General features: G+C 42.0%; 2 protein-coding genes and 1 long non-coding RNA gene across 5 annotated transcripts; 2 read left to right on the top strand and 1 right to left on the bottom strand.

Annotated features, from left to right (window-relative positions):
* Positions 1–5,557: 5,557 nt before the first annotated feature.
* Positions 5,558–52,290, top strand: NSRP1 (nuclear speckle splicing regulatory protein 1). 3 transcript variants are annotated; one of them, XM_055402736.2, is made up of 7 exons: positions 5,558–5,613; positions 6,785–6,881; positions 42,561–42,617; positions 46,471–46,599; positions 47,478–47,685; positions 48,518–48,626; positions 50,689–52,290. In XM_055402736.2, exons 1-7 carry the CDS (start codon positions 5,594–5,596, stop codon positions 51,749–51,751), a joined length of 1,683 nt encoding a protein of 560 aa, XP_055258711.2. In that variant the 5' UTR covers positions 5,558–5,593; the 3' UTR covers positions 51,752–52,290. The 3 variants fall into 3 exon arrangements, with proteins under 3 accessions (XP_055258711.2, XP_055258724.2, XP_055258715.2); XM_055402740.2 differs by lacking the exon at positions 5,558–5,613 and adding an exon at positions 5,923–6,093; XM_055402749.2 differs by lacking the exon at positions 6,785–6,881 and having other exon boundaries at positions 5,590–5,613.
* Positions 52,291–58,461: 6,171 nt separating this feature from the next.
* SLC6A4 (solute carrier family 6 member 4) lies at positions 58,462–96,143 on the bottom strand. The gene is made up of 15 exons (XM_088828749.1): positions 95,864–96,143; positions 95,340–95,616; positions 83,390–83,843; positions 80,562–80,696; positions 79,773–79,992; positions 78,777–78,915; positions 78,113–78,247; positions 77,670–77,773; positions 76,526–76,653; positions 75,411–75,523; positions 74,502–74,633; positions 73,399–73,498; positions 71,877–71,977; positions 67,818–67,985; positions 58,462–60,688 (listed from the first exon to the last, which is right to left on the bottom strand). The coding sequence occupies exons 2-15, from the start codon at positions 95,376–95,378 to the stop codon at positions 60,614–60,616; spliced, it is 2,043 nt and encodes a 680-aa protein (XP_088684875.1). The 5' UTR covers positions 95,379–95,616; positions 95,864–96,143; the 3' UTR covers positions 58,462–60,613.
* On the top strand, positions 65,795–72,713 carry LOC129541082 (uncharacterized). Its single transcript, XR_008682764.2, has 3 exons — positions 65,795–66,953; positions 69,311–69,481; positions 71,846–72,713. It is a non-coding gene; the product is annotated as an uncharacterized LOC129541082 (long non-coding RNA).
* Positions 96,144–107,020: the final 10,877 nt, after the last annotated feature.

The following is a 107,020-nucleotide window of genomic DNA, read 5'->3' on the forward strand; positions in this document are numbered from 1 at the left end:
TGAAATCTTATCTCTGGCAAGTCTAAGACAGAATTCTCTGTTGTGTAACTGAAGTATGGGAGTGATGCTGCTGCCTTTAACTGGCTTACTCTGCTTCTGTCATTACAACTTCTCCCATTAAAGACCCCAAATACAGGTTCAAAATATCAGAAGACTTCTTCAAGTCTCTGATCCACTGTAGCAACTACCAGCCTTGCTGCAAACCAGGTCAAGTAATTGAGAACTCAAACTCTCCGCAACACTGAGAAATCAGCCCTCTAGCTTTAGGAAAACCTCACAACTGCTTCATTACAGCAGCCTGTAGGCAATAGGAGAATACAGAATCCAATATTCTAATTTAGAAGCTCGAATTATATAGGATATTGAGCCTGTAATTTTGTGTAACTAATTCTCCACGAGTCTCTTTAAGAAGCAGATAGTCCAGGCAGGAGGGCTTTATTATTTACCCTTTACTGATTCTTTTTATTTAAAGCAAAGTAACACATGCTCTGGAGAAGGAAATGGCAACCCACTCCAGTGTTCTTGCCTGGAGAATCCCAGGGACAGGGGAGCCTGGTGGGCTTCCGTTGATGGGGTCACACAGAGTCGGACACGACTGAAGTGACTTAGCAGCAGCAGCAGCAGCAACACATGCTCATAGTTTAAAGAATCCTCTGTCATACAAGTTCTGTCAAAACCAGAGCATTTCCCAGCTCCACCTTACCCCTATTTTCCTTGCTTCTGAGTCAATTATTTTCAATTTTTTTAGCTCGAGTTAATAAACAGTACAAGCTAAAAGCCAGTTGCCTGTCATGATACAGTTTTATTGGAAAAGTCATGCCCAAATTGTCTGTGACTTCTCACACACCCCTGGGCAGAGCTGAGTAGCTGCCAGAGACCTCTGGCCCATAAAATCTAAAGATTTACTATTTGACCTTTTGCACAAAAAGTTTGCCAACCTCTTTTGGCTGTAGTTTTTACATGCACCTCCATGTTGCAAAACAACATGCCATGTGACGTTTTTTTTTTTCTTTTCCTGAATTTGGCCATATTTATTAACCTCCCAGAATGCAATATTTAGCTCCTTTCTCAGCGTGTGCATCCCCCCACACATACACTTCCTACTCCTTCGTTCTTCCCAACTACCTTGTAATTTAGATCAGAGTAGCTGCTTATTCAGTGTTTGCATTATCATGATCATGTATGCTTATTTAGGACTTAGCCATGTAGTTGCTACTGCTGCTGCTGCTGCTGCTAAGTCGCTTCAGTCGTGTCCGACTCTGTGCGACCCCAAAGACGGCAGCCCACCAGGTTCCCCTGTCCCTGGGATTCTCCAGGCAAGAACACTGGAGTGGGTTGCCATTTCCTTCTCCAATGCGTGAAAGTGAAAAGTGAAAGTGAGGTCTCTCAGTCGTGTCCGACTGAGTGACCCCATGGACTCAGCCTACCAGGCTCCTCCATCCATGGGATTTTCTAGGCAAGAGTACTGGAGTGGCTTGCCAGTGCCTTCTCCGAGCCATGTAGTAAGTTGTAACTATTTTTCATGTTGCAAATATTTACTATATAAAGGATATGATTAAGTATACATGTAAACAGCCAGATAAGAGATATATAGGTAAGGTCAGTAAGGGTATTTCTGTCCTCATCAAGTTGGGGGTCACCATCCTCATGGCAGGTGGATATTTTCACCAACCCAGAAGCTCTCAGAATTCCATATATTGAGTTTTCTTAATGGAAACTTCATTATGTAGGCAAGACCAATCATTAATTTGGTTTAAAAGCCCTCTCTCCTTCCCCGAGGATAGGGGTGGGAAAGAAAATTCCAAGCTTCTAATTATGGTGTGGTCTCTGATAGCTCCCATCCGATGCTATCCAGGGTTACCTCATTGAAACAAAAACCCTATCACCCAGCAAACCAGGGACCAGGGTCAAAGATCAAATATCAAAACAGAAGTTGCTCTTCGTGCTTTTATTACTCAGGAAATCACAAGGGTTTTAGGAGATCTGTACCAGGAATCAGAGGCAGAAAGCAATGTATGTTTCTATATATTTTTTTTTTCACTTTTATTTTGGCTGCTGCTCTGGGTCTTCACTGCTGTACATGGGCTTTCTCTAGTTGCGTGGTGAGTGGGGGCTACTCTTTAGTTACAGTGCATGCGTCTCTCATCACAGTGGCTTCTCTTGCTGTGGAGCAAGGCTCTAGGGCCCTGGGGCTTCAGCAGTTGCAGTGTGTATGCTCAGCAGTTGTGGCGTTTGCTTAGCTGCCCCGTGGCATGTGGGATCTTCCCAGACCAGGGGCTGAACCTGTGTACCCTACACTGACAGGTGGATTCTCAACCACTGGACCACCAGAGAAGTCCATTATGTGTATACATATATATCCTTTTATTACACTGTGCCCCAAGAGTTCATATCTGGCTTCTGTCTGGCCGTAATCTAATCACTTTGGGGGAAAAAAAAGACATTCAGCACATTCCTATATGCAAAGTTATGTAATTCCTATAATAGTATGTTTCAGCATTAATTCATTTAAAACCACATCTTAAAGTGTGGGTTGTGGACTCCTGCAGGTCCCTAAAACGCTTTTGGGATTTTCCAGGTCAAAACTATATTTCTAACAATGCTAGGACATTATTTGCCTTTTTTCACTCTCATCCTCACAACAGTGTGCAAGAGAACTTTCCAGAGGCTTCTTGATGTGTGATGATGTCATTGTTCTGACAGTTAATAAAACATGTGTGGATTCTTTTAACTTTTTTCTTCCAGTTTTATTGAGATACAATTAATATACAGCACTGTATATTTAGCATAATAATTTGACATATACATTATGAAAAGATTACAGTAAATTTAGTGAACATCCATCATCTCATAAATACAAAACAAAAACTATTTTTCCTTATGATGAGAACTCTTAGGATTTACTCTGTTAGCAACTTTCATATATAACATACAGCAAGTCAATTATATTGATCATGTTATACATTACATCCAAATACTTATTCATTTGGAACTTTGTACCCTTTGACCATCTTCATCCAATTTCTCCTTCCACTACCCCACCCCTTCCTGCTTAATAAAAAAAAATTATACTACACAAAGATACAAAGACACAAGAAATGGTAAACATGTGGAATAACATATTTTTCTTATTTAAAAATATTTTTAAAGGGTAATTGATTAAAGAAAAATAATTTATTGTGCATTTATAACATTATTAGAAGTAAAACGCATGACTAAATACAGAATACAGCACACAGTTTCAGAGAGGGAAATTCGAAGTATACTTTTTAAAGTTTTTGAGTGGTACATTGTTACTTGAAGATAGATTGTGATAAACCTTAAAGCAAAACCTTGCCAAAAAAAGAAAAAAGCCAAGTATGGCCAATAAACCAACAAAAAAGTTGAATCATAAAAATCTTAAGCTAAGTCATAAAAATTTATTGATTAATCCAAAGTCAAGGGGAAGGTGGCAGAGGAGGGTACAAAGAACCGACAGGAAAAAGAAAAAACAAACTGCAACTACACTAATACTTGTGTTAATGAAAATGTTCTAAATATCAACTTAAAAGGAAGAAATTGCCATATTGGATTAAAAGCAACACCCAACAATATGCTAGGAACATATTGGATTAAAAGCAACACCCAACAATATGTTAGCAACAAGAGATCCACTTTATATTAAAAGTTATGTATTATATGAAAAGACACAAATTGATTAAAATAGGTTAAATGTAAAAGGATGGGAAAACATATACTATGCTAAAAACCAATGCTGGTTATAAATACTAATATTTAGATTCAGTAGATAAAAGAAATAAAGAGGATCATTTCTTAATGGTATAGGGGTCAATATAAAAGGACAAAACAACTCTAAATGTTTAACTATGCAGTAGGGAAAGTTCGGAGAAGGCAATGGCAAGCCACTCGAGTACTCTTGCCTAGAAAATCCCATGGATGGAGGAGCCTGGTAGGCTGCAGTCCGTGGGGTCGCTAAGGGTCGGACACGACTGAGTGACTTCACTTTCACTTTTACACATTGGAGAAGGAAATGGCAACCCACTCCCGTGTTCTTGCCTGGAGAGTCCCAGGGACGGGGGAGCCTGGTGGGCTTCCGTCTATGGGCTCACGCAGAGTCGGACACGACTGAAGTGACTTAGCAGCAGCAGCAGTAGGGAAAGTTAGTCGCTCAGTCACGTTGGACTCTTTGCTACCTCGAGGATGTAGCCTGCCAGGCTCCTCTGTCCATGGAATTCTCCAGGCAAGAATACCGGAGTGGGTAGCCATTCCCTTCTCCAAGGGATATTCCCCATCCAGGGATTGACACTGGGTCTCCAGCACTGCAGGCAGATTACCATTTGAGCCACCAGAGAAGCCCAAGTATCTAATAACAAAACTTCAAAATGCAGTATGTGAAACAAAACCTGACATGAATAAAAGGAGAAATAGACAAATCCACAACTGCACTTGGAGGTTTTAAACGTCCTTCTGTCGGCAGTTCACAAGATCTCTTCGACTGCTGTACAACTAGTTTGGCATGGGCTCAGAAAGAGTGGGTTCACACGTGAAATGTGACTAAATTTTTTTTTAATATCATGTATGATTTTACTTTCTATACCCAGTGACACTAAAGTATTGTTAATCATCACTACTGTCCAATAGTAATATACTTAGCCTATAGATTTTTCATCTTCTGTCAAGTTACCCTAAGCCAGGAATGGGTGCGTGCTCAGTCATGTCCGACCCTGTGCGATCTCCTGGACTGTAGCCCGCAGGCTGCTCTGTCCATGAAATTTTCCAGGCCAAGAATACTGGAGTGAGTTGCCATTTCCTCCTCCGGGGAATCTTTCCCACCCAGGGATAGTTACACTAAACACCTCAAGGGTTAAAAAAAAAAACAAGAAACACTCGACAGTCTAGGGCAGTGGTTTTCAAACTTGAGTATCAGGATTATCTGGTGGACTTGTTAAAATTCAGATTTCTGGGCCCATCCCAGCGTTTCTGATTCCACAGTTACGGAACAGGGCCAAAATTTTCCATTTCTATCAAATTGCCGGGGGATGCCAATTCCTGGGACCACACTCTTGGAATCACTGGCCTAATTTTGTTATTCCTTTCTTACCACTGATTTCGAGGCAATCCGTCGGTTTTCAAACAATTCCCAAGGCCAAGGATTCCATTCCCAGCAATGCAGAAGTAACCCAAAGTCAAACGCAGCGGCTGGGCGAGCTCTGCTGCTGCTGCTAAGTCACTTCAGTCGTGTCCGACTCTGTGTGACCCCATAGACGGAAGCCCACCAGGCTCCCCCGTCCCCGGGACTCTCCAGGCAAGAACACGGGAGTGGGTTGCCATTTCCTTCTCCAATGTGTGAAAGTGAAAAGTGAAAGTGAAGTCGCTCAGTCGTGTCCGACCCTTAGCGACCCCACGGACTGCAGCCCACCAGGCTCCTCCATCCATGGGATTTTCTAGGCAAGAGTACTTGAGCGGCTTGCCATTGCCTTCTCCGAGGCGAGCTCTAGGCCGCCCAAAACCCCGCGAGAATACGCGTGATGACGCCAGCGTCTGCGTCAGCGTTACGTCTGCGTCGGCCACGTTCAGCGGAGACGGGAGCAAGATGGCGATTCCGGGCAGGCAGTGAGTGATCCGGGAGTTAGGGTCAGATTGGGGAGTGAGATACCACGGCGACTGTGTCTTTGGCCGAGGAGTAGAAGTGAAGGGGCTGTGGCTGGAAGGGGCTGTGGCTGGAAGGGGCTGTGTAGTCAGGGATAGAGGCGGGGAAAGCGAGAAATCCCAAGGAATATATATTCCCATCCCCCCACATTTTGCAGGATGGAAGCCCGAAGTTTGAGGGAGAAACTTGTGAGGAAATAAAGGAAGTTAGGCTGAGGGGCAGAGAGCGAGACTTTTCTATTTTCCAAAAGCTCGGTCTGAGGCCCCTCAGTCTTGCTTCCTACCCCGCGCTTGAGTTTCTCCCCGGTTGGATGCTTTCAGGGGAATTGAGAAGAGAGACAATTCCTGGCTTTCTTAGAGGGCCTTGTTCTCCTTGGCAGCTCAAGTTCTGATTCCCGCCCTCCCTTCTCGGTTTAGGAATGTGCTGAGAAGCCACAGAAAAGGGTAGGCACATAGGGAATTGGGGTATACCTTGCCGCAAAAGAGAAATGTTACATGTTTTTGGAAGCTTTACCTTAGATGTATAATCCTCAGTTGTGATGCGGCTTCCCGTTATATCTGCATCTTAAAGGCCCAAACGTGAGAAACCAATTGAGTTGGGTCTGTTGGGATGATTCTTTCAGGTGCTCCAAGACAAAGCACGTGAGCTTTATAAAGTGTAATGAGAATTTGCCCCACAGCTACTTGTGTTTCTCAGTTAATGTAATCTTTAAAAATTTTTAATGGATGACAATTTTTATTAACTTCTTTAAAATGATATATACCCAGTAAGGGCGGGGGGGGGATGTTTTCTTGACTCTTGTTAGGCCACAAGGATAATTTAGAGTCTTTTCTTTTTAGTGGACCTCAACTGAGCTTTCCACTAACATTTTTTTTTAACTTTTCTATCGTTTCACTATCTAAAACTTCCAAACTCTTCATTCACTTTTTTTCTTTAACCTAGAATAATAGTTTAAATTCTTAGTGCATTTTGCAGCTTTTAGATCGTTGAAAATCAGAAACAGGGTTGTGTGCTCATAAGCTCTGTGACATGTTTTGACTTGGTAGCTTCATCCGGAAGAGGTAGTGGATGTATTAGTGTTTTAACATTTAAAAATAATGGTGTAATTTCTATTTCAAAACAAAAAATATGCAGGTATGGGCTTATTTTGCCAAAGAAAGCACAGCAGTTGCACCCTGTTTTGCAAAAACCTTCAGTGTTTGGGAATGATTCTGATGATGATGATGATGAGGTAAGGGAAACTTTTTCTACTGCATTGTTGGAAATGTTTTTGTTTTTAAATTGAACTTGTGAATTTGATATCTTTGCTTGCTTCAAATGTTTTGTTAGTACAGCGTATCTGTAGCATAATTTACAAAAGTATCAAAGGAATGTTTAAAGAAGAAAGCTCCATTGGTGGTTTGGGTTTTGTTTTTTTTTTTTGGTAAGTGATACATAGGTAATCCAAGAGATTTTCTTTCAACAGCTATGAACTTCAGCTATTTTTAAGCAGTTAGACAAAGTAATTTCACAGAACTAATACTGGTACAACAAAATTGTTAGTGTAAAGATCCTAGGAAATAAGCTATTGAGATGTCACCAATTTCCTAGAAATTTTTATCAGGAAAATAGTTTCTTGTAAGACGAATTTTGTAGTTATTCAATATCTGCTGAATGTAATTACTCAGTGTAGTTAGGTAGGGTATAAAGTTAGCATTGATAATACTGGAATAATAACATCTAATATGAACATTCTCTGTTTTAGCAGCCAAAACAGTGTTTTTCTGTGAAGCCCACAGTTCTTAACAAGTATATCAAAATAAGTGCACCCTTCCAAAAGTGTGAAATTTGAAATTAATAGATTTTAAGTGTACAGGTTGATGACTTGACAAATACATATGCCTCAAAGTGAAAGTGTTAGTTGCTCAGTCATGTCCAACTCTTTGCAACCTCATGGACTGTAGCCTACCAGCCTCCTCTGTCCATGGAATTCTCCAGACAAGATTACTGGAGTGAGTTGCCGTTCTTTTTTCCAGGGAATCTTCTCGACTCAAGGATTGAACCCAGATTTCCTTCGTTGCAGGCGGATTCTTTACCATCTGAGCCACCAGTCAAGATGTAAAACATTTCGCTCTTCCCTGAAAGTTCTTTCATACCTATTTGCAGTTAATTTACTTTCCTGTATTCTGCCCCAGACAACTATTTCATTGTGGTTTTGATTTACGTTTTGATGATGACCTATGTTGGCCATTTATGTATCATCTTTAGAGAAACGTCTGTTGATATAATTTGCCTAGTTTTTTTGGGTTTTTTTGGCCTAGTTTTTAATTGGGTTATTTGTCGTTTTGCTACAAGTTGTAAGCTTCCTTTGTATGTTCTAGGTACAGATCACTTGGTGGTGGTGGTTTAGTTGCTAAGTCATGTCCGACTCTTGAGACCCCACGGACTGTAGCCTGCCAGGTCCCTCTGTCCATAGGAGTCTCCAGGCAAGAATAAGTTATTAGATGTAATTTGTAAATATTTTCTCCCATTCTGTGGATTGTCCTTTCACTTTCTTGACAATGTCCTTTGAAGTACAAAAGTTCAATTTTGAGGAAGTCCAGTATGTTTTTTTCCTTCAGTTGTTACTGCTTTGGTGTCATTACCTAAGAAACCATTGCTTAATCCAGGGTCAAGGTTTATGCATATGCTTTTGTCTAAGAATTGTGTAGTTTTAGTTCTTCAGATTACATCTGTGGTTCATTTTGAATTAAATTTTGTATTTGATATGAGATGGGGGATTTTGTTTCATTCTTTGAATGTGGAAGGATATCCAGTTGTCTCAACACCATTTGTTGAAGGCTCTTCCCCATTGAATTGACAGTACCCTTGTGGTTTGTTTTAATGTATGTTCAGTCAGTTCAGTCTCTCAGTGGTGTCTGACTCTTTGTGACCCCATGGACTGCAGCATGCCATGCTTCCCTGTCCATCACCAACTCACAGAGCTTGCTCAAACTCACGTCCATTGAGTTGGTGATACCATCCAACCATCTCACCCTCTGTCGTCCTCTTTTCCTCTTGCTTTCAATCTTTCCCAGCATCAGGGTCTTTTCCAGTGAGTCAGTTCTTCACATCATGTGGCCAAAGTATTGGAGCTTCAGCATCAGTCCTTCCAGTGAATATTCAGGACTGATTTCTTTTAGCACTGACTAGTTTGATCTCCTTGCAGCCCAAGGGACTCTCAAGAGTCTTTTCCAACACCACAGTTCAAAAGCATCAATTCTTTGGTGTTCAGCTTTCTTTATGGTCCAACTCTCACATCCATACATGACCACTGGGAAAACCATAGCCTTGACTAGATGGACCTTTGCTGACAAAGTAATGTGTCTGCTTTTTAATATGTTGTCTAGGCATTAAAAAAAAAAATTTTAAGTTCTCCTTTTTCACTTTCATCAAGAGGCTCTTCAGTTCTTCTTCACTTTCTGCCATAAGTTTGGTGTCATCTGCATATCTGAGGTTACTGATATTTCTCCTGGCAACCTTGATTCCAGCTTGTGCTTCATCCAGCCCAGCGTTTCACATGATGTACTCTGAATATGAATTAAATAAGCAGTGTGACAATATACAGCCTTGACGTACTTCTTTCCCAATTTGGAAGCAGTCCATTGTTCCATGTCCGGTTCTAACTGTTGCTTCTTGACCTGCATACAGATTTCTCAGGAGGCAGGTAAGGTGATCTGATAGTCACAGCTCTTTAAGAATTTTCCTCAGTTTGTTGTGATCCACACAGTCAAAGGATTTGGTATAGTCAATAATGTCAGAAAAAATTTAATGTACAAGTAATTTTTAAAATCATTATGGATACAACAGAAAAATATGACGCACTTATCTTGAGGTTTCATATAAATTATTCTGGCATACCCATGTAACACAAAGCAGCATTGCTCCAATTTGAGAAGGATGGGTTTGTACAAGTGATCTAGAAAGTTTACTTGTATGATTACTGTTTCTTTTCCATTGTGAGATGAGCCTAGTGGTAGCTGGACAGTGGGTACTGTATAGTCAGAAAAGAAAGACCTAGAGCCATTTTTCTCTTCCTTTCTGTCCCCCTTCCTTTTACATAGAGGGACTTTAATGCAGAGAATTGGTTCCATGGGTGATTGAAGACTTGAGAAGCTACAAGAGATGGTGAAGCAACACAGAGTTTGTTGTTGTTTACTCGCTAAGTTGTGGCTGACTCTTCTGCAACCCCCTGGACTGTAGCCCATCAGGCTCCTCTGGCCATGAGATTTTCCAGGCAAGAATCTTGGAGTGAGTTGCCATTTCCTTCTACAAGGGATCTTTCCCCACCCAGGGATTGAATCTGTGTCTCCTGCATTGGCAGGTGGATTCTTGAGCACTGAACCACCTGGGAAGCCCAACCCAAAGATTAGCAGTAGTAAAAAGCAAGAAGGGATAAATGGAGAGATTCAAGTAGGAGTTGAGTTCTGGAGGCTGGGGGCTAGGATTACTTGGTGGGAACTGAACTTTTCTAAAAGGAATTGAAGCTGCAGGAAAGATTCAGTCTTAGAGACAAAGGCAGGGAGAAATACTAGTCGTATCTCATTCTTCTACCCTCCAATATACTATCTTGGTATCTCTTTGATAGAGCCCAGTCAGATGCCTACTGATGAAGGAGTTGCAGTTCTTCATAAGTAGAGAATATAAAACTGTTCCTTAACATAATTTCTTTAACTATAGAAAATCAGTCTAGGGGAATTCTTTGGTGGTCCACTGGTTAGGACTTTTCTCTTTCACTGCTGAGAGCCCAGGTTTGACCCCTGATCAGGGAACTAAGATCCCACAAGCCGTGCCATGCATCCAAAAAAATGTGATGAATTTGTTTATCCTCGCATATTATTTAAATGTTAGTAACCTTTGAGCAGTGCAAAGAAATAGAGGAAAACAATAGAATGGGAAAGACTAGAGATCTCTTCAAGAAAATTAGAGATACCAAGGGAACATTTCATGCAAAGATGGGCTCAATAAAGGACAGAAATGGTTGGGACCTAAAAGAAGCAGAAGATATTAAGAAGAGGTGGCAAGAATACACAGAAGAACTGTATACAAAAAAGATCTTAACGACCCAGATAATCACAATGGTGTGATCACTCACCTCGAGCCAGATAACCTGAAATGTGAAGTCAGGTGGGCCTTAGGAAGCATCACTACGAACAAAGCTAGTGGAGGTGATGGAATTCCAGTTGAGCTGTTTCAAATCCTGAAAGATGCTGCTGTGAAAGTGCTGCACTCAGTATGCCAGCAAATTTGGAAAACTCAGCAGTGGCCACAGGACTGGAAAAGGTCAGTTTTCATTCCAATCCCAAAGAAAGACAATGCCAAAGAATGCTCAAACTGCCGCACAATTGTACTCATCTGACACGCTAATAAAGTCATGCTCAAAATTCTCCAAGCCAGGCTTCAGCAATACATGAACCGTGAACTTCCAGATGTTCAAGATGGTTTTAGAAAAGGCAGAGGCATCAGAGATCAAATTGCCAACATCTGCTGGATCATGGAAAAAGCAAGAGAGTTGCAGAAAAACATCTATTCCTGCTTTCTTGACTATGCCAAAGCCTTTGACTGTGTGGATCACAATAAACTGGAAAATTCTGAAAGAGATGGGCATACCAGACCACCTGAACTGCCTCTTGAGAAACCTGTATGCAGGTCAGGAAGCAACAGTTAGAACTGGACATGGAGCAACAGACTGGTTCCAAATAGGAAAAGGAGTACGTCAAGGATATATATTGTCACCCTACTTATTTAACTTATATGCAGAGTACATCATGAGAAACGCTGGGCTGGATGAAGCACAAGCTGGAATCAAGATTGCCGGGAGAAATATCAATAACCTCACATATGCAGATGACACCACCGTTATGGCAGAAAGTGAAGAGGAACTAAAGAGCCTCTTGATGAAAGTGAAAGAGGAAAGTGAAAAAGTTGCCTTAAAACTCAGCATTCAGAAAACTAAGATCATGGCATCTGGTCCCATCACTTCATGGCAGATAGATGGGGAAACAGTGGCTGACTTTATTTTTCTGGGCTCCAAAATCACTGGATGCTGATTGAAGCCATGAAATTAAAAGACACTTACTCCTTGGAAGGAAAGTTATGACCAACCTAGATAGCATATTAAAAAGCGGAGATGTTACTTTGCCAGCAAAGGTCCATCTAGTCAAGGCTGTGGTTTTTCCAGTGGTCATGTATGGATATGAGAGTTGGACTATAAAGAAAGCTGAGCGCCGAATAATTGATGCTTTTGAACTATGGTGTTGGAGAAGACTCTTGAGAGTCCCTTGGACTGTAAGGAGATCCAACCAGTCCATTCTAAAGGAGATCAGTCCTGGATGTTCATTGGAAGGACTGATGCTGAGGCTGAAACTCCAGTACTTTGGCCACCTCATGCGAAGAGCTGACTCACTGGAAAAGACCCTGATGCTGGGAAAGATTGAGGTCAGAAGGAGAAGGAGACGATAGAGGATGAGATGGTTGGATGGCATCATCAACTCAATGGACATGGGTTTGGGTGGACTCTGGGAGTTGGTGATGGACAGAGAAGCCTGGTGTGCTGCGATTCATGGGGTCGCAGAGTCGGACATGACTGAGTGACTGAACTGAACTGAAGCTTTGAATATAAACTCTTTTTTAAAAATTTATTGTATTGAAGTTTTGTTGATTGAGAATGTTGTGTGAATTTCTGCTGTCCAGCAGAGTGATTCAGTTTTACATATATATCTATATACACATTCTTCTTCATATTCCATTATGGTTTATCATAGGATATTGAATCTAGTTCTCTGTGCTGTACAGTAGGACCTTGTTGTTTATTTATTGTCTATATAATAATTTGCATCTGCTAATCCCAAACTCCCTGTCCATTTCTCCCCCACTTCCCCTCCCCCTTGGCAAGCACAAGTCTATTCTCTATGTCTGTGAGTCTGAAACTCTCTTTAAAAATTAATCAGTTTAAGCAACAGTAAGGTTGTTCCTATTTTGGAAAAGACAGAGAAAGATATTTTATGGTTCCCCTCCTGAAGAGAGCATTTGATACACCTGATGAGCTTCCAAAGCAAATCCAACTATTCCTGTTATCAGCAATTCCACAGAATCAATTAAGAACCCAAATTTAAGATCACACTTTCCTTTCAGTGTTCCAGCAGAGGGGGCCCTACCAAATGAAATCTGTTTTAATATGTGCTGGTATCCAGAATTAGTTTAAAAAGTGGTAGTGGAGAAAGTGGTTGTCTAGCACTTTAAATTATTACTTAAATAGTCCCTCTTTTTGAAATTAGCCAAACTAAATAGACAGTTATCATTTTTTTCAAATGCAGTGGAGTCAAAGAGTTTTTACCCCGTGTAAGTAAGGTTTATGTATGTGTGCTCAGGTGCCTAGTCACATCTGACTCTTTGCGACCCCATGAACTGTAGCCTGCCAAGGCTCCTCTTTCCATGGGATTTCACAGGCAAGAATACTGGAGTTGGTTGGCTTTTCCTTCTCCAGGGAATGTTCCCGACTCAGGGATCGAACCCGAGTCTCTTGTGTCTCCAACATTATCAGGCAGGAGCCACCTGGGAAGCCCCTATAAGTAAGGTTTATAGTGTATCCAAATGCTGGTCATAAGTGTTTGAGTAGTTTTGCTGTGGTGCTAATATGTTTATTTTCTGTTTTTCCAATTCTTCTTTATTCCAGTCCCATTGCTACCACCTTTATCACTTCTGTCATGAATTATTTTAATAGCTTTATAATTAGTTTACTTATCACCTCTCTCCCCTTAAATTCATTTCAGATACTGTTGATAGATTGATCTACCTAAAACAGTTCTAATCACTGTTACTTCCTTGCTTTTGAACCTGAATGTATTTAAAATCTAAACTTCTCATCTTGACACAGACAGCCTTCCCTGTGCTTTTGCTTCAGAATGCTCATTAGCGTTTTCTCTTACATTTCTCCATGCCGAGTACACTGCCATGTTTGTATTTTTTTACAACTCTACTTTTCTTCACACTGGAAGTGTCTCCATCCTATATGTCAAATTACAGCCATCTTTTAAAACCCAGTGCAAAAGCTGCCTTCTTCAAGATTTTCCCCACTGAAAACACTCTTCCTTTTTTCTGACACTCTTTATCATTCTTAGAGCACTTAGCTTTTTATACCTTATATTGTAAGATATTTGCATACAAGTTTTACATTGTGCAAGAGTATGAACTCCAGGAGTTAAGATCTATCTGTGCTGACTTCAAAGAATGAGTAAAATTATTTACTCAGATGTTTAGCTGTGTTGTAAAGAGCCAGATAGTGGACACTTTAGGTTTTGCAAGCTAAGTGCTCAACTTTGCTTTCATAGTGTGAAAGTAGCCATTAGATAACATGTAAATGAATGAGCATGACTAATGTGTTCTAATAAAACTTTATTTACAAAGGGGGGGATAGCTGAAATTTAGCTGTACTTGCTGTCCACTGATGTATACAATTATCCAAAGTACTTCTGACAACAAGTATTTCACAAGTGTTTTAAAGTGGTTAGTGACTAAAATAGATGTTGCATGACAAGTGAAAACATGAAACTTCCTTTTAGATATTTCTGTGATAAATGCTTGCTCATTTCGCAGAATATAATGAATTTTCCTTTTAATCTTGGCAATTGAAATACTTATTTCTAGATAATGATATTCTCATGAGATCCAGTTTTGCAATATAACTCATATGCCATGAAGAGGTATGATTCATGCCACTTGAGAATTGTTGCTGTTGGATAAAGATACAAAACTTCTGGGTATCTTTAAAAGAAAATATTAATTTAAAACAGATAACTAAAGTTTATTTAGTTTTTTTTTTTAATATTTACCAAACATGTCAGATAAATGGTGGATGATGATAATTGCACTTTGAGTACTCAGAAGCCAGGTAGTCCTTTTATAGGTTAAGCTTTCATTTTCATAAGATATAAAGCAGTTATAAAAACTATAAGAAAAACACCAAAGCCCCCAGAGAAAACTGGAAAACATGTAAGGTATAAAAGAAATAGAAATATCTAATAAGCAATAAAAATACTTAATCTTACCATATCTAAGAAGTATAAATAAGGGCAGCAGTAAGCTGCCTTTTAAAAAAACTAATATAGATAATACTTTTGAAAATGATATGGCAAAGTTTTGATGAAATGGGAAATTTGAAAATTCAGAATTTTGTTGATATAAATCAGTGCCCCTTTCAGGAAACAAGTTGGCAATTTGTATCAATCCTTTAAGGGTCAGGTATGTTTAACCCACTGTATCAGTCAGAAGGTGGAAGCTGTGCCAGTATTTTCCTTTCTAAAATTCTCTCCTGAGGACATGGTCAGAAATTTGTGTTAAAGATTTATAGATATACAGAGGTCTTTATTTCAGAGTTGTTTATGATAGTAGAAACTTAGAACCAGTCCAACTTTCAACAGTGAAAGCATGGCTAAGTAAAGTGAGGTACAATGTCTGTACAAAATTGTTATAAATAAAACGAAAGGAAAAAAGAGTAAAGAAACCATTTCAGAATATTAATAGTAGTTGTCTTTCGTGGACTTATGAGTGATTGTTTTTTATGCTTTTCTGTATTTTCCTGTTGAAAAATATCTTTTAAGAAAAATTTATGCTGGACTTTAAGAATTTCCTGTAAGATACTTAGCTTCCAAATCATATTAAAATATGAAAGGAAATAACATATTTAATCTGAGAAGGCATAATAAGAGAGTACTGGAACTGTTTAAAAGCATGAAATAAGATGAAATAAGTAGAATATAAAATTGAATATGTATACGTGGTTGTAGAAAACTGTGTGCATAGATCAGTAGAAAATAAGTGAAAATTGATCTGAGGGGATTTTTTAGTGATAAATGAGCTTTTTTCTTTTTTTCAGAATTGGTCTATTCCATTGTTACAATTTTTGAGAACAGAAGGAAATCAGTGCTTTAAAAAAAAAATGTGACTATGGTTATATGGGCTTCCTTGGTAGCTCAGATGGTAGAGAATCTGTCTGAAATACAGGAGACCCAGGTTCAATCCCTGGTCAGAAAGATCCCCAGAGAAGGGAATGGCAGCCCATTCCAGTATTCTTGCCTGGGGAAGACCATGGGGTTGCAGAGTCAGACATGACTAAATGACTAACGCTTTCACTTTCATAGTTGTATATTCCCAAAGTTAGAAACATTTGCAGTTTACTGGATTACAAAACATGTTTTCATTGCTTTCACTACTCCCTTTTTAAAAATGGTATTGAAGTATAGTTGTGTTAATTTCTTCTGTCCAACAAAGTGGCTCAATTACACACACACACACATACATACGTATATTGTTTTTAATATTCTTTTCCGTTATGCTTTGTCACAGAATAGTGTGCTATCCATTGTTGTTTATACATTCTGTGTATGTTTGTCTCTACTAATTCCAAACTCCCATTCATTTCCTCCCCTACTCCTTCCTCTAGGCAACCACTTTTTATCTGTGAGTTGTTGATTTGTATTCTATTTTAGATTCCACATGTAAGTGATGTTATATGGTATTTGTCTTTCTGACTTTGTCTAGTATGATAAGCTCTAGGTCCATTCATGTTGCTGCAAATGGCATTATTTCATTTTCTTCCATGGGTGAGTAGTAGTCCTCTCTGTGTGTGTGGGTGGTGTGGTGTGTGTGTGTGTATTCCACATCTTCCATGGGTGAGTAGTGTTCCAGTGTGTGTGTGTACCACATCTTCTTTATCCATTCATCATTTTCTTCCATGGGAGAGTAGTAGTCCTGTGTATGTGTGTGTATTCCACATCTTCTTTATCCATTCATCTGTTGGTGAACATTGTGGTTGTTTCCATGTCTTGCCTATTGTAAATAGTGCTGCTATGAACATAGAGGTGCTTTTATCTTTTTGAATTATTATTTTGTCTGAGTATGTGCAAAGGGTGGGATTGCTAGATCATATGGCAACTCTGCTTTTAGTTTTTTGAGGAATCTCCATACTGTTTTTCCCACCAACAGTGTGAGAAGGGTTTCCTTTTCCCTCTACATTTGTTACTTACAGACTTTTTAATGATGGGCATTCTGATTGATGTGAGGTGGTACCTCGTTTTAGTTCTGATTTGCATTTCTCTAAAGATGCACTGTTGAGCATCTTTCTGTGCGCCTACCAGCCATCTGAATGTCTTCTTTGGAAAAATGTCTAAATAGATGTGGAATAGATATGTACATTCTGAAGTCTGGGAGAGTTATGCCTATTTGTCTTTCACCACTTTAAAAACAATATTTCACCAATATTTTAAAAACACTTTCTTGAATAAGTAGTCTTCATAGGTCTGTTTTTCTTCATGAAAAATGAATTTATTTTAGTTGGAAGCCTGTTTGGCTTGATAATGGTAAGAAAAAGTTAAAAATTTAACCTCTGAACATCATAATTGCATTTTTCACTGTTTATCAGTCTTGAAATTTCCTATTTCTCTGGAGGTAGTCTAGTATAGTTCAAATAAAATGAGTTGTATAGACATGACAAAGTGTATTATTTGTGAAAATGGCAGGAAATTAGGGTTATTTTAATGATGGCTAAGAATTTTTTTCACTTTTATCATTTGCTACTAAACTGAATCCTGAGAAATTCATGATACTGAATATATTAATATGGAAGGGGGAGCCTGGTGGGCTTCCGTCTATGGGGTCACACAGAGTCGGACATGACTGACGTGACTTAGTAGCAGCAGCAGCAGCAGCAGCAACAGTATAAGCATTTCTTTTCCATGGGGATGGTCTTGGTCCCTGTCTCCTGTACAATGTCACGAACCTCTGTCCAGAGTTCATCAGGCACTCTATCTATCAGATCCAGTCCCTTAAATCTGTTTCTCACTTCCACTGTAAAAGCAAAGGAGAAAAGGAAAGATATAAGCATCTGAATGCAGAGTTCCAAAGAATATCAAATAGAGATAAGAAAGCCTTCCTCAGCGATCAATGCAAAGAAATAGAGGAAAACAACAGAATAGGAAAAACAAGAGATCTCTTCAAGAAAATTAGAGATTCCAAGGGAACATTTCATGCAAAGATGGGCTCACTAAAGGACAGAAATGGTATGGACCTAACAGAAGCAGAAGATATTAAGAAGAGGTGGCAAGAATACACAGAAGAACTGTACAAAAAAGATCTTCACGAGCAAGATAGTCACGATAACGTGATCACTGATCTAGAGCCAGACATCTTGGAATGTGAAGTCAAGTGGGCCTTAGAAAGCATCACTACTAACAAAGCTAGTGGAGGTGATGGAATTCCAGTTGAGCTATTTCAAATCTTGAAAGATGATGCTGTGAAAGTGCTGCACTCAATATGCCAACAAATTTGGAAAACTCAGCAGTGGCCACAGGACTGGAAAAGGTCAGTCTTCATTCCAGTCCCAAAGAAAGGCAATGCCAAAGAATGCTCAAACTACCGCACAATTGTACTCATCTCACACGCTAGTAAAATCATGCTCAAAATTCTCCAAGCCAGGCTTCAGCAATACGTGAACTGTGAACTCCCAGATGTTCAAGCAGGTTTTAGAAAAGGCAGAGGCACCAGAGATCAAATTGCCAACATCTGCTGGATTATGGAGAAAGCAAGAGAGTTCCAGAAAAACATCTGTTTCTGCTTCATTGACTATGCCAAAGCCTTTGACTGTGTGGATCACAATAAACTGTGGAAAATTCTGAAAGAGATGGGAATCCCAGACCACCTGACCTGCCTCTTGAGAAACCTGTATGCAGGTCAGGAAGCAACAGTCAGAACTGGACATGGAACAACAGACTGGTTCCAAATAGGTAAAGGAGTACGTCAAGGCTGTATATTGTCACCTTGCTTATTTAACTTATATGCAGAGTACATCATGAGGAATGCTGGGCTGGAAGAAGCACAAACTGGAATCAGGATTGCCGGGAGAAAGATCAATAACCTCAGATATGCAGATGACACCACCCTTATGGCAGAAAGTGAAGAGAAACTCAAAAGCCTCTTGATGAAAGTGAAAGAGGAGAGTGAAAAGGTTGGCTTGAAGCTCAACATTCAGAAAACAAAGATCATGGCATCTGGTCCCATCACTTCATGGGAAATAGAGGGATAAACAGTGGAAACAGTGTCAGACTTTATTTTTGGGGGGCTCCAAAATCACTGCAGATGCTGATTGCAGCCATGAAATTAAAAGACGCTTACTCCTTGGATGGAAAGTTATGACCAACCTAGATAGTATATTAAAAAGCAGAGACATTACTTTGCCAACCAAGGTCCGTCTAGTCAAGGCTATGGTTTTTCCCGTGGTCATGTATGGATGTGAGAGTTGGACTGTGAAGAAAGCTGAGCGCCGAAGAATTGATGCTTTTGAACTCTGGTGCTGGAGAAAACTCTTGAGAGTCCCTTGGACTGCAAGGAGATCCAACCAGTCCATTCTAAAGGAGATCAATCCTGGGTGTTCATTGGAAGGACTGATGCTAAAGCTGAAACTGCAATACTTTGCCCACCTCATGCGATGAGTTGACTCACTGGAAAAGACTGATGCTGGGAAAGGTTGGGGGTGGGAGGAGACGGGGACGACAGAGAATGAGAATGGCTGGATGGCATCACCGACTCTGTGGACATGAGTTTGAGTGAACTCTGGGAGTTGGTGATGGACAGGGAGGCCTGGCGTGCTGTGATTCATGGGGTCGCAAAGAGTCGGACACGACTGAGCGACTGAACTGAACTGAACTGAACAGTATAAGCAAAGATTGTAAGTAAATGTGTAATTTTGCGAAAAATTCGTTTTTTAACCTGTTATCCATGAATGACCGGAGAAGGCAATGGCAAGCCACTCCAGTACTATTGCCTAGAAAATCCCATGGATGGAGGAGCCTGGTAGGCTGCAGTCCGTGGGGTCGCTAGGGGTCGGACACGACTGAGCGACTTCACTTTCACTTTTCACTTTCCACTTTCACACATTGGAGAAGGAAATGGCAACCCACTCCAGTGTTCTTGCCTGGAGAATCCCAGGGACGGGGGAGCCTGGTGGGCTTCCATCTATGGGGTCACACAGAGTCGGACACGACTGAAGTGACTTAGCAGCAGCAGCAGCATCCATGAATGAAATAGAAACATAAGGAAATACAGGAAGAGAGCAAAGGGCAACTTTAAATGATATAATTTTGTTAGGAGTGGGAGCCACAGCAAGAGAACTCTGTTCTCCTTATTTTATCCTCCAGTAGGATTAGAGCATTACAGAAGTGGCTAAGCTAATCCAGGTTAAGAAGATGAGTGAAGCAGGAATTTTTGTTCTTTTCTAGGAAAGAAATGGTAGTATTAATCATGAATCCTTTTAGATGTAAAGTTATTTTGTGAATCTCTGGTTAAATCTATGAGTGTTTTGCCAAATTGTGTTGACACATGTCTGAGGGTTGTTTTTTTTTTCTTATCTTCTTTGGTCTGAAATATAATTCAGAAGCACTGTTGTATTTTTCAACTCCTGAGGTTGGTTTGGTTTGTTTCTTTGTTTTAATTTTTTTAATTGGTATTCTCTATTTGGTGAGACATTCTGGCCTGGAGAATTCTACAATCCATGGGATCTCAGAGTTGGATACGACTGAGCGACATTCACTTTCACTTCTTCATAGTTTAGTTCTTTAGACATAGTTTCCTTTAGGTCATTGAAGTCTTTTATTTTGTTTGTGAATAGTACTCTCTTGTTTATGTGTATGTCTCATAATTTTGGGTTGAAAATTGAAAATTTAGAATAATAGAAAATGGCAGCTCTGCAATCAAGAGCTGCCCCTGTTCCCAAGATTTGTTGTTTGTTTGTTGATTGTTTTGCTGTTTTTGTTTTTTTGTTTAGTGATTGTCTGAACTAATTCTTTGAGTCTATGTTTGTTGTGTGTGGCCACCAAAGTCTGCTTGGTTACCTTAGTGGTCAACTAATGACTTGACAGACTTCCTTAAACACCTATAACTAATAGGTCTCCAGTCTGCTGAGAGGCTTTGTGTACATGTTGGCATATGCCTTCAGTACGTAACCAGGCCTTTTACAACTTTGCCTTAACCTTCACTTTTGCTTGTACAAAGCCTCATGTCAGTCCTCAAGATCAGTCTTGAGAGTTTAGGACTTTCTCAGATCTTTCCTGATCATGCACAAAGGTCTGTGTATGCATGTGGTCTTCATGATCTCCAGAAACATTTTGGAGATTTCAAAGTCCCAGTGGACTTTCTGTTCTGCTTTAAGCTTTTTGCTTAACCCAAACCTACTGTTTTCCCCAACTATTAAAACTGTTACCCACTGCCTCAGGCTACCCTGATATTCAACAGTTGTCTTTGTTTTTGACAGATACCTCCAGGGTAAAGGCTGTTTTACAACAGCAACTCTTGTCAAGTCAAATAAAAACAGCCTTGTGAGTGGCGTCTTTCAGGGACCATCAGACAGTCCCAGTAATTCTCTTGGATAGGGTTTTGAAAGAACCTCATTTGCCCTCTGTAGTGGCTGCCAGACGGCTGATTTTTCTACTGTGATTGTGGTCTCTTGTTTTTAGGCTACCATGGTACTAGGGAGGGGGTGATGGAAATAGGGTAAGTTAAAACACCATAGAGTTCTTACCAAGATTCAGCTGTTCTTGGATAAATGCTCCCTGGACTGCTGTTAAGCTGTTGGTTAATTTCCAGAGTTTTAAAAAAGCTGATTCTAACTTTTTTTGGCCAGTGTTTTTATGGTATTTTGGAGAAGCGAATGTTTGTTAGGTCTGTACTCTGCCATTTTCAGTGACATTCTGGGTTGTCTTTTAAGCCTCTCCGATCCATTTTTTGCACACTTTAGACAAAGTCATCTTACTTGTTTTAAAATCACTGTTCACTTCCCGTTGCTCTTAGAGACCAGTGTCTTCATTTTTGACCTACAGAGTCGTGCATCGTCTTGCATTCTCTTTTCTTCAGCTGTTCTTCGTTCTGTTGCTCCTTCCTTATTTAAAATTGCCTTCAGTCATTTAAGTGGATGTTGGTGTCACCTTCCGTTTTATAGCAGGCTTCCCAGATAGCTCAGATGGTAAAGTATCTGCCTGCAATGTCAGAGACTTGGGTTCGATCCCTGGGTTGGGAAGATCCCCTGGAGAAAGGAATGGCAACTCCAATATTCTTGTGTGGAGAATCCCATGGGCAGAGGAACCTGGTGGGCTACACAGTTCATGGGATCGCAGAGTCAAACACGACTGAGCGACTAACACCACAGTTTCATAATAAAAAAAAAAACTATAGGGATTTTGATGGGAATTGCATTGAATATATAGTTTAGAAGAGAATTGGTATTTTAGTATTTTACTCTTTTCATATATGAAAATGGCTCTTTATTTATTCAGGTGTTCTATATATCCTTTAGTACAGTTTTATCATTTTTTTTCCGTAAAGGTGACATCCATCTTTGGTTAGATTTATTTGTAGGTACCTTATAGCCCTGTTATTATATAAGGAAACTTTTTCTAATTTATTAATTATAAAAGCTTCTGTTTTTTGTTATTGTTGATTTAATTTTAGTAAATATAGTTCTAATAGTTTGCCTCATGATTCTTTCGTATTTCCTTTGTAGACAATCATATTGTCTGTAAACAAGGATAATTTTCTCTTTTTAGTTCTTTTACCTCATATTTTTTGTTTTGCTATGTGATTGTGTTTTATTATATTGCCTGAAAACTGCAATATAGAGATAAATAGAAGTAACGATAGAAACTTTGTTACATTCCTGACTTCAATGGAAATTGCCTATGAAATTTCTCAAATGTGATTTTTGCTTTAAGTTTTGGATACTATTTCTAGTTTAGTAATAATTTTTATCCTAAGAATATTAAACTTTAATTTTTTAGCATCAATATGAATTTATATTAATGTTAAATCATTTCTTGTATTCCTGTATTTTGAAATTCCTTGGTTTTTTAATTTAATTTCATTCAGTGCACTCTACTAGTTCTTTTACCAGTGATTTCCATTTTTGGGGTCTTTTGCTTAATTTCCTTATTGAGTTTTTCAACATGTTCTCATGGGGAATTATTTCCTAAATTCTTAATTGTTAAGGAATGATTGATTGTCTGTTGTTTTTATCACCTAAATAATCTGAATGGGTGAACTCTCGAATAACAATTTATTTCAAAACTTTGTAGACTTTAGTCATTTTCCCTGGGACTGAATGTTTTTATTACAAAGTTCAGTTTAGTCGCTCAGTCGTGACCGACTCTTTGCAACCCCATGAATCACAGCACACCAGGCCTCCCTGTCCATCACCAACTCCTGGAGTTCACTCAAACTCATGTCCATCGAGTCGGTGACAAAGTACAGTACTGTAGTTATTTTATCCCACTTCCGAAGAATTACTTTCTTATTGGCTTGGACAGCTGGTGACTATTTTCTTTATATCCTTTAAGATCTGTGTGTTTTGGTACAAATAATTTTGAATTACTTTCCCTGGAATACACTGTTACTTTTTACCTGAAATATGTAACTATTTCTTTTCATAGAATCTTATTTTCATCATGTCAATACTTTTTCTGATTCATTTGCTTTGTAACTCTTTTAAGGATCATCTGTTTTCCATATCATCATGCACTCATTAGTTCATTCACATGTTTAGTGATTCCTGTTCTGTCCCAATGAAACACAGAAAAACCACTTCCCTTTTGGAGTTTACATTCTACTGGGAAGAGAAGAGGTGATAAATGGTTAACAGGTTAGTAAATTACTTGTTAGTTTTAGAAGATAATGAGGACCAAGAGAAAGTGGAGTCGGGTTAAGATGAGAGAGTTAAACTGATATTAAAGAGAGTTAAATATCAATCTTTGTATTTTTTTTTGCATCAAGTATTTCAGTTACCTCTTTTCTGTCTTGTTGTTTCTAATTTAATTGTTAGTTTTAGTGGTGGTTAATGGTGTGTTTTAGTTTTCATATTTTTTCTTAGTTTTTCAGTCTCTGTTTCCATCCTTTTTTTCCTGTTACGTGATCATTAACTTCTTTAATTAATGGTCTTATTTTGAAAGAGTTTGGGAAAAGCAAGAAGGAAATGGAGATGATAGAAGGAATAATGGTAGAGTTAGTGGAAATTTCCTTTTTGTTGTCTTAGATGGAGATGATTTGTGCATGTTTTAAAGGGAAGAAGCTAAAGGAAAAGGGAGATTTTATGCTAAAGAATCTTAAGGTGTCAAGAAGTTAAGTAAATTGACCTGTGTCACACACGGAGTACTTAGGTAATAGAGCTAGATTTTGACCCCAGAAGATCTGCCTGATGTGAAATGCCAGGCTGGATGAAGCACAAGCTGGAATCAAAATTGCCAGGAGAACTATCAGTGACCTCAGATATGCAGATAACACCACCCCTATGGCAGAAAGCAAAGAACAACTGAAGAGCCTCTTGATGGAAAAGTGGAAAGTGAAAAAGTTGGTTTAAAACTCAGCTTTCAAAAAACTAAGATCATGTCATCCAGTTCCAACACTTTGGAAACAATGGAAACAGTGAGAGACTGTTTTTTTGGGGGGGCTTCAAAATCTAGATGGTGAGTGCAACCGTGAAATTAAAAGACACTTGCTTCTTGGAAGAAAAGTTATGACCAACCTAGACAGCATATTAAAAAGCAGAGACATACTTGGCTGACAGAGGTCCATCTAGTCAAAGCTATGGTTTTTCTAGTAGTCATGTGTGGATATGAGAGGACTATAAAGCTGAACACCAAAGAATCAATGCTTTTGAACTGTGGTGTTGGAGCAGACTCTTGAGAGTCCCTTGGACTGCAAGGAGATCAAGTCAGTCAATCCTAAAGGAAATCAGTCCTGAATATTCGATGGAAGGACTGATGCTGAAGCTCCAATACTTTGGCCGCCTGATGGGAAGAACTGACTCATTGGAAAAGACCCTGATGCTGGGAAAGATTGAAGGCAGGAGGAGAAGGAGACAACAGAGGATGAGATGGTTGGATGGCATCACCGACTTGATGGACATGAATTTGAGCAAGTTCCCAAAGTTGGTGATGGATGGGGAAGCATGGCATGCTGCAATCTATGGGGTCGCAAAGAGTTGGACACAACTGAGTGACTGAACTGAACTGATCTACCTTATCCACAGTCTGTGCTTTTAAACATGATAATTACTCCTCATGAGAGGCAGTTTGTTTGTAATGGAATTTTAAAAGTTTGAAAGAAGCAGTGGAAAGGGGGTTAGTTGGAAAATTGGCAGAGCCCAGAGACTTCAGGAGTCAATTTGTTTACTGGTTGGAACAGGAACACAAGTAGCTTACTGTTGAGTTGCAGTTTTTATCATGTGAAATTATACAGCTTTGCTTTCTTGTGGTTTAGGACTATTTTGAGGAGATGAGTCTATTAATTTTCAACGAGATGGGTGTTCATTTGTCCAATTTTTTGAACAGTCTTATTCCAAGGGTTTTCAACACTTCAAGAGGTGCATTAAGAAACTTATAAAGTGACTTTTATAACTTTTACTTGTCACAGTTATTGAGTGTATTATTGGCACCAAGTTTTGATGTGGCCCAGGGATTGTAAATAGTCTGTATTTTGTTACCCTCTGTGAAGAAAACTGAGCACCGAAGAATTGATGCTTTTGAACTGTGGCGTTGGAGAAGACTCTTGAGAGTCCCTTGGACTGCAAGGAGATCCAACCAGTCCATCCTAAAGGAGATCAGTCCTGGGTGTTCATTGGAAGGACTGATGCTGAAGCTGAAACTCCAATACTTTGGCCACCTCATGTGAAGAGTTGACTCATTGGAAAAGACCTTGATGCTGGGAGGGATTGGGGGCAGGAGGAGAAGGGGACGACAGAGGATGAGATGGCTGGATGGCATTACTGACTTGATGGACATGAGTTTGGGTAAACTCTAGGAGTTGGTTATGGACAGGGAGGCCTGGCATGCAGCGATTCATGGGGTCGCAAAGAGTCGGACACGACTGAGCGACTGAACTGAACTGATCCATATAGATGAAATCCCTCTGAAGATGTATACAGATGAAAAACTATAATTTTGGGAGCCTTGGACTCACATAAACACAAAATATGTTTTGTGCATTCTGTTTTTATTAATAAAAGTTTTTAATAGAATGAAAATTTCAATTGTTTTTTAAAGTATTATTTATATGTGGCAAAATGTAGGCTAAAATTCTCCTCTCTTTTTTTTGTAATTTTATTTATTTATTTATTTTTAGCTGTGCTGGGTCGTCTTTGGTTTGTGTGGGGTTTCTTCTAGTTGCAAGGAAGCAGGGTCTACTCTGGGAGTAGGGTCTGTTCTGTGTTGCTGTGCAAAGGCTTCTCTTTGCACTGACTTGCTTCTCTCGTTGCATAGCACAGGCTCTGGGCACATGGCCTTCATTAGTTGCAGCACATGGGCTCCGTCGTTGCAGCTCACAGGCTCTCTAGAGTGTGGGCTCAGTAGTCTTGGCACACGGGCTTAGTTTGCCACAGCATGTGAGGTCTTCCTGGACCAGGGCTCAAACCCATGTTGTCTGTATTGGCACATGGATTCCTATCTGCTGCGCCACCAGGGAAGTCCTTCCTCTACTTGTAACTGTTTTGTAGAGTGAAGATTGTATCATTGTCTGTTTAGAACTTTATCGAGAGTCTACCATTTAAGAAAACCATGTCCCTGTCCAGGTATTTGAGTTACCAATGTGGTTACACATTTATATATTATTATTTTATAAATTAATTTCTAATTGTTCTTTATAGTTCTGTAAGGATGTACGTGTGTGTGTATCCAAAACTGAGTCAGAAGTGTGTGTGTATAGCTTTCAAAAATTGTGTGTACAGTTTACATTATCCATTTTCAGTATGGTTAAGGGCATTTGCTTCGTTGGCGGCTCAGACTGTAAAGAATCCACCTGCAATTCAGGAGACGTGGGTTCAATCCCTGGGTCAGGAAGCTCCCCTGGAGAAGGGCATGGCTACCCACTCCAATATTCTTGCCTGGAGAATTCCATGGACAGAGGAGCCTGGCAGACTATAGTCCATGGGGTTGCAGAGAGTTGGACAGGACTGAGCGAGTAAAACACACAAGGGATATTTACAAATAAAAGGAGGGTATTGAGTATGAAACGATGAGAACTACCATTATGTGCTATCCTCTCATACGTAATGATTTGTTTATTGTGTATTAAATTCCTATAAATTTGTGGGTCTGTATCCCTAACTATTCGTAATGTTCCATTTTCTTTCTCTAATCCTGCTTCAGTGCCTTTTTATTTCAGTTGCTCTAGCATTATAATCTGTTTTGATTATATGTAATCAAAATATATACTGGAGTGGGTTGATGGATATATATATATATATATTTGATTAAATATAGTAGGACAAAGAATAAGAAAACTAATATTTATTGAGAGCTTGCTGTATATTAAGTAGTGCTCTTTTATATGAATTAGCTCATGTGATCACAATAACACTAAATGTTACCATATTTTATCAAGTGTAAGATAATTTGATGTTTTCTTGATGTTATCAGGAAGTGTCAATGAAAAATTTTCATATACTACATTATTGCTTCCTGGGAAACAACTGTTCTTTCAAGAAGTCATCAATTTCTGAGAGGTTAAAGTGTGAAAAAATTTATTTTTAGAACCAGTGAAATAGGTTTTCATTATCTTCACAGTGGAAGAAACAACCAGAGTTTGTCTGAAGATAACATAGTTAATTGGCTTCATAGCTCATGTCTGATTGAGATCTTTTAAATTTATTGTTGCATTTATTAATTTTCTAAGCATTTACTGTTGATATATAGCAATAGTTATTTTTGCTCTAGGTTCATGGTAAGTACCGTTTTTTCAGGGAGTTGCCCTTTGCAATATAGATTGATCATCCCCAAGTTATGTTCACAATTATTGGGTAGACCTCTCTAACTGGGTCCATCTCTATAGAGTCCTCCCATCGATGCCCCTCCCTGCGGGAGAGTGTACTTCCTGACCCTTGGCTTATTTATGAGACTTGTTTTGACCAGTGTGGAAAGTGAATGGAAGTGATAAGCTATATCTGAGCAGAAGCTTTTGAGAGTCATCTGGTTCAGTCATTCCTTTTTTTCCTGTCTGCCATATGAACAGCATGTTGCAGATAAGGACTGCACTTTCAGTCTCAGTATCTGTTATGATTATAGTGACAGATTTTTCTAGAGTGAATCCACTCTTTAAATACTGGTAGAAATCCTGCTTGGTCTTAGTATACTGTTACTTTATATGTGCAGCTAGACTTCGTTTCCCTTTTTTTTTTATTTAATTGTGGTAAAGTATACATAGGGCTTCTCTGGTGGCTCAGTGATAAAGAATCTGCCTGCAAAATAGGAGCCACAGGAGACGTGGGTTTGATCCCTAAGTTGGGAAGATACGTGGAGGAAAAATAGCAACCCATTCCAGTATTCTTGTCAGGACAATCCCATGAACAAAGGAGACTGAAAGGACTGTAATCCTTGAGGTCACAAAGAGTCAGACATTACTGAGCATGCCTCAAAGTATACATAACATAAAATTTACCATTTAGCTATTTTTTTAAGTGGGGCATTAAGTGCATTCACATTCCTGTGCAACTATCACCACATGAAGATCTCATGTTCATCTTCAGAACTTTTTCATTTTTCCAAGCTGAAACTCTGTACCCATTAAGTAATAACTGCCCTTTTCCTCCTCTCCCTAGCTCCTGGGAACCACCATTCCACCATTTATGAACTTGACTGCTTTTCTTACCTCATATAAGTGGAATCATACAGTATTTGTCTTTTTGTGACTGACTTCACTTAGCATGGGCCTGCAATGCAGGAGACCCCAGTTCGATTCCTGGGTCAGGAAGATCCCCTGGAGAAGGGATAGGCTACCCACTCCAGTATTCTTGGGCTTCCTTTAGCTCAGTTGGTAAAGAATCTGCCTGCAGTGTGGGAGACCTGGGTCCATTCCCTAGGTTGGGAAGGTCCCCTGGAGAAGGGAATGGCTACCAACTCCAGTATTCTGGCCTGGAGAATTCCATGGACTTTATGACCTGTGGGATCTCAAAGAGTCACCCTTGGGACGTGACTGAGCAACTTTGACTTCACTTTTCACTTTGCATAATGTCCTCAAGTTTCATCCATGTTGTAGCATGTGTCAGAATTTCCTTTCTTTTTAAGGCTGCATAACATTCCATTTTGTGTATGTAACACATTTTGTTTATCCATTCATCTGTCATGGACACTTGGGTTTTTTCCAGCTTTTGAGTGTTGTGAGTAATGCCATTATGACATTTGTGTACAAGTGTCTTTTGAGTCCTTGCTTTCAGTTCTTTTGTGTATATACCCAAGTGGAATTGTTGGATCATATGGTATTTATATTTTTGAAGAACCACCACATTGTTTTCCACAGTGGCTGCACCAATTTACATTTCTGCCAGCAATGAACAGTGGTTCCAGTTTCTCCACATCCTTTCCAAAACTTTTAATAGTTATTATTGACTTTTTTTTTTTTTTGATAATAGCTATTCTCATGGATTGGGCTTCCCTGGTGGCTCAGATGGTAAAGAATCTACTTGCAGTGCAGGAGACCCAGGTGGGATCCCTGGGTCGGGAAGGTCCCCTGGAGAGGGAATGGCAACCCATTCCAATATTCTTGCCTGGAAAATTGCATGGACTGAGGAGCCTGCTGGGCTACAGTCCATGGGGTTGGAAAGAGTCGGACAGACTGAGTGACTTAACACTTCATTTCATTCTCATGGTAGTGAGGTAGTATCTAATTGTGCTTTTGATTTGCATTTCCCTAATAAATGATGTTGTGGAGCATCTTTCATGTGTTTATCGCTCGCGTGTGTAGATCTGGTTTGGAGAAGTCTGTTGAGGTCCTTCTGCCCATTATTGTTAAATTGTAGGAATGTAGTCTGGTTATTAGATACTTGACTTGTGAATGTTTTCTTCTGTTCATTGGGTTACCGTCTCACTCTGTTGATTTTGTCTGATGCACAGAATTTTGAACTTTGATGAAGCTCAGTTTATCACAGTTTCTTTCATTGTCTGTGCTTTTGGTGTCACATCCAGTAAATCAGTGCCAAATCCAATGTTATGAAGCTTTTCCCCTGTTTTTTCCCCAAGAGTGTTAACTCTTCGGTTTAGGTCTTTGATCAGTTTTTAGCTAATTTTTGTGTATGTTTTAAGGTAAGTATTTGCTGTTAAGTCACACTGGCTTATAGTTTTCTTATTCTGTTCTTATCTGATATTGGTGTAGGTTTCCATCTTTTGTTTTTCTTTTCTATAACAGTGCTCTCCAGTTGTAATATGGAGACCCCTGGGTGTTCTCAAGATCCTTTCATGAGGTCTGCAAAGTCAAAACTATTTTCATAACAATAATAAGACATTAATTTGCCTTTTTTTACTCTCATTTTCTTCTTAATGTGCCGTGGAGTTTCCCAGATATTGCAGTACATGTGGATTGCAACAAATTGAAGACAGAGCAGTGGGAGAAAACCCAGCAGTCTTCAGTTGAATAGACTTGCAAAGATAATAAAGCACTGCCACTCTTCTTACTAAATTTTCTTGTAGCTATTTTTCATAAGACTATTTTGAGTATGAAATGGATTTATTTTTATTTTTCAATGAATTAATAAATATGTAAATTTTTCTGCTTTACTTTCTAATATGGTAAATATTAATAGGTATAACTCACATAAACAGAATTTCTTTGGGTCCTCAATAATTTTTAGTGTAACATTGTCCTGAGACCAAAACATCTGATAGCCTCTGCTTTAGAACAGTTAACAGAAAATACGTGCCTTTAAAATATTTTAAAATACACTGTAATATTTTGCATTTGGTCCTTAACTATTTATTTCAGTTTCTTCCTTTTTGATCTATTTCAGTTTCTACAGTTTCAGTCAATTTTGGTTATTTGTGTTTTCCTAAATTAAACATTCATTTTTCTAGGAATTCAAATTATATTTGTAGAAGATTTTAATAATAAAATACTTACTAAAAATCTCTTCTGAACTTGTAATTATGTCTCCTTCCCCTGCCCCGCCCCCCAATGTTGTTTATTTGCTATTTTTCTCTTTTTTTCCTTGATCAGACCTGGCAAAAGTTTGCCTATTACATTACCTTTTACAAGAATTAACTTTCTGATTACTGGTCATTCAGTTATCTTTTAGTTTTCTATTTTGTTTATTTTGTTCTCTGTTGTTTCCATACAATCTTTGTTCTTGTCTCTTCTTCTTACACTCTTTAGTTGAACATCCTTTTTGTTTCCTAAAACATTTATTAATGGCTATAAATTTTTCCATAGTCCTGCTTTGCTTGCCATAGGCTTTGTTATTTGCTGACTCTCGTATATTTTTTAACGAGCTTATAATTTTTATTTTGATTCCTTTTTTTTTTTTAACGCAAGAATCATTTAGAATTGTAATTTCCAGGTATCTGGTTTTTTCCTTCCCATTTGCTATTATTGATGCTAATGCATTTTGCCTGTGAACATGGTCCATGTGAGACTTCTGCTTTTTGTAATGTCTTGACATTTCCTTCATGGCTTAATACAGGTTTTGTGACTGACCCAGGTATATTTCAAATGAAAATATTTTTGTTTTATGTAAGGTACTGCACACACTTGTACTGTAATAAACACTTATAAACATATATATGAATATATATTCATGTTCATGTGTATAGTCATACATTCAGTTATTTAATAGACACAAGCAAGTTGCCATCCGTCATGACAATCTTTTTAAATTTTTTTTGAAGTGTGACTACCTTTAGGTGGGGCTTGTACTCTTTGGTTAGCTATGGTTTCTGCCAGTCCCTACTGATTACTATAGGCTGCATCTCTCAGGCTCCAGAATGAGTTTCCCTTTCCTGTCCAGACTTAACTGTATTGTTCAAGTCTGTACCCTTTCTCACTTGTTATCTATTCGATATTTTTCTGAGGATGGTATGATAGTTTACCACGATGGTTACAGTTTTCTGGTTTCTCTTTTTAAATAAATTTTATTTAAAAAATGTCAATTTTGTAAAGATTCATTAGTATCTTCCTGGGTTGTTCCATTTTTGCCTTGACTTAAGATTTGTTTAAATTAATATTGCTCTGTTCTTCCTTTTTTAGCCTGTTTGTGCTGTGTCTCTCATCATCTCTTTATTTTCAGCTTTTCTGAATTCATCCATTCATTTACTTGTTACTTTTTTTGTATCTGTTGGATATAGCAGTGTTTTGTCCTTGTCTTTTAAATAGGTGATTGTGATGTTTGGACTTAACTCTTGTCATTTTGTATTTCTTGTTTACCATGCTTTCTTATTAGTCTTACTTATTTATTTCTTATTTTTTCTTCTGTTTGTTGGATTAAGGTTTTGTTGCTGTGGTGATGGTGGCTGTTCCATTTTACCTCCAAGAGTTTCACGTTCTGTTATTTTAATGTTTACCCTTAAAATTTCAGCACAATAATTAAACTTATATTACTCTAATGGTGATTAGAATATTCACATTCTCTCTTAATCAAAAACCTTAGCAATTTTTTCCCTCCTTCTCTTTTCTCTTTTTCTGCTAGGTTGATTGCCTCTGAGATTTTAGTAGGTTTTTTTTTTTTTAAACCATTCATGCATTGTTGATTTCTGCATCCTACTTCTTTGTACTTCCAGTGGTACTTTCTTCGTACTTCCAGTGGTATTTTCTTGAGTAATTCTTTTAGAGAGTATCTGTGGGTGATAATCTTTAAATCCTTGCAGATCTACAGATGTCTTTATTTTGCCTTTACTCTTGAAAGATAGTTTGGCTACATACAGAATTTCAAGTTCAAAATCATTTTCCTTCCAAACTCTAAAATAATACTTTGTTTTCCTTTTATCTCAATTATTTCCAAGTGGAGGACCCTGGTATCAGTCTAATTCTTTGTAAGTAAATCATCACGCTCGGCTTCTTTCCCAGGTGTTGTTAGGATTTTTCTCTTTATTCTTGGTGTTCTAAACTTTGAGCAGTCGTGTGTTCGCTTTTCTTAATTAAAGGCAGAAATGAAATCTTTTAGTATGCCTTTTCCAAAAAAGGCAGAATATAACATGGGTCACCTGCACTGCTGCTTCTAATTCAGAAATGCCAGTTAATTCGTCTTTGTCTTGTGCTCTTTGTATCCTTTACATCAGAACATGTAGTACCCTGGGAACCATACCCATCTTTCTGGCATTCAACCTCTGGGCAATTTTGGTTTCTAGTCTTCTGTCTTCCTCAAGTTTCCAGTCTGTTGACAGTATCCTTTCTTATTTTCTAGCATGATTATGGATTTCTTTACTGTCATTCTATGGGTTTGGGGGAGGAGGAGGCTGCAGCATGTGTTAATCTGCCACTTCAAACCAGAAACTTTGCTTTGCTTTCCTAGCTCTGAGATCTTGAGCAAATTGTTTAATCTCTTAGTTTTAGTTCCACATTTAAAAAAAAAAATCTCTATAATATTTAAATATTTATTTTAAGGACCAAAACTACCTTAAGTGCCTAGTACATTGCATGCACAGAATAGAAGTATCACAAACAGTAGCTGTGAGTGCGTGCTAAGTCACCTGTTGTTACTCACTCTGCGACACTGGACTGTAGCCCTCTAGGCTTCTCTGTCCGTGGGATTCTCCAGGCAAAAATACTGGCATGCATTGCCATGCCCTGCTCCAGGGGATCTTCCCGACACTCTGGGATTGAACCCATGTCTCTTGAGTCTCTTGTGTTGGCAGGCAGGTTCTTTACCATTAGCACCACCTGGGAAGCCCAAATGATAGCTGTATTGCTACAATAAAAATAATATCTTCTTTGTGTGCAATAGCTGGCATCATTAATCACTAGTCATCTGGAAGTTTCTTGTACTGTCTCCATCCCACTTTGTGGTAGACTGTTGAATTTGGTAGCTTGGCTTTCTTGAGACTTTTTAATGGAATCTTGATCTTCATTTTGGGTTGTGGCCTTTAACTCAGAATCATTATATTAGAAAAAATTTTTATGAAAAAGGCAGTAATAACCATAATTATATTTTTGCATTGTTTTATTTGATTTCTATACAATCTCATTGAACCCTTTTTAGTCATTTTTAACTGACAATTTCTGATTAGAAAATGGTAAAAGCTTTACTTCTAAATTTGCTATTAAATAACAAAATTAGCTTTCTGTTTTTCTAAAACCATATGCATCTTTCTCATTCACCGACAGGCTTTGATATTGCTTATTCTAGCTTCACCATAAAAACCATTAAAAAAAGTTTTTTCTTTATTTTCCTGTTGTGTTTCAGTGTGTGTAGTCAGACAAAAAGCAATAAACTTATTCTTGGATTTATCAAAAACTGAAAATAAAATAGATCAGATCACTTTCTGAAACAAAATTACTTTATTAGTTTAGTAATAATTTGAGGCTACTTTAAAGATAAGAAGCAGCATTTGGGAGGAGATTCATTTCCTGCCTTTGGGTTTTATCTGTAAGAACTACATCTTCAATGTCAAGAGATTGTGTATGTATAACTGAACTCTAATAAAGTCTGTACTGGGGGATACTGCACACCTGACTCGGTCATTATGATTATATATTAGGTGCCAAACTGTTGCTTGTCTTTTGAAAAAAGTACATTACCAAGTGTATTTCATTAAAATTTGGCTTGTGTGGGGAGAAGGATTAGAAGACCTTCAACTATTGATTATAAATGTGCTGGTTACTACCGACAGGGTTAATGATGTTCCTTTGGGAAATAAGTGGAATAAATTGTAGTTTTCCTTTTATTGGTAAATTAAGCAATAATTGGAAGATATGTTATTATAATAAATGTTTTTATTAGTACTAAATCTTACAAAATGTTTTTCTACCACTCTTTTTGACTGACACAGCATAGGATATTGAGAATCATGTTTGAGGGTTTTTTCCCCCTTTAATCCTATACATGAATATTAAAGAACTATTCTTTTCCTTATGAGGAGTCTAAAATTACACTTTTATTTATATTCCTTTTATACTTCTCCCACTTTTTGCTTTTCATCCCAGAGAAATTGTCATATGAAATAATGTTTTTACTTCAGAACAGCATACTTTATGACATTTTCTTCTCTATCTCTGTATGCTTGTGCACATGTGTGTTTGTCTTTCGGAAACTCTGACATCTCTGACAAGGAAAGAACTATTATGCATGTAGTAAGATTCATTTTTGAAACAGAATTGTTAGCCATACTTCTCATTTCAAGGCACATTCACATTATCAGCCTGCAAAGACTGTTTTACTTTATCAGTTTTCCTCTTCATTCCCTCTCCCATTCCCTTTTAAATATACTCTGATATTTGATATATATGTTTGAATATGTATTTATCCTTTTGTATTGTTGGGGGGAGGCTGGTCATTGCTGTTGTTGGCCATGTTCCATGGCTTGTAGAATCTCAGTTCTCTCCGACTAAGGATTGAAGTGGTCACGGCAATGAAAGCCCAGAATCCTAACCACTAGGCCAACAGGGAACTCCCTGGACAGAGTTTAAAGCAAGGCCAGGATCAACTATGTCAGATATTTCTGAGAGGTCAGATAAATGCCCGAAGTATTGTTTAGGCTTAACAGCAAAGGTTTTATAGAGAACAGTTTCGCTGGAGTGGTAGGGATAGAGGCCAGGCTATGCTGGGGTTGAGGAATGAATGTGAATAGAGGCAACAAGGGTAGACCACTTTGGCTCTAAAGGGATGCCAGGATTCTTAAGGTGGCTGTTTGGGTCAGGGGGGGAGAGATCTTTGTTTTCTTACAGGAGAGATTTGAGCCTGGGTTCTGGCCCACTTAAGGTTTTTAGGTTTTGTGAGAGGGTTGTAGGAGTTCTTTTTTTGATGTTTGTCTTCGAAGATGCCAACATCATAGATATCACTCAGAAGGGGAAAAGATAAAGCCATAGTGGAAGCATGTTTGCAACCATGAAAACAAAAGATTGTTGTCCCAGACTGTACCAAGAACTCCAACAAATCATTGAGGAAAAAAAAAGAACCCAAATAGAAAAATGTACAAAAGACATAAATAGGGTTTTCACAACAAAGGAAACTTTAGCTGACTAATACATGAAAAGATGTTCAGCCTTGTTAATGATAAGGTAAATGCAAAATAAAATAATTTTATGTCCATAAAATTGCCTGAAGAATAAGATGTTCCATAATATAAAATGTTCCCAAGGATAGAGTAGTAAGAATTTATACACTGTAAATGGGAATGTGAATTGTTTAGACTACTTGAGAGAATAATTTGTCAGTATTTATTGAAATTGAAGATAATCCTACAGTGTAGCAGTTCTGCTCCTAAATGGTTGCACATGTGTATTAGGACACATGCACAATGAGGTTCGTAGCTTTTTTGTTTGCAGAAAGGGGAAACCCAGGTGTTCATCAGCAGAGGAGTGGATGCTAGTTCATATTCCATAAAATAAAGCAACATCATTTAGAGATGTAAACTGTGGAGGAGGTAAACTATTCCTCTACCCTACTAGAGACTCCAGCTGGCACTGACATAAGATAGATAAGCAGGAGGAAAGAATAGGAAATTCTTTTACATGTATATGGGAGCCTTCACAAGAAAAAATAAAAACCCAAAGAAGTGAATAGACTAAGGGCTTGTATAGTAGGTTAACAAAGGGAGAAATTGGTGAAGAAGTAAAATTTGGAGCAGACTAAAGAAAGAGTTACGTAAACAAGATCTGTTTGTATAGCTTTCTCCTGGCCTTGACTCCCCCATATCTGGTGATAAGAATGTTTCTAACTCCTAGTATAGGGAAGGCACCTTTATTTTATTGAATTTTATTTCCTGCTTTAGGGAACAAAAGGAAGATCAGAGTGTCCTTGCACCTGCTGTTTCTCAAGTGTCTTTAACTCAGAATATCAGAATGTCAAAGCAGCATGTTTTCAGGTAGCATGTCTTGAGCACCTTCAGTATGTAGCAAAACTAAAGTAAGACTATAAACAAAATTCAGAGTAGAACGAATAGGAGATGAGATTAGGGAAGGATGTATAGGGATTTCTTAGGCTGGATAGTGAATTCACAGATGTTATTTTTTGTACATAACAATTTTTCATAATAGTTTTGAAAGGTGGCAGTAATCTGTAATGTGTGTACAGGGCCTTGACAAAGACTTAAGAGGTTTAAAAAGAGATGAGCCTGGATGTAGTTGGAGAAAGAAGATAGACTTGACTAGTGAAAAAGAAGAATTGGTAGGTAGCATTAGGGCCCAATTACAATTAGAAAATAAGAAATTATATTTTCCAGAAGTGCTCGGCAGGCCTAATACAGACAATACATGGTTGGATTGATTCAGGACTGGGTTTGTCAGATGAGTGCAGAAGATAGGCAGTATAGCAACGGAGTTAAGATTATTGGCAAGAATAGTTGACAATTTACTATAAAGATTCTAATAGAAAATGAAATTATTTTATCCATAAAATCAAAGAAAAGATACAGTGGAAATAAGTGATCAAGAGAACTACTGTATTTCTTCAAATCTAAAACATTGTAGGTTGCACTGTTATTTTATGTGAAAGTGTTAGTCGCTCAGTTGTGCCCAACTCTTTCCGACTCCATGGACTGTAGCCTGAGAGGCTCCTCTGTCCTGGGATTTCCCAGGCAAGGGTACTGGAGTGGGCAGCCATTCCTTTCCCCAGGGGATCTTCCTGACCCAGGGATCAAACCCAAGTCTACTGTATTGCAGACAGATTGTTTACCTTCTGAGCCACCAGGTACCCCTAAAAGAACAGTATCAAATATGAGTCTTTCTTGTCACTTAGAATTCTAATTATGTATTTAGTACATGATACAGTATTGAAGAGTTCTTTTAGTCTTAATTAGATACAGATTTTTAAATTTAGGTTATTCTTAAACATACATAAAAAGCAAAATATAAGTGAAGTTAGTTGCTTAAGGGATTTCTAAAGCTTTTTCAAGTCTACAGTCTCTTTTGGACTCGCTTTTTCACTCAGATTATGTATTTCCACACTATATCATTCTCTCTGGCATCAAACCTGATGGTTTTAAGGAGGGTATTTGGAGGTGGTGAAGTAATAACCCCAAGTGGCAATCAAAAGTAAATTATCTCTACAAAACTGCATAATTTTAAGAAACGCAGCATAAACGCTCAGTGATGCTCATTCTTCAAGTTTTGACGCTGATACTTTTAATATTTACACACGCAGGCAGTATTATCAACTAAGGTATTAAGAACACCTCTGGTTCAACAGTAATTAGATGACGCCACTGATCGTAAGCTGTATCCCATGTCAGCAGTGTTAAAACGTGAAGTAATGCACATCTTATGTTCAGCGAAATTTGGTAGAAGGGTAGTGATGGTTATTAAGTGGGTTGCCCAAGTTTATAGTTTCAGAGCTGAGTCAGTTGAAGATGATGACAAGAGTGACCATGAGAGAGGGTGGCTGAAGTAGAGAGGAAACCATCAGTAAATTGCACTCAGATATGATACGACTAAAAGGGAAACTTAAAAACCTTTTAAAACATAACTGGAGATGAGGAAAACAAGGTCAGTATTTGTGGCATGGGTTATCTGGGATGATGATCATGCCAGAGAGATGGCATGATGTTCCTCAGTAGAGAGGAAGACTGAGCTCAAGTAATAAAGGGCTCTTACCCTGGTGGCTCAGAGGTTAAAGCGTCTGCCTCCAATGCGGGAGACCCGGGTTCGATCCCTGGGTCGGGAAGATCCCCTGGAGAAGGAAACGGTAACCCACTCCAGTATTCTTGCCTGGAGAATCCCATGGACAGAGAAGCCTGGTAGGCTACAGTCCACGGGGTCGCAAAGAGTCGGACACGACTGAGCGACTGAACGGAACGGACGGAAACTGAGAGAAGAGTTTAAGTGTAGCACAGTCATATAGTATGAGCTTCATAGGAACAGGGATTTTTACCTACAGTATATGAAACTAGAATCAGGAGGACACAGCTTCCTAATCTGAAGTACAGGGTGTGTGAGCCGTGAGCAGCTTCAAAAGAAAGATGTCCTTAGAGAAAAGCCAGTTTTTAGTCAGGGAGATAAAAGAAAAATTCATCAGAGAGGATGAGGGTGGGGTTTCTAAAGGACTCAGTGGGAAGGTTTGAGACGGACAGGGAGGCCTGGCGTGCTGTGATTCATGGGGTCACAAAGAGTCGGACACGCCTGAGCAACTGAACTAAAAACACACAAGAAGCAGTGTGGCCATCAAATGAGAGGAGGTGGTTATTGGGTGGCTTCTTGAGTAGTCAACAAGGACTACACATGGGTGTAGTCTTATAGTTTCCCCATACCGTTAAATATTGTTGAAAGCAGATTTTCAATGGGCTAGAGAACTTTCTGTTGAAGAATATACAGTTACTTAACCAATCTTCTTTTGTTGAAGGTGCAGAGAAGTCCATTCATTCGTTCCTTGCTGTCATCTCCCATCATCCAGTGTTGACTATAGCATCACAGCAGAGGACTCCCTCAAAAAGAAAAGAGTTCTGTCTAATCTCATGCTTTGGGGCAATGTATTTTCATTTATGGTTGCTAGTAAAATCACTCTCAGTTCTAGAATGCCCATTTCTAGCTATGCCACAGCTCCCATGGTTTGTGAAGGATTCAAATGTACGCATCCTCCATTTTCCTGTGTTTTGGTGTCCTGAATATGAAACCTTAAAGAATTTTAACACACAAAAGAAAACATGTACACCTTTTAAATATTCAGCAGACTATGTTTTTCTATTTCAGTTGTTGCAGATTGAATCATACTGTACTACGACTTCATATAAATTCCAATTTCATATTTATTAAGCACAGTGATAAACATAAAGTGGAACATAGTGTACATGCTTTTTTGGTGAACACTTTGGTTTAATTGTAATACTCCAAGGGGAAAAACCCTATAGCTACTATTTTCACATAACTTAATTTTCATTTGTTTAAATATAAGCATTTCTTTTGCCCACTAATCTTAAATATTAGCATAGTATTAATAATAATAGTGATAGTAATGATAGCTAATATTTATTGAGCTCTTCTTTAAGCCAGACACTTGCAAAGTACTTTTACATATTATCTCATTTAATCCTCAAAACCACCTTGTGAGGTGGTACCACTGTATAGATGAGTAACACCTGAAATAACACAGCTAGTAAGAGAGAACAGTTTGAAAGTCAGATTCCTGAGCTTACACATGTGACCATTATTCTGCACTTCCTCCTTCAGGAACTCTTAAATTTAGAGGCTGACATGTTTACAGTTATTATATATCTTAGTTTTGTTTTATTCATAGGGCACATGTACGAAATCTGTTTCTTTTCTTGCTGAAGTCAGTAAGATGAAACCTTCCCTGACTTATGCACGAGAACCTTTTTCATTTTTATCTTCTCTTGCATATCCTTCTTTTTCATGGAAACCAGACTAAATTTGTCCTAACATTTGTATTAATATTGTAATTTAAGAATATCTCTTAAAACCTAGAAGGACTTGACCTTTAAAATATAGTCTTATTGATTCTGCATTTAATTTTACCATCTCTAATATGAATCTGAACTGGAGTTTCTTATGTTTGTTACGTGGAAGATTTTAAAATGTTACTTAATACATGCACTGATTTTTATATAGAATCACTATTATTGAAACAAAAGTTTTTTTGCTGCTATTTTCAGTTTTTTAAGTTATCTGTGTTTAAACAATGAGCATTTTAGCCATCACCATTAATAATCATTTTAAGTTCTTTTAGCTAGAAAACAGAGGTGAACTTCCAAAGAAGATAGTCCTCCCTGAGTTTGTCAGCTAGTTTCAGTCACTTCTTCACCCACCAGTGCCCTTGGAATCTGGGGTGTAAGTTGGTGGATAGGTGTGTGAAATCACTGTCTCCGTGTGTTATCACTCCTGTAAGTAAGAGCAGCTGATGTTTCCAAAGGCCAGATTCCATCTTTCCAAACAGCTATAAACATGAAAACAAAGTCTCTTTAGATGTCTCAAAATGTGTGTACCTTTTTAGATTGGAGAGGCCGTTCTCTTCTGCTTATTCTACATTATATAAACATCTAAAAAATAGCCTTGTGTTTTGTTTTTCAAGTTCAGTAGTTCAGGTTGAAGCAACCAGTTTGAAAGTAATAGCACGTGAATGGTGACTGGAAGAGAGGTAGGAAAGCATAATAAAAATAATTGCAGAAGTCCAGCATCTGGGGATTTACTCTTCTAGTCAATCTTGAGGACACTGTTGACGCAATGATTAAGAAAAATAAATTTAGTATACGCTAATTAGACTGAGACATTGTTCCGATGGTTAGGATTTGGCACTTTTCAGTCAGGCCTAGGCTCCGTCCCTGGTTTGGGAACGAAGGTCCTGCAAACTGTGAAAAACAACAAACAAAATGCATTGGAAAGAATTTCATGAGATACGCTTACTAGAATATTTAATATTTTCATGTTTACAATTTATATTCTAATGAGTGAAAAATGTGTCATATCACATAACAGGTATATTTGATTTAAATGAGTAATACTTGTAATACACAAGTAATATACTTAGCATACTAGCACCTGACTCTATAGATATTAGGGCTTCCCTGGTGGCTCAGATGAAGACTCTGCCTGCAGTGCAGGAGACCCAGGTTCAATCCCTGGGTCGGGAAGACCGCCCCCCGGAGAAGGGAATGACAGTCCACTCTGGTATTCTTGCCTGGAGAATTCCATGGACAGAGGAGCCTGGTGGGCTGCAGTCTATGGGGTTACAAAGAGTGGCTTTCACTTTCCCTATAAATATTAGTTACTATTAATATTTTTTTAAACAATATCTCTTCCTCTAGTTGGAGTCAGTTTACTGTCACCAAAAATAAACTTGGTCTCTGCCTGTACACTTATTTTATTAAGTGTTCTGTTATTACTGCCTGGCTTTTGCGTATTAGTTTTACTCATCCGCATGGTCATAGAAAACTAGAAATAAGTTCGTTCATTTTGTTTCTTTCTTGCCATGGAAAACAAGCATGCACCAGTTGATACTCTACAGTTGAAAACCGCAAATGGCAATAGGCTAGAGAACTGTAGTTCTAGATCTGAGGATTATATTTTCAGTTAAAAATAAATTCATGAGTATTTTTTAAGATATAATTTGCACAACATAAATTGCACCCCTTTCCTGTGTTACATTTCCGTGTTGGCTAGGATATTTACAAGGCCTTAAACTTTTAGGCGAACAGTTTTTCCCAAGTATTCTAATTATATTTCTTTTCTTAGCTGCAAGTCTTTACTTTTGCCATGTGGTTACTACTTTCTGTACTCTTCTGGCATTCTCTGAAATTCCTTTTGATTACGGTCTAATGTCATATCTCTTTTTGGGAAGTCTTTTCTTGTTTCCTCAGACATTTAGTCTCACAGCCCCCTTTTTTAATCCCTTTATTATGTTGCTTATCATATTTATAATTATCTCTTTAGTTTTCTTTCCTTTCAGACCATTTATCTCTCAAGCATAGAGACTGTTCTTGTTTTTCTGCTATCTTCAGAAATTCGAACAATGTCATGGTAGGCTTTTTGGTACATATTTATTGAATTATTATAACGGCAAGTAGTTCTGGCAGTCCCTAATCTGTCAGCGTGTACTAGGAGTGTGATATATATATATTCAGTGTTGAATAATAAAATAATGTGCATTTTGTTTTGGGGAGTTATACCATTTTAGTATTGGAAGGCACGAATCCTCCCTGACTCAGCACATGTACATTAATATATACACACAAAGCAAATTGAAATTCATAGAAGCTGAATTACAATGTTGAAGCTGGGACTGAAAATCCGTGTTACCTCAGGTCCCATACTAATTTATTTTCTCTTATATCCTGATGACTTAAATTAAAAATTCATTTGTCTCCTAAGGGAAAAGACCTTGAAAATGTTATTTCATAATACTATATTTTTGACCATAAGTAAGGAATTAGTTGCCAACCAGAATACTGGAAAAGAACTTTTAAATTGGTTTAAACAAGGACATCATTTTCCTGTTTTATAGACCTCCGTGAGTGAAAGCCTTCAGAGGGAAGCTGCCAAGAAGCAAGCAATGAAACAGGTAAGGTGGAAAGGGTGAATTAAATGTATTTGGTGAAGTAATTATTTCAGCTCACATTTAAAGTATCAGTTTTGGGATCTGTGCAGCTGAGACTCCACAGTAAGTATGTATTAAATAATTTTATCTTGATGCTTGTTTTCTGAAAATGTGTAAGATGATTTGCATAGATTTCAGGTTTCTTGTATACATTTTAAGGGAGAAACACACACTGAAGAATTAGTTCCTTATTGCTATATTCTAGATTAAACCCATTTCTGCTTTCAGATGACTTAGTCTGACAGTGGGTTGCATGGTTTAATAATTCCTGCTAGTGTGAGCTGCCAGGATGCATCAGTTCCACTTCTGTGTATGTATCCAAAGAAAGTGAAAATACTAATTTGAAAAGATACATGCACCCCTGTGTTCATTATAGCGTTATTTGTAATGGCCAGAATATGGAAATTACCTAAACGTCCATTGATGGGTGAATGGATAATGAAGATGTGAAATGTACACACACACACAAACACACACAAATACTACTCAGCCATAAAAAACGAAATATTGCCATTAGTAATAACATGGATGGACCTTGAGGGTGTTATGCTAAATGAAATAAGTCAGAGAAAGACAAATATCATGATTTCACATATACATGGAATTTAAAAAAACATATGAACAAAGCAAAACTCAGAGAAGAGGTTGATTCTCTTCTCCATGGAGGGGAAGTGTATTGGGGAGCTTGGTGAAATGGATGAAGGGGATCAGTTCAGTTCAGTTGCTCAGTCGTGTCTGACTCTTTGCGACCCCATGAATCACAGCACGCCAGGCCTCCCTGTCCATCACCAACTCAGACTCATGTCCATCGAGTCGGTGATGCCATCCAGCCATCTCATTCTCTGTCATCCCCTTCTCCTCCTGCCCCCAATCCTTCCCAACATCAGAGTCTTTTCCAGTGAAGCAACTCATTGCGTGAGGTGGCCAAAGTATTGCAGTTTCAGCTTTAGCATCAGTCCTTCCAATGAACACCCAGGATTGATCTCCTTTAGAATGGACTGGTTGGATCTCCTTGCAGTCCAAGGGGCTCTCGAGTCTTCTCCAGCACCACAGTTCAAAAGCATCAATTCTTCGGCGATCAGCTTCCTTCACAGTCCAACTCTCACATCCATACATGACCACGGGAAAAACCATAGCCTTGACTAGACGGACCTTGGTTGGCAAAGTAATGTCTCTGCTTTTTAATATGCTATCTAGGTTGGTCATAACTTTCCTTCCAAGGAGTAAGCGTCTTTTAATTTCATGGCTGCAATCAGCATCTGCAGTGATTTTGGAGCCCCAAAAAATAAAGTCTGACACTGTTTTCACTGTTTTCCCATCTATTTCCCATGAAGTGATGGGACCAGATGCCATGATCTTAGTTTTCTGAATGTTGAGCTTCAAGCCAACCTTTTCACTCTCCTCTTTCACTTTCCTCAAGAGGCTTTTTAGTTCCTCTTCACTTTCTGCCATAAGGGTGGTGTCATCTGCATATCTGAGGTTATTGATATTTCTCCCGGCAGTCTTGATTCCAGCTTGTGCTTCTTCCAGCCCAGCGTTCCTCATGATGTACTCTGCATATAAGTACACAAAATTCAGGTTATTTTTTAAAAAAGTCATGGTGATGTAATATACATCATAGTGACTGTAGTCTGTAGTGACTATAGACATTGTATGCAAATTTGGAAATTAAGAAAGTAAATCTTAAAAGTTTTTGTCACTTGAGGAAGTTTTTTTTTTTTCTGGTAGCTTTGTATGGTGATGGATGGTAACTAGACTTACTGTGGTGATCATTACACAAATGTCAAATCATAGTCTATGTCAGTTATACTTCAGTGAAAATAAAAAGTTCCTTATAATTATTAAAATATTTTTAATGAAAAATATATCAGACAAAAAATTCTTTAAACTACTTGTATTGCAAAGTAATTGCTTTAGTGAATATACTACTTAAATTCTAGAGGTGACATCTCTAAAAATAAAGCATTTTTCAATTAAAGTATTTCCTACCTTTTGAAACCTGAACATTTGGTAACATAACTAAAAATGGTATGAAAGTTTAATATGTAATATAATATAGGCATCTCAAAATTAAGGTTTGATGTTCCTAAGTCATACCGTAGTCCTTTTGACTTTTTGATGCGGATAACTGTTTATTTGGGGGCTTCCCTAATGACTCATTGGGTAAAGAATCCACCTGCAATGCAGGAGACACAGGAGACTTGGGTTCGAATCCTGAGTCAGGAAGATCCCTTAGAGGAGGAAATGGCAATACACTCCAGTATTCTTGCTTGGAAAAACCTCATCGACAGAGGAGCCTGGCTACAGTCCACGGGCTTGCAAAGAGTCGGACACAACTGAGGGACTAAACACATAACTCCTTATCTGTAAGTGAATCAGTTCAGTTCAGTTCAGTCGCTCAGTCGTGTCCGACTCTCCGCGACCGCATGAATCACAGCACGCCAGGCCTCCCTGTCCATCACCAACTCCCGGAGTACACTCAAACTCATGTCCACAGAGTCGGTGATGCCATCCAGCCATCTCATTCTCCATCGTCCCCTTCTCCTCCCGCCCCCAACCTTTCCCAGCATCAGAATCTTTTCCAGTGAGTCAACTCGTCGCATGAGGTGGCCAAAGTATTGCAGTTTCAGCTTTAGCATCAGTCCCTCCAATGAACATCCAGGATTGATCTCCCTTAGAATGGACTGGTTGGATCTCCTTGCAGTATAAGGGACTCTCAAGAGTCTTCTCCAACACCACAGTTCAAAAGCATCGATTCTTCGGCGATCAGCCTTCTTCACAGTCCAACTCTCACATCCATACATGACCACGGGAAAAACCATTGCCTTGACTAGACGGACCTTGGTTGGCAAAGTAATGTCTCTGCTTTTTAATATACTATCCAGGTTGGTCATAACTTTCCTTCCAAGGAGTAAGCGTCTTTTAATTTCATGGCTGCAATCAGCATCTGCAGTGATTTTGGAGCCCAAAAAAACAAAGTCTGACACTGTTTCCACTGTTTTTCCATCTATTTCCCATGAAGTGATGGGACCAGATGCCATGATCTTTGTTTTCTGAATGTTGAGCTTCAAGCCAACCTTTTCACTCTCCTCTTTCACTTTCATCAAGAGGCTTTTGAGTTCCTCTTCACTTTCTGCCATAAGGGTAGTGTCATCTGCATATCTGAGGTTATTGATATTTCTCCCAGCAATCTTGATTCCAGCTTGTGCTTCTTCCAGCCCAGCTTTCCTCATGATGTACTCTGCATATAAGTTAAATAAGCAAGGTGACAATATACAACCTTGACGTACACCTTTTCCTATTTGGAACCAGTCTGTTGTTCCATGTCCAGTTCTAACTGTTGCTTCCTGACCTGCATACAGGTTTCTCAAGAGGCAGGTCAGGTGGTCTGGGATTCCCATCTCTTTCAGAATGTTCCATAGTTTATTGTGATCCACACAGTCAAAGGCTTTGGCATAGTCAATGAAGCAGAATAGATAATAATAAATAATGTTTAATATCCTGGAGGAGGGCATGGCAACCCACTCTGGTATTCTTGCCTGGAGAATCCTATGGACAGAGGAGCCTGGGGATCTGTAATCCACAGGGTTGCAGAGTCAGACACGACTGAGTGACTAAGCACAGCACAATGTTTAATTAATGTCTACTCTGTGTAAGGCTCTGTTCTAAGTGTTTTAAGTTTAAAATGTGATTGATAACAATTTTTATGATATATTTCTGATTTATGATCCTGTCCCCAGAAAACTACTTAAAACTTTTTCTGGTATCTGTTAGTTGGCTCATATTTTTGAAATACGTTCGATTTTTTTTTTTAAAGACCAAACTTGAAATTCAGAAGGCTCTTGCAGAAGATTCTACTGTATATGAATATGACAGTATTTATGATGAAATGCAGAAAAAGAAGGAAGAAAGTAACCCCAAATTGCTTTTGGGAAAAGACCGAAAGGTTTGTAGCTGAAAATACAAACTTTCTTTGACTTTGACCTGCATTTTGTATCTTACTCTTATTTCACCATGAGAATGATCTGACAAAAAATTTTAGGTATATAAAATGTAAAGAGCCCCTAGTTCCAGATAGTGTGGATTTGTTAGAATCTAGGAAGCTGTATGTAAAGTATCCTAACCAGGAGCAAGAGAATTATCTAACAATTTTATAAATTTTGTTTTTTGCTTTAAAACTTTTTCAAATTATTTTTGGAAAGTTTTTCTTAGGAAAGTCTTTGTATTGCTCCTCCTGTTCATGTTTGTGTTTTATAATTTTTTATTGCTTCCTAGCTGGTAACTGAATCACCCATGTGTATCACGATCAGATTTTTAGTTTGACAAAAATGTAAAGGTGTGGAGATTGAATGAAATAAGTTCAAATTTTCTGTCGCTCTTACTCTTTCACAAAGCACAGACTGGTTTTTAAGGATCTTTACATCTTACAGTATCTAAAATAAAGTAGTGGTATAAAATTATATTAAAGATACTATTTTAAATAATTGTATTTCAACTAATGGGAAAAACTAGTTGGAAAGCTTTCCTGCTCACATATCTGAAGAAGTAAAAAAAATAGCATTTTGTAAAAAGGGTGAGAAAAACAATGGGAAAATTACCTATTTAGTTTGAGAGTTTTTACAAAATGGTGTTTTGAAAAGTTCTGTCTATACTTAAATTTCTTTTGAAACGAATTTTATTTTCAATCTTGCTAGTAAGTTTATATTGAATTTTGAGAAGTTGATCCTATTTATTTGACTTTCTGTCTTAATTCGTGATAACAATAGAATATTAACAATTCATTGTCTTTGATTCTCTTCTAAATAATCTTATTTTTTCCCCTAGCCCAAGTACATTCACAGCTTACTGAAAGCAGTTGAAATTAGAAAAAAAGAACAAGAAAAAAGAATGGAAAAGAAAATACAGCGAGAACGAGAAATGGAAAAGGGAGAATTTGATGATAAAGAGGCATTTGTAACATCTGCTTATAAGAAAAAACTGCAAGAGAGAGCTGAAGAGGAAGAAAGGGAAAGAAGAGCTGCTGCACTTGAAGGTGAGGTGAAAGAGGGAGAAGGGTAGAAGGAAATAGAAATAGAATTCTGCCCTGTGGTAGCCATTTGCTCTGTCACTGAACTTTTAGATTATAATGTTGTCATAATTTATGTATGTGAATATAGGGTACAAAGTATATGATGTTACACAGTATTATAAAATAGAAGATTTTAGGTAAAAACACAGTTGCACTCTTTAGTAACTTATTTCTATTCAACTTTCTAATTATATCTCATTTTGTTGCTTAAAACTGTAATCATCACAAGTCATTGCCTTAGAAAATGATTTCAAATGTAAAAACATCGATTACAAGGCATAACAGCACAGCATTTGTCAAAGGGAATATAAACTGAGATTTAAATCCTAGTTATATTTTCCTGGGATGAGAAAACTAACATCACCCAAGGAGCATTAACTAGGTATTTACAAAAAGAATAACATTAATTCAAGAAAGAACAAAGATGTGCAGAGGCCAAAAAATATCTTAATGCTTTACTGCAGTACTTTCTACTCATAGTCGTTTTTCATGATCAAAGTGAAAACAGCTTATTTGTCAAGTGCTTACCAACTTTAAAAGGAAGAAAACCACATGTGTAAGACTTGGTCTCAGCATGTACTATGTGTTCATCTAGAGCACCACTCAGGATAGTAAACAGGGCTACATTCCAGTAAAAATCTATTGACAAAAAAGGCAGCAGGCCAAATTTGGCCTGCAGACTATATAGACCTAGAGACCAGTTTATACACTGTGTTATATACTCTGTGCCTGTAAAACTGAACTACGTTTTGCCTTGTTGAATATATTATTCTCACTTTTGCTTTCATTCTCTTAGCACGTTTGGATGTAACCAAGCAGAGAGATCTCAGTGGATTTTATAGGCACCTATTAAATCAAGCAGTTGGTGAAGAGGAAGTACCTACATGCAGCTTTCGTGAAGCCAGGTAAGATGTGGCATATGGAATATTTAGAAGAAGGATACCGCCCTTGAGTTCTGATATGATCTCACGATCATTTAAACTCCCTGGAAGTAGAGGACTGTAGTATTGCATATTTTGTTGTTAGCCAAACCTGACCTAATTGAATGAATAACTAGAGATTTACAGCTTTTTAATTAAAAAACCTTTAGTTTAAGATATTTTTATTGTAATAATTCTGCATGCATGTTCAGATAGTATATAAAAAGAGAAGCATATCTTTCCATAAATAGAACCTAGCCTCTGTAAAACATAAAGATTCACATAATCAGGGGCTTAGAAAAGGATTATCCAGTATGTAGCCACAATTTCACGTGGCTGTTTAAAATAAATCTAAAATTTTGGTCACATCAGTCACATTGCAAGTACTCCATTTTCACATTTGGCTGCTGCTGCTGCTAAGTCACTTCAGTCATGTCCCACTCTGTGTGACCCCATAGATGAAGCCCACCAGGCTCCCCCATCCCTGGGATTCTCCAGGCAAGAACACTGGAGTCGGTTGCCATTTCCTTCTCCAGTGTGTGAAAGTGAAAGTGAAGTCGCTCAGTCGTGTCCGACCCTTAGCAACCCCACGGACTGCAGCCTACCAGGCTCCTCCATCCATGGGATTTTCTAGGCAAGAGTACTGGAGTGGCTTGCCATTGCCTTCTCCGCACATTTGGCTAGTGGCTACAATATTAAACAGCATAGATATGGACATTACCATTTCTGTAGACTTTTTTTTTTGGGCTATGCTACGCGGCTGGTGGAATCTTAATTCCCCACCAGGGTTGGAACCTGGGTCTCGGCAGTGAAAGCACTGAGTCATAACCACTGGACTATCAGGGAATTCCTCATTTCTGTTGGGATTTTTATTAGTACTGGTCTAGAAAGTAAGGGTTGGAGGAATTTTGAATAAAATTGTAAGATATTATGCATACTAAGTCGCATCCTTCATGTCTGACTGTTTGCGAACCTTTGGACTGTAGCCCATTAGGCTCCTCTGTCCTGGGAGCCTGGCAGTGGGATTCTGCAGGCAAGAATACTGGAGTGGGTTGCCATTCCCTTCTCCAGGAGATCTTCCTGACCCAGGGATTGAACCTGTATCTCTTATCTCTCCTGCATTGGCAGGTGGGTTCTTTACCACTAGTGCCACCTTGGAAGCCCATAAGATATAGGAATAGTGAAATTATCATGCTATAAATATATATATACATATATATATTTGAAGGTAAAACTTGTCCTAAATTTGTATCTAAGGAAAGCAGTTCCTTGAGAACCATAGTTGTTGCTTTGTTTGTGTGATGAGTAAGTGATTACTGAGAATGAATGTGTGAGTAATGTAAATAAATTAACCATGCTGATCAGCTAGGAAAATGTAGGTGGTGTAAACAGTGTTAGTGTAACTGATCATAATAGCTGGATGGATTCACATATTTCCATTTTGTTGTAATAGATGCTGAGGTATATAGCAGGAGGCTGATGCCTTTTCAATCGTGAGAAGGATTATTTAGTGATATTTAGAATTAGATTTTGTCACCATTTGTGGTGAAAAATATTTATCTTCATCTTTTTTCAGGACTATTTTAAGTATTTTTTAGAAAGAAAGAAAAATAAAAATCCAACAAAGAGCCACAACTTGAACTTCTTGTTGAAAACTAGTACTTATTCTAGAATATGCCTTTTCCTAATTATTTGTTGTCTGTGTTTGGCAAAAAGGAAGACCTTCCACAGACCCCTACCTGAAGGTTCTAGAAAACCTTCCACAGACCCCTACCTGAAGGTTCTAGTGGTCTATACAGAAGGGCTGATTTTTACTTTTTCATTTCTACCAATATTGAAAATAATCTGAATGATTAGAATATACTAATGATAGATGTTTACCAGGTAAATAGACATCATCACCTTTTTGAATTTGGGATTATCAGAAAGTATATACAGTTGTAAGTGTATTGACTTAAGTACTGATAAAAATTCTATGAATTTATTTATAGAATTTATTTACTATAATTAATAATGTGGCATTTTGTGTTACATTATTTTTCTTAAGGTCTGGGATAAAAGAAGAGAAATCAAAAGGATATTCTGATGAAGTAAGTTCAGAGAGCAGAATACCTCATGAGAACTGCATTCGCCGAACGGGTGTGAAAGTAGAGGAAAACCCAGATGCAGACAGTGACTTTGATGATAAGAGCAGTGAGAATGATGAAACGGAGGAAAGTAAAGTGAACTGCAGAAGGGAAAAGGGCACAGAGACCCTAAAAAATGACTCCAAGCATCACAGGAATCCTACCCACTCACCATCATCTAGTGAGGAAAGAGAACATGGTACCAAATGCCGCACAAAAAGTTCCAAGTCAGGAGGACATGAGAAAAGGGAAGATCAACACCAAGAGAGACCGTCCAGGGAGCAGGACAACTATTATGCTGACCGTGATTCTCAAAAAGAAAAAAAGGATTCCCATAGGCACAGAGAGTCCAGTCACAGAGATTCACACTGGAAGAGGCATGAACAAGAAGAGAGACTGAGGGGAAGAGACGAGAGAGAAAGAAATGACAGAGAATGGAAAAGGGAGAAAGACAGGGATAAATATCCCTCCAGAGAACAGGAAAGACGCAGACAACAAAATAATTATGACCGACACAATGAGAAAGGATGCGAGAAGGAAGAGAAAAGCAAAGAAAAGGAAGAACATTTGAAAGAAAGAAAAGAAAGATATGAAAACAGTGATAAATACAGAGATAGAGAAAAACGAGAAGTCATTGTTGAATCTTCAGAAAGAAATCGAGACAGAAAGGAAAGCAGCCCAAATTCTAGGGCAAAGGATAGGTTTCTTAACCAGGAAAGAGCCAGTAAAATGAGAGACATGGAAAAGGACAAAGAAAGAAACCCAGAGAAACCCTCTAGTTCTGAAGTGTCATTGGGAGCAAAACACAGAATCACAGAGGAATGCCACGAGACGGGCAAAGAACAGGAGAGGCCACATGAGACAGTGAACAAGTTTGCAAAGCGGAGCAATGAAGAAACTGTAATGTCGGCAAGAGACAGATACTTGGCCCGGCAAATGGCGAGGATTAATGCAAAGACATATATTGAGAAAGAAGATGATTGATGGCTGCCCCTGTAGAAAGACCTATGGAAGCACAGAAAATTACAACTCCTGAAACATGCTGTGTGAACACATAAAGGAGTGTGTTAAGAGTGGGTGGGAGGGTATTTTAAAATGTATTTTCAAAATTCATTTTGGGTTTCGGTTAAGTCAGAAGTCAGTCCTTTTATCTTGAATGTTTAACTAAGTTAATATGTAATATTTACTTATCAGTACAACATTCCTGGTTATATTCAAGTAACCTAAAGAGAATGCTAAATCCTCATAGGTAATATGAGGAAAATTGGCTCTACTATGACCATTAAAAGATAATTTAAACAACTCTTCTATTGTTGATTTTGTTGCAAGAGCTGTTTATTTTATAAATACTGTGTTTCAGATAAAAATAATGTGGATTTGAATGGAGAATATCGTTTTACTTTATGTCCTAAAGTTTGTATTAAAGTGTAAAATATAGATCACAGATCTTGTCTAAGCTTTTTAGCTCACAACATACCTCTCTTAAATGAAAATAAAAATGGTGATACATTTGTACCATTTAATTTATGCTTATTTAAAAGTGTCACATTTAAAATGTCACTTGTGTCATGCCGCCATTCCTCTTTTCTGAAACCTTAGCAAGGTATTAGTTATGTGTATAAATGAGTTTTAGCTAAGGGTGAAAAATACACTAAATAAAATAATTAGCTAAAGAACTGGGTAGCCTATTTATGAACATGTCTTGTTTAATATACTCTTAAAAATATAGTACAGTTTATTACAAGTTCCATATATAGAGGTTCTGTACTGAGTCTTATCAGTGACAGTGACAAATACTGCAGAAGCATAGACTGAGTGAACACAGAGGGGTGTAGTACAGTGTAACTGGAAAATTTCGGGTGAGATCATGGAAGACCATGAATGACAAGCTAAAAGTCTTCAGCTTTGGTGAAAAATTGAATTCCTTTGTTAGAGTTGTCATACTAGAGCACAGGGTAGCAGTTCTTGGATAATGATAATGAGCTATTTGGATCAATATAAATAAGGGATTCATTATATGTGTTGCTGGATATGTGTTCTTGTAAATAGTTGAGGTCTAAAATAATGGACTTAAATATCATGAATTGGTAAACAACTGTTCTGTGATTCACTGTCCTCATTTCCTTCTCCCTCCACTTGTTTACTCTTGCTCCAGTACTGTTTATTTTGGCTTCTGTGGATGATGGTTTTTTTTTTTTAAGTTAAATATTTAATTGATTTTTAATTAATTAATTTTAATTTTTGCTATACAGCAAAGTGACTCAGTTATATACATATATGCATTCTTTTTTGTATTCTTTTCCATTATGATTTATCCCAGAGGATTGGATATAGTTCCCTGTGCTGTACAGTAGGACCTTGCTGTTTATCCATTCTAAATGTAAAAATTTGCATCTACTAACCCAAACTCCCAGTCTGTTCCTTTCCCTCCCCCCCACCCCTTGGAATCCAGAATCTCTTCTCTGTGTCTGTGAGCCTGTTCCTGTTCTGTGGATGGGTTCGTTTGTGCTGTATTTTAGATTCCACATGTAAGTGTGTCATACGGTATTTGTTGTTGTCATGTTGTCGCAAATAGCATGGTTCTTTTTCATGGCTGAGTAGTATTCCGTTGTGTGTATGTACCACATCTTCTTTATCCATTCATCTGTCAGTGGACATTTAGGTTGCATCCATGTCTTGGATATTGTCTCTGTCTTTGGCTATTGTGAATAGTGTTGCTATGAACATAGGAGTGCACGTATCTTTTTGGATTATAGTTTTGTCCAGATAGGGCTTCCCTGGTGGCTCAGAGGTTAAAGTGTCTGCCTGGAATGCGGGAGACCTGGGTTCAATCCCTGGGTCAGGAAAATACCCTGGAGAAGGCAATGGCAACCCACTCCAGTACTCTTGCCTGGAGAATCCCATGGAGGGAGGAGCCTGGTGGGCTACTGTCTATGTGGTCGCAAAGAGTCGGACACCACTGAGCGACTTCACTTTTGTCCAGATATATGCTCAGGAGTGAGATTGCTGGATCATATGGTAATTCTATTTTTAGTTTTCTGAGGAACCTCCATGCTGTTTTTCATAGTGGTTGCAGCTACTTATATTCCCACCAGCAGTGTAGGAGGATTCCGTTTTTTTCCACACACTCTACAGCATTTGTTATTTGTAGACTTTTTAATGGTCACCATTCTGATTGATATGAAATGGTACCTCATTGTAGCTTTGATTTGCATTTCTCTCCTAATTAGTGATGTTGAGAACCTTTTCATGTGCCTGTGACCATCTGTTTGTCTTCTTTGGAAAAATGTCTATTTAGGTTTTCTGCCCATTTTTTCAATGGGTTGTTTGAGCTGTTTATGTATTTTGGACATTAAGCCCTTAACAGTTGCATTGTTTTCAAATATTTTCTCCCATGCCATAGGTTGTCTTTTCATTTTATGGTTTTCTTTGCTATGCAAAAGTTTCTAAGTCTGATTAATTCCCATTTGTTTTTCTTTCCATTGCCTTGGGAGACTGACCTAAGAAAACTTTGGTATGATTTATGCAGAGAATGTTTAGCCTATGCTCTTCTAGGAGTTTTATATGGATGATGTTTTTAAAGATAGACATGCAAATAATGGACTTCCCTTGTGGTTCAGCTGGTAAAGAATCCAGCTGCAATGCGGGAGACCTGGATTTGATCCCTGGGTTGGGAGATTGCCTGGAGAAAGGAATGGCTACCCACTCCAGTATTCTGGCCTGGAGAATTCCATGGACTGTATGTATAGTCCACAGGGCCGCAGAGTCAGATTCGACTGAGCGGCTTTCACTTTCATGCAAATAATCTTTGGCCTGCAATCAGAAAACCTAGGTATAAGGTCTGTTCTGGAACTTTCCAGCTGTGCGAACCTGGGCAAATCAGTTAATCACTGTGTGCCTCACACTCCCTATCTACAAAACTGGGGAAATGACATCTATCACATAGATCTGATGATCGAGTGAGATGATATTTGTGAAAGTACTAGTCGCCTCAGTCGTGTCTGATTCTTTGTGACCCCCTGACTTTAGCACACCAGATTCCTCTGTCCACAGGATCCTCCAGGGAAAAATACTATAGAGGGTTGCCATTTCCTTTTCCAGGGAATCTTCCCAACCCAGGAATTGAACCCGGGTCTCCTGCATTGTGGGTAGATTCTTTACCATCTGAGCCACCAGGGAAACCTATCTGTGAAAGTACATTATAAACTGCAGCTCTACACAGATTATAATAATTCATTTTGCTTTACTGAAATTTAATATCTCTAATTCTAGGTACTTTTGATGCTAAGTATTTGCAGATCACATGCAGTGATAATTTGGGGGGGATGTTTTGACAATACACAGTTAAGATTTTTCTTTTAACCTTAAGAGTTTGGAAGGGATTTTTGTTTCATTCTGTTTTTTCTTCTTTTTAATGAGACAGTCTAATCATCATGATGTTAAGAGTAACTGCAGTAGTAGTTAACAACAAAAGGCATTTACTGATGTCTTAAAATATAATTTGGAACATCTGTGACTAAATTGCATAAATGAGTACATGGGCATTTTATGCATCTTAAAGAGGAGACTCTTTATTTTGTATAAATAAAACAGGTTTAATTCTGTCACTGAAATTGAAAAATAATTGTTTCATGTAAAAAATAATATTGGACAATTTCACATAACCACAGTTGACAGGTGAATAGTAGAAAATATTTATTTATTCTTAACTATAAGTAATGTGGAAGAAGAAACTAAAGATGAGGAAAATGAAGTACCATTTATATAATTCAGTTAACTATATAGTCCAGAATTTGAAGCACCCCGTTGATACGTTCGGGGCTTCCCTTGTAGTTCAGTTGGTAAAGAATCTGCCTGCAATGCAGGAGATACGGGTTTAATCCCTGGGTTGGGAAGATCCCTTGGAGGAAGGCATGGCAACCCACTCAGTATTCTTTCCTGGAGAATTCCCAAGGACAGAGGAGCCTGGCAGGCTATGGTTCATGGCATCACCGGAGTCAGACACAACTTAGCAGCTAAATCACTACCATTGATACATTCAACACAAAGTATCCTGAAAATGTTTTTTTTTTGTGTGTAAATCAGATCATATTTAAATGCTACTGGAGAAATAACTGCAAATTCTTATGTTACATAAGTCCCTAGTTTTATCCTTTAAACTTTGCATTTTTCATGTATCAAGTTTTAAGGCATACTTATAGTATTAGAGTTTGAGTAAGAATCAAGTAGCTTTTTCAAAAAATTAGCAAATACTCTTATTTGTTTATGGAAATGTAGGTATTGGGGCTTCCCTGGTGGCTCAGATGGTAAAGAATCCGCCTGCAAGGAAACCTGGGTTCGATCCCTGGGTTGGGAAGATCCCCTGGAGAGGGGAACAGCTACCCACTCCAGTATTCTGGCCTGGAGAATCCATGGGCAGAGGAGCCTGGCAGGCTTCAGTCCATTGGAGTGCAAAGAGTTGGACACAACTGACTTTCACATTCATTCCTTTATTTTCAACATTTCTCTGAGAGATTTTTTTGATGTATGTCACTTTCACTTCAGGCATTTTAAGCCTAGAGATGGGCTAGCTCCTCTTTCCTAAATATTTGTTGTTTGAACTGTCAGTGTTTACAATTTGTTAGAAATAGATTATCTACTGTAATTGGAGTCTTCAGTTGTAGAACTGAAGGACTGAAATCACCTATTCTGTCTCCTAAATGATAAGGTTCTTAATTTAGCAGACATAAAACTTTTTTCTGATGACATGCTCCTCCAGTGCACACTGGTTCCAAAGTAGATTTGGCCAGTGAAGATAATCTCTTTTTGATAAGGAAATAAAAACTTGATTGGTGGTAGAGCAGTTTGGTGTGGATATTATGAGGTGTTGGAAAGAGAAATACAAGCTTATATTTCAATTGAAATATATTGTGAATCATTAAAAAAAAAATTGTTACACCTCATGTAGAAACAGTACTGAATGGATTCCAACTATGTTACACAAGCAAAGGCATACTTAAGATTCCATCTTTTCCATTCGTAGTAAATGCCTATTAAAAAGTTGAGAGGAGTATGCAATGGTAAGCTACTCCAGCACTCTTGCCTAGAAAATCCCATGGATGGAGGAGCCTGGTAGGCTGCAGTCCGTGGGGTCGCTAAGGGTCGGACACGACTGAGTGACTTCACTTTCACTTTTCACTTTCACACATTGGAGAAGGAAATGGCAACTCACTCCAGTGTTCTTGCCTGGAGAATCCCAGGGACGGGGGAGCCTGCTGGGCTTCCGTCTATGGGGTCACACAGAGTCAGACACGACTGAAGTGACTTAGCAGCAGCAGCAGCATTATGTCATTCTAGGAGAGGAAATATTTCTTTAGAAATTTCTAGGTCCCGGGAAGAGTAGAGAAAGTAACTAGGTTTGTTTCTGCCCTCTAATGTAGTTATCTAAACTTTAAAACATTGTTCCATCATTGAGATTTAGAGACAGTTAACAGTTAATGAGGGGGAAACGGGATACTATAGAAACAACAAAAAATGATTTAGAACTTTTGAAATAGTCCTTCCATGGAACTAAAGACACATTTTAATATCATTGACTTATCTGTGATATTGAAGAAAAAAACTCAGAATGTTTCACCAGGAAAGCTTTCTACAGCATAGGGATATTCCTTGTCTTAATGTTTTTTTTTTTTCTTCAATATTTGGATTTATAAATTTCAGTCTCCAGCATACTTTGCAAGCACTTTCTAAATTCACCTTCCTAATTTAGAGCCTTTTGTGTAACTCTCCTTGTGTTTTTTTTAAGTAACTGGTGAGCTCCATGATTAAAGTATACAACTTCCTACTTTGCATAGGACTATTTTGTTTTAATTGCTTTATGGTGGTGACAGGTTGTAATAGTCTGAGGGATCTACTGCTCTTCCTAACTGTCTCTGACCAAAAAAAAATGGAGAAAATGCCTTCTGAATACTGCCTTGTTTTAATGATATCTTAAGCACCAGGTGTTGATTTATTAGCCGAAAGACGTGCTACGAAGGAACCAGGGAAGGATTGTACCATTGGATAGCTAATGATTGTCTTAAGATGCGTAAGAACAGTCAGTTAAGCCGCTGCATTCCGTGGTTTTAAGCTTTGCTTTGACGGTGACCTCCAAATCGACTGTACAACAGATAGAACATACCAGGTCAGTCTTTCCTACTTTTCAGAGAGAACATGGTTCTAATTCTAGGAGAATAATCTCCCTTTTAAGGAGATTTGGGGTAGATGAGTTAAATGGAAATTTGTACTTAAAAGTTTGGTATTGGTGACACCAAATTAACAAGCTGCATAAGGAGGCTGGTGAGAGAGTGACTAATCCCACAGAATCACTCTGCCTCACTTTGAGATTCATTGTTTGATTTGTCCTTATATGATTTTGGAGCTAGGACATTGATTGACTGGGTGGGTTTGTAGGGGTCTTTGCTTCCGTCTCCGGATGGGGCAGCCAGGGCAGTGAATTTAGGTTACAAGTCATGCATTCCACACAACAAATGGAATAAGTTTTAAATGGGTTTCAAGTTAATTGGAATGGAGATAAATTGTTTGGACTCCATTACATATCAACATATAGGAACAATCTCAGTCAACTGAATTGGCCTCCATTCTTTTGTTGTGTCTTGTCTGTTCCCTGGCTATTTCTTGCTAGTAAATTACAGAAAAGAAATTAACTTCAGCACTTTACAATTCATTCCATTTTTATTTTTTACTTTTATGTAAATACTACATTAGATGTAAAAGGTCTTTAAAAGGTTATTTTAAAGTTGATATACCAACTAAGTTTTCCTTAAAAAATATTCAGAGTAGTATTGATAAATAGGAATCAAGTAAATGCAGACTATATTGAAGAGAGATTTTGGATATTTTTAAAGTCTAGTGACCTTTGAAAATGTTCAAAACACCTGTATAACACCTGGCTTGACAAAACTCTGAAAAAGTGTTGTTTAAAAAATGGTATCTTTTGAAAATGCATAAGCGTGTGTGAGAGGGGGAGAATCCATATAAAGCAAGTTCTTAAAATTTGCAAAGCTATTTACCACCAAATACACTGCCACTTATATTACCTCTCTCCTTTCAGCACCCTAGAAAGCAAAGAGAATGGACATAAGGTAGCAAGAAGGAATGAAAAAGCAAAGATAAGGTAGGTCACTAAGAGTCATTTTAAAGGCCCTCCTCTTTTCCTCTGATAATTTGGGAAATTTCTCAACAGACATCTATGGGGAAAATACCCCACTGGGGAAAGCAGGGCATCAGAAATAGAAGGATGTAGTGGAATACAGGAAGGTGGCTGGGGAATATTGTTGGGGAAAGGAAGCCAAGGGAGAAAGATCTATAATTGGATGGAATTAGGCCTCTACTATAGGGATCTTCTTTCTGTAAGGTGGTTAGGATTGAATTAGATTCATATAGAGGACTGATGTGATATGGGGCCAGAAGATTGAGTCCTTTTATCATTGACTAGCCTTTAAGGTTTTGGTTAAGGAAATGTCACTACAAGGTAAAATTTGCTTCTCTACCTATGCATCTAAGTGTCTCAAGCCACTGAAGTCACATTTACTAGATATGTATTAAGCGTTTTATGTGGTTTTATTAACTTAAGTGTCCCTTTTCCAATCAGCCTTATTTAAACTCAATCTTGAAAATTTATCTGGAGGGCTCAGTATCCTGATAGCCACTCAGGAAAAATCAAGGAGTTGGGAGGAGGTTCACTTACCAGACTCTCTTAGTTACTTTTGGATTGAGGATGACCTTGGTTTAGGTCAGGATGTCAGACCTCTACACCCTGTGAGAATTAGATTTATCTACTCTTCACAAAGCAAAATAACCTTAGTGGTCAGACTCAGTCATTTGAAGTAGACAGAGCTTAAACCAGATAGCCAACTGAACAATGAAGATGCATTTATCAATATTCATCTTCCAAGTAATTCACAGCCAAGCCACAGTGACTAATGAAATAGGCCAGATTAGCCTGTGGGCTGTTACCCTGTATATTTAGTAGAGAGAGACAGGAAGATGGCAGTGAAGTGCAGCAAATACTAAAGGCCAGCCCATAGAGGAAATCATATGGGCTAAAGCAGTGTCTTTGGAAAAGGAATAGGTGGCAGAGCCTGTCGTAGTCATTATACCCTTCAAATAATAACATACATACAAATTTCAGTAGGTGGAATTTGTTAATGTAAAAAAAACTAGAGGAAATTCATATAGTTTGTAACGGGTAAGGATACACTGGAACAGTTGTACACACAGACACACATGCTCACACATACACATTATTTTTCAATTTAGCTTCTTACATCGTCCTTTCCTGACTCCACAGCAGCACACAGGTTACGGGGTTCTAATAGACTCCAGCTATATAGTATTCTCTGCTACTCGGAAAACATGTGGCTGGCAAGACAGTATCCCTGTTTTTTCCTACGTGGTTTATGCAGTCATGAACAGTTGAAATCTTTGGAAGCAAACGATATTAGATACTGATGATCGTAAGAAGGAATGACACAGGCGACTTTCACAGACTTGATCCTAAACTAGTCCTAATGATGACGTGGTGGTTTTCATCACCTCCATACAGCTTCACACATTCAAAGCAGTCCACTTTAGCTGCATCACAGAATCTAACGTGGTAACATGTCCTGGAGATTTCACACGAAGTGACTGGAGGCCGAAAGAATCTGGGCACCATAGTCTTTTGGGACTGTCTCTCTATGAAGAAGGCCCCTCCATTGATAGGCTTAGCCGGATACTCATTGACTTAGAGGGAAAAGGCGAGGTGTGACTTGTCAGGACTGGAGGAAGAGGTTATTGGGAAGCCATCTTCCTTTTGTTCATGTTTTACACAGCATTCAAGCGGATGTCCCCACAGGGAATTTCTGTCGGTGTTTCTGGGGTGATACCTTTAATAATACGCTGTTAAGAAGAAGATATGACATTATAAGTATTCTTGTAATTTACGCTTAAAGTTTTTTTCAATATAATATTAAAGGTTAAATAGCATTTAAATGATGGTTAATAGTAAACTGGAATAGTTTTATTGACTTTTGTTAAGAAAGGAATCCCGGGGCTTCCCTGGCAGTCCAGTGGTGAAGACTCTATGCTTTCACTGCACGGGGTGCAGGTTTGATCCCTGGTTGGAGAAGTTCTGCATGCCATGAGGTACAGCCAAAGAAAGATTTAAAAACGAAAGGAATCCCTAATTTGTTTGTTCTCAAATATGGGTAGAAATGCCATATAAAGGAACTATATAAAATCATCTGTAAACTAAAAAGTCACTTTAACACTAATAGGAGAAAATGATGACACTTGAATAGAACCAATGCTGGCCCATAACATGCCTTTGATGGCCTGGGAAAGGACATCCATTTCTCTGGGCAGAGGAGGCTTCATGTGGCCCACAGGGCTTGGGGAGCAGAGTGAGCACTGGATTCTGGTTCCCCCCACCTCAGCCAGGCTCCTTGTGCCCTGCATACATGTTACAGGCAAGTGCATAGTGCTGTCAGTCATTGTAAAGGCCAAGATGTTACTGCCTTAGTCAATCCACCTGTAGTTCATATAAGGGTGCAAATTATTACGTAATTTTAAAAGATGTGCCCATTCAAATCATCATTCCTAAAGCAATCTCAAAGGAGAAAAGGAAAGATATAAGCATCTGAATGCAGAGTTCCAAAGAATAGCAAGGAGAGATAAGAAAGGCTTCCTCAGGATCAATGCAAAGAAATAGAGGAAAACAACAGAATGGGAAAGACAAGAGATCTCTTCAAGAAAATTAGAGATTCCAAGGGAACATTTCATGCAAAGATGGGCTCGATAAAGGACAGAAATGGTATGGACCTAACAGAAGCAGAAGATATTAAGAAGAGGTGGCAAGAATACACAGAAGAACTGTACAAAAAAGAGCTTCATTACCAAGATAGTCACGATAACGTGATCACTGACCTAGAGCCAGACATCTTGGAATGTGAAGTCAAGTGGGCCTTAGAAAGCATCACTACTAACAAAGCTAGTGGAGGTGATGGAATTCCAGTTGAGCTATTTCAAATCTTGAAAGATGATGCTGTGAAAGTGCTGCACTCTATATGCCAACAAATTTGGAAAACTCAGCAGTGGCCACAGGACTGGAAAAGGTCAGTCTTCATTCCAATCCCAAAGAAAGGCAATGCCAAAGAATGCTCAAACTACCGCACAATTGCACTCATCTCACACGCTAGTAAAGTCATGCTCAAAATTCTCCAAGCCAGGCTTCAGCAATATGTGAACCGTGAACTCCCAGATGTTCAAGCAGGTTTTAGAAAAGGCAGAGGCACCAGAGATCAAATTGCCAACATCCGCTGGATCATGGAGAAAGCGAAAGAGTTCCAGAAAAACATCTATTCCTGCTTTCTTGACTATGCCAAAGCCTTTGACTGTGTGGATCACAATAAACTGTGGAAAATTCTGAAAGAGATGGGAATCCCAGACCACCTGACCTGCCTCTTGAGAAACCTGTATGCAGGTCAGGAAGCAACAGTTAGAACTGGACATAGAACAACAGACTGGTTCCAAATAGGAAAAGGAGTACGTCAAGGCTGTATATTGTCACCCTGCTTATTTAACTTGTATGCAGAGTACATCATGAGAAACGCTGAGCTGGAGGAAGCACAAGCTGGAATCAAGATTGCCGGGAGAAAGATCAATAACCTCAGATATGCAGATGACACCACCCTTATGGCAGAAAGTAAAGAAGAACTCAAAAGCCTCTTGATGAAAGTGAAAGAGGAAAGTGAAAAAGTTGGCTTAAAGCTCAACATTCAGAAAACTAAGATCATGGCATCTGGTCCCATCACTTCATGGAAAATAGATGGGGAAACAGTGAGAGACTTTATATTTGGGGCTCCAAAATCACTGCAGATGGTGATTGCAGCCATGAAATTAAAAGATGCTTACTCCTTGGAAGGAAAGGTATGACCAACCTAGACAGCATATTAAAAAGCAGAGACATTACTTTGCCAACAAAGGTCTGTCTAGTCAAGGCTATGGTTTTTCCAGTAGTCATGTATAGATGTGAGAGTTGGACTATAAAGAAAGCTGAGCACCGAAGAATTGATGATTTTGAACTGTGGTGTTGGAGAAGACTCTGAGAGTCTGTTGGACTGCAAGAAGATCCAACCAATCCATCCTAAAGGAGATCAGTCCTGGGTATTCATTGGAAGGTCTGATGTTGAAGCTGAAACTCCAATACTTTGGCCACCTGATGCAAAGAGCTGTCTCATTTGAAAAGACCCTGATGCTGGGAGGGATTGGGGGCAGGAGGAGAAGGGGAAGCCATGAGATGGTTGGATGGCATCACCGACTCTGTGGACATGAGTTTGAGTGAACTCCGGGAGTTGGTGATGGACAGGGAGACCTGGCGTGCTGTGATTTATGGGGTTGCGGAGAGTCGGACACGACTGAGTGACTGAACTGAACTGAACTGAAAGCAATCTCATTTTGACATAGTACTCATTACAGGGAAAAGACTGAGAATTTTTACCATAGAAACAGCTGAGGTGCACAGAAGCTTTGGGACAGATCTGAAATATGCTTGGGTTTGGGTATGAAATATACAGCCTGCCTTGTAAAACTTAGCATCAGGGTGACGTGAAGCAGCTCAGAGATGTGGGGAGCACTGCAGAGGTTTAGGAAAGAAAATACTCAGTTGCTCAGTAAAATCTTTGATGGCCAAAAGTCTGAACCTATGGTTAACAAAGCAAAATTGGATCTGAAAGTATATTTTGATTTATTGATTTTAGGTGAAGCTCTGCTACTTGTCCTTTTATTTTGGATTGAAAAAGTATGTGGGCCCCTTTAATCTTTTTTATTTCTTGGTTCTGGGAGTTAATTCTTCTTTAAGGAGCAGGGCCTATGGAATTTTAAAAGTTCCCATTCTCATAGGTAATGAAATTCACAAAATTGTACATGCTGTGTTCTTGATGACCGTAATGAAACCTCACCCTGGGAATCCATTTAAAAAGGAGTTATACTACAGTGCTCATCAGCTACCCAGACATGTCTAGTCATAGAAAGCAAATTTTCACAAACCATTCTTTCCCAAAGATGAATCTGTGACCCATAACCGATAAAGGAGAATTAGGCCTTTTGAGAACTGGACACATCACTTTAACTAGTCTTCAGTGAAGCTATGTTGTGCAGAGAGAGAAGAGCAGTCAGGCATATGGCAGAGGCAAGACCCACAGTGAAAAGCACAAAAGGTTTTGTGCTCTAACCTCTACTTGCCAATTCTGCTGCCCTTCTGACTGCTCATTTCCCAAAAGGCCAGGTCCACTTATTTCCCATATTTGGGCAGCATTCCAGTTGCCAGACTACTATTGCTCTCAAAATTTGCCAGTCCCTGGCCTTCTGCAAGCTGATCATGCAAGCAACGGATCACTGTTACCATCTTCATGATTGCTTACTTATTAGGGACCATATTCCCAGTATCTTTCTGCAGGTCACTAAGGGCTTCTCTGACAGTCACCTAATCCAGGTGATGACTCCAACCTTGAGACCTCCAGGTTGCAGATGCTCGCGACAGGCTCTAAATTACAGGTGAGCAGGTGGTGACTTACTCCACAAACTCCAGCCTTGTATATGGCTAGGGCCCAGAAGAGTGAAGAAATTTACTTTTCTCCTAGTCTTTTTTTTTTTTTTAAACCATACCAAAATGTCATATGAGTTCTCCCTCCCTCATACATAGAATGTTACAGACCATAAAGTCTGGTATTCACAAAAAAATTAATAGTCCCTTGGGGTGCTTGGCAAAAGCATTCCTCTCAGAAACTAAGCATGCACATAGGCATGTTAAGGCTTTTCAGAAGTCCTGTTGTAACGAGACCTATTTAACTTTGCCTTAATCCAGCATCCTGCAAAATTATTTGACCATGTAACATTTCCCCAGCGGAAGCAACTGTTAGAACTGGACATGGAACAACAGACTGGTTCCAAATAGGAAAAGGTGTACGTCAAGGTTGTATATTGTCACCTTGCTTATTTAACTTATATGCAGAGTACATCATGAGGAACGCTGGGCTGGAAGAAGCACAAGCTGGAATCAAGATTGCCGGGAGAAATATCAATAACCTCAGATATGCAGATGACACTACCCTTATGGCAGAAAGTGAAGAGGAACTCAAAAGCCTCTTGATGAAAGTGAAAGAGGAGAGTGAAAAGGTTGGCTTGAAGCTCAACATTCAGAAAACAAAGATCATGGCATCTGGTCCCGTCACTTCATGGGAAATAGATGGAAAAACAGTGGAAACAGTGTCAGACTTCGTTTTTTTGGGCTCCAAAATCACTGCAGATGCTGATTGCAGCCATGAAATTAAAAGACGCTTGCTCCTTGGAAGGAAAGTTATGACCAACCTTGATAGTATATTAAAAAGCAGAGACATTACTTTGCCAACCAAGGTCCGTCTAGTCAAGGCAATGGTTTTTCCCGTGGTCATGTATGGATGTGAGAGTTGGACTGTGAAGAAGGCTGATCGCCGAAGAATCGATGCTTTTGAACTGTGGTGTTGGAGAAGACTCTTGAGAGTCCCTTATACTGCAAGGAGATCCAACCAGTCCATTCTAGAGGAGATCAATCCTGGATGTTCATTGGAGGGACTGATGCTAAAGCTGAAACTGCAATACTTTGGCCACCTCATGCGACGAGTTGACTCACTGGAAAAGACTCTGATGCTGGGAAAGGTTGGGGGCGGGAGGAGAAGGGGACGACGGAGAATGAGATGGCTGGATGGCATCACCGACTCGATGGACATGAGTTTGAGTGAACTCCGGGAGTTGGTGATGGACAGGGAGACCTGGCGTGCTGTGATTCATGGGGTCGCGGAGAGTCGGACACGACTGAGCGACTGAACTGAACTGAACTGAACTGAACACTTAATTGATATCCCATGGAACTACAGCTCCTTACAACACACTTTGGAAATGTTAATCCAGTTCAGTGAGCACATTTTAAAGATGAAGAAACTAAGGCCCAGAGAAGGTAAGTGACTTGCCATAGTGTTTTCCCTCCCAGGCCCCCTTGACTGGCTGTACCGTGATGCTTCCTAACCCACTGTTTCCCGTCTGGTGGCCTCTGCCAAATGTGGCCCTGTCAGCCTTCACCTCTACTACTAACGGATCTGAGCTGTCTTTAATTGTACACCTTTGGGTAGCGTTTCCTTGTGGCCAGCGGGAATTTGCAAGAAAGATGACCAAGAATTGAGGTACAGTCTGTGACCAAAGAATACTGAAATTTATTGACCTGAATTCCCAACCCTGACCTTGGCCTCTGGGTTTGAGTCAGTGGGGTCAGTGGACTATCATGACTACCATAAAGAACAGCCTGAAGGAGCAAACACAATGACTCTGGCCTGAACATGTATTTCAGACAACACCAGAATCCATGGCCCTTTGGGAGAAATGAGGTTGTAATAGGGCTGTTCTGGGTGTAGGAAATTAGTAACTCCTTGCAGAGTTCTGTTCACCTAGAATTCAGTTTTTATATTTGGAAAAAGAAGCAATCTCAGTTCTCAGAAAAGAGGTGCTATTTAATTGCCTCAGACTCTCTTGCTTCATGTTTCTTGTGAAATGTTTTAGGAAGACGAGTGTGATAAACTCATATTTGAGTTTTGCTTCTTAGAGCCCACAGACTAGCCCAGCTCTGATCTCAGGTTGTTAGCATATCCCTCTAGCTTTCCCCCAAATACCACTTTTCACCTTTGAGCTCGCCTCTGACAAAAGCACCCACCCACAGACTTCTGTAAGCAGCCACTTCTTCAGGCTCTCCCACCACAGTAACCTCACTGTGGCATGAAACACAACCAAGTAAGTAACGACCCAGCATTTTCAATTTTGCTGACATTGCTGGGAATCCTGGTGGCCTGAACTACTAACTCTGACAGCATAGGATGAAAAGTGACAACTCGTCTCCCTAACCTCTAGAGCCAATTTCTACATCTGCAAACTACTAGTACCCTGAGGACACAAAAGAGAAGCTGCACCTAAAAGTGAAAGAGCATTGGACCAAAAACCAGAAGCCCTGGATTCGGAGCCTGCCTGTGCTGTGTGTCCCTATACAAGTCACTGAAATAAGGAAACCGTGAACAGCATTATTCCCAGATTCAGTATCTTCACTAAGGATATCTGCCCATCTACCTCACATTTTGATAACAAAGTAAGATAATCTACATGAAGATACTTTAAAATATATACAATCTTATACAAATTATAAAGTTCTGTTATTGAAATTTTTACAGCACACTATTCATTTACTGACATGAATCCTGCTATAATGGCAGCTTTTTTTTTCTCACTCCAGTAACTTAAGCTAAAACTATGATATTATTGGGCTTCCCTAGTAGCTCAGGTGGTAAAGGATCCACTTGCAATGCAGGAGACCTGGGTTTGATCCCTGGGTCGGGAAGATCCCCTGGAGAAGGAAATGGCAACTCACTCCAGTATTCCTGCCTGGAGAATCCCATGGACAGAGGAGCCTGGTGGGCTACAGTCCATGGGGTCTCAAAAAGTTGGACACGACTGAGTGACTAACACACACACATAATATTGTTGTAACATCCTTATTTAGTGATGATTTTTGAAATAGCCCTTATCACATTGCTGTTGGAAAAGTAACCACAGGCATTTTCCACCATACTCTCTACTTAAGTGGATTTAAAGTAAATCCACTTAAATTTGTATTATTGCTCCAGACACCACTGATCTGATGTCTGTGCTTAATGGAATGCAGGAGGCAAAGTAGTATTCTGTTTAGAATGCTATATACCAGGCTGTGTGCTGTGGCGCATCCAAACAACAGCTCACCCATTCACCTTCATACTTGAGGCTTATGGGAGATGCCTTAAGATGACAGTGGCAGCTATCAGAGGCTACATAATGATGTAGACATATGCTTATATAAGGCTGAGAGCCTCTCGGTGAATCCTTGTGGTGGACTTCTCTCCTTTGAATAGAGCATAAGAAAAGAACCCTTTTCTTCCCAAACAATTACCAATCTACACACACACTAACTAGCACATACCTCCTTAAGTGTCCCTGGAGTGACAGTCAGCCGATAAATTATATATGTGGGGATGCAGATGAAAGATGAGGTTCCTATGCAGTAACCCAGGATGATGCTCCACTGAGGATAATCATACTGGAAAAGTCGTAGCTGTGGTGGGCTCATCAAAAAACTGCAGATGATGAACTAAAACAGAAATTTCAAGAAACGTTAAAAAATTTTCATAACACCCACACAGAGACAGTCCTGATACTGCAGAAAGTGAAGTGAAAGTCGCTCAGTTGTGTCTGACTCTTTGCGACCCCATGGACTATACAGTCCATAGAATTCTCCAGGCCAGAATACTGGAGTGGGTAGCTTTTCCCTTCTCTAGGGGATCTTCCCAACCCAGGGACTGAACCCAGGTCTCCCGCATTGCAGGTGGATTCTTTACCTGCTGTGCCACTGCGGAAGCCACCAATGCTAAAGGGAAGAAAATTCCAGGAAATTGCGTAAGGGTGAGATATCCTAGATTGATCTCTTGACACAAGTTCAGTTCAGTTCAGTCACTCAGTCGTGTTCGTCTCTTTGCGACCCCATGAATCACAGCACGCCAGGCCTCCCTGTCCATCACCAACTCCCGGAGTTCACTCAAACTCATGTCCATCGAGTTGGTGAGGCCATCCAGCCATCTCATTCTCTGTCGTCCCCGTCTCCTCCTACCCCCAATCCCTCTCAGCATCAGACTCTTTTCCAGCAACTGCAAACAAGGAAGGGCTTATCTTGATTTTCCTCCCCAACCCCCATCTCAACCCCTACAGTCAGGATGCCAAGGCCTCAGAGAGTTATTGAGGGGAGATACAAAGAAGAGACTAGCATCCATCAGGCGTAGTTCAGGCCCCAGTTTGTCAGATGGTGGAGGAATAAACTGGGCAACGTTTCCACAGCTCCTGCCAGTCCTAGGGCTTTATCTCTCTCTCTCTCTGCTTTGTTTTTATTTATTTCCCCCTGCATTTCTCTGCTGATTGCTTTTGGTGAGATGGAAGGCACCTACATCCAGGAGACATGATAAGGTTCTCAAGACCTGGAGAGGATGCAGACTCCTAAGTACCTGTTTCTTCTCTCCCCTCCCTTTATATTAACCCCAAGCTAAGGACTAGAGTTTCAACAAGGATGGTTCTGCCACGAGGCATCTTGACAACAAATGCCTGCCTGCCACCGGCCCATGTAATGAAAGGAATAATGGAAGAAAACAGCAGCTTAATACACTTTTTACTTGAAAATTCAGTGAAGATTTCAACCAAGAAAAATTTGACGCTGCACTCCCAACACTCAGTTTATGAGTTTTCTTATTTCAGTTTGTTTTCCAGAGAGAATGTAAATGCCAGTTTTTGCCTAGTAACCGCTGTGCCGAAATCGTTATTGCTCTTGATTTAATTTTATCTTATTATTTCATAGTCATAAAGAAGACAGTAATGTAAATTATTTGTGTGGTTAAATGTCTATTTTTATCTTTTTTTCTTTGTCCTCAGGTAATAAAAATGGGAAACTGTTAAACACAAATCCATCTTCAGCACAGTACTATCCCAAGTCCAGGAAAAGGCTTTCAAAATGAGCCTGGCCATTCACAAACCTTTCTCCAGACAGACTCTCCTCAGCCCCAGCCCCAGCTACTAAGGAAGGTGATTTTGGAACAGGGAAAGGTAGGGTCTGGTCAGGAGCCATGTCTGCTGTAACTCGTCTCATCTTGGTGTCAGGTGTGTGGAACCTCACGCAGTCCAGGGAGGCTGGAAGCTCTCAGTGTGGCCACTAAGTATTGCTCCAGACACCCCCACCTCCTCTTGCTCATTTACGATATTTTCTTTATCATAACTTGGCTTCAATGAAAAAGAATATTTTAAGTAAGCTACTCATTGTTTACCTAAAGCAGCCTTAAAAAGCCCAGAGCAAGGGATCTGTTAAGTAAACCCAGAAGTGGAGGACAGATTTGCCTCCTCTTAATTGTGCCCTGAAGAACCTTTAGAAGAAGTGAGTATAGTGAACAGAAATTATAAGTCACATGCCCAAACCCAGATCTGTACCTGGATTTTACTGGGCACAGAAACTCATTGATGGTAGCCCAGGTGTTCACCCAGTTTGCCAGACCACCACAGAAATGAAAATACCAAAAGCTTGGGGCCAGGACTAGAGTAAGGCATATGAGGTATTCACCTTGGATACAGCATTTAAGGGGGTGCCAAAATTCAGTAATCAAGAAATAATATTTCAGTGCAATACTTTAAAAAGACAAACTCTTGATAGGACCAGAATAGAGTGAGTGAGGTGAGACATGCCAAGTATATGGTTAGATCTTGTGTGTATTTAAAATGCTGGAATTTGTTCATCAGTAATTTTTTTTGCATTAGTTTTAATTTTTTAAAAATATTGCATAAAAACAGTATTTATTGGGACTTCACTGGCTGTCCAGTGGTTAAGACTCTGCTTCCACTGCAGGGCACCTGGGTTCAATCTTTTTTTCAGGGAACTACGATCCTGTGTGCTGCTTGGTGTGGTCAAAATAATAATATTATTATTATTTATCTTGGCTACTAAGACTTACTGTGTTGCTCATGAAGGACCTGACAGGTGTCCTAGTAATTCTGTATTCATTTTCTCAAAGATGACCCCCGCCAAAGTTCTTTAGGCATAGATCTTGAGTCAGACATAGAATTCATTTATTGTCAAATGAGTGCTCAGCTCCAAGAGTTGCCTGTTTGCCCAAAGATGGATAAGTGTCCTGCTAACATCCCAAGTGTGCTCTGAGGTAGCCTGGGGTAAAGTGACTCCGTGCACACCAGCAGGGATTACTCTCACTTCTTTCATTTATCTGTAACTCAATTTAAGGTAGAAGGAGCTTTTTGATCTTCTAGAGCCAGAGACTGTTCCTTCAGTCCAGCTTATTAGGATATCTGGGCCATCCATTTTCTCAGAGGACATGGATACAGCTGTGCCTTCTTTCAAAACAACTCTTTTGCATTCTTTTTGACTTTCCCAGGGCAGTCCTTTATTTTTTGTGTTTTGTATACCTGCATGTTTCGATATTCATCTGTAAGATAGGCACCATGCTCATTCTTGCTTCTGTTATGCTGCATGCGTCTCTCTCTGTCTACCACAGAAACTCTCCTTGACTTCCATTCCCTGGACGCTGGAGATTTCCAAAACCAAAGCCAACTTTGCCCCAAGCAGCCGATACTCTCAGGGCCAAGGGCTCTGGTATATGCTGTGGGCTCCCGTGTTCCTCTAGATCGTGGCCTCATAGTTCCTTATTACCCTGTCATCTTGCTGTTGCTTTTTGGTAAACTTAAAACATAATGTATTTTTAAATCCAGAGATTTTAGCTGTTTTCAGTGAGGGGGTTGGTCTGGATCACTAGTCTGCCATTACTAGAAGCAGAAGTCTTGACATAAATGGGTTATTAATTTATATTATTACCAGTGATTCTAGATAATCTACTTAAATCCTTTCATTTGTTTTTCAAAGGAAGGAGAGACACTGGATTAGTTCCCTGAGGAAAGAACCCATGTCTGTGTTAGTTTACTTTCATATTCTCCACGCAGGGAAAGAATGATGCTTTGGGGCTGAGACTCAGGAAAGGCAAATAAGGCCCTCACCTTGGGTGTAAAACTTTAGACCAAAAATCGAACTGAGACCTGAGTTTATCTTCCATTTCCTCAGTGACAGCCTGTGTAGAAGTTTGATCAGGGATTGAAGCTTTCAAGCATAATCATAGAAATGTCTGTTTCTCCCTTCAGTTCTGTGTCTGCTTCATATATCTTGGGGACTCTGCTATTTTGTGTGTGTAATTTATAATGATTTCATATTCATAATAAATTCACCCTTTTTAATTTTAAAAAAACAGCAGTGGATATAAGTTTAGCATAAAGTCTGGCCTGGCATTTCTTGCTCAATGAATGTTATGTGTTATTATCATGGAGCAGGGAAGTGATGAAATAATGTGACAGAAGCCAGAAGAGCGGTTAACTTTCTGGGGGTGGTGGTGAGTGTTTGAGGGTGAATCTTTTCTCCAGGGCCAGAAGGAGAAGGGAGATGACAACTCACCAGGAGAAACAGAGGACTGATGGCTACCCAGCAGATCTTCCAAAACCATCCAGGGCTGAAACCAAGCATTTCCTTCACATCACTGCAGAACTGATTGATGCCTACAGTCATCCAAGAGAGAAGGAGATTGACTAAGAGAGGAAACAGACTGTCCTCCTAGCCCCTGACTCAGAGAGTAGCAACTCTGGAATTTCTCTGTAGGAGGGGTTCAGGGACACCAATCTGGGGTGGGATGGGGAACATGTCACAAAAATGCTTGTTATAGCAAGCAAAGCTCTTTATACAGAGAGTGGGAGGACTGGTGGACATTTGAGGAGGGACTTAAAGCCTCATCTTGGTGCCCACACCACCCTTCTAGGATTTCACCATATATCTGATTTTATCCTTACTGTAGAAAAGGAAGTTGAACTTTGTCTAAAAATGTTGAACCCACTTGATAGAGACTGACTCTGACCATATGCTAGAAACTTTCAAGAGAAAATTCTAACCACACTATTGCTCATTCATATTGTCAGATCAAGATCAAGGTTCTTCTCTACAAAGTAACCGGCAGGAAAGTGAGAAGTGGGAACTCCGACTGGGGAGAGATGGAGAAGGGGAAGGAAGAGCGCTCTGTGGTTGCTTCCCTGAAAGTGCCCACAGGTCTGTAGCATCACAGACTTTGAACTTGGTTCTCTGAAGTGCTGAGGGGGTGAGGACTTCTTTCAAACACACAAAAAAGTCCCCAAACCAGGCCCACGTATAACTCAAAACATGGTATCCCCCTTCTTCATGTTATGTGTAATGATGTACATGCTCAAGCTGCTGTGCTATCATAGAAACTGGGAAAATAAATATATTCAGAATGAAATAATCACTTTTTTATTTTAAAGATCTCTGAACTTGGTTTTCTTCATTTCCACTGTCTGTGCCCTCCTGAACCTTGCCCATGGGCTCTTGGGATCCCTGCCCAGGAACCCATGTCAGCTTACTCTGCACTCCTGGTGGTTTCACTCTTATCAGATCCCATCCCACAGTTGGGGGAAGGGGAATAAACTGGAGGTTTTACCAAGACAGATAATCCAAACAGAAACATTCTAGTCTCTTGCCTGGAAGATAAGCTCCTAACTGTGTCTCAGGGCTCTGGAGGGAGAACCTGATTGTGAAATTTAAATTGGGGCCCACTCTGTAACAGGAGAATACTGTACACTCTGCAGATGCAATCACTATGCACTATTTCTTAGCTGTCTGTCCAACTCACAGAGCCTGTCAGATTTTAAGCAACACTGTGGATAAGCTATAGGGAACCACTTCAGCCTGTCCACTGGGTAAACATTTACTCAGAAAAACGTCTTCCCAGGAGCTTAGGCAATCTGTTGTACAGAGTCTGCAGGAAACGATGACCTGTTTCTGAAGAAGGCACACAGGAGGTTACATCTTGTACGTTGGCCTGCCTTTCTCTGACAAATCCAGCCCTCCCTTGTGTATTCTGGTGCCTACATAGGCTGGTGCAGGAAGGATATGGTGGAAGGAAGCATCTTACCGTAGAACCAAAACACAGCAACTGCTTCAATCAGGGCCACAGTGAGCACTGCAGGTCCCGTGGCGAACTCCTCCAACAGCTTCACCACGTAGGCCCCGCCCTGGAAATGAGACCACCACCTTGGTTCAAGGCCCACTGAGGCACTGCCTCCTCTTTTTAACAGAGACAAAAGAACTTCTTAGGATAATCCTGCAAAGTTCTCATCTTGGATCTAATACAAATATCCCAGAGCCTGCCTCTTAGACTGGCTTTGGCAGGTTAGGCAAGATCTCATCCTATCAGACTCCTCTTCAGCCCTACCGGTCACTCTCTTGTTTCCTTTCCCCACAAAGCTTTAAAGACAAACTGAAAAGCACCTCTCAATCTACTTTTTTCAGTTTACTGAACACCTACTGTGTACTCTACCCTGGAGAATCCTGGTCCCTAAAGACTGAATCTGGGAGAACCTGCAACAGTAGACACACTGGGCCAAGTGGTCATGGTTTTGCCTCTGTCCTAACTCACAAATCCCATGGTTCCTACGCAGGTCCCAAAACCCTGCTGAAGCTCCAGAGCCATTTGGGTCATGGCCTGAAGATAAGTTGATTTACAAAATCCGCCTTGAGTCAGGAGGATACAAGCCTGCCATGCCTATGGGTACTGTCTGATGTACAGTTTTATAGTGTTTACCTCAGCTCCCATCCCCCTCAAAAAGAAATCACTGCAGAGGGTCTAACTTCATCACCATTGCAACTTCTCTGGAGGAGACAAAGTGACAAACCCGAGGTGCCAGCCTCCAGTTATTCTGGGCAGTATCCCCATGAAAGCAGCCGTAAGGACTGGAAATAGACTGAAAAAGCATGTCTTAGTTTTTCTCCAGATAGAAATCTAGTTGGACTTGCTGTAAAATGCTGAACCTCCAGCTCCAAGCCCAAATTCTATAGACAGATGCCGCCAGAAACAACTTTTCTCCTTCTTCATGACTAACTTCTTAACAGCAGTAACAACCTCTCCCCCTTTAATACCAAAGCCAGGGCTCCCTGTGGGCTGGAAAGAAAGAGCTTCGTGCAGTGTCCCAATGCCCAGTGAAAAGCTGACTCTCAGTTGGGGTTGGTTGTACTCACGAAAGTCAAGGTGACCAGGGATCCAAAGAAGCAGGTAATGACCACGCCAAGCACAAACCACTCCCGGCGCTTGGCCCAGATGTGTGGACACTCATCCAGCACGGCTGTGATCACCCCCTCCAAGCCTGCAAACTGAGTGGGGCACACAGTCATCAGGGAGATTGGGGACAAATCTGCTACTTGCAGGACAGTGAAAGGAGGGCGGGGTTAAGGTTGCCACGTGGCCTGTCCAGCTGATCGTGACCGGTTCCCCCTCCTCACTGGCCCTATCTCCATATTACCCCATCATTTAGATCCCTAAGGACATCAAGGAAAGGAAGTATAGCACATGGACAGGACTTCTTCACATGAGGTCTCTCGGGGAGACTTTGGTTTTTCCAGAAACGCCAACCCCAAGCTGAGACTCGTTCCATGTTATTGATGTGAGTGCTGGCCATGGAGCACTGAGATGTAAGAGGGACCTTGCCCTGGCCTTGAGGTGCTGCCAGTCTGGTCACGGGACAGAGCACAGTCACGGCAGTTCACATGTGCTGAGCTCTTGGCCTTGCCTGGCACTTTACCCTCATTATCCCATGAATCAGGGGTCCCCAACCCCCAGGCCACGCACTGGTACCAGCGTGTAGCCTGTTAGGAACTGGGCCCCACAGCAGGAGGTGAGTAGTTGTCTTCCATTAAACTGGCCCCTTAGTGCCAGGAAGGTTGGGGTCTGCTGCCATTGATGACTAATATACTACAGGGTAGTAAGTGCCCAAGTGAACAGGCGCTGGCGAAGCACCAGGAGGCAGCAGATAACACGGCCTGCAGTGGCCAGGGCAGGAGGGAATGGGCACAGCTGCCTCTTCCTCTTCCTCCCCTTTCTCCTTTTCCTCCCGCCTCCCCAGGGCTGGATTTCCCTCCCCATTCACTTGCCGTGCTGTCCAAGCCCAGGGTGATTAACATCAGGAAGAAGACGATGGCAAAGAATGTGGATGCTGGCATGTTGGCTATGGCTTCTGCGTATGTGATGAACAGGAGGCTGGGGCCTGAGACGGAGACAGGAGGAGGTGGTCACTGAGACGGGCCCTACAGACATGTCTCGGGGGAAATGACCACACCAACAATTACGACTCCTGTCATAAGCCCTTACGTGTGAAGCAGGCCTGGACGTGTACCAAACGCCTCCTCACACCCCACACCACCCTACCTGGCTATCCTGACATCCTGGGAAGCAGGAACGGAATAGTATCCGCCTTGGAGAGTGTGTGTCCTCAACCAACGTGGAGAACAGAAACAAACCTGAGACCCCAGGACTAGCAAATCTACGCACACGAAGAATAGTTTCCACTATATAATAAATCTGTGCTTTCCCCACCCCCCCACCAAGATCTCCAAAATTTTCACAGCATTTAGCTCTCTCTTTAGCTCCAGAATAGTAGAAAATGTTAAATTGATTTTAGAATAATAGAAGTCTTAGAAGAAAGCCTTCCATCTGTTTTGACTCTCTTGATAGTATGAGGAACATGTCCTCAACCTCCCATGGTCCAAATCAGGCACATTAGTTTGGGGCATGAGGCTGACAGGATCAGAGCACGACGTCAGGCCACAGACAGACACAGGTTGGCAAGAAGCCCTGGACTCCACGCACAAGGTTCCATCACCTCTCTTTCAACGCCTGTCACTCTTTTTCAGTAGAGTTCAGTGACCGCATCATCTATGTTTCTTTTTCTGCAAAAGGAAATTCTAAGGACTGGGAATCATTTGCTTACTAGACTTGGACCCATCACAGGACCCAGACCCACTAGTTTTAAGAGCTGTCATCCAAGTCATATTCTCAAGCCCACAGTGTATCAAGGCCTTAGTGCTGGGCCCCAAGAAAGCTGTCCCATCCCCACTATGGCCTGAACACATGGAAAGGGTTTAGATCTCTAAAACCTTTGAAAAATTTAAGAGAAATAATGCAAAAGTTAAGATATTTGTAAAGAACCAAAGAGCAGCAAAGCAGTTCAGTGGGAGCAAGTAACCCAAACAGAACCCAAGGTCCCTACCTGCATCTTTGGCCACCTCAGACACATCTTCTTTCCTCATCTCAGCCATATACCCCAGCACCGTGAAGATGACAAATCCTGAAATGAAGCTCGTCATGCAATTCACCGCACTGGTCACCAGGGCGTCTCTGGAGCAGAAAACCCAAGGGACTGAGACATTTCTAAGTCAGGAGTCTGAAGGAGAATCTGTCTCCAGACTGATAAGGATGAACGGGCTGAGCTCACAGGGACTTCAAGCCTGTCTCCTCCCAGAGTGCAGCCTCTTAGGCTGCATCACCTCGAAGCACAAGCTGCTATTCTCACCATGCACGGCATGGGGAGAGCAGCAGGTCAGGAGTGGCTTCAAGAGATGATCCTGTAAAGCAGCAGAGCACACGCTGCTGGATTTCAAACAAGCCTTGTTCTGAAACAGGGCCTGAGCTAGAGTGGGGGCCTTGGCCTCACACTTGAGAAGACCTCAGATTTAGACTTTTGATGTTTGTAAATGAGGTTGTAAGAGTGCCACAAAGACATCCTGACACTTTTAAGAGAGGACCTCATCATAATACAACTTTAGGCTGATGTCCCAATGCAAGGCCACATTGCTTAGGGTGCATGTAAACTCCTTTAAAAAAAATTCTGTAATTGCCATATGAATAACACAGTCAAATTACTGAACATCATCATCTGTGATAGACTGGTAAGACAAAATTAACTCTAAAGATGATGAGTGATATTTAAATCATAATTGGTTCAATATTACCTGTTTTGTTAAATTTCTGAGATGAGATTTTCACATAAATCATAGCATTCTGTGTTGATCAGAACAGCACAATTGTTACTCTTTGTGTGTGTGTGTATATATATAATATATCACATCACAATTTTTATAAACCTGCTTTAGAATTTAATTTTCTTGAAAATCTCACAGAACAAAATTCTGGGGCCTCTCTCATCTCCTGAGGGGCCTGGGTGAGGTTGTGTTCTGGGTGGGTGCTCTGGCCATGAGTGAATTGGTCAGGCACCTGTGGTACTCCTGAGGGTCAGAGTGTCAACATGGCCTGAGCCTGGCCAGGTGTGAGGCCATCAATTTGATCGCCTTCCTCCAGTCTATTTATGCTCATTCTACTTCCACGCTTTGCTTGGGGCAGTCCCAGATACTCACTGGTAACAGTTGTTGTGGAATTTGTTGTAGCTCGCAAAAGCCAGTAGGACCCCAAAGCCAGGGCCGAGAGAGAAGAAGATCTGGGCGGCCGCATCCACCCACACCTATAATAGAGCAGAGGCAAAGGTCGGGGCCGAGACCTAGGCCATCGCTGGGCCAGCGCCCTTGTGCCTCCACGTGGCTATGTGCTGAGACAGAAAACAGGCACTCAGAGTTCCTTGTAAGGATGGCCACATACCAAGTGCAGACAAATATGATTGCCTATCATTTAGGCATAAACCAATGCAGTGGCCTCAACTGTACTTTTCATGCTTTTTTCCAGTTTAAAGCATCATTGCAGACTTAACCACTGAACCCAAATTTTAGTTGTTCCTATAGTCCTAGGACTAGCTTCAGTTAGTATAAAGACAGACAAATGCACACTGCTTTCCTCATTATCTTACCCCTGTCTCTAGGAGTTTCTGCCAGTTGGGTTTCAAATAGAATAGAACTCCCCTCCAGGCTCCAGGGAGGGTGGCCCCCCTCACCAGCAGGATAAAAAGAATGATGTAAGGGAAGGTGGCTGTCACCCAAACCACCTGTAAGGAAGGAAACACAGGTTATCACCACATGAATGCTGGTGTCTTATTCTTAAAAACCTCCAAGAAGGGAGATCTATCTTGTTTTTTTCTGTAATTTTAGGAGGCAGGGTGGTGTGGCAGAAAGACCACAGCCTTTAGAATCAGACAGGGATCTGATTCCCTGTTTGCGGGTACCATGTCTAAACCCATTTCCCATCTGTAAAGTGGGGAAAACACCCAGCAGGAGACAATAAAGCAACCAGTGTATCCACTGGTTGTATACCAATGTATTGCCACTACTATGAGTTATGACACTACCAGTGGATTAAAGGAATTTTAAAAAAATCATAATAGTTCTTGGGATTGACCCATTTCTAGAAGTGGCTAAAAGATTTGGTTGAAGAAAAATTGAGAATCGCGGAATGGGTTCGGTGTAAAGGATACCACGTCCCCCCTGTCTGTGGCTGTCCAGGCTACTGAGTTCTGAGTTTGAGATCCTCCAGGGCCCCTTGGCAGACTCTGGATCTGCAGCCAGAGTCCTCCTCACCTTGCCAGATGTTTTGACACCTTTCCAGATGCTAAAGTAGACAATAGTGAAGATGAACATGATGCACAGGACAAGTTGCCAACTGAGGCCCCCCAGGTCCTGGAGCCCCTTCGACCGGTGGATCTGCAGGACGTGCCGCCTGAACGAGAGAAAGGAGGGCCTGTGATGGGGTCTGAGCCGTGAGCCTGACCTCTAGGTGGCGGCCAAGAGAAAGGACGGAAACCGCACTGCAAGGACCAAGTGGCCGCCAAGCTTCGGGGAGAGCTGGGAGGGGCTCTGGCCATCCTTAAGAAGAGAACAGGGCGCTCAAGCCAACCGACCCTGGGAAGAGCACGCGGCCCAAAGGCAGACGTCAGGTCTCTCCCTCCTGGGCAGGGACCCAACCAGTGACTAACATGACTGGCTTTTCGGTGCACGAGGATTTGTATGTGTGGGCAGGGGGCCCCTTCCCCTGCCCCTTCCCCACCCTTTGGGCTGCCATTGCCTGAAATTCCAGCACGAAAGCAAACTCCCTACTCCGGGCATCTTCTTCCAAAGGGTAGACCCACGTTTGCTTCCATGCCAGCTGGCTGAGGGAGGGCCCAGGAAGAAGGGCAGTTTTGATGCAGGGGAATAACTTTGGAATGTGAAGGTAGGGACCAGCCTGGGCACGACAGAAAAGAGGGGTGCAGCACAGAGGCCCAGACTGTGGAATACTCAAGGTAGCCTCTCCCAAACTCCTCACCCACACTTACTCCCCTTCCCTGGCAGCTTCTCTCCAAAATCCATCAGTAGGGAGGCGAGGGAGGCTCAAGAGGGAGGTGGTATATGTATAGCTATGGCTGGTTTGCATTGTACAGCAGAAACCGACACGACGCTGTGGAGCAGTTTTCCTCCAATTAAAACACCATCGCCAAGAGGTGAAGGGCCCCTGGCCCCCACTGGCCTCCCAAGAAGCCAAGGCCCAGGGGTGTGGCCTGCCCCTAACAGGCCACCCCCTCACTTACATGCACTTACGTGTAAAATTCTTCTGCAGGGGACGTTGAGTGCAGCGTCCAGGTGATGTTATCCTCGGAGAAATAGTTGGTGCAGTTGCCAGTGTTCCAGGAGTTCTTGCAGCTGGTCCAGGGCAGCTGCTCCGTGAAGGAGGAGATGAGGTAGTAGAGGGCCCAGGCCATGATGGTGTTGTAGTAGGAGGCGATGTAGAAGGCGATGAGGCAGATGGCGTACCCTATCCCTGTGTGAGAGGGCGAGGGAGGCCACAGTTCAAGGGCAGCTGCCAGTGAGGCACTGCAGCCTGGGCACGGCAAAGGTGGCGCTGCCATTCATTTCATCCCCCAGACACTGGGACACGGTGGAAAAGTGGCCATGTGGTAAATTCCGAATTTGTATTTACAAGATCACACGTTACAGAAAATGTGTATGTGTGCTATTTTTTTTTATTTACTTCTTAAATTGGAATTATTATTTTTTAAACTTTTTATAATGTACCTGATAACAATGTGACAGTTTCAGGTGGAGAGCAAAGGGACTTAGCCACACATATACATGCATCCATTCTCCCCCAAACTCACCTACCATCCAGGCTGCCCTATTTAGTTTACTTTTAATTGCCAATTATTCTATTTTGCTTTAGCAGTCTCATACAAATTAAGCAGTCAAAACCTTACTCATTCAGGTTATCTCCTAGGGATATCTGAGGTCTAACTGATTCCAGGAGGTCCCCAGCTCCCACCCAGTGATGGAAATCATCACTTCCTTGGTGGACCCACTCACCCACCCAAACCACCCAAGCCTTTCTCTTACCTTTGAAAATCGGGCAGATTTTCGTCCATATCGAAATGCATCCATTTCGGTGGTACTGCCCCAGTGCGAGTTCCATGTAGAAGAGCGGGATCCCCCCAAAAATGGCCATTATAGTGTAGGGGAGGAGGAATGCCCCTGAGGCAGAGGAAAGACAGTTTCACTCCCTGCCCACAAGTGTCCAGGACAGCCCAGATGACCCAGATATGCAGAGCCATCTGATGCTCCAGAGCCATGAAGCCACCCTGTCCTGAGTGGCCCACACACTGCTCCCCTGTCTCAGGGCACTGCCGGAAGTTGCAGACAGAGCTCCACAGAGAAGTGAGGTTTGGGTGGCAGCAGAGAGTACGTGGGAAGGAAGCTGGGCCTAGAAGTCAACAGAACAGGCACTGGGACCAGCTCCTCGGCTAACTGTCGGGAGGACCCTTCTCTGGGCCTCTGTTTCCTCTACTAGAAGAGGAGGGTTGAGAACTGAGGTTCCCAAATGCAGCCTACACATCAGACTCACGGGTAAGCTTAAAAGCGCACGCCCACCCTGACCTCCTGCAGCAAAATTTCAGATATGGGTATAACACAGATTTTTAAGCTCCCCAAGTGATTCTGATGCAGCCAGTACATGGGCCAGTGCTTGGGACCCTGGAACAGATCTCCTGTGACAACTGTACAACAGCTGTCATAGTCTACGAGTCACTGAATTACTATCTTTGTTCATCTGTATCCTGGCTCAAGACACTTGATTATTGATGTTTGGTTATATTTCCATCATTCCACGGAGCCAGAATGCTCCCTCCTGAGCCAGATTTGTGGGTGTGCTCCCTCCTGAGCCAGAACAAAAAAGTGCAGAACTGCGCCTCACTGGAGATGCTGGTGTCTGCTGGCTCTCATGGCTGATCCAAGACCTGGAAATACCACAACGGGGATTGCTCACCTGCAGTCTGAGTTTTGGCCCAAAGGGTGGGCTGGCTGTGAGTTTTCCTGAGAACTTTCCCTCCCAGTTGAACCTAGAAACCTGAAGTCTGTGCAACTCAGAAAGGTCTCACCTAACTTACAGTCATGCTGGGTAAACCCGGCCTGAGAACAAGAACCACGTTGTGTTCTCATGGTGGCATCTGTCCAAAGGGTTTGCTTGACTGGTTTCACATAGGGAAGGAGTGTAGGGGAAACATCAGTGGTGACCCAGCCTCTTATACAATCTTCAGGCTAAAGGTGAGTCCTCCCAAGCTGGAGATAAGATGATTCCAACTTCCACTCCTCCCAGGCTGGGAGGACTGGGCTTCCTAAAGCCCCCCAGGCCCCCGCGCTGGAATGGCCATTGCAGGTAATGGGCCCAGGTCCTTAAAAGATGCAGCAAGTCCAGGCAACTCTGTGTCTGGTCATGGAGGAAACGTGGGGACGCAAAAGAACTACCCCTCAAACCTCATTTTAACTGCCCTCCTAAATCTGTTACCAGAGCCCACGTCAAATACTGACTGATCTGATTCCCATTTCTGGTCCTTTTCCTGTTCCGATAGCAAGTCCACTGTCAAAACAGAGCCCATACCTATTCACTCTGCTACCCTGCTCTGCTCTCTGGGCTCCCATGTCCATGCCTACAGTCAGCTACTAGTTTTGATAATCTATAAATAAACTTCTCTGGAGGCATTAGGGATAGGAGGAACAAGAAATCATCTCTCCTGAAAAATCTAACACTCTTGTAGGAGATATAAGGCATGTCCATATATGGGTTTGGGTTGGCATTAACATGGCTGGGTTCAGCAACAGATCTCGCCCAGACTGTGACTTTAGACTCTGGACCTGAGCTGATACCCTGAACTCACACAGGTCCAAAAGTCCAGGAGGGTCTGGGACCCTGGAGCCACTTCCCAACTTCTTTCACAGATCTAACAGCTCTTAACTTTTGTGATCAAAGCCAGTCAGCAGGAATGAAAGAACTCAGCACAGCTGAGACAACTCCTTCCTTCACGTCTCCGTGGAGAGAGGGCTTCTGTAATGCCAGGATGAGAGGAGGGGCTCTTCCACAGATGGAGCACTAATGCTGCTGAAAATCTGGTGAGGTCAGCTTCAGGGGAGCTTTCATTCAACTTCATGACCCAGGGAGCCGCAGACATGCCTAGATTTACAGTTTCGGTTTAGTGGGGATTTGTTTTCTCTTAGACTAGCTTGGCGGAGAAGGCAATGGCAAGCCACTCCAGTACTCTTGCCTAGAAAATCCCATGGATGGAGGAGCCTGGTAGGCTGCAGTCTGTGGGGTCGCTAAGGGTCGGACGCGACTGACTGACCTCACTTTCACTTTTCACTTTCACACACTGGAGAAGGAAATGGCAACCCACTCCAGTGTTCTTGCCTGGAGAAGCCCAAGGACGGGGGAGCCTGGTGGGCTTCCGTCTATGGGGTCACACAGAGTCGGGCACGACTGAAGTGACTTAGCAGCAGCAGCATCAGACTAGCTTGGGGGCTTCCCAGGTGGCACTAGTGGTAAAGAACCCGCCTGCCAATGCAGGAGACACCAAGAGATGTGGGTTCGATCCCTGGGTCAGGAAGATCCCCTGGTGAAAGGCATGGCAACCCACTCTAGTATTCTTGCCTGGAGAATCCCACACACAGAGGAGACTGGTTGGCTCTAGTCCATGGGGTCACAGAGTTGGACACAACTGAAACGACTTAGCACACACACCGGCACACACAGACTAGCTTGAAAGTCAAAGCAACCACGTTCCCAGACTCATATCAGTTAAACAAGAAAGGAAAAACATGCTGTATCTTCTGGCCCCCAAGAGGACCCACAGACCACCCCTGGGTCAGAGCCTCTGCCCGCAGCCCGCGATACTGACCCCCTCCGTTCTGGTAACAAATGTAGGGAAAGCGCCAGACGTTGCCGAGGTCCACAGCATAGCCGATGACAGAGAGGAGGAAGTCCACCTTCTTGCCCCAGGCCTCCCGCTCTGCTGGCTGAACCTCAGCCACTAGGGCGGTGGTGGCAGCCGGGATGGAGTGCTGAGTGTCGTCTCCTGAGCCAGGGTTCGGAACTGCTGAGTACCCGTTGGAGATCTGGCCAGACTCTGCCTTATCCCCAGGGGCAGGGACACCTTTCCGTAGAACCCCATTTTCCTGACAATCTTCTCCATCCTTACACGCTGATAGCTCCTTCCGGGAATTTAAGGGGGTGGTCTCCATCCTGCTGGCTAGGAGGTGATGCTGATGCCCATGGGCCAAGAACCGACCTGAATTCTTGGTGCTCAGATCTGTGGATCTCCTCAGAACTTTATATCGGTGGGACTGAGAGTGCTGTTGGAAAGGCAAAAGGAGAACAGAATTGGGTGTTTTACTTGTCTTTGGTAACTCATCATACATCTTGAACTACATCAGGTAATGGGATCACAAAGCCATCTCTTAAACAAGAGATATCCTATTTGCTACAGAAGAGTCAATAAAATCAACATTTTTCAACCCATGCTAGGTATCAAATCACAACCGAGTAATTTAAAAAGGAAAAAAAAAAAGGCAGTCGAAAATAGATAGCAAATAACCCAGGTTTTTCACAGACAGAACAAAGTATTGACTTCAATTGAAGGACTGGAACCCCACCCTGGAGTTTACCAGGGACTCAGAAGAACAAAGGTTCCACAAAGCCTCACAGAACACTTACTTTGTCTTGGATGCTATGCTGGGAAAAAAGTAACAAGCAGTTTCTGGCAGCAAATAGTCCTCTCCATCATTTAAATTGAACACTCAAAAGTATATTTCATATCAACTATAGGTGTGATTTGGAGCATAGAAGAGAGGTAAAAAGGCCACTGTTTGTTAGGCACCCCTAGCTCCTTAAGTGCAGACTTTTTCACTCTTCCAGGAGCCCAGCTCTCAGAAACCTCTGGGCAGGTCTGAGCTGCCTCTAGCTGCGTCCAGTCCATCAGTACCTCACCTTTCTGCGTTCCCCTCATGCCTCTGCAAGTCTGACTGAGCCTTAACTGGCACTGCTGCTCACCATTCATTCTTCTTGCCACTCCCAGCAACTCTTGGGGCTAATCCACTTGTTATTGTGTGACAGTGGGCGGGCAGGGTCACCTCTCATTCACGCCAGAAGAGCCAGAGAGAGAAGCGCGGAGGTTACGGATGCCAAAGTGGCTGGTGTCCGTCCCCACTTGCCTCAGGGCTGCCACGCCTTTATGTCACTGCTGTGGGCCAGGGTGCAGGGAAGTCAGCTCAGCTCCCTGAGATTTCTACATGGGTTAGAAATCCTAGCCCTTTTGGACTTTAAACCTATGCCAGTTATAAAGTAGTAAGGAGCCAGGACCTTCCAGCTAACTTTGACCTTCTGGGCTTGAACTTTTCAAACTCTGAAACAGCTTGCAGTTGAAACATGTTTCAGCTTAATTCAAATCACATTATACCTTTGTAGGAAAAGGTGTCTAGGGATGACTGCTACTGCTGTTCATTAACTGCAAATGTCTGATACGAATCTGCTAAATTTAACAGTCAGCGGTTGACTAGGAACTGGGAGTTTGCAAGCATGGCAGTGACTGTCTCCTACCCTGGAGGGGCTGTCATTGGCTCTACCTGCCTACATGTGGACGCGTAGCGACAAATGTAGTCAGTGAAGAATCAGGACACAGAGTAGTTGCCTCACACTGATGTCTATGCACATAAATATTGGTAAGGCTTAGAAAGGAAAACGGGATGCAAGTAATTAGACTTCCTTGCTGACTGTGTAGTTTCTTTCTGTAAAGTAGAAAACAAAAAAGTTAAAGCACTGATTGATTGATGCCAAAAATATTAGAGCAACAAGAGAGAAACCAGCTCTTTATAGCGAGGGGGTGTGTGTATGGGAAGTGTAGGGTAGGTGTCCTGGGCTCTACTCGATCTAACTGGCTCCCACCCCCAACTCTATCCTCAGCTCAAGGAGGCACACGTGACCTAGAGAAGGCAATGAATTTCTGACAAAGAGTGATCTAGATAAAAATCCATTCTGCTTACCTCGATGCCTCTGTCCAGCTTTCCGCATCACCCCACCCACTCCACCTTCCCCAGGACCTCAACTAGACTTGATGGACTTCTAAAATAAGAACACATCCTCTCATCCATCGTGAGGAAGCATTCACCAGGCTAAGGGAGTTTTAGTTTTTTTGGGTTTTTTGTAGAGAGATGATGAGATATCAATATATTTAAATACACAGTTAAACCTGAACTCGGCAGTCTCTGGTTGTGTTGTTTGGAGAAGGCCTCTGTACTTGCCTCTGGCCTCTATCAGTGACATGTTTTCTACATTAAACACTGAAGAACCTGAAGACCAGATGGCAGAGATAAAGAGCTTTACCAGGTGCGGATGGTCAGACGGCACCCAGCTGACACTTGCCTGTAACCCAGGTCTTTCTTTCTCCATCTTCAAAATTTTACCCCAAATTTTCTGTAGGGATGTCTTCCCAACCTTTAATGCTGCAACTTTTCTCTCATTTAAAATTGAAGCTCAAAGATCAACTGCATCACCCAACCTTCCTCCAGCACGTCCAACACGCTCTCTAGGAGGAAAACATCACCCATCTGGGAAGAACATGTTAGCGGGGGAATAACCGTTAAGCCATCCAGTGGTTCTGTCACCCTCCTGCTGCAGGAGTCCTGTGTTATTCTAGACTTTATTTACTTCCTCCCTTGGGGCACTCTGCAGGAAGTTGGAGAATGTGTGTGAGCTGGTGAACTTTGCGGGGAAAGGGTGGCAATGTATGTTCTTCAGGGTCCTCTGGGGTTCAGCCCCCAAGGATCCCGATTTCTTGGTAACTGTTATGAGCAACTCCTAAAAGAGAAATACACCAGACTGTTATTGCTGTGCATTATAATGTCTTATTTTCCTGAAATATCCCTCAGCATTAAAAAAAAAAAAAAGTTTTATCAACAGCTGAAATGGCCCACGTAAGAAAACCTGTTCAGAGGGTCCTTTAGCCCAGTCGGGACTTTAGATCGCCTCTCCCCTGAGGGTGGTGTCTCTCTATCCAGCTCTGCTTTCTGGGGTTCTCCCACCCCAATCAAAGACCCTGGGGTGCAAGAAAATAAGTTACAGCCACATGAAGCCACCAAACAGGAAGGAGACGCATGTCTCCTTTTCTTCAACTCACTCCTCTGCCTTTCAGAAGGAACCCCCTCCCAGGGACTAATCTGTCGGCCAGGAGCAGATAGATGGCGGGACCTGGGCCCCCTTCTGTCTACAGGATGCTGCCTGTGGAACCAGATTCCTTTCCCACTTCCCTGGTTCTGCAGAGCACTGACCAGCTTCTCCCCCTGAGACCAGCAGACAGCAGTAGTTGAGAGTGAGCCAGCCCAGGAATGTAGAAGAAAGAGATGTTAAGAAGGTTGGTTTCTAAGAACGCTCTCTTGAAAGCTTTCTTTTTTTTTTTTAAAGTTATTTTTACCCTGCTGGGTAGAGAGACTGCAAAGGAGGTCACTGTTACAGCTGTGACCTCCTCCTGGAGACATGAGATTCCCTGTGGCCAGAAACAGCCCCAGAAGCCTTCGTGTGTAGCTGGGATATGTGCCGTTTTCCCAAGCTGAGCAGGTGATGGGCTGTGGGTGGGTCACCCAGCTCCATGGTGGGACCACAGCCTGATGCCCAGGACCCACCCCCGCCGCCCCGCGACTCTGCACACGAGGGACCACACGGGGTGCAGGTGACAGAATGCCAAGACTTTCCATTCACAGCTGCGCTTCCTCTCAGCCCAGGGGGTGGGCTTACTCACCCCACCTCCCCACCCCTAGTAAAAAGAACTGTTACTATTTCAACTTCTCCCGATCACATCTCCATTCCTTTTGCCACAAGCTCGGTCTCTGTAGCCAAGGGAACCAGTAACTGAACAAGCAGATAATTATGGATGAGTCACGAAACCACCCAGCCTTCTGGAGATGCCCATGACCCTACTTGTCTGTTTGACCCCCCTCAGTGCATTCCAGGAAGAAACACTACAGAAATTTTGTACTTTGACTTCACGTGTCCAGATCAAAGTGAGTTCATTTCTTGGGACACTCACTTTCGTTTTCAAAAAAAAAAAAAATACATGAAAACAATGCCCCCTTACCCCCCACCAAAACCAGCATGAATTATGGGTTTACCACTGAGATAAGATTAATTATAGGTTATAGAGCCAAGTGGCAATTTGTACTCTCTATTCAGAGGGAGTCTAAAGTTCCCACGACACCAAGGATGATAGAAGTTGCAGAGCCCTGTAACACGGTACAGGGTTATACTGTGCCTATAACATAGTAAACACTAAACATATATGTTTACTAAACACAGCAAACATATATGCCTACATATGTTCAGTCAACACTGAGCCTGGCCCGCTGCCACGGATTGGCCCTAATTCAGTAGACACATACTGCCCGCCTACTATACCTAAGGCTCTTGCAGACAAGGCAGGCCTGGTCCTGCCTTCAAGGAGTCCATGGTAGAAGGCCAAAATCTGATCAGCATGCGGAACGAGGGAGAGGCTGGTGCTGCTTGCAAGTGCTGCCACTCGACCTGCTGTAAACCGAGGTATCTGCTGCCTGGATGCAGCATGTTCAGACACCTTGTGTTTTTAGCTTCAAGCTGTCCTTGCGTTTTAATGGTCTTCCTTTTGTTGCTATTGCATGCACTGCTTCCGACACAGGACCCTGGATTTTTGCTGCTTCTGGGTCATGTCTCCACAGCGCAAAATGAAGCTTTGCTGTTGTATCTGTTGAAGAGACTGTTGAGTTCTCTGAGGGGTGTGGTGTCTTAGGTCATAAGCCACTGGGACTCCTTCTCGCCTTTCAAACAATGTAGAAAGACTTCATGATCTGAACGAACTGAGTAGAGAAAATCTTGTTTTTTGGACATAAGGGACAGAAATGACTATCACAGTCATCTCCTTACCCAAAGAGTCCCTTGTAAGAGACAGTTTAACTTTCTGGAGAGGAATTAAACAGGCTACAATCCTCAGGGCCATCTGGGCCAGATACCATGAGAAAGGAAAAAGGGTCTCCGCCCAGAACTTTCCTTGGGGAAGGATAGCTTCCAGCTTCCCTCCACACAGAGGGTAAAACTGAGAGGATTAGCCATTTGTGCTGGGGTTGAAATCACTCCAGAGGCTGGGCAAAAGTAAAATTAATTGTTTAATAAAAAAGAAATGGATCTGGCATGGATAGGGAGAAATAGCCCTCCTGCAGTGAACATGAACAGGAAAGCTAGACTAACCACCTTCCTGAGGTGTCATTTAACAGTCTGTGGCATAAATCTGCACTGGAATCCCAGACCTATCACTGACTGGCTGTGTGACTTTGGGCAGGTTACTTAACCTCTCTGACCTTCCCTTTGCTCATGTGTGAAAACAGACCATTAAAATTCCTGCTCCTTAAAGGCTAAAACTGAAACTCCAATACTTTGGCCACCTCATGTGACGAGTTGACTCACTGGAAAAGACTGATGCTGGGAAGGATTGGGTGTGGGAAGAGATGGGGACGACAGAGAATGATATGGCTGGATGGCATCACCGACTCGATAGACATGACTTTGAGTGAACTCCGGGAGTTGATGATGGACAGGGAGGCCTGGCGTGCTGTGATTCATGGGGTCGCAAAGAGTCAGACACGACTGAGCGACTGAACTGAACTGAACTGAAAGGCTATTGTAGGAATTAAATAAAAGTATGACAAATGCTTAACTCAGTGTCCAGCACATGGAAAGCATCAACACATGCCAGTGAGTAGATGACCACTCTGCCATCACACATACACAACCCATTCTGCTTTTCTCACCCCAGGGAAGGAAGCTGGAGCCCCCAAGGGTCAGTGATTTGTTGCCCGCAGCACAGGTGGGCCCCCTGAGCCACCATCCCATTCTACAGGCCCTCACCTGTTCTTGCTTGTTCTTCTCAATCAGTGGCTTGGAGTCACTAGGAAACTTGTAAACAGGAGATTCCTGGGCTACTTGCTCAGAGATTCTAATAAAGAGATCCACGTGGGTGCTGCATCGTTAGCGAGAACCCAGGTTATTAGGGGCAGGTGGGCCACTGAGCATGCCCAGTGCATCCCCAACCCTGCCCCTTCGCTGCCTCTAATCATCCTATGTTCTCCAGACCTGGCTTAAGTTTCTGTCCACCTCCTCCATGTAGCTCTCTCTCACCACCCAGCCCAAGATGATCCCATCTGTAATTCCTGATTATCAAGCATCATTTATTATCCTTTTGTGTCCAGTTTCTGAGCATCTCCAGTCCATGACTTATACACTTTGGCCTCAAATACCTGCTGATCAGGTGTGTGCATGCTCCCAGCCCACAGGGTCTATTTCGGGTTTCCTGGGCTCGGGCCATGCTGGCTGGTGTGAGGCTCAGGTGAGCCTCTACTCTTTCTTCCCGGGTCCTATCCTCAGGGGGGTCTGCCCCTCTTCCCTCCTCACCCACCAGGAAGGTCTGCTGAGCATCTCTGGGGAGAAAGGACCATCACAGCAACAACTGTAATGAACTCTGGAATGGGGAAGGCCGGCATGTCTAGGGCTAAAGAGGAGCCCAGGCTGTGCTTTTAGACCTTGAACAAGTACCAGCGGGCACGCCCATCAAAGGTCTGTGTTCCAAACACTCGTTTGTGAGTTGCTGGTTTGGAACTTGCAGTGTATTTTCAACCTGCAGAAAGAAATGTTGCGAATAGTGGTTAATCTCCTAAGCCAGTTTACAAACCCCTAGTTTAACCAAAAGATACTCAAACATCTAAACTGTAAGCTGTAAAATACAGCATTGTTCAGTACTACAAGAGGGGATGGGAACTGACAAACTCATCAGAAGTTTAACGTTCTTTCTGGCTCCTGAGAAAAACTAAATTTAAGGAGAGGAGAATAAGGAGGTAGAGAGACTCGTGTATAGAATCTGTGGAAGTGCCTTTACAGGTTGAGGGCACAGATCCTTTATTACATTTAACTACACAACCTGCAGTTCTTTGCAGAAAGCTTTCATTCTGGGGCTGCCATCTGTTTTGGTGTGGACAAGGCCAGGAAAGAGACTTGGGAAACTCGAACAGGTGACGTGTTCGATTAGGCAGAATGAAGAGTATCACTTACACCTTCTAAATCTTTTATTGTTACAAGGCAATTTATGCCCTAAGTAGAAATCAAGCTTTCAAAAACACATGGGAGCATTTCCAAACGCAAGAGTTTTCTTTTCCTTAAGACAGGTGTATTACTAAACTATTTTTGTGTGAAACAGACAGGATTAGACCCACAAAGGAAGTCAAGGGAGAGAGACAGAAAACCAGCCCCAGGGACAGGGTGTTATGAAACAAGGGCGGATTTACCTGTGGCAGCTGGTGGGAGAGAGAAAGGGATTGGAAGTGGAATTAAGGACAGTATGAGTGAGGATGAGTGAAGGGGGAACGGGGGCCCTTGCTCTGGGTGGGGGCGGGGGGACAGCTAAGTGAAGGGACAGATGGGGTCTGACAACAGAGTGGAGGGGGGCACGGGGGTGCCCTAGAGCCACAAGTTGTTTGTGATTTGGGTAATGTTGCTTGAAGGTGCCTGTGCTCCTACAAGTTCTGAAATGTGTTTGACAACGTGTCACACACATGGTTCGGGGACATTCATGAAGAATCAGTTCATGGTGACACAGAATTGATCTGATTCTCAGATGCACTGAGATCAGGGCAAGAGGTTGTTTCTCATCCCTAGGAGTTGATGGTCTCAAAAAGTAACGCTCTGAGCTAAAACGACGTCACCGAGATGGTGGAGGAAATTTGAATATGGACTGTACATTCAATAAAAATATTTTATCAGTGTTAACTTTTCCAGATGTGATAACAACAGGGCTCTGGTTATGTAGGAGAATGTCCTTGTGCTTAGGAAACATAAGCTGAAGAATTCAGGGGTGAAAAAAAATGCATTTAATACACCTAAGCGACCAACCATTATAGCTTAGCCGAGCCGACCTAAAATGCACTCAGAATACTTACATTAGTCTACAGTTGGGCAAAATGATCTTACACAAGGCTTCTTTTATAATAAAGTGCTGAATATCTCAGGAGAAAAAAAAAAGGCATTCGGGGTGAAGTATTTGGATGTCTGCAAATTTTCACAGGTTCAACAACAAAATTATATATGTAGTATAATCATTCCATTAATTATACTTTATACAGAAAGTATCAAATTATATGTGTTAAATATGTAAAAATTGGACATGTGTCTAATTAGAAAGCACAGGCACAAAAGCGGCAAAATGTGGTGAATCTGGGTGAAGGGGACCGTTTCTCCAACTTTTCAGTTGAAATTTTTCAGTATGAAACACTGAGGGGAGAAAAAGAATTCTAGCCCTGGGATGGGCTGAGAAACCTCCAGTCAGTCAAAGCTCGCCGCAGCCTGGAATAGCGGATCTTCTCTCTCCCCTCTCCCTCCCGCCTCTCTCTTTCCTTCCTGCCCCAGCTCCTCTCCTCTGAAACAAGGAAAAGAGCCAGCTAACTCAGTTAGCCTTTAACACAACACACCCAGTGGAGAGAAAAGTTCAGGAGGCTCAAGTTTAAGGCCTGGCCAGGTCCTCAGGGCTGTGGCAAACTTGAACAAGCCATGGAGGACTTGGAGCAGATTGTGAACAAGTCCCCTTCCAACTCTGCCCTTCCCTGATTCTAGGGAATCCCTTGGGGGTGGGGGGAATGTTTATTTTCTTGCAGCAGCTTCCCTAGCAAAGTACAATTTTCTTTTTCCTTGAATACACCCAGAAAGACCACACAACACAAGGAGGCAAAGGCCCAGTGACTGGCTCCCTCTCCCCGAGCCCACCTACCAGCCTCCAGCTCAGGATTCACACAAAGCACACAAGCAGCTCTCCCAGGTCTGCCACTGGCCTTGTCACACCCCCCACCTCTTCCCTTCCGACCTCAAATAATTACACAAAGACCTGGACCTCAAGATCCCTGGAGACCTTCCCCATGCCACTGGCCACATGTCAGTGCCTGGGGACCCTGACCATCAAGCTGGCCCTGGGACACCGCCTTCCTGTCTCCTGTTGCTGGGGTTTCTCTCTTGCTCAGTTTGGGGGGTTAATGGAGAGCTATCCTGTCCTGGCTTTTAGAAAATTCTATAGCTTAAATACTACAGTCAGCTATCCCAAGCACCGCTGGGGCTTTCCTGGTGGCTCAGATGGTAAAAAAAAAAAAAAAAAAAAATCCACCTACAATGTGGGATACCTGGGTTCGATCCCTGAGTTGGGAAGATCCCCTGGAGAAGGGAATGGTTACCCACTCTAGTGTGCTTGCCTGGAGGTATTCCATGGACAGAGAAGCCTGGCGGGCTACAGTCCACAGGGTAGCAGAGTGTGGCATGTAACACTTTCACTTTTAAGTAACACTTTCACTTTTAAAAGAAAGATAAGCTTTCTCTGGTGGCTCCATTGGTAAAGAATCTGCCTGCAATGCAGGAGACCTGGGTTTGACCTCTGAGTCGGAAAGATCCCCTGCGGTAGGAAATGGCAACCCACTCTAGTATTCTTTCCCGGGAAACCCCATGGACAGAGGAGCCTGCTGGGCTACAGTGTGTGGGGTGGCAAAGAAATGCACACAACTGAGCACAAAGGCTTAAATACCCACAGTTGAGTGCCCCTGGTCCAGGGCTGGGTGGCAGCGAGGGAAACGCTACTGGGTTCCAGCAGAGCCAAAGAGAAGAAAATAAGGCAACCAGAGTACTTCGCACAGGCCTTATGTCCACTGGGTTCCTTACCCCATTAGACACAGGGTGGAAAAGACCTGGCTTACAAAGATGTTGCTGATGTTCAGTAAATAAGCCTTCATCTTCCCAGACGCTTACTGCTGACAAAGATCAGGCAGGAGGGAATGCCTCCTCCACTGAGAGTTGACTCGGATCATTTCTGCACATGGGCCCAGGTCAGTTTGATGAGCTCTGCCAGGTAATGGTGGAGCGGGGAGGTGGGGACCTGTGCTGGCTGACCATGGGTCTTGTGCCCACCCTAGAAAAGCAGGTCACCCTCTGACCAAGGGAAGTCATTTATGCCAGAGTTCTCTAAAATGCTAGTTTCATCTATTTTCCACCTTTCCTTCCTAGAAAGATGGCAGTTTTCTTTCCTTAGGGTTCTACTTTGTCTGGTTAAGCCCAGAAGTGGGACCCTCCACAGAAACAGGGCGCTTTATGAGACCTTGGATTCTGCCCCCAAGCCTGTCCTGCGGAACACCACAAGCTCGGGGGTGTGTGTGGGGGGGGCGGCGTGTTGTTTCTCCTGCCCCACACGCTAGGTGAAGGAGTTGCAAAGGGGATTCGAGGAGTCCGGGAACTCAGGCCCCTGTTGGTTGGACACGGCTGAACTGCAGAGCTTAACTTGTGCATGTCTGCGTGCAAAGCCTCGGCCCTAGAGTGAAAGCCATGGGTCCCCAGAGGACCCTAATCTGACGGAAACATCCGGGCAGATTGTCCCGGCCCTCAGGCATTTTGCACCATCATTTAAACTCAAGTTTGCTTGAAGCAGAGAAGCGAGGGCCACAGAGTGGGCAGAGGGGACTGGAGGAGACATGGACATCGGTTATGCAGGCCCCACCCCTCGCTTACAGCTAAAACCTCGACACCAGAGGGGTTGGCCTGACGGGGAATAATTAAGGTCTGAGGTACCTTCTTAAACTGACAAAACAGGACCGTATAGTTTTCCCTTTGGCCGCCCAGTCATCTTTACTTAAAAAGTCAACTCATGATCATATCCTGTTGATTCATTAGGCCAAATTAAACTTCAGGCAGCCCTGCCTTTGTTCTCCCAAATGATAGTGTTTGCAGTGTATGAAGGAGAAGAACGGTCACTCACTGGCTGAATGTCTGGCATCACTTGCTATTCTCTTTGAATGGAGATATCTAGAATGTTTCTGCAAGCCCGCTGTGAGAGACAACACTCACAGCCAAGTGCCTCCTTCCACGGTCACCCCAACCATTTGTGACCCATTGACATGCCTCTCCGAGTGTCATCAAAATGCTCAGAACACTTAAAAAATTCCCCAGAGAGAAATTTCTGAGGTTTTGTTGATTGCATTAAAACTTCAATGTTTTAAGTTTGAAACTTAAAACCCCCACCCTGCCGCTCACCCCTAGTATAAATATTTTTTAAGCAAGGAGACGGAAAGCAATGGGTTTGAATATCTGTGCTGGGGTCACATACAAAATGTCCTAGATGGATCACTTGAGTGTTGAGGGGACTTTTGATTAATTGTGAAGCAGTTTCAACCCGCTCCTATTCAGGTTCAGGGGGAAAAAAATGAAAACCTGGGCCCCAAACAGCTTGCACAAACCTCTTAAGAACCTGCCTTCTCCTCCATGCTAGAAGCAGCCACCCTCACCGCAGTCTGCAGGCAGGAAAACGTCAACCTTTGCGCACCCGTGGCTTCACAGGAAAGCGAGTAATGGGGGGAGTAAAAGCGGTGTGTTTCTCTCCGCTCCCCAAACATCCATGTGCCCACTTCATTAAGCTACAAATCCCAATGTTGCTTTCTTAGACATTTTCCCCATGTCTAATGTGTGTTAAGGCAACACACATTAAATATTTGATCTCCTTTTACTATGATGAGAGCTAGCAGGCTCATAAATAATCCATTAACCTGGTTCATTTTTCTGGACAAAATTGATCATAAAAATACTAACACAGAAGCCTTTTTACGGTCTGACTCTTAGAAATACCATCCCTCTGAAATCTTTAGAACCCCAACTGAAAAAAAATAAATAAAATTCATTACACAGAAGACCCAGGGCAAAAAGAAATGTGCTTCTTAGTGTTCTTTAGCTCCAGAGAGCCTTTGAGAAAACAAATTTGAACGTACACATTTTTCAAGCAACTGATGGGCACACACTTCAACCATGTAGAACAGCTCGCTGGAGTTCTGGGTTTCACATGAATTCTCAATGACTGAGCGTGCACCGGCTCTGCGAGCGAAAACCACACAAGCGTACGGAGACTCGTCCCACTTAAGTGTTATTCGGAGATTTCTTTAGATATTTAGATTTATCCAGATATTGTGTCCAGCAGGGCTCCCCGAGGAGATGCCTGCACACAGCCCCCTGCACGCGATGGCGGTCAGCGAAGAGCAAACAGAAGCCCTGGGTTGAAAGTAAAGCAACTTTTACCTCCAAGCTCAGGACCTTCCTGGGTAACTGGGGCCGCCCCCCAGGCCTCCGGGGAGGAAGGAGCGCTCCGAGCGTATGCAACGCCCGAGTCCCCTGGTCCGACTCCGTGCGCACCCGCCCTGCCCAAACCCCCGCGCCGGCCCCCGGGAGTGGGGGGGCCTCGCGGGATGAAGTTCTGGAGAGAAGTGGGCCAGAGAAGCCAGGAGGAAAGCGGACCCACCTGCCGGGAGTCCGCGGAGGCTGGTCCGGGGCTTCGGAGCGGGCCACCCTCGCGCCGTCGAGGCACCCGGGCGCCGCTGCCTGTTCCGGCGCCGGCGCGGCCGTTATTTGTACTCTCGGCCCCTCACATGGTCTGATCTCTAGATATCCGCCGCCAAAGAGCTCTTTAAGAATTTTTGCGTCACTTTGAGCAGCAGAAACTTTACGTTTCCCCGCTGCCGCCGCTCTGCCTTCCTCCTGGGGATGGGGAGGGCTGGGGGGGCGGGCGCTCCGGAGAGTGGCGGCGGGGAGGGGGCAGGCGTGGACGGGGAGCCAGAGACGGGGGACGTGAAGGACCCACTACACTCCCACTACACACGCACGCACACTCGCCCCGCAGAGGACCGCCCGGGGCGGGCAGCAGGCTGAGCGGAGACAGAAGTCCTAACCCCTCGTGCTCTTTGAGCTCGGCGGGGAGGAGCTGCTCCACAGCCCACAGGTGCAGTTCCTCCCCCAGCCAATAGCTCCCGAAATTTTACGTGTAGGTTTCAGCTCGGTATCACTTTCTCAGAACCTTCTCTCTGGACCACGGACACCTTCCCTCATCCCGAATCCGGCCCTATTTTTCTTCCTGGGACTTAGCCCCTGGCTCTCCGTCCGGCTTCACCGCTGGGACGTGAACCCAGCCAGGAAGAGCTCAGCTGAACTCTCGTCCAGAAGGACCAGAAGGAATTAATTCCTCGCCATCCCCGGTTCCTCCCATACAGCCCAGCCTAGTAGCTCAAGGTAAATAACTAGCAGAAGAAATGAATGAAAGCACTTCCCCACCTTGTTAACCAGCTACAGTGGAAAGCAGTATGAGAACAGAGGGTGTGGGTGGCGATCTGGTAAACGTGTGTGCCTGTGGTGTTGGGCGAGGGGGTGAATTGTTAACATTTTAATTATCTGAAGAAAATCAACAGGAGCCTATTGTGTTGAATCATGTCAATATATTACTTTGATAATTTTAAAAACTTAAGTTTAAAAATAAACTTAATGTTAAATTATCTTTTCAGTAAAATTATTTTTTACATTTGAAAGAAACAGATGCAATACTTGCTCTGGGATGTCCCTGAGGCTGAGATGGGCGGGCAAGGGCTGACCCGCCTACTTCTTCCCAGAGGCCAGGGTCCCAGTCAAGTAGAAGGCAGAAAAGAAACAGCAGTTACAAGTGTGCAACCCCTTCCTCCCCGCTCCCCACACCCGGTACTTGGACTGAACGGAACCCAGAAAACTGAGGGAGAATCCGGCTGAGTAGACCTGGAGTCTGCAGGGACCGAGTTGAAACAACCTTCACTGGGCGTGGGCGGCGCCCCAACCTGGGAGGAATCGGTGTGAGATTCGGGCGCCACCTAGACGTCAGGGTGGGGATTGCAGGTAGAGCGGGGCTGGCGACTCCCGGGTCAATTTGGGCATTTCATCCCTGGGTCAAATCCTGGGATGAGAGGCCCACGTCAGGCAGCCCCTCCTTCAGATGGACACCGTGTGTGACCACTGTGTGAACGAGTGTAACAAGTGTAAGGTGTGGTTCTGAGGAGGGCCTGGGAGGGGACTGGGACCCCAGCCCTTGGCTAAGACTCTTGTGTCCACCCAGGCTGGCCTCCACGTTGGCTCAGTGTGACCTTTGAACACCATGCCAGAGTCGCACGAGCCTGCTGGCCACTCATGACCACCTTTTGAGACCCTAATGCCCATTCTTGCCCACACCCCCCTCCAGCCCCTCTCAGAGCTGCTTTCTTGGGTGTGCTGCTGACCTAGACCACGGGGCCTGGGTGAAACCCCAGCTCTGACCCTGTAGTCTGCACGGGCTTATTCCCCAACGAGGAAGTTCCTTCTCGGCTGGTATGACCTTTGGCTCCCTGGTGTGTAAAATAGGGATCACGAGGGTGGTGGGCACCCCCGGGTGCCGGGCAGAAAGGGGCTGACGTGTGCAGTAGCATCAGTGCCCTCTCCGGCTGAAGGACACTGCCCACCCACCCTCTCTCCTCCGCTGGCCCGGGGAACCAGCCTTCTCCCCTCTTAGTCTCTGGCCAAGGAGCATGATCAGAAATAGCCGCTGGGATTACACAGACGCGCCCTCTCCCTTGTTCCTCACGGCTTCCCTGGAGGAGTCCGTGAAAAGTTGTTGCAGATGGGGATCTACCCTCTACACAGGTGCTTTCTCTTCTCCTCCCCATGGGTGTCGTCCCACAGAGACCAGGTGGCCTCCGCTGCCCCACTTCCGCCTCAACAAACCCAGACTCTCGCTTTCCTAAAGCACAGCTTTCCCTGTCTTGCTCCCCATGCTCATGCCACACCTGCCCTGTCTCTCCCCAGCATCCAGACTCACTCCCAGCAACCCCGCTTCTTTTTCCTGGGACATAGTGTAGTTTAGGTGACAGGGTCCATGGTCAACCATGCGCGGGGACAGCACCTCCAGGGCAGGATTTGCTGTCACTGTGAGCCCTGGGCTCGTCCCCATAGGGTTCTACCTAGAAGCCCCCCAGTGGAGCCTGTCTCTGATCCAGGTGAAGCAAGGCCAAGGGGAGGGGAGGGAAAGCCCTTCAGGAGTGCCAGGGGTGGGATGTGCAGGGGGTGTGGGAGAGGAATGCCCCAAGGAAGGCAGACAACGTTTGCAAGTAGGTGATGTGTGTCCTTGGTCACTTTTTCCTGGCCCCGGGTCTCCCATTCCTTATGAGCTACTACATCTGCTAGACAAGACCCTTTTCCCCCAAATTTGACAGGTGTCGTGACTACTGTATGCTCTATGATATCTTTGGGTCAAGGTTTCTGGTTTTACTTCCTTCCTGTGGGATCCCCTCCCCTGATTATAAACACTTTCGCCGTTACCACGGTCTGGAAGGCAGCTGTGTTTACCTTCCATCTTGGCAGAGAAGTTGAAGCCAGGAGAAGCACAAGTACCAGGACACCCCCACCCCCACCCCAGCTACACACAGACCTGTGAGAGCCCTCAGATCTTTCCTAAATGCCCACCTCCTCCACTGGGCTCTGAGTTCCCAAGGGAAGGGGCTCTGCCTCTCTCCAGATCTTAACACCCATCCCTGTGTCATCACACAGCACGCCCCACACACAAGTGGTGGCAATGGACGGTTAGGGAGATGCCTTCTACTCTTCAGTTCAGTTCAGTCGTTCAGTCGTGTCCGACTCTTTGCGACCCCATGAATCACAGCACGCCAAATCACCAACTCCCGGAGTTCACTCAAAGTCATGTCCATCGAGTCGGTGATGCCATCCAGCCATCTCATTCTCTGTCGTCCCCTTTTCCTCCCGCCCCCAATCCCTCCCAGCATCAGAGTCTTTTCCAGTGAGTCAACTCGTCGCATGAGGTGGCTAAAGTATTGGAGTTTCAGCTTTAGCATCAGTCCTTCCAATGAACACCCAGGACTGATCTCCTTTAGAATGGACTGGTTGGATCTCCTTGCGGTACAAGGGACTCTCAAGAGTCTTCTCCAGCACAGCAGTTCAAAAGCATCAATTCTTCGGTGCTCAGCTTTCTTCACAGTCCAACTCTCACATCCATACATGACCCCTGGAAAAACCATAGCCTTGACTAGATGGAACTTTGTTGGCAAAGTAATGTCTCTGCTTTTTAATATACTATCTAGGTTGGTCATAACTTTCCTTCCAAGGAGTAAGCGTCTTTTAATTTCATGGCTGCAATCAGCATCCGCAGTGATTTTGGAGCCCAGAAAAATAAAGTCTGACACTGTTTCCACTCTTTCCCCATCTATTTCCCATGAAGTGATGGGACCAGATGCCATGATCTTTGTTTTCTGAATGTTGAGCTTCAAGCCAACCTTTTCACTCTCCTCTTTCCCTTTCATCAAGAGGCTCTTTAGTTCTTCTTCACTTTCTGCCATAAGAGTGGTGTCATCTGCATATCTGAGGTTATTGATATTTCTCCCGGCAATCTTGATTTCAGCTTGTGCTTCCTTCAGCCCAGCGTTCCTCACGATGTACTCTGCATATAAGTTAAATAAGCAGGGTGACAATATACAACCTTGACGTACTCCTTTTCCTATTTGGAACCAGTCTGTTGTTCCATGTCCAGTTCTAACTGTAGCTTCCTGACCTGCATACAGGTTTCTCAAGAGGCAGGTCAGATGGTCTGGTATTCCCATCTCTTTCAGAATTTTCCACAGTTTATTGTGATCCACACAGTCAAAGGCTTTGGCATAGTCAATGAAGCAGAAATAGATGTTTTTCTGGAACTCTCTTGCTTTCTCCATGATCCAGCGGATGTTGGCAATTTGATCTCTGGTGCCTCTGCCTTTTCTAAAACCTGCTTGAACATCTTGAAGTTCACGGTTCACATATTGCTGAAGCCTAGCTTGGAGAATTTTGAGCATGACTTTACTAGCGTGTGAGATGAGTGCAATTGTGCGGTAGTTTGAGCATTCTTTGGCATTGCCTTTCTTTGGGATTGGAATGAAGACTGACCTTTACCAGTCCTGTGACCACTGCTGAGTTTTCCAAATTTGCTGCCATATTGAGTGCAGCACTTTCACAGCATCATCAGCCGACTTAAAGGGTGTAAGAAGCAGCACTTTGGGGACTGATGAGTAAATCATGAAATAGCTGACCCTGGAGAATTGCCCAGCAGTGAAAGGAGTGAGGCGGTTTTCTCTGTGTATTGAAATCACTGTAAGCATGTAGAAGAAACTGGGAATCTTAAGTGCTTTGGAGGGAAAGGACATTAAGGGTAGGAGGGAACCCTCACTTTTCCACTGTATTACCTTTCATACTACTTAAATATTTGTCATGTTGGTAATACTGTTCTACAACTTTTCCAGAAAAGCTTCACTTAAAAAAATTTGTAATAGTTAAAAAAAAAAAAAAGAGGAAAGGACTTCCCTGGTGGTCCAGTGGTTAAGACTGCGCTTCCAATGCAAGGGGCACAGATTCAATTCCTGGTTGGGGAACTAAGATCCCACATGCCGTACCGCATGGCCAAAAAATAAAAATGAACAAAATAACAATAAGAACAATAAAATAATTTTTAAAAAGAAAGAAAAAGAGAGGAGAAAGAAAGAATACAGAAAGGGGCCCCAAGCTATGGCAAAGCAGGGGAGAAGCCTGGAGGATTTTCAGGGCAGCTCCATCTCTTGCAGTGCAAACTGTTTCCTTCCCAAACGGGGCTGAATTACTCAGTACCACTGTAGGTTTTTTTTTTTGTTCCCTTAGGAAGGAGGCAAATATATTCTCTCTAACTTACTAATAAGGATGCTGTGAGCCAGGAGATGACATCCAAGGCTTTGCTCAGGGTCTGAGCAAGAGGGACAGAATTATTTTTAGAAGCCAGGTTCTCTGCTTCTAGCCCCTGAAGTCACGCCTCTCTCCTCCCTCCCACTCCCAGCTTTCTTGGTCTGCTCAAGACGACAGAACACTCACCCTCTCTTTAGCTCTTCTTCCCCTCCAGGAACTTCAAGATAACTGGGGCCTCTGCATAGAGGGAGGTTTTTCCCCTGTCTCTTCTTGGAAAACTAATCACCCTCATCCTTGATGTCTGTGGTCACTGTGGTCAGAAGTTAAATTAAAATGGGTCAGTTTTTCTTTTCCTTCTCCAACTTCGAGCCCTTTCCTAACTATGATGACATTTACTGGAAAACTTCACTCACAGCAAGTCATCTGCTTTTGCCACGGGCTCATGTATATACATCTTATTTTGCAAACTACACGATAAAGTTCTGAAGGGCAGGCAATTGCTTTAACCCCCAGAAGGCTCAGTGACGGACACATGGGAGAAGCTCCATGAGAACTGGTTGTTACCAATAGCTCCCACCTATCGAGCCTCTATCTCCCACGCACATTATCTGCCTCCTCTTTTCTTTTCCTGCTGCTGCTGCTAAGTCACTTCAGTCGTGTCCGACTCTGTGCGATCCCATAGATGGCAGCCGACCAGGCTCCGCCATCCCTGGGATTCTCCAGGCAAGAACACTGGAGTGGGTTGCCATTTCCTTCTCGAGTGTGTGAAAGTGAAGTCGCTCAGTCGTGTCCGACTAGTCGTGACCCCATGGACTGCAGCCTACCAGGCTCCTTTGTCCATGTGATTTTCTAGGCAAGAGTACTGGAGTGGCTTGCCATTGCCTTCTCCGACTACATGGGTAATATGCGTTTTTCAACCCTTTGGCTGTATGTTGTGTTATTAAAAAGAGATTTTAGTTTTTCTCCTTTTTGAGCTGTGACCTTTCCTATTTAATACATTTCAAAAAGCTTTCAATAAAGATGGTATGGAGACCGAGTCTCAGAGAGGGTCGGTGACTGGTCCCTGCCCGACATGGCTCCAAGCAGCTCAGCCAACCCTCCTGCCTGAGTCCAAAGTTGCTGGGATTCTCCCTCTCCTGGGTTGACTTTTTCTTTTAAAAATATTTTGATTTATTTTGGTTGTGCGGGGTCTTGGCTGCTGTGCGCAGGCTTTTCTCTAGTTGTGGCAAGTGGGGGTAACTCTCCAGTTGAGATGCACAGGCTTCTCATTGCAATGGCTTCTTTTCTTGCAGAGCACAGGTTCTAGGGTGCATGGGCTTCAGTAGTTGAGGCTCCCTGGCTCCAGCGCATAGGCTCAGTAGTGTGGCGCATGGGCTTAGTTGCTTCGAGGCACGTGGGATCTTCCTGGACCAGAGATTGAACCTGTGTCTCTTGCAATGGCAAGTGGATTCTTTATCATTGAGCCACTGGGAATCCCTGCTGGGCTGATTTGAAGCCAGAAAGGTGCAGGCAGTGAGAAAAGTGAAGAAAACCTTTGAAGCTTTCTACCTCCCTCTTCTACCCCCCTAAGGCCAGTCACCCTGAAATCTAGACCTTCCTGTTAAGCACTGATGTACGAAGATCCCCAGGGGCTTTATTCTCATTCTACTCGTCCCTCCTGAGCAAGTTAGTGCGAAGCCCACTTCAGATATACATAAACACTTTTAACTGAATACAGCTGTCAGAATATAGGGCATTTTCCATCAGTCAGTCAACCATATTTACCATGAGCCAGGCTTGTGAATCCAGTGACGAGTAAGACGAAGCTGCTGCCCTTGGGAACTGACAGGAAGTATCAAACATAAACAAAGAAACAAACAAGAATTTCAGAAAGTGATAGAAGAAAATCGACCCCAGAGGCAAGGGCAGAGGTGGTGGAGGCAGTAAGGAGGCAGCTGGCTACTCAGGTGAGGTGACGGCCTTGATGTTCGAGCCATGACCTGAATCATAAGAAGCCAGCTTTTAGGCTGAGGGAACAGTCTTAGGATGAGGGAACAGCTAGGAGGCGGGAATGCGCTTGGTGTGTTTGAAAGACAAAGCGGGAGTTGGGTGTGACTGTCTGATGCTGGGTGAACAAGAAGGGAAGGGAGGAAGTTGGGTCTGGAGAGGTGGGCAGGGGCCCCAAGGGAGGAGGCTGTTGCTTCTGTCACTGAATGTGTCCATGTGGAACTTCAAGGATTCCTTATCCATCTTGGAGAAGTCTAAACAAGATGACCGCTAAGGGCCCTCTCGGGTGAGAGGCAAGTGGGCTGCAATTTAAGTCAAGCACACTCTGATACTTTCCACCATGTACCCGCCCTGTCTCAGCCACTCCATTCTTCTGCAAAGCAGATAATTTTTAAAAATAAAACAAAACATTGTCTTAGGATAGGCTGAGAGATGGTTCCAGAGCCCACTCCATCCACTTTAAGAGGAGCTACTAGATAGTTTTTCTAAAGGAGTAAGCAAGAGAGAGAGAGAGAAGGCAGGTGGTATTCAAACTGTACCAAGGAAGACAAACGTGCCAAAGGGCTTCCTGTCTTCACACAGTCCTGTTTACAAATACCTGTGGCTGCCATGAATAGGACAGTCCCCCTCTCTCTTCCTTTCCCTCTGTGGTCATGTGTAAAGGGTTTGAATTTTGAAAAGGAAAAAAGAACAACTCTGGCCAATTGATTCCTAGTTTTCAAATTGTGTCACAGACCCCAAGGAAGTAGGGTCATCTTCATGAAAAGCAGCAATGGTTCTGAACAAGCGGTCTCAACTATGGGGATGCTCATCTGATATTACTTACAAGGAAAAAGAAATCTAGCTTAATCAGTGACTGTGGCCAGTCAGCAACAAGTTTCACCCAGGCCACATGATCAGAGAAGTGGGAATGAAAGTGCAAGTGCCCTGGAGCTGCCAACAGCAAATGAGAATTCAGTGGCTCTTTGACAACAAACCGGAGCATGCTGATGGATCCACAACCACATCCTGGACGAATGATGTCTCATCATCAGGCCCTGGCTTCTTGGATGTGTAGGGTCAGCATGACTCTACATGTCTCAAGAGGGTTCCTGGAGCTGGCAAGGACCTTCCAGAGGTGAGAGCATCATTCAAAGAGCGACAGGAAGATAACTCACACCTTCTCATTTCTGAGTTCACCAGCCACCCAAACGTTGGCAAGTTCTTCCAGTTCAGATGTCTGGCTAAAACTCTGGCCCACTGCCTTTCATCTTCAGTAGAGAAGACATACCCGTCATCCTTTTGTTTCTCTCCGCAGGATCCTAATTTTATTTGGAAAATAACTTCTATTCAATATTTGGTTATGGAGATTATCTTTTATATATTTGGATTCGGTTAGTAATATTTGGTTAGGAATTTTGCATCTCTTTATGGAGGAGATTTGCATGTACTTTTTTCTTTTACTATTTTTGTTAGGGTTATGGCAGCCTCATAAAATAATCCTTTATGCCACAGAATAGCTCTTTATGTCTTTCTTCTTAATCTAATCGAAATTCCCCAGAGAACACTTGCAATCTCTGTGCACCAGGGTTCTAGGAGCCCAGTCTGACGGAGGATATTCAAAATGCAAATACCCACATAGGGTACTTTCATCTTCAGCTCAGTTTCTGACCTCCAGGCCATAAACTAGCTTTCTCTATGGAGAATAAATCTTGAATTGGTGCCTGCTGAGAGGGGGAGGGGCGAGCACCTAGCTACCCAAGGTAGCGAGGGAATCTGGCATTCAGTAACCCAGAGAAACCCTCCGATGCTAGCATGTCTGAGCTTCGGGGTCGGGGGTGGCGGGAGAGGGTTATACAGTGTAAACTGGTTTGCTTATCACTAGCTGTCTCCACTGCTCAATCAGGATTCAACTTTTTCAGTTCTGCTAAATCGTTCAACGTCCCACTCTGCTTTTCAGTTTGTTTCTTCTCTCCCTTCTTCCCGGGGTTGGGGGATATATGTCTTCCAAACAGGTCCCTTCACTGTCACTTCTGACAACATTAAGGGTATCTTATAGTTTTCTATCTGCAGTATAATGGTAGCCTCCTCTCAACTTCTTTTGTGTGTGTCTGTACTTTGGGGGGGATCACTCTTACCCAATATGTTAATTTGCTTTTTTTTAAAGAACCACTTGTAATATAAATGTGAAAGAGACAGTCTGTTTAGCGAGTGGTGCTGGGAAAGTTGGACAGCTGCATGTAAATCAATGAATTCAGAATACACCCTCACACCATGCACAAAAATAAACCGAAAATGGCTTAAAGACTTAAACATAAGACACGACACCATAAAACTAGAAGACAGCATAAGCAACACATTCTCTGACATAAATCATATCAATGTTTTCTTAAGTCAGTCTCCCAAGGCAATAGCAGTAAAACCAAAAATAAACAAATGGAACCTAATCAAACTTACAAGCTTTTGCATAGCAAAGGAAATCACAAATGAAAAAAAAAGAAAGGGAACCTAAAGAATGGGAGAAAATATTTGGAAAATGATGCAACTGGCAAGAACTTAATCTCCAAAATATAAAAACTGCCCATATAACTCAACAACAAGAAACAAACAACCCAACTGAAAAATAGGCAGATGACCTATATAGCCATTTCTCGAAAGAAGTTATACAGACAGCCGATAGGCACATGAAAAGATTCTCAACATCAGTAATTATTAGAGAAATGAAAATCAAAACTACAATGAGCTATCACTTCACAGCAGTCAGAATGGCCATCATTAAAGTCTACGAGTAAAAAATGCTGTAGAGGGTGTGAAGAAAAGGAAAGCCCTCCCTCTCACAGTTGGTGGGAATGTAAATTGGTGCAGCCACTATGGAAAACAGTATGGAGGCTCCTCAAAAACACTAAAACGAGTTGCCATATGATCCAGCAACCCCACTCCTGGGCACATAACCAGACAAAACAATAATTCAAAAAGATACACGTCTCTGTGTTCATAGCTGTTCATAATAGCCAAGACATGGATTCAACCTAAGTGTCCACTGACAGATGAATGGATGAAGACGCGGTACACACACAACAGAATACTCAGCCTAATCCAGCTGCTTAGCCGTGTCCGACTTTCTGCGACCCCATGGACTGCAGCACGCCAGGCTTCCCTGTGCATCGCCAACTCCAATAGACTACAACAGTAAACTACTACTCAGCCATAAAAATGAATGAAACAGTGCCATTTGCAGCAACACGGATGCAATGAGAGACCATCATACGAAGTGAAGTCAGAAAGAGAAAAATACTGCATGGTATCATTTATATGTGGAATATGGCACAAATGAACCTACGACAAAACAGAAACAGACTTTCAGGCATAAGAGAGCAGACTTGTGGTTGCCAAGGGGAAGAGGAGAAAGGAAAGGGACAGACTGAGTTTTGGGTTAGCTGATGCAAACTATTACATTTAGAATGGATAAACAACAACAAAGGAAAATGAAAATAAAATCCATCAGTTTAAAAAAAAATTCCATTTGACAATTTGCTTTTTTCTGAAACATTTAAGTCTTTTATGGACATTGAAATTATTGACACTTTTAGGTTTCTATCTTATTTTGGACTTGCCCTGTGTTTTCTTTCTCTCCACTATCTTGTTTATATATATATATATATATATATATATATATATATATATATATATATATATATAAAATATTCTTGATGGGAAAGTACATCCTGTTTTATTTTAGTAGTTAATCTGGAAACTTCTAGCACATACAATAAACATAGCAAAGCCTAAAGTTAATCAATATACTTATCTTCTTCCTGAATGACATTAAGGACTTTAGAGTATGTATGCTTATTCTAATCATCTCCCTCGTTACCTGTTTTTATGTATTTTGGTTTAATCTTTTTTGGAACTGTATAAGACTACCCATAGTCACTTCCTGTTTAGATGGTGCACATGTTTATCACTTTTC

This window comes from Moschus berezovskii, chromosome 20 (genome assembly GCF_049115385.1).
Source record: "Moschus berezovskii isolate FMDL1 chromosome 20, NW_MosBer_1.0, whole genome shotgun sequence".
Lineage (NCBI taxonomy): Eukaryota > Metazoa > Chordata > Mammalia > Artiodactyla > Moschidae > Moschus > Moschus berezovskii.

Excerpts from the sequence above, each read along its gene's own strand:
- NSRP1 (XM_055402736.2), top strand. The coding sequence starts at position 5,594 with ATGGCGATTCCGGGCAGGCA. Across the intron at positions 47,686-48,517 it reads AAGAGCTGCTGCACTTGAAG|CACGTTTGGATGTAACCAAG; the intron begins GTGAGGTGAAAG and ends TCATTCTCTTAG. Across the intron at positions 48,627-50,688 it reads TGCAGCTTTCGTGAAGCCAG|GTCTGGGATAAAAGAAGAGA; the intron begins GTAAGATGTGGC and ends ATTTTTCTTAAG.
- SLC6A4 (XM_088828749.1), bottom strand. The coding sequence starts at position 95,378 with ATGGTTGAAGTGTGTGCCCATCAGTTGCTTGAAAAATGT. Across the intron at positions 74,634-75,410 it reads CCCTGGGCTTGGACAGCACG|TTTGCAGGCTTGGAGGGGGT; the intron begins GCAAGTGAATGG and ends TGCCCCACTCAG. Across the intron at positions 60,689-67,817 it reads CTCCAGGGACACTTAAGGAG|CGTATTATTAAAGGTATCAC; the intron begins GTATGTGCTAGT and ends TCTTCTTAACAG.